The sequence below is a fragment of the Perna viridis genome, chromosome 3 (assembly GCF_037379345.1).
Source record: "Perna viridis isolate PV_CMFRI_1.1 ecotype Kerala chromosome 3, ASM3737934v1, whole genome shotgun sequence".
NCBI lineage: Eukaryota > Metazoa > Mollusca > Bivalvia > Mytilida > Mytilidae > Perna > Perna viridis.
Genome location: NC_142447.1, coordinates 31,497,040 through 31,641,218, shown reverse-complemented (window position 1 = coordinate 31,641,218; position 144,179 = coordinate 31,497,040). Strand labels below are relative to the sequence as shown.

The 144,179-nt window shown below is 31.8% G+C and overlaps 2 protein-coding genes across 19 annotated transcripts; one reads left to right on the top strand and one right to left on the bottom strand.

Moving 5' to 3' along the window:
* Window positions 1-29,250: 29,250 nt before the first annotated feature.
* LOC148621866 (baculoviral IAP repeat-containing protein 7-B-like) lies at window positions 29,251-48,765 on the top strand. Of its 3 annotated transcripts, none has more exons than XM_088576661.1 (6): window positions 29,251-29,292; window positions 37,561-38,212; window positions 38,893-39,047; window positions 39,440-39,461; window positions 40,302-40,475; window positions 41,618-48,765. In XM_088576661.1, exons 2-6 carry the CDS (start codon window positions 37,666-37,668, stop codon window positions 41,809-41,811), a joined length of 1,092 nt encoding a protein of 363 aa, XP_088432787.1. In that variant the 5' UTR covers window positions 29,251-29,292; window positions 37,561-37,665; the 3' UTR covers window positions 41,812-48,765. The 3 variants fall into 3 exon arrangements, with proteins under 3 accessions (XP_088432787.1, XP_088432789.1, XP_088432790.1); XM_088576663.1 differs by having other exon boundaries at window positions 29,283-29,337; XM_088576664.1 differs by lacking the exon at window positions 29,251-29,292 and adding an exon at window positions 30,022-32,932.
* A 2,022-nt stretch (window positions 48,766-50,787) lies between these two features.
* On the bottom strand, window positions 50,788-137,505 carry LOC148621865 (nucleolysin TIAR-like). Of its 16 annotated transcripts, XR_015921254.1 has the most exons (17): window positions 137,316-137,467; window positions 137,087-137,183; window positions 126,128-126,163; window positions 124,957-125,002; window positions 124,540-124,635; window positions 85,957-86,014; window positions 82,793-82,880; window positions 67,258-67,333; window positions 64,542-64,647; window positions 62,810-62,899; window positions 62,156-62,240; window positions 61,374-61,530; window positions 60,960-61,135; window positions 60,245-60,345; window positions 58,682-58,754; window positions 57,167-57,206; window positions 50,788-55,011 (listed from the first exon to the last, which is right to left on the bottom strand). XR_015921254.1 is itself a non-coding variant. In XM_088576656.1 (15 exons), the coding sequence occupies exons 1-14, from the start codon at window positions 137,339-137,341 to the stop codon at window positions 57,202-57,204; spliced, it is 1,197 nt and encodes a 398-aa protein (XP_088432782.1). In that variant the 5' UTR covers window positions 137,342-137,505; the 3' UTR covers window positions 50,788-55,011; window positions 57,167-57,201. The 16 variants fall into 16 exon arrangements, 5 of the variants coding, with proteins under 5 accessions (XP_088432782.1, XP_088432783.1, XP_088432785.1 ...); XR_015921249.1 differs by lacking the exon at window positions 124,957-125,002 and having other exon boundaries at window positions 137,316-137,489; XR_015921250.1 differs by lacking the exon at window positions 124,957-125,002 and having other exon boundaries at window positions 60,272-60,345; window positions 137,316-137,476.
* Between the last annotated feature and the right edge of the window lie 6,674 nt (window positions 137,506-144,179).

The following is a 144,179-nucleotide window of genomic DNA, read 5'->3' as shown; positions in this document are numbered from 1 at the left end:
TTAAACCTGTTAACGGCTCTTTCTTCTGTCAAAGCTATGGTTGATATGTTAACGGTATGTACATGTACTGTTGAAAAAACTGTCATTGCTGAGGTCGTAAAAGTTGAACGGCCAATCATAATGCACAAAAAAGGCATACTAGTATGCTAATTAGAATGGAATTATTAACTTATAAATATAGTAAGTGTGTGTGTGTGTGTGTGATAACTATACATTTGTGTGCTTATTTTGTCTTTTTTCTTCTATTATATATTCTAGTTATATTTAGCTAATTGGGTTTCAGAAGATTATATGTCATAAAACTTTTAAACCGCATCAGGATTACGATTTAAAAATTTTTTATTCGAAAAAAATGTTCGCTGTTTTTTTTCGGAAGGTTATCATTCCAAATATCGACAAAAGTATTTTAAATTGCCTCCCCCCGGAAAAAAAATAAAATAAAATACCAAGCGTAAAAAATAATACAATTTATAGACATCATAATCCATCGACATGGTAAAAACGTGAAAACCGGAAACACGGTCGGTCGAGATACAAAAGGTAAGCAGCAGAATAAATTTCAATTACATGTAAAAAATGAAGGTAATTCAGGAAACCAGACAGCACACAAAAAACGAAATAACATTAGACGTGAACGCCGATAAAGCTTTAATTTAACTGAAGGTACTTACCTCATTTGTTAGATAGGGAATTCAAAGGAACCAGGATTTAAATAGAGCATAACCCAGGAGTAACAATTAGACAAAGAAAATAGACACACACGACAAAGGACATGAAATAACAGACGTAACTCGCACTTAGAAACAAAAGTAAATTACTCGGACTCCACTAAAAATTGGAAGCATGGAACAAGTAGTGTACGTCAAAACTTCAAAATAGATAAGTAAGTGTTCATTCTTTAGATCCTCTAATATCATTAACAGAGGTCCATGAAAATTGAAAATATGCTACTAGCAAAACAATTATTTTTTTTTTCAAGTAAACAATGAAATAATACAATTATTAGCAAGTAAGTAATTTCTCTATTGTAATGGATATGGATCAGTGAAATAGGTACAATACAATTTTTCCACTTATTGTTCTTATTCCATAAGTTCTCAATAGTATTATGAAATGTTATTCTTCAAGTATCAAAGTATTTTGTATATGATTGTAGACAGTTTTTTGTTTTTTGTTTTTGTTTTTTGTTGTTTTTTGTTTTTGTTTATCGGAAACAGGTGATTTAGAAGCCTGTTTTCACCAGTATTATCTACAAGATATGAGAAAAAAAAGAAACAAGATAATTAGCCTTATTTTGCCGTCCAAACATGAGGTAGTTAAATGTATCAAGTTGTTTTATTGCATGTATAAGCCAAATTAGTACTAGTAAGTACTACTCGGGGATTTGGATAAACAAAAAGTCCAGGTTGTCAGTAGCTTTTTCGTAGCAAAGAAATTTTGATTTTCTTAAAATATCATTTACGTTATCAATTTCTTTTGCTTCTTCGAGTGTACAATGGTTATAATTGTGCCGTATGCCGTCGATTGTTTGGTTTTTTTTTTCAGTGTGAAATAAAAATATTGCTGTATATTAATCTGGACTATCGTCAACAAAATATGAAAATCTATTACCAAAAAACGCATTTATTCTTTTTTATATTAAAATGAAGTCCGAAGTCGCAAATGTAATTAATTTATTCTACTAATTATACTCCACTGGAATACAATATATTTCAAAATCATCGGTAGTAATTGTTTGTATAGAATAGACTGTAAGTATTATTGCCAACAAAAACCACTAATGGTTAAAAAACGATAAAAAAAAAGATAAAATTTGATTCCTTACAATTTTTAATGCTTGCCGAAACTACGCAGACTTTTTTGTATCGCGCTAGAATTCTAACAAATTGGCTTCTGGAACAGGGTTTTGTTATGTTGCTACAAGATTGAAGTCATTACTACAGAAGTTTTATGGTCGTTATCATGAACTCGTGGATCGTTACGGTGTATCCATCTGCGCCATGAAAACTGATTTGTAAATGTATAGTAATAATACAAAAAGAACATTCTGACAAGTATGTACCATATTTAATGAAAGTAAATACTAATCTATCTTCCGTTTTGAAACAACAGTTGAAATTCCGGGAAAAAATGAGTCGAAAACGAGACTCAATCTCTACAACTGAGAAGCTATGACCGATTTCTTTATATTGTTTTGAAGATGACGGTGTTTAATATGTAAAGTACTTATGTTCTTTTCATCAAATAGTTTGGGATTATTTATCGTATTGAACATTTGTAAAATGAACTGCATAAACTATAAGCTGATGAATAAGTAGTTTTTACAGACTTAAATTTGTCTTCTATTTTAAATAGAATCAGGACAAATGAGGAATATGCATTAAACTTCAATTAGATATAATGCAAAGGCAGTTAATTTATGAAAATCAGTCAAGAGTTGATTCATGCATGTCAAAAATCCACTGACCTCACTTTTATTTCTTGTTCAAAAACAGTTACTGGTCACATAATCAGTCTTAAGTTTTTCATTTGGTTGTTGCGCTTTTGAGATAAAATGATATAGATGATGCATGCAAATTGGCACTTTGCAAGAGTTATATTTCTTTATTTGGTTTCATTTGGTTGAATTTAGTGGGAAATGAATGTATGACTTTCGAGAAAGTGCAGACCTGAATGCAGAAATAATTATTGTTATGTGAAAGTATAGCATATGTAGACTGAAAAAGCATCGTTTGTTTGGTGAGTTTTTTTCTTCACTATAAATCCATTTACCATTGGCAGTGTTTGAATTTTACATGGATTATTACTTAAAACCAATAATAATATCGTAGAACTTTGCTGAAACTGCAACCAAAACACACTTTCTTACTAATTTGAATTAAGCCATGACGACGATAGGGATTGCAACATTACCTATATTTTTCTGGTTTCGATTGACGAAGAAGCGATTAATATGTCATTCAAATACAATGAAATTACATAAGAACATTTTCAAGGAACCTAAGCGCAATGAATCTGTATAGTATGCCTTTTAAGTTACATAATTTTCTCTTGAATTGAATTAAGTACCTTGTTTTTGTAATGATTTTATTAACTTACATGCATAAAACAATCAATCTAGGATAGGAAATCTCCGAAATATAAAACTCTGTTATTTTTTTTCAAGCGACATTTTAAATAATTTGAACTATACATTATTTCTTTTAGCTTATTTGTTCTGTTATAGTGCACAATAATGTGAAAATCCGAATAAGATTGACATAGAAGCGGAAGAAGCTTATATCGAAATTAATGAGGTCATCAGATTTTATCTACTTACTGGCAAAGATTATTGTGTATGTTTAAAGATTCTTCGGCCTTTTTTTAATACGTTATGCAAAGAAATAGATAAATAAAAACAATATAATATGGCATGTCATATAAATACTAACCGATTAGAAAGATTGGTGCAAATTATATTCAAATTAAATAAATAATGTTAAATAGTAAAAAAGGGTATAAACTGTTGAGCCTCGTATCATATTAAAAAAAACAAGTGGAAAACATTTTACATTAGATAATACGATTTAAAGGTAGGCAATATTCCTAAGATGAACAGAACAGTTTTTTTCAAAGAACTAAAACACCACAGGTTACAGTGAGGAGGGAATTCTGTGAACGTCAAAACACTGGACACAAGGACTACACAATTGAATTAAATAGTAAAACTTGAAAAGATCAAACAGAAGTAAACAATATAAAAACAGGAGAACTAAATATTTCGAACACTGAATTCCATTAAAAGCAGGTAGGAGTTACTTTAGTGTCCATCACATTGCTAATGATATACATATATTCTAATATGACGTGCTGCAAAGCTCTTTAGCCCCGTGCAGGTCCGGTTGTTGAAGAATAGGCCTGCAACAGCGCTAAGCTTGTCGTAAAAGGCGACTAAATAGTGCTCAGAACCCTAGCCGGGGGCTAGGGCGCTCTGTCCACAGAGCAACTGGGATGTGTGCCCCAGGTGGTGGAATGGGGTACCCCTGATGTGTTACATGCTGGGGTTGACAGGCTATAATACGGAAAACCTGTCCGCAAACCATAGTGGTGCACCGTGTTGGGAAAGATGCCACGTTCCTCACACGTTAAAGAACCCTACTGTGGTATTCTCCCGGAGTAGGAACCATAGGGCTCCGCCACAGGAGGCTAAATTGCCCGAACCTACCCAACTCTCCCTATTTCCAGTGGCAATCAAAATTTGTCGACCCCATTGTCCTTGTGTCCCATCCCTTATTCATTTCATTATCATTTCATGTTCATTTTATCATCAATTTCATGTTCATCGTCAGAATATAGCTGAAATATTGCTGCTCGGACGTTAAACCCCAACAAACCAACAAACTCAAAGCTCTTTAGAACCATGGTAAAAAGAGTGATAAACACGTGACCAACATTTCGTTCAAACACATGGGCTTCGTCTGTTAAAATCTATGAAGAAAAATTGTCCTACATATAAATCACAGAAACTCCATTTCATCATTGTTTTACCACGGCTGACCATGTATGTCGCATGGTTTTACCCCGAGCGATATATTTTTACTTAATTTTCATCAATTAATACTGAATTACAATTTCAATTAAACATAAAGTCTTTTTAAAACTTTAATTACTATTTTTGATCGTGTCATTATGAAATCTCTGACTACAGATAGTTTCTTGTAAACCTTTGTAAACCAGTCCGCATATTTTTGTGTTAATATGAACCTTTCATTGTGAAGATGTTTTGACTATTTCGAAAATCAATGTACTAAGACAGAAACAACAAAAATACATCAAGCAAAAAGAAATCTAAAAAAAAAATGAGCAACTCGAAGTACACCAAGGACTATCTGTAAGTATTGCCTCGGTGCACTAAAGCGTGTTATGTTCATTTTAGAAATAATGTTCATGTCGGGGAGACAAGGCCAAAGACGAATAAATTAATATTTGGCCACATGATGGAAATTACAATACCTAAACATTTTCCAACCTTCTTGTATATCATTTTGTCGCCATGTACAATAAACTGTAATTTCAAATTACATATCAGTAGTCAGAAAAATACTCTTTCTATGACGTTCATAACTAGCATCAAAACAATGCACTAATTCTTTAATTGTCTACCCCGGACTTGACTTTTTATGAACAACTCGGCGGGTATTTCTAGAAAAGCAGACGACGCTTACCCTACCGGTGCACCTGGTCCATGCTCCCAGTTTTTAGTGGATTCCGAGTTGCTCATTTGCTTTTGTTACTTTGTATGTATGATTTTAGTTACTTTATGTTCTTTGTTGTGTATGTCTGTATTCCATGTCTGGTCTTTGTCCCTGGATTACATTCTTTTGATTACCGCTATAACCTTGGTTCCCTTGATTACTCTTTGATTACCGCTATAACCTTGGTTCCCTTGATTACTCTTTAACATAAAGGAAACTATTTTAGTATTCAACACCACATCTTAACTTATAATGCAATTAATGAAAAATGATATTTAAAAAGGTTATATCAGGCGTCGTGGTATGCCCTGTTGGGACGAATTTTCGGATTATCTTTTTTGTAGGAAGAAGAGATAAACGTAAACTTACTTCCTTTATTTAGTCGTAAATATTTTGTGATACATAATTGTACTTCAGTAATATAGACATATGTTCGTTTTTATCCTTAATTCATTTGATCCCTATTTGGTATATATTATCCTTACGCTGTTAAGTGGGAATATGGTTATGGAACTATTTTCTGTAAGTAAGCAAAGCAATATTAAAAACGTTATGATTAGGCCCGTTAATACAGCTGTGTTAATACAGAATCATGTCTTTGTAGTTATCTTAGCAAGACCACTTAAGCAGTAGTAAAATTATTATTAAAATGTCATCTAAATACGCAAAATATTCTGCATGACAGACTGAAAAATTTAGCTCGGCGATACACACGTGCTAAAAATATAAATATTCTTATGCTGATTTTTCTCAATCGATTCACATCCAGATAATATTTATTATAATAATATTTATGTAACTTTTCATATTAAACATCACTGTTCGAAGAAAGATAACCAATATCTATAAACCGTTCTCTTTAATTCATTTTAAAAAGGGCTTTCTAAAAAGTCCTATTTGAAACTAAAACATTTTATCACTGGTTTTTACTTGATAACAACGACAAGTCACCAGAAGCTTGCGTGGTTTAGATTGTATACCGTTCTATTTGAGCAGTCAAATTGCGTTGACCGTAAATTTTTAAGTGATATACGGTCACTGACTGAATATAACACGATTGTGGTTGTACTATACAGGTGTGATTGAGGTGCACTGTTTTGTATGCAAAATTGACTCGGTCTAATTTTGTATATCTTAAATTTGATACAACTATTGATTGTGGGTAGTAGAGAATTGGCACATAAATACATACAGTAATTGTGAAGGTAAAGGGGTGTGAAAATCACGCCGCTTTAAGCTATCCGGAAAGATTCCGGTCCTCGCTGGGTTTGGTTATCTCTGCACCAACTGGTTTTTCAAAAATGCAAAATTTTGCACAAACCTTAAGAATTAAATTCATGAACAAATGAGCAGAAGAAAGTACTTATTTTTTTTACGATAATGCCATGCCCGTTTACTTTTTATGCCAGTTTTTTAGCCACAGAAGGCTAAATTGTTCTATCCTACTCACCCCTCCCTATTTCTAGTGACAATCGGCCCTATACTCCTTGTTTCCTATCCAGAGATGGGGTAATTCTAATTGTAATCGTTAATCAGCTGTAATTGATTATATTTCTTGAAGTAATCATTGTAATCATTAATCAGCAAAAAAATCGGATTACATGGAATTTAATTTAATCAATTACTTTTCAAAATAACCTGTAATTCTGATTACTTTATGATTACATTATGATTACAATGGAAATATTAAAGCCTTAAATGGTATCTATGGATAATGTATTGTGTCAACAACAAAAAAGAGTAAAATGATTGTTTATCATTCAATGCTTCTTTGTGTAAATTTTTCGGTTTTTTTTTTACTTCATCTTCTTTTTTGTGAAGGTATTATAAAATGTTAATTCAATGCCAACAAGTAATTATTTTAATGAAAACAATGCTTGTAGGAGCTATCAAAAGATCTTATACAATTGTTTTAATGAATTTTATAAGAAGTACAAAAGTAAAAACCAAGGGTATTGTGGTTATTTTCTATTATATTCAAATATCCCTACGGGAATTACTGTTTATGAAACAAGTGCAGTGGTTTTAAGATCCAATTGAAAGTCACAAATTGTTATATTGAACTTGTATATATTTTATAGATCTGAGTGTTTTGATAAATTGCTGGGTTTTTATGTTCTACTATACTTCAAAAATAATATTACGTTTTAAATTCAAAGAATTTTAAAGCCTTATGAAAAATACAAATACCTTAAACAAAATGTCCCAACCCTTTCAATTAATTCATAGTTTCCCCGTGCAGGTCCGGTTGTTAAAAGACTAGGCCTGCAGCAGCGCTAAGCTTTTCGTAAAAGGCGACTAAATAGTGCTCAGAAACCTAGCTGGGGGCTAAGGCGCTCTGTCCACAAAGCAACTGGGATGTGTGCCCCAGGGAGTGGAATGGGGTACCCCTGGCGTGTTACATGCTGGGGTTGTCAGGCTATAATACGGAAAACTTGACCGCAAACCATAGTGGTGCACCGTGTTGGAAAAGATGCCACGGTCCTCGCACGTTAAAGAACCCTTCTGTGGTATGGGATAGGAGTAGGAACCTTTGCGCTCCGCCACAGGAGGCTAAATTGTTCGACCGTATCCATCCCTCCTTTTTTTATAGTAGCAATCAAAATTTGTTGACCCTATTATCCTTGTTTCCCATCCCTCTTTTCATTTCTTCATCATTTCATGTTCATTTTATCAACCATTTCATTTTCATCGCCTGAATATAGATGAAATATTGCTGTTCGGGCGTTAAACCCCAACAATCAATCAATCAGTCTTGTTCATTGTCTGGATATGGCTGAAATATTGCTGCTTGGGCGTTAATCTGCAACAATCAATCAATGTAAAAGAATATCTCTTTTTTCATTGATCTCCATATTGTAAGTTTTGACCTTTTTTACTTTTTACAGAAAAAAAAATTGGATTTACTTGTTTGACTGTCTCAATATAGCTATATTTCCACAAATTAACATTAAATTATCTGCAAAAATCTTTCTATAGAGGGGAACCTAAAAAACGTTTTTTTTTTTTTGTTTTTTTTTCTTCCTTTTAACGTCATTTTTACAAATTTGTTGCAGTATAATGACATATTCACTGACTTGACAAATTTATATAAAATTGATATACGTCTTCGGCTGGAACCGGTTAAAATTCTTGGAAAACCATCGCATTTTTTCCTGGTTCTAAGCCTCATCCGTATATCAATTTTTTGTTAAGTCAGTGCACTGTTATTGTCTACCTATAGTTAATCTGAAATTTTCTCTGATAAAATAATTTTAGATAATAGGAAACGAGGAAAACATTAAGCACAACATTAATGCAGGTTTTTTTTACGAATATGATTCAAAATATGACATGTGTAAAAAAAAAAATACTGAAAGGTTAAAATGCATTTGATTTGTCATCAAGGGATGATTTTCAATAAAGGGTAAAAGCGGCTAAGAGAATATAAAAACAAAATTATAATGTTGCGCACTAATTCAATTTTTATCATAATTTAGCAAACGACTGTTATAGTTTCCAAAAACACATTAATATGATAATAATTCATTTTTCGTCATTAGAAATTGGACAAAACAAACCTTTGATTTCGTTAAATATACAGCCAATGGAGAATCTGAATACAAATTTGTACATTCAGTGCCACAACCCAGGTACCATAATCATTTTATTACTAAAGTGGAATCCCATTCACAGCAGTTTGTATTTGAATGCCACCACAGATAAACGCGAATTAAAAGAAAATATCTTAATTGTTCAGTGCAAGAGCTTAAGAGTAATATATAAAAGTATATTGCTGAAGACAAGGTTTCTTTCTTTTTTATCAATTAAGGATTGTTCGGCTAGAACTAAAGGTTAGCAAACTACAGAGTGTGCCTATATCCCTTTAAATAAATTACAGACAGACTTTTGATTTTCACAAAGAAGTGAAATAATAAAACCTGAAATGCATGATAATATATATTATCCAATGCAATAATTGCTTATCCCGCGTTTATTAACATTTTTGTTTATTTTATGGCATTTAAAACTTCGGTAAAGGTCATAAGCATTTCTTTTGTCGTTTTTCTCGATTATCTCAAATTTACAAAATGAGTGGATGCGCTCAAGTAAGCTATTAATGATATTGTTCAGAAATCCAAACATTTAAACAAATGGGCAAACAGTTACTAAACCATACTGAATCAAATCCCAATAAATACAGCTTAAATCATGTTCTAATGAATCCAAAATATAACACTAGGTTCGTAGTTAATTTAAAAAGGAAGTCGAAAGAGCTTGATTGCTTAATGCCTATAAAGCGAACCTCAAAGGTAATGCGAGGCTAAGGGTTTAATAGAGGAATATTAAAAATATAAATATCGCATAATGCTTGGTGACAAGTTTATAAGTACAACTGAACTGTGCACACAGTTTATTCTTTAATTATTGTTTGTGGTTTCGTATATATCGATTTGGTCATTTCATTTAGTTCTCAGATGTGTTCATCTTGGTTTCATGATTTGCCAAATTTGACCTTTCGGTTATTCTAATTCTTTTTCCTTGTGTATCATTTATACCTGTGTTTCTTCATTTATAAGGAATGCAATTGAAAGTGAAATTATATTAACGCTAAGAGGACCTTTAGGTTCACTTTTCGGCTGACGAAGGATATTGAATAATAAAAATGGGCTAACAATGAAGGTTCATAGTTCATTAAGTATGATAGTATGTTAGGTTTCGATGTATGTTACTGATGACAAAAACATCTAGTGTATCAAAGTCAGCCCCATGTGGGTCCGGGTGTCAACAGAATAGGCCCGCAGCAGCGCTAAGCTTGTCGTAAAAGGCCTGACCACAGAGTAACTGGGTTGTGTGCCCCAGGTGGTGGAATGGGGTACCCTAGACATATTCCATGCTTGGGTCGTCAGGCCATAACACGGAAAACCTGACAACAAACCATTGTGGTGCAAAATGTTGGGAAATATGCTACACTCCTCGCACGTTAAAAAACCCTGTTGTGTTTTTCTATCGGAGTAGGAACCATTGCGCTCCGACACATGAGGCTAAATTGCCCGGCCCCGTGCAGGGCCGGGTGTCAAAAGAATAGGCCTGCAGCAGCGCTAAGCTTGTCGTAAAAGGCGACTAAATAATGCTCAGGAACCTAGCCGGGGGCTAGGCGCTCTGCCCACAGAACAACTGGATTCTGTGCCCCAGGTGGTGGAATGGGGTACCCCTGGCGTATTACATGCTGGTGTTGTCAGGCTATAATACGGAAAACCTGACCGCAAACCATAGTGGTGAACCGTGTTGGGAAAGATGCCACCTTCTTCGCCCGTTAAAGAACCCTTCTGTGGTATTCGATAGGAGTAGGAACCTTTGCACTCCGCCACAGGAGGCTAACTTGCCCGACCTTATCCATCCCTCTCTTTTTCTAGTGGCAATCAAAATTTGTTGACCCTATTGTCCTTGTGTCCCATCCCTTTTTTTATTTCATCATCATTTCATGTTCATTTTATTCATTTCATGTTCATCGTCAGCATATAGCTGAAATATTGCTGCTCGGACGTTAAACCCCAACAATCAATCAATCTAAATTGCCCGACCCTACCCACCTTTCACTATTTCCAGTGGAAATGAAAATTTGTCGACCTCATTATCCTTGTGTTCTATCCCATTTTACAATTTCATGATCATTTCCATGTTCATTTTATCATCCATTTCATATTCATAGCTGAAGTATTGCTGCTTGGGCGTTAAAAACCAACAACCAATCAATCAATCAATGTATCAAGCAATATCATTGAGACAACTAAGTCAAGGAAATACAACAAGTAGGTGAGCTACAATTCAAAAGAGATAAATCACGAAATTGGTTAATTGAAGTGAAATGAAAAATGTGGTTAAAGAGAAAATATCAGGTTTCTGATGTAATCATCTATGTGTGTAGATAAATTGGATTTTAAATCTGTATTTTTATGACTTCATTACATAAACAGCAATAAATATACGAAAATAATAACTGTTATTTGCAAAATTTTAGATAATTCTATCTTTGCATGATCTAATACATAAAATATCAATTACAAAATGGTGTCCGCATACTTCTTCTATGTAAATATTGATTTTCTATTTACAAACTACCATTTGTAAACCAGTATAGGTATTGTATACCAGTACAGGTAATATTGAAATAATATGCTGTCAGAAAAAAAAGTAGCCCCGTGCAGATCCGGGTGTTAAAAGAATAGGCCTGCAGCAGCGCTAAGCTTGTCGTATAAGGCGACTAAATAGTGCTCAGAAACCTAGCCGGGGGCTAGGCGCTCTGCCTACAGAGCAACTGGGATGTGTGCCCCAGGTGATGGAATGGGGTACCCCTGGCGTGTTACATGCTGGGGTTGTCAGGCTATAATACGGAAAACCTGACCGCAAACCATAGTGGTGCACCGTGTTGGGAAAGAGGCCACGTTCCTTGCACGTTAAAGAACCCTGCTGTGGTATTCGATAGGAGTAGGAACCTTTGCGCTCCGCCACAGGAGGCTAAATTGCCCGACCTTACCCATCCCCCCTTTTTCCAGTGGCAATCAAAATTTGTCGACCTTATTATCCTTGTGACCCATCCTTTTTTTTCATTTCATGTTCATTTGATCACCCTTTTCATGCTTATTGTCTGAATATAGCTGAAATATTGCTGCTGGGACGTTAAACCCCAACAAACAAACAAACAAACAGAAAAAAAGTAACCTTATACGACCGGCCTTTCTTAATTGATCCTCTTACCTAAATCTCTCTTAATGAGAAGTCAGTTTGTAAACATGAGAGTTATATTTATTGAATACGACATGTTTCTCCTGAACTTTTGAACCAAGAAGATACGGATTAAGTTTTGAGAATTACTTGCCAACAAGAAGCTTTCAACATATCTGTTTGTCATTTATTTTATATGTTTGCGTGTTCTTGTTTATAACTTTTTCTATTTATTATATTGCCCACATATTGTACATTTACTTCATTTATTTTTTACAAACAAATGATAAAGATTAACATTTTGAAGCATTGAAAATATATTGTTCTTCTTTGTACCTGATTACTAATTATAACATGGCCCAAGAAGGAAAATTTATTAAAATAGATCTTTTAAGCACCAATTAAGCACAAAAGTGTTAAAGATGTTAATACACTATAATAAAATATATAATGAGCAAAATTTTCAGTCAACAAATGTCCTTCAGTGCCTTAAATAATTTTTTATTCAACTTTGTGTCATATTGTAAACAAATTTCCATATTTTATATCATTTGGTTTTTACTAGTATCGTGGTTATCTAATATTACTTGTAGTAGGGGAATTACCAATCTAAAAAGAAAAATATTTTAAAACGGTAAGCTAAGGTGGGAAGAAATGAAACTGCTTTAGTTTTGTTCGACTTAGTATAGTAAGAAACAAAACAATCCATTGGTGATGTGATGTTACCCGAAGACATCATAACATGTAGTAGCATGACCATAATGTTACTTTATTCTTGGATAGTAGAGAAAATGTGTCCGGCTAAATTGTGCCTGAACAACCCTCCTTATCCCAGTATGTCAACTAAGAATTTGTATGCTCCAGGGTTATGTATTTGTTCAAAATTGTTACAAACATTTTCATATTCGTTTTTCTTTTAGATTTAAGAAATGTATGAATGGTTAAGTAGACGGGAAAAGGTTGATAATTGCCGTTTTCAAATTTATGCGCATTGTTTGGTTAAGATCCGTACTATACATCAGGGAAATGGATCTCGCAAGTACACTCCATTTCTATAGTAATGATAAATGTGTTGTTGTTGTTGTTTTTTTTTTTTTTTCATAATGGACCAGATGAACGTCCTAGGTCTGCAATAACGGTCCAAAGGAGACTATTATAGTTTTCCAAGGGCTATTATTACTGACCGATGACATGTAACAGATCTATCATAAAGAGAACACGTTTTGTAATACATTTTTTAACCTGTTTTATAAAAAAAAATATTGCTTGTCTTTTAAGTCAACATGTAAATAGAGTTTTATAAACAATACATTTTCTAAATGCTCAACTCAAAATTAGAATGACGATATAATTTTACTTTATTTGTGTAACAGGAAATAATAACCGAAATTGACATCCCTACACTAGCACCTGTGTTTGTTCACGTAATCACCTTTTTAGAGTCATTACGAATCGGTCCGAAAAGCTAAAATAAGTTATCATGGACCGGTTAACCCTAAAAATTGACTGCCAAAGAAAAAATAAGGAATAGGCAGTTGTATCCATAATGCAATCAACTGGTTAATAATGATTTGTGTATAGTGATCTTTTCACATGGAATGACAGGCATTTTATTTCAAGTAATTTAACAATTTGACCTTTTCAAAACGGTTGAATAAATACCACCAGTATATCATATACTATAATTCATTAAATACTATATAAAATCCAAACTTTAAAAAAAATGATGTCTAAATGCATCTGATACTAAGTACTAAAAACACTCTAGTGTACATTTCAATTGATTTTTAAATATTTTAGGGTATATGCAAATAAAACTGTACCTTATAAATGAACATTTCCATCATGATAGCTGAGTATTTTAGATCAACTAAAATCTATTATATATACCTTCAAAATAAATTTATTCACGATTTTGTTATTTATTTTGCTCGCGCGTGTGTGTACACAAAAGGAAGAGTCATTCAATTGGCTGCTAACAAACAAAGATCAATATTTCAGTGTAGTATTCAATTAGATTGGTAAATATGAATGACTGTAGCGTTGATCCCACGTATTCTACGGAATATTACAATGTCAAAGGTTATAATTATGAGTTATGGGTAAAAAGGGTTGATTTATTTTACATTAAAACTAGGAATAAATGCATACGATAATCCAAATTCAAGTTTAAGCAATGGGTTGAAATACTATAGTCTGAATTGTGTATAATAAGTATAATGTAATAAACAAAACATATATTATTATATTTTTTCTTTGTCTTTGCTATGTGTTCTTTTCGATCTAATTTTAATAATATGTTACTTTTGATGTAATGTTGCTGTGTATCAAACGTTGGGGTATTATTCCTGTTTACTCTTTTTATTGTGTGCATACATTTGTTAATTAAAAGATTCGCCGAATGTGCTCACCAATTCAAAGATTGCATTATGTTTTATTGTCCATAATATATATAGTTCGTCACATTCATTGCTGGTGTTAAAAAAGAAAATGGTGGTCGTTTTGTTTGACTGTTAATTTTTATTGATAAGATATTTATGACATTGTTGTATATCTTGTTGTCCCATCCTTGTTGCATTTTTGCAAATAAAAAAAAACTTATCACTGGTGACTCTCCTCATTTGAATCCTTCATCAACATTGATGCTTTATTATGTCTTCTGTTATTTTATAAATGTTTTAAGACGTCGAAGTTGCTTACATATGTTTTATCATCTTACAACGCTCCCAATGACAAGAGGAAGTACATTAGTTTTGATTCTTTAACGTTTAAGACATTTCCTACAACACTGCACTAATTAACTCCATCTAAGTTCAATATCTACACGATTACCAACATGAATAGTGTTTTGGTCTGTTTTAACCAGAACCTTAAATGTTACTTTTTATTACATATACCTCACAATGAACTCATCATTTGAATAAATTAATCTGGTGGATAAACCACGTGACCGTTCAAAGTCAAGTTAACAAATGGTCTTATACATTTGCGAAAGAAGATAATAAAACAAAAAATGGGGTCACCGAACATTTTTTCTTGCAATATTAAAAAAAACTAAAGTTCCCACTGCTTTTCTTTATAACATTTTCCCGCCCCCTTGAGAGAGGGTTAATGAAATTAATGTTTGTAATTTTACCATATATGATTTATGACAAAAAATATTTAAGGAATGGCTGTCATAATTTTTTGGTCTATGAAGAATAACCTCAATCAAGAGGTGCACACTAATTAACCTGTGTGGGAGGTTATTTTCCAGTGTATTGGGCATTGGGGTTATTTCAAATAGACCGAAAAAAATATAAGTCATTCCTTATAATTTACTTTTAGTGTCAAAATACAACGAGTGAACCATTGAAAAGGTTGGTGATGTCACCGTCATACTGTTTATGCGACATTTTGTCTGTGATAATGTTTTAATCCAATAAGAAAGCGTGTTGCTTCTGAAATTAAACTTCATGAATAATTTAAAAACAATTTTTTGGCATCAAACACTGTTTGCTCATTGAAAATACATACCTCTATATGCAAGATGACAGAAAAAATGCTTTTAATATGTTTGATCTGCGTTAAACGAAATTATTTTAACCTAGGTTTTCTCTCCATTGACTCAATGTTACGAAATGGCGACGTGTATAATTAGTTGTCGCACAGTGCATGTGCTTCAACTCCCTGATCATAGTTTATTCCTGAACCTACTTTTTAATCGTCACACGCCCCGTGCAGGTTCTGGTGTCAAAAGAATAGGCCTGCGGCAGCGATAAGCTTAAAAGGCGACCAAATAGTGCCCAGAAACCTAGCCGGGGCTGAATTGCCCGACCCTTACCCTCCCTCCCTTTTATCTTGTGGCAATCACAATTTGTCGACCCTATTATCCTTGTGTCCCATCCCTTTTTCATCATCATCATTTCATGTTCATTTTATCATTCCTTTCATGTTCATCGCCTGACTATAGCTGAAATATTGCTGCTCGGGCATTAAACCCCAACAATCAATCAATCAATCAATCATTGAATCGTCATGAAACGTTTTTCATATTATTGTTGCCCCGTGCAGGTCCGGGTTTCAAAAGAATAGGCCTTCAGCAGTTTGTAAAAGGCGACTAAATAGTGCTCAGAAACCTAGCCGGGGGCTAGGCGCTCTGCCCACAGAGCAACTGGTTTGTGTGACCCAGGTGGTGGAATGGGGTAACCCTGGCGTGTAACATGCTGGGGTTGTCAGGCTATATTACGGAAAACCTGACCGCAAACCGTAGTGGTGCACCGTGTTGGAAACGATGCCACGTTCCTCGCACGTTAAAGAACCCTGCTGTGGTATTCGATAGGAGTAGGAACCTTTGCGCTCGGCTAAATTGCCCGACCCTACCCATCCCTCCTTTTTGTCTTGTGGCAATCAAAAGTTTACGATCCTATCATCCTTGTGTTCCATCCCTTTTTCATTTCATCATCATCATTTCATGTTTATTTTATCATCCCATTTCATGTTCACTGCCTGAATATAGCTGAAATATTGCTGCTCGGACGTTAAACCCCAATAATCAATCAATCATATTACTGTTCAGTCGTCATTATGAATTCGGCCATCTTATAATGCGCTGTTTATATATTTTTCACGCCCAAACTTGTAGAACATGGCATGAGCAATGTCATACTTCTGACAGAGGTCGTGTTAATTTGTTAGTATATTTCTATTTCCCCCGATATGTAGTAAACTGTTTGAGCTGTATCAAAATAGGGAATATTTAAAACAACCATAAACAAAACATGGTTTAATAATAGCGATTTAAAAAAAAATACCTAAAATAGCATTGTGACGCCATAATTTACGCTCAATTTCACACTTACCACTCTTTGTGAAACCGACGCCAAGTACTAAGTAATCAAAAGTTATTCAATTTAAAAGTACAAAAAAATGTTAATACATTATTTCTCACAAAATATAGTAGTCGAATTTGAGCTATTTTATGTATCTAGATTAAATCAGATAACTATGGTAAGTATTAGTTCAATTTGGGGTGCAAATAACACGGAAATTTATTTATTAAAAAAGTACACAAATTGCTCTTAACATAAATAAAGAAATGTCTTAGGTCACCTTTAGTTTGTGAGAGAGTACACAACTAATGGAAAGACAAGATTACGCCTATAGTTTTTGGATATAAATTCTCACTTGATAAGGAATGCAAGAAGTCACATGTGTGGATATTTATAAGACAAACCCTTTCGATGAAAGGGTACTATATGCTCGGATGAACTACAGCCAGAAAAAAAAGATGACAGCAGTGTTTTAAAAGATCAACCTTCGACAGGCCTGTGATAAAGGAGCTGTAGATAACCTGACATACCTAATTTGTAATAATCGTTCTGGTAGACCATGGTTTCTGCTAAAATATATTTTCTTACAACTGACAGCTTTTAATTAAAAAGAAAAACGACAAATTATCAGCTTGAATTCCCATTTCCACCTTCCCGTTTATAAGTAAGGACCAACAGATCCATTGCATGTATAATAATGCATTTAATGTGGCTAACGGGGGAGCTTGCACTTAGCTTTATTGAATTTATCAGAACCTACCTGCGTGTTACCTGTTTTCTTTAAAGTATTCGCTAATTTCAAGAAGTTCACTATTTGGAACATGTCACACATTGGTATATGTTTTCTGTGTGTCTTTGTCTTTGACCGACGGGATTTAAATTATAATAAGATCACTTTTGCAGTGTTTTCTTATTCTGTTCTATAATCCAAACTTACAAAAATTCAGGTAGAGTCTTGTTTTTATTGAAATTATAGCACCAAAGGCAAACTAGTATATTATATGTACTCAATGTATTGTGGTAGTTTCGTCCCACTGTTCAATTTTATAATTTGTCGGAGCTCAAATTTATACATTCATATTAAACTACAATCTGCTGAAATTTCAATGATAATTGTTTAGACTATTGGCATCCCAATTGAGACACGGTGTGGTCTAATTCACTGTTATTTTCTCTTCATTCATATACGACCAACTTTATAAAAATCTTGTCGCTATAAAGATGTCCTTGTATAATCCTCTACTTACTCTTTCGCATCCCTACTAGTGAACTTGAAATATTCTTTAGATCTGTATTAAAAGTATTGAACTACCGTTGATATCGACGGAAAAGGATAGTTTGTGATAGAACTATTTTATAAAAATATATAAAAATCTGCTCCTGTGTGTGTATATGCTATTCTTAAGCTTAACAATTTAATAATGGACGTCTTATTTCTATGATACTCTTGAGAAAAGATTTTGAAGCAGGGGTAGATGTTTGATCTATAAGTGCACTTAGTTCATTAAATTTTCGGTTTATGTATGCTCTATATCGGTTACTGTATTTTTATATTTTTTTAATATTATTTGTTATTTTTCTGTATTCTCAGCTAAGCCTGTGTCAACTGACTTTCGTATTTATTATTTCGTCTAGACTGCGGTTGGCACTAATTTCTTTGATATTCATGGTTTGGTCATCTGATACAAAGGAAGTATTTAGATTTCAATATATAATTCCAGATAAATAAATGATGTTTACTATACCACATTGTCATAAATATATGGTACCGTTTATTTGATTTTATTCATTTCTATTATGATATGTATATTCAGTTACAAATGTCTGTTTTGACTGAAGTACAATTACAACTAATGTATAGAGTGAGTGAGCTATTAAAATTCGTATGAGTCTATCGAAAAAAATAGTATGATAGGTTGACATTTTTGTAGTTCTGAATGTTTACTTGACGTTCAGCAATTTAAAGCGATCAAGCATATATGACTTTGAGGAAGTTTTTTTTTCTACTGGAGTGTTAAGGAGGTAGACCTAGGGTAAGGGACACAAATCATTGAAACGTTTGTATTCGGGCTTTTTTTATCAATCTCATGTAAGCATCAAAGTAACTTTGATTGATTTCATATTGTTTCAAATGAAAGCTTGATAGGCTTTGGTGAAATTGAATATGATACAAACCTATCACTGATTCCAAGAGTCAAGTCCCTTACCCCAGGTCTACCTCCTTAAATGATAAATACAAAGTTTTTCATGAATTGAAAGAATAGCTTTGAAAAAAGAACAAGAAAATGGTATTCTAAGAAGTTCATGATAGTTAGAATTCGTTTCACCAAATATATATATAAGGATATCAGTTATCCGAAATATTCAATGTAAATTTTACCATCTTTTGGTGATGTTAAAGATATTAAGACGTTTATTTAATTTATTGTTATGTTTTGCATCGTTTTTAATGATCCATCACCCGTAAGAGTGATTGTTGACTTTTATTGAGACGATTATATAAATATACTTAACGTTAGACATTCCTGCACTTAATTCGGTTATGTTTGGCGTCGTTCGCGTGCAGGTACTAATAAAGAAGCATGTTATAGCTGGGTTAACATATTGATTCGTTCTCTTAATACAAAAAAACACAAATCCTTTGGATTTTATGTTGGCTAGATGTAAGCGATCAATCGTGTATGTACCAGAAAACGTAACCCAACAAAGGATTAGTATGTTTTATGAAAATGGAGGTATATAGAATATATTGCAATGTACTGAAATAGGAATTCTTAATTTGAGACAGAACTTTGTTTATTTTTATCAAACGTTTTAGAACGTTTAAAGAACGAAAACCTGTTCTGTTGTCAATTTCACGAAAAGTCGTAAGTGTAATGCTGATCGTAAGTATTGACGTCATAACAGAAAATAGCATTGTTACGTCATAACTTACGATCAATTTTACACTTTTTGTGAAATTGACGCCTGTTGTTTATTTTCAAAAACATGTATTTATCATAAAGTGAGTTACTTCCGACATGTTATGGTACCTTATAATCATTTAGTCAGTTTTAGTACAAAAGACCTTAATTCCGTAATTCAGGTACACAGTGCAACACGTACACATTTTGTTTTACTGAAACAACGTAAAATACAAAAATGTATTCAGTATTAATAATATAAATGAGGCATGGCTGACACTTTGAACAACCATTCAAAACATAAGTTTCGGTCATTCTACATGGCGTTGGGATAACAATCAATACTGACTTTGTTCCATATAAATTTATCTCAGTTTGTTTGTGTGAGGAGGTGTTCATGAAAGTGTGGCATGTACAAACTTCCGTTGTCATAAAATTTGTCACGAATACTGTGATTTTTATATTAATAGTACAAACGAAGGAATTCAATTACTTAATTCCTTATGGTATTTTTAAAAAAAAGGTAGGAGTTACTCTTTTTCAAAATTGGTTTGTTTGTTTGTTGGGGTTTAACGTCCGAGCAGCAATATTTCAGCTATATTCAGACAATGAACATGAAATGGATGAAAAAAAAGGATGGGTCACAAGGATAATAGGGTCGACAAATTTTGATTGCCACTGGAAAAAGGGGGATGGGTAAGGTTGGGCAATTTAGCCTCCTGTGGCGGAGCGCAAAGGGTCCTACTCCTATCGAATACCACAGCAGGGTTCTTTAACGTGCGAGGAACGTGGCATCTTTCCCAACACGGTGCACCACTATGGTTTGCGGTCAGGTTTTCCGTATTATAGCCTGACAACCCCAGCATGTAACACGACAGGGGTACCCCATTCCACCACCTGGGGCACACATCCCAGTTGCTCTGTGGGCAGAGCGCCTAGCCCCCGGCTAGGTTTCTGAGCACTATTTAGTCGCCTCTTACGACAAGCTTAGCGCTGCTGCAGGCCTTTTCTTTTAACACCCGGACCTGCACGGGGCTCAAAATTGGTAGGGTCGCTAAAATTTGTCAACTTTATAAGCGTTTAGCAATTACTTGAAATAAGTTGTCTTTTTTTTTTCTAAACCACCAAAACATATTTTCGTTTTGCAAACGACCCCACAAGAAACACGGCATGTCGCCAATAATAAATACACTTATTATCAAGTTATACGCTATACTTTCCTGTATTTCTTAACTAAAAAAGTTTATTAAAATGGCAATGTGAACCGGGATATTGTAATATTATCTCCAATAACTGCTGGTTTTGATCAGACCGGATTAACCACAACATTTCATTTAATGCTACTATATATTGCAACATTCTCGGAGGGATGTTTTCTTTATTCCATGTCTTCCTTACTGGGTGCTATATTTAGTCATTCATACTGAGAAACTGCAGCAGATCGATATACCGACAAGGAATACCCTCAGTCTATCCAATAATAGTAACAACTATGACTCGTAAACTGGCTCACGTTCATGGACACGTTTCTTAGGATCGTAGGAGAATAAATGACAATAACCAGATTGTATGTGGTCGGATTAATTGATGAAATAGGGTGGGAGTACGTATCAACATTTTAACTTAAAAAATATCTCACACTCTCGGGCACGTGAAATTCTTATGATGAATATAGTCTATTTTCCACCCTTCGGATCGCCGGGGAGATATATTATGTGTTTACTATTGTTTTTTTATAGTTTAAGAGAGAGACAAATATACAACCTACACATAGCAGGAAAGGTCATACCACCTAAATTTCAATTTGCTTCATTAATTTAAGGTTGATTTGAACTATCTGACACGAAATTTGAATTAACTTACGCTTCAAGGTGAGAAACTGTATCTTTACGAGGTTTTCCGAAGCATGAATTTGCTCCACTTTTAAAGGAACACCATTGTATTATTTACATAAAGTACAAAGCCATTAACTTTAAGATGAACCAAGTAAATTAGGCCATCCCACCTCGACATATACTCATACTATTTATTGATTGCAAGTTCTTCTTATGAATAGTGGAAAACAGACTCAAATGTTCAAAGACTCTTTAGGTAAAGCTTTCCCTTTTTTTAATTCTTCTCTTCAAACTAACCAGTAATTTTTGTCTCTAAATGGCTTACTTATTCGTGTATATACAAACTGGATGCAACAAGATACATTTTAAGCAATAGATCGTACATATGTATCTAACAATAATCACCTGAACATATCGTTTATTGTTAATATCCAAGGAAATATAATAAAATTGTAATATGTAATGACTATTTACTAAGGACAAAATAAAAACTCAATAGCTTACATTTTGTTTTTTTTTTGTGAAGGGGGGGGGGGGTTGTTGTTTATGTTTTTTTGTTTTTGTTCTGGTTTTTTTTTCGGTGTATCCATCTGCGCCATGAAAACTGATTTGTTCAACATATCACAGTTTTCCTTTCCTCTTTCGTCTACCCCGCACTTGACGTTTTATGAGCAACTCGGCGGGTGTATCTAGAAAAACAGAGGACGCTTACACTACAGGTGCACCTGGTCCATGCTCCCAGTTTTTAGTGGAGTCCCGGTTGCTCATTTGCTTTTGTTGCTTTGTGTGTGTGATTTTAGTTGCTTTGTGTTCTTTTTTGTGTGTGTTTGTTTTCTATGTCTAGTCTTTGTCCCTGGATTGCATTCTTTTGATTACCGCTATAACCTTGGTTCCCTTGATTATTCTTTCATAAACGTCCACAAACACTTATATAATTATGCATCATGAAGAAAAAACAAAAAAACTTGGAATCCAGTGGCAAAAATAAATGTGTTTCTTCGTTGTAAAAAAGCTGCTAATACTAACTGTAAATAATACAACGATGTTCCTTTAAAACTGGAGCAAATTCATGCTTCGAAAAACCTCGTAAAGATACAGTTTCACGTCTTGAAGTATTTGCGTATTAACCTATTTTTATACAGATTATACGATGGTGCATCTGTGGCGTTTTACCATATCTGTTCGTTTTTCAACAAACACCATAATGAACTGAAAGTAGGATACGTCTTTCTGATCTACTGGTCATCTCCTCTGAAAAATTCATTGAATATCTTTTTTATGTTTTCTATTATTCGTGGTGCATTCTAGTATTGACTGTTAATACGTTACGCACAGTATTGCATCATATGCGGTAATGTCGACGACTGGCAACACTTTTAGTTTCTTGCTTGCTTGCTTATTGAAACACCTGTACAGTATAGCGAAATGTATACTAATTATTTGATTGGTAGCAATTGAAACATCTTAAACATTTCGTAGTAAATCGAAAAGAATAATTAAATTGATTATCATTACTATCGGTATATTAAATTTGCACATGCATGTGCACCACAGCGTGGAATGCAACCGCAACATATATGCACACTCTGTCTGCCTAAAGAGAGAACATTGCAACTTTCCCCTAAGATAAGTTAAAATGTGCATTTTGGTATACATGTACGATTTTATGTTACATGTACCAATAGCAGAATTTGGACCTTTCACAACGTAGTATTTCGATTGAAAGAGCTTTCTATTCATCAGAAAATCGGGCTTTCATCAACATCCATTAGGTAGCCGCTTATTGATGAAGATTTTCATTTCATTTGCTCATTTGAACTTTCCTAAATAAAAAAAATGTTTAAGACTCCCTTTTCTACTTTCATTCTATCTATTAGCATTCTGCTTTTCTATACTTATTTAAAGTTCTGTCAACTCTATGTTGCATTTCAGTCATTCCACTCCGATCGAATTCCTTGGGTCTAAACTAAGAATTTATTCAATTCTATATTCTATATAAGACAAAATAAAGATTCTTTCTGTCTTTTCGTATACCATTGATTTTGATTTTTTTCTCTTTCAGTTGCATGCTCTATACTTGTAATTGCAGAGACGAGTATATTAAGTGTCTGGTTCTTGTAATCTAAAGTGGAACATATTTCCTTTTTATTTCACCATTTCCCGATCGACGGGAAACGTTCCAAACGTTCAAAAAGTGAAAGGTGGACAAATCGCTAAACATTTTTTTGTTCGAATTTCGTCCGTTTTAAACGGTTTAAATCATAAAAAAAATGAAATATATGTATTCCTAAGTGTATCTACAATTACAAAGTATCATATTTCATAGAAGAAATTGCCAATTGATTGTAGAATTGCATTGGAGTATAGAATTTTCTCAACGAACCCGGAAAATATTGACATCTGACATTTCTTGAGACATTTTCAAAAAGCCGTTACTTTTTTGTTTGTACTGAAAATTTTATCAAATGCCGACGTAGAATTGTTGAAAGTATGTACATTTATAGGAAATATTAATCGGAAAAGAATATTGTGTAAATATGGTCTTACTTTCAAAACAGGATTTGATTACTGAACACTTTTAGAAATTTGACCATTTACCAACAATTTCATTTTTGCATTGATTATTTTTTCGCTTAAAATTAACGCAATTTCGATAATTATCTCAAAAAGAACACATGAAGTTGTTCTTCCATGCAAAATTTGGCGAATTCCGTACCCTCTGCAGTAGCGCAAATTCACTATTTTAGCTTTTTGGGACCTACAGTTCGATCGTTACATCTGTCCGGCGGAATTTTGACGTTTTTACGGGTTTTTGACACTTTTAATTGATTATAAAGAATTAGATGGACCACATGTGACAAATATTCAGAACTAATAATTCGTCCTGATTCCAACAGTATACAGCTTTCACATATTCACAGTTTTGATTGTTTACAATAGTTAAAATAGTTTTTTTCAACACAGCCGCGATAGCGTGCGTAACGTCTCAATCGTTTGAAATAATTATAACTTTTAATTAAGTAAAGCGTGTATGCACCTCAAGTATTGTATCTTTTATTTTATTTAACTATACACAAGTAAATTTATTCGTTTATTTTGACAGTTCACTTTTACTATTACCCTTACAATTTTGCACTACAATGTGCTACCTTCGTCAGTTTTGTCAACTTAGTAGTTGGAATCTCAGATTAGTTCCTACAACAAGCACTGTTCCCTTTAAATACGAAACAAGATCAAAAATGTAGTTGTCCATGGCCCATAACAAGTCAACTTTTAAGAAAGGTTCATTTGTTAAAGCATCCAGTGCTCTATTTACATTTGTATACTTTTATACGTCAGTATAAAGTTCTTGATAAAATAACAATAAAATTTCATACATTTTTATATAATGGCAAGCGTCTGGCGAGGTTTCTTAAAACATAAATGTAGCTAATCTCACCACATTCAGATATTAGCTGCTAAAGAAAAATTAAAATTTGGTGGAATCCGCTATCCATTGAAGTTGGTGAGCCTGATTTTACAGAATTCTGTTTAACGTGGAAATTCTAATAGCTGTTCTTCCACTTTTTAAATAAGTGCAATGTTTGCACTTCTAGGGAATTTTCAGTAGAACGGGCTTTAGTTTTCTTTCGGTATAATCGACAGACAGTTGACCATATGTTGCCCTTTTGCAATATGTATGCTCCAGAGACGGTTTGACTTTTTTACATGACCCATTACTAGTCAATTTCTAAATCGGGTTCATTTCATAAAGCATCAAGTGCTCTATTTACATTTGTATACTTTATACGTCAATATAAACTTCGTGATAAAGTAACAACAATTTTAACCATACAATTGTTATATTTTGGCAAGCGTCTGGCGATGTTTATAAAACATAACTATAGCTAATCTCTCTATATTCAGGGATTGGCCGTTAAAGAAAAATGAAATTTGGTGGAATCGACTATCCATTGAAGTTGGCGAGCCTGATTTTACAGAATTATTTTTAACGTGAAAGTTCTACCAGCAATTCTATTCTTCCACTTTTTCAAGAAATGCAATTTTTAAACTTCTCAGGATTCTCAGTAGAACGGACTTTAGTTTTCTTTCGGTATAGTTAACAGATAGTTAATGACATGTTGCCCTTTTGCAATACGTATGCTCCAGAGACTGCTAAGCTTTTTACATTGGCTCATTGTCCATGGCCAATTACTAGTCAACTTCTAAACAGGGTGCTCTGTTTACATTTGAATACTTCATACTAGTATAAAGTTCTTGATAAAATAACGACAATTTTCACCATACATTGTTTTATTATGGCAAGCGTCTTGCGATGTTTATAAAACATAAGATAATTGTAGCTAATCTCTCTATATTCAGGGATTGGCCGTTAAAGAAAAATAAAATTTGATGCAATCCACTATCCATTGAAGTTAGTAAGCCTAATTATAATATTGGCTCATTGAATTATGAAGAGTTCACTTCTTCTGACTTTTCAGATGGGTTGGTTTACGTATTGCAATGTACTTTAAATGTAGACTGCTTCGGCCGGCTTTGGTTTCCAGTATTAGTTCTAAGCGTAAAAAAATAATCTTTTCGACTTCAACTTCGAGGATTTGTTTCAAGTGATGTCATAGGAACAATGGAAGATCAAACTTTTTACAAACCTTCACAATATCAATTAAGCAGCTTTTCAATGTTATTGTGTACAGAGTTCGTGTTTTCAGACACATTTCTGCGTCTTTTTAAAATACAATTATATAGGTTTCCCCTCTCTTAGTGTTTGGCTAATCAGTAAAGTGCACCAGCAATTGATGTTATTTCCGGTAAATCCGCTTCATAAGTCAAAAAATATTATTGTCGTATATGTGGCTTAATTCGGAGTATGTATTAACCATGTGGTCGTAGTTCCTTAGCAACACTGCTTTTACATTCATATTATTACATCAGAATTGTTTTTTTTTTATATCTTATAATAAATATGAAGGCAATTATCAAAAGTAAGTAATTTGTCTTCTTATTTCAGATCAGTATACTTCCTTTGGTAAGTTATGAAACATCAATTATAAAAAGGAATTAAGCACAAACTCTCCATTAGTATAATTCTATTTCCTACGAAAGCCCATTGAGCTCATATATGTAGACTGACTTTTTTTCGCGTTATAACGCAAAATTTGTGCGTAATTACACGATACTTTCGCGAAATTAAGCGTAACTTACGCGTTATAACGCGAAATATTTCATATATATTATGTAAACATGTATTATGGACCGATGTTCTATATTATTTTTTGTTCAAATGTATATCATTTGGTTGAAATTTACGTAGCGGCGAGTTCCCTCGCTGTCATGATGGTCATGCTAAAAACTTCTCCTTGAAAATGAAAACATTTTGAATCAATGACAAGCAAAAATCTATTTAGCGGCCGCCATTTTTTATACTAAAGCTTCGTGATGATCGCTAATCATGGGGGCAGCCAGGTAATTTGCATGCCCCTGCTTAAAAACATATTTGGTAGCTAAGACTTATCGGCATTAATAAAAGGAATGAAATACTTTCCTGTTGTTGTTAACATTTTAGAGATCATGACTTCTTCCACCAAAGATGATTGTTACTACTATATTCGTTTTTTGTTTTGTTTTGTTTTGTTTTTTTGTTTTGTTTTTGTTTTTGTTGCTGTTTCTTTTCGTCCCGTTTTCATTCTTGATATGAAAGTCTCATAAATGACTTCATATGACCAAACAAAACATTAGTACTACTTTATATAAAGAACAAAACAGTTTTGAATCTCCCCATTTCGTACTCCAGCATTTAATGCTAGAGGTTGTCTGGCAAGCTATTTTCTGACTTAGTGCTATCCTAACTTCTAGCATCTGACACGTTGGAAGCCACCGCAAATGTGAATTAGCTAAACGTGTGTTTTAAAATATTATAAGTCTTTTTATTTACATAACAGAGTTTAACCTACCGGAAATCGAGCGATGAAAATCCTTAATATTTGTTAAATACATAGAAAACATGTGTAATCAAGACAGTTGTCAAACGGACCAGCAATTTTGAATTATGTCACTGATTTCACGTAATACAATATATTTTTGACACAACGAACTTGAAGTTGATAAAGGTAATTTGTTGTTTAATTTGATATGTTCGTTTCGCAAATTTTAAAATCCGTAATTTTATCAACCGGAATTACACACTCAAAAAGCTAAAAACCAAATATGAAGTTCATTTCAACTGCATTTACAAAGGATTTCCAGGATTGCTGGAAATTCTCATTAGATAGGTCATTGGTTTTTCTTCAGTTTAGCCCCCTTCTCCCGTGTTATGGTAGAGAAACAGTATAAAACGTTTTAAACGATAAATAGTTTACTATTATTCTGCCGATTTCAAAAAACGTCGAAACGAGCGGTATACAATATGGCGCTCGGAAGTAAGAGATGGGGGAATGGAGGAACGGAATTCCAACTTATTACGTTGTAGGAGTACCCATTTCGAGCTTCAAAATTCTAAGGAGAAAATAGAAAGTCCAAGTGTAAAAATAGGCGAACAAATCAAAGTTTTTTTTCTTCTTTTATATATACAAACATGACAAAGCTTTGCGTTAATTTGCGTAAGTTTCGTCTACGGAAACGAGCTCAATGGGCTTTCGTATATATTTGTTGGCACACAAGTTAGTGCGTGTTAAAATTACTTTCCTGTAATGTCACGTGACGAACAAAAAACATGATAATAATTCGTCTATTTAATGATATCAATAAATGATTTAAAAACAAGTTAATCAGTAAATATCGATTAACGTGTTGATAAATCGTACAATTTATTGATATCAAGTACTAATTATTAACATATTAATAAATATCTATTAACGTGTAAATAAAAATGCTGTATTTATTGATATCAAGGATTTATATATAGCATATTTAACTCCTTGTTGATATTAATGGAGATTTAATTGTATCGATAATTCATTTTTTATATCAATAAACATGTAATAAATCCCACAACGACTTACCGTAGATATCTCAGACAGAACAAAGAACTTGTAAATTATGTAACAACAATGTTGAAAATGAGATATATTTTCTACTAGAATGTCCTGTTCTAGATCATGCTGGAAGGGAAACATCAAATAAATATGTCAATTCAAAATATTTGGATGCTCTGGATAAATTAACATAGCTTAAGTCAGCATAGGATAATTATTACTTCCCTACAACAATTTATACATTCTGATAAACAGCTTGTTTTCCTAACGAAAAGAGAAGAATGAGATATAAATGTTGTCAATCATAGCCTAGAGTTCTACTTTCTTTTTCTCCTCTCTTCAGTAAAATTCAAACGACAGTGATACAAACAAACAAAATACTTCTATTGTCAATAGGATATTAAAGATGCCAGTTAAGACAGAACAATTAACAAGAATTTCATACATTGGTTGAAATGATTTTTAGCATATAATTACAATATCAAAATTGTATCAAAGGCAGAATAAAGTAGCACAACAAGCACAGTTATCTTTGTTTCATCGTGTGTTTGAGTGAATGATACAGAGAGGCAAAAAATACATGTTTTAACAACAACAAAGATAAATGCGAAACTGTAGTAAGAGATTTATAATATCATATGTAATAGAATTTGCAGTCAATAAAACTAAAAAATCGAATGATTAATATGAAAATGTGAAAATACAACCGTTAAATAGCATAACACAGTTTTTTTTTGTTGTTGCTATTTTGACTCCTGAACTTTTCTGATCTTCCCTTGTCTTTATTTCTACCTCCGTTGACAGTGCAAGGGTCGACAACTCGGGGGAAAATGGTAAGTAAACAAAAAACAAATAGACACTAAAAACGGAAGTAGGAGGTAAATATCCGATAAATGAACGATGTGTACTCAGATAATCGACAGTTATATCCGATAAATATTCACTGTTTGATTTTGTTCGTTATATCTTCTGATTTAAAATCATAACAATTTCCCTTCCTGTTTACCAGTTTCATAATTACGTCCCCAAAATTACAACTCCCGCAGTGCCTGTGGGATGGACCACACGTACATGTGTACATGATACCCCATATGGTGCCTCCATAGGGGAGTAGTTTTTATGTTTTTGCTTTATTCTGGCATAAAAATGAACGGAGTCGGTATTTCGGAGATCAACTTCCCCCGAGCTGAATATAATGTATTGCCGATATCTTCTTTGAAATGAGGTGAATTTCTTAGATTTTTAAAAAGAAATGTCTATGAGTACACTATAAATGTATTGAAATATTCAATTTAATGAGAAATAAATTTTGTTTTCAAGTATTGAAAAATGGGTATTTTAGGTATCCCGTCTCGGAAAAAAGAGGTAACACGATCTAAAAAGTACCTAAATTAAAGAGTGCAATAACTGATGATAACAAATCAAATTTTAGTTTTGTCTCATTTTATAAATATTTTTTAAAATGTTTTTGCTGTTATATGAATTGATGGATTTCTCACCGTGTCATATATATAAATTATTATTTCTGTTCTTATTTATCACATTTTTATAGTTAATTTTCATTTTTTGTTTAATATCATTATTATTATCTAATACAGGGAGTGTACTTGTATATTAGTGTAATATTAAGTCCCTGTCTAATGGTAAAATATTTTCAACGAAGCATCATGCAAGTCTGTATGTATTTAAACCCATTTATGGACAATTACATGTACAACATGAAAGTTTACACCACTTGAAAATACTGCGAATGGAAAAAAGTCATAATAAAGTCACTGAAATAAAAAATAAACCAAAAAAAACAGATGTGGCTCTCCCGTTTTTTAATACATGTTACAAGTAAGTTGATTATGAAAGTAAATGACTTCCTTGCCAAAATGTTATTTTTAAAGTTTTTTTTTTTCAAATTTCATATCTCATGAAATAAGTTTTTTTCCCCTGTGATTGTATGTTAAAAAGATCAACTTCCAACTCTTCAAACAACAAAATACATGTGTGCCAATATGATATAAAATCATTTAAATGATAAAAATTTTTTATCATTTACAGCCGATGTATTTGGTAAAAGCTCTATTTCCTGTGGACTTTTTTTCTGTTACTTTTTACCCATAAATGTCTCTGTGACTTGAGTTTATGAGTTTCAACTGAAATACTGAGAAAACTATTTATTGTGTAATGTCAAGTACAGAGATGTTCCTGAATATTTACGCAAATTTTTACTCCCTAGTATTCAAAGTTTGAGTACATATCCTCTTAGAAACGGCAGTGGTATAATGGTACCATTTTGCAGACTATCAAAAACATATGAATCCTTTATTCCATCCACTATTAGAGGATGGACTGCACTTGATATGTAGACAAGAAATTCAGAAACTATTTTAAAATTCAAACATGAACTAAAACAAAAATCATCACTTAATAATATTCAAGTCCCTGTTTATTTCTTGTGCGGATCTAGAAGATTAAACGTATTAAGGCAGGTGCGATATTCTGCTTCATTCCTGAATTTTGACCTTTTTTGAGTCAACATCATAAACAATTGTAGTTGTCAATGTTAGTATGTGAGAGAAGATGTTTATCATTACTTCCTTGAATGCCCCAACTATACTGACGCGAGACATGACTTACTTCAAAATCTAAGATGGCTTCCTCAAAACTGCATTATATACATCGATTTTCTTACTAGTGGAAATTGTGAGTTGTTAACTGTGGAAGAAACGTTTTCTTGTAGCTTAGTAGTTACTATATGTTTGGTCATAAAGACATTATCATCATCAACTTAAACATCATCACCGTCATCACCATCGTTGTCATTGGAAGAATCATCTGTATATGGAAGTATTTCATTTTATTTTTCTTGCATTCTTCTAAGTCAGTAAAGTGTTAATAAACTTGTACATGTTTGTCATGCTCGTATTATTGTTAAATATGTTATATTGGAGAAGACTACATAAGTTAGTAGAACTTGTGTCAGATCCATTTCTTTATAAGTAATAAAATGTGTTTAAACTAAATTGTTTCAACGAAAAGCAATTACATGTACATACTCCCTTACAAGTCAAGATGTGAAAAAAAATTGTTTACAGAATATACTTAGTTAGCAGTCTTTACGATTAAGCAGTAGTCTGAAGCCCAAGGCTTGTCAAAATGGAGGTGGGCCTGTAAAATTAATTACTACAGGCCAACAGTTATTCATATAAAAATTTCTGAAAAATGTATTTCGGGCCTGTGAACTGGAAAGTTAGTTGTGAAGACTGAGTCAGTTATAAATGTGTTGAACTTACTATTGGTTTACCTCTTTGACAAGACACTAACAGTAGTCCAATAAACAGACTTGTCAAATTGTCTGTTAATTGGTACCAGTATCGTATTGCATATCCCTGAGTGGGTGTACGTCAAAACATGGATGCTATAAAAATATAGTTCATTTTCTTTTTGCCTCTCTACAAACTAATGTTTTATCAAAAGATGTGAACAATGACTTACAGAATAGAGCAAACATCATACTGTATCATGAAGAACTTTTTTAGAAAATCTAACATAATAACATAAAAATGTTCCACTGGAAAGGTTGGTTTGGTGAGTGCAAAACGAAAGTGAAAGTAGGCAAAATGGCTATTTTATAGTTCAAGACTACTTTTCTGTCCGATCTTTGTGAACTCACTCTATTTTCTTTGCAGGAAATTATTTTTTCACATGTCCTTAGAAATGCTACATAAGTGAAAGTTTTATTGAATCAATTTACATATTTTTTATAAAATCTTAAAAATATGCACTTCACGATGGAAGTCTAAGGGAAAATTAATACGATACTGAGACCAATTGATGGGAATGACAAAAGACCCCGTCTGGGGGTTGTATGGTCCAACCAGTTGTTGAGCCTTTTTTTTTCAGTTGTTAATTGCAGTTAATTACAATTTCAAGACTATAACAAAATCAACATGAAATTGAAATACCATCATACAGTTATTCTATTTTAATTAACTATCCAACGAAACTCGCTGATCGGAAATTGCACTCTTTAATTAAGATAGTTTTAAGATTAAGTTACCTGCCTTTCCAGGAACAGGATACCTAAAATACCCATTTTGAAACACATTTTCTACGATGCTTGAAAGCGAAATTTTCGTCTCATTATTTGTAATATTTCATTACATTTCTTTGTACTCATAGACATTATTTTTTGAAGTTCTAAGAAATTCATCTCAATTTAAAAAAGACAATTCATCTCAGGGAAGTTGAGCTCGGGATCGGGATACACAAAATACCGACTTCCAAATATGAATGACAATGATGGGGAAACACTGACAGACTCAATCGGCAAATATTAGAAATCCCATTTGGCAGTGTTTCCCCATCATCGTCACTCATATTTTTGCTAGAAATTGGCAGAATAAAGCAAAAATACAAAAAATTTCTCCTGTTCTATGGGGTATCCTGCACCTTTGGAATGGACCTAAGAAATAAATATAGGTATGCCCATCAAATTCTTCTAATTATAATATGGAGTAGCTATTGCTTGAAAGTGAGCACAGAATTTCAAGGAATTGGTTTCACTGTAAGTTGCACATTTATATGTACATGTATGAAGAACAGAACAGAATGTACAAGAACACGATTAATTTCTTAGTGCATTTCAACAGACCCATTTTGATATATATAAAAAAAAATCCACAGCTTCAAACTCAATAAAACTTCACCAATATAATAACATGTATAAAAGCAGATTTTTATAAGAGTGTCAGAAAAAATCACCATAATTTTTTTTTTTTTTTTTAGCACCTATAAGCTTCTGAGACCCCATAGACATGAAAGTGAACGCTGCCAAATATCCTAAATTTTGACCTTCTTCCAGAGGATCAAATCACAACTTCCACATAAAATGATAGAATGAAAAAAAATCCCTTTTAAATTTGATCCTTGCCCTACATTTCTGCAGCAAATACTAAGCAATAAAGTTTAGGCAGCCAAGAAAAAAATCAGGAAGAAACATACTAAAAAAAGGAACCACAATTGTATATTCATATACAATGAAATGTCAAGAGGAATTAATTGTGATCTCGTATCTATTACATGCATGAGCAATATAATATACTTATAATTATTCGACAGAGATCATACATATTTTGAGATAACATTATCATTTAAATGAAAAAAAGATCAAATATGAATAAAAGTTTATGAGTGTTTTGAACCATCAATGCATTTGTTCTTTTACTTGAAGTTCTGTCAATTTCATACTGTTTATCTTTGGAACTGAGTTTGGAATAAAGGTAAAAGGGGCAACATTGATGGCAATTTGGTTTTCTCAGTAAGTAAGATACAGACCCATTTGAACATTTACACAAAAAGTTTATCAAAGAAATTTTAGGAGTACACAGCAAAGCAACAAATGTTGCACACCTGGCAGAATTAAAATTTAAAAACAAAAGTAATGATACAAGTAATCAAATTTTGGGAACACATATGTAATTTAAAAAAGCACACTTGTTAATAAGATATATACATGTAATAATATCCCCCAAAATGACAAATGGGTCTCAACAATCCGGAAATGGATAAAAGAAGATTGGGATTTTGCTTCCTCATATTAAATACCCATAATATAAAAAAAAATATATGTAATATAATACTAAGAAAACTTGATCAAGCTATTCAAAATAAATATAGATTTCTTAAGAGAAAATCATAACCTCTGCTTACATCGATGCATGCAAATTTAAATCTGACAGATACGCAATTTGTAAATTTAGGATTAGTGCTCACTCTCTTGCAATTGAGAGGGGATGCTACCAAAATATCCCCAAAAGTAACCGTATTTGCACTTCATGCAATACTTTACAAATTGAAGATGAAGTGCATTTTTTCATACACTGTCCAGCCTATAAAGAACCCAGACAAGTTCTCATCAACAAGAAAAAAAAAAGAAAAAGGTTCTTTTCAATAACAGAAAAAAATATATCTTTAATATTAAACAGTAACTGTTTGATTTTCTAAAAGCCTTAATTGGATGTATAAATATATGTTTATTTTGTTAATTAAATAAAGTATTAGTTTAATGCACCACCGCTCCAGATTTTCAATATGGTTATTATTAATAGAACTCTCATTTTTTGTATTTTTGGATTTGTGTATTGTTTCATAACCATTTATTGTAAATGTATTTGAACAAATAAATATTTGTTTTTGTTGTAAACATTATACATACAAAAATGTACTTCCATTCCTCTTTTGCTGTTAAAGTTATATTCTTAGATATCCGAGACATCATTTAAGTTTTTAAAAAAAATTATTGGGGACACTTGTTGTAATTTTGCATTCTCTCCGTGACATGTCACTGCCAGACAATCAACTTTTGTTATCATTCTGCACCATGCTAACTTGCACATGCATGTTGCTGTAGAATTCTCTGCTTTCCTTGTGGCTTCACTGCAACTTTAGCTCTGCTAGCTATTAAAACAAGAAATGTGCATTCAAACTTCATATTTCTACAGTCACTTTGACCTAAAATGAAACTACTGCAACCTTGACATTTCCAGGGTTTCTTGGAGACTTATGCATCAAACTTTATCCTCATGGGGGCTGGGATTTGATGTCTGATAAGAAATATTTTTTGCACAAGCACAAAATACTTTAATTTCAGAAGTAACCAAAATCAATATTTTAATTTGAAAACCTGCCTTGTTAAGTAATAGGGAAAGTATAGAATTATTAAATATATTTATTTTAATGGATGAATAGTTTTTTGTCACCCAAAATATGGAACAATTACAGGTATTTTTTTATAAAAAAATCCCAGCTTACAATTTACAAATCCTATTGAGAAGATCTCATAGTATTTCCTCCATCTTCAAACCGATACAATGTTTAGGGGTAGTTCCAGAAACTTAAAAAAAGAAAGGGGGTTCCAAGCTACAAATATGTTATGTTTGCACTTTTTGCCAAAATTTGCATGCAATTTACAAAACTTTCCATAAACAGGGGTTCTATAAATTTAAATTCTCTTTTGCTGATCCAAATGTATCTTAAATGAGAATACTTCCCCCCCCCCCCCAAAAAAAAAAAAAAAAAAAAAAAATTTGGTAGCAACAATAACAAGCAAAAAGGTTTTTCTGAGTCAAAATTTGTTGGAAAAATACTTTCTTTAGATGAATCCCATATACTGCAAACCGTGAAATTTTCATGACAGTTTTATTTTTGCTATTTTTGAAGTATGACCTGAAACACAAAAATTACTAGTGTACTGTGGTGAATATTTTCTTTGCTGAACATTCTCATATGATTTGGGGAGTGATTGCCAGTTCAAAGCTAGGTGTAAGTACATTGATCGAAGAAATTGTGGAAAAAAAAGACGGCATGAAATTTCCCAGTTTACAGTAATCAGCATACACCTTTATTACAGAATCATGGCCAATTTGACAAACGTAATCAATGGGATGCTAAATTCGAACTTATTGCTTGATCTGAACAATTTGACAATTGCTTAAAAATTGTTTTGTGCATAGGAAATTGTTACTTAGATAGAAAAAAAGAGTAGATATGGTGAAACATAATAGATGCACCTACATATGACTGAATACAAAATGGGAAATACTTTCAGAGATCACCAAAAGGTTTTCAATAAGTGTAACACACCTTTAAGTAAGCTCTGAAATGCCTGACAACAAAGGTAGTAAAATCCATGATAATGGAATAATGACAATTCTTCAAAATCAAACTAAAAGTAATATAACAACATAAAGACACGTAAATGATCATAATTTGCTGACTGTGGACTGGTGCACCACAGGTGTGGGCTTTAACTAGTTATATAAGGCCTTAACCATCACTCTTTAATGTAAGGTCAAAAATGAAGTGAAACATCAAACAAACACACCATAAAATTGACTCAATAATACATGTACATCCAATTTTCTCCATGGAATACCTCAATATACAACATATACACATTATGACCTCATGATACCATTACCTATGATCAATTTTACTCTTGCAACTTTTTTTGTGAAATTGACAACTGCATTATGAATGTTAATGAATTTTTTTTATTTTGGCTATTTGATGCCAGTTGGATTTTTTGCAATGGGAGAAAACTTCTTATTTTACGGTTGTATAATTTATAACCTTTACCCTTATATTTAAAGGGAAACAAAATGAGATATCCACGTAAAGAACATTCACAGTTACTGAAAGCTAGTTTAGAACATATTAAAGAATATTAGATAGTTCATTTAAAACTGGTTGCAGCATCTGAGACAATACAAGTCCATCTGAGGCAACCATTTTTACCTGCATCACTATAAAAGCATGTCTAGTAGGTGCTCAAACAACCCCTGTCCATCATGCTGAGGTGTTCATACTTTGTTTATCCTCTTAATCTAATATTCAATATCACATGTGGCATGATTTCTTATACATATAGTATTGAATATTTTCTACCATTTTGGATAAAATTGATAAATATTTTGTGTTGAAGTTCAACTCTTTATATTACTGACAAATTTCACAAAATTTTACTACGGAACTTTTTTTATGTTCAACTTCCAGTGTTTGACACTAACTTTCTCTCTAGGTAGCCCACTGGACTTTCTGATAGATAAATTAAGCAGTTCTCAAAATTATTTTGTAGGCCTGTCGTAGTTGAACCCTGACTTCCTGTTTTTCAGCCATACACATTAATGAACTACATTGTATGAACACTGGGCATACAATATACTTTGTGTAACATGTAATTCAAAGTGCACTGTAGAAATCTTTTTTTTTTTAGCTTTGCATATTGTTTGTACACAAATGAAAATATTAATGAACACAACTGTTTTTTTTTTCACCAACATATATAATTTTATGTTTTTTATAATGATGACAAATATTCCCTAAATTTCTACCATTTTGCAGTATTTTAGTTTTTTCCATTTAGACATGCACTTATATGTATTTTTTTTGTACATGTGTCTTGTATCTTCACAATTTATTTGTCCTTTTAGGTATCATTTTGTACATGAAAAAATCAATTATTAAGGATAAGATTATTTGCTTTTGCCATATATTACCTGCCATACATTTGACTAATTTCATTGTGATAGTTTGAAAATATCTTCCAGAAAATGACAGAAAAAAGAATTGAGGAACCCTTTGAAAGTGTGAATAATTTGAAGCAGAAAAGACATAGGATAAAGTTATTGTATTAAAGCAGGAATATATTCAACATGGATTATATACCAGAGAGTCCATATGAGCGTATGCGACCACTAAGAGAGGACTTTAATTTAAGACTTAACACATTCTCCAATTGGCCTCAGACCTGCCCAGTTCAACCTCTAGACCTTGTTCGTGACTATTTTTACTACATTGGCATTGAAGATAAATGTCAGTGTACACATTGTGGTGGAGTTCTTGGTGGATGGGTTCGAGGTGATAATGTCCACCGTGAGCATGTCAAACATTTTCCAGACTGTCCTTTTATTCAACAATGTCTACAAACCTCCCAACCAGTCCCCCAAATACCTTCTTTAAATCAAAGTGATATTTTTAATGGCCATAACTTTGGTAATAGTACAGGCAATTTTGCCTCAATTAGTGTTCCCATGGAAACAATGGTATCACCGCAGACCCCTACTGATAAACCTGGTGTTACTCGACCTAAGTACCGTGAATATTCTATAGAGAGTACCAGACTATCATCATACACAGGATGGCCTTCACAGATGAAGCAGAAACCAGAAGCTTTAGCAAAGGCTGGTTTTTTCTACCTAGGTAAGAGTAAATACCAAACCAATTACCTTAAGAAATACCTTGGGTACAAAATGTAGAATAACTAGGAGATTTATGAGAGGCAGATTTAAGTACCTATGAAATAATAGAAATGGTCATTCAATCAAGAGGAGACTTAAATCTAATGTCTGAAGTTAAATATTATATTTAATTGCTATAATTATTTATTCTATTGTTCTTATCTGGCCCAATGAAAGAGACTACTGTGTTGTACACAGTATTCAGTTAAATTACTTCATAGCAGTTGTTTCAATAACTACATCATTTTTAAAATATATCAATACTTATAATTAAATGCTATTTAATGAATTATATTTGTACATTGTGCTTCACAGTATTGATTTAAAGTACATGTATAATGAAATGTTTATTGATCATTGCTTCTGATATGGCTAAAAACAACACCAGATCTTTACGGAGAGCGTCACCAATATCACATCCTGCTCTTTTTGGGCAAATTGTAATACTGGTGTTAAATTTGTTTTGATCTACAAACTGCCTTTATCTTTAAAGATATAAATAGGAGTTAAAATGTATCCATAGGATGAAAGGAGAAACTAAACCAGTGATTACCATGTGGTTAATGGCTGATAATGTTTGTGATTGAAATTATGTTAGTACTACAATGCTGACATGATAGAATTGAAGTTTGAAATTTTTAGGTCAAGGTGACAAAGTGAAATGTTTTTATTGCGGAGGTATTCTCTGGGACTGGGACCCAGAAGATGAACCTTACACAGAACATGCTAAGTGGTTCCCTAAGTGTCCATGGTTATCACTCAGTAAAGGTGATGCTTTCGTTGAAAGAGTTCAAAAAGTATGTACAATATATGTATTATGATTACCAGTGCTATATTTGTTTAGAAATTGGTTTTGAAACAACATCAAGAATAATCAGGCTTTATTTGTTTTATAAGTTCATACTGCATGTAAAATGATTTTGGAATCTAATGCACTTTTCCCCCAAAAAGCAACTATTTGCAATACATGTACTTTTCAAAGAAATAAAGAATTTTCAGAAGATATATCATTAACAAAGACCAAATACTATATATTTCTTTTAGCAGGATATTTTGATTTAAAGAAGTACAGTAAACTCCTCTTTTGAATGTTTTTTTAATATAGATTTGTATGTTAGTGTATGTTTGTTTTACAATATTTGAAAATTTGGGATTTAATTTGGATTATAATTACCTCCCTTTGTTTCAGGACCTAATGAAAATGAATATCAGTATGTATAATCTAAGTGATGATATAGATTGACTGGCAGTATTTTTCACTTTTGCTCCACCTACTTTACTACCTTTGCATGATCTACCTATCATACTTAGCCTCACTAACAGGGGCCAGAATTGGAGTAGAACAGTAATACACTCCGGTTGAAAATTTAAATTTGATGTAAAAACATGACTAACTGTAGGATTGCAGTGTAAAGACAATAACAGTAAATTGACGAAAAATATAAATAATATAGAAGTTGAGTACAAATGGAAAAAAAACCCTCAGCAAAGTTTCACATAAGACCCGGACTCTAAGATGACAAATGTTTAAACATGTGTTACATTTTCCAGCAACATTGATTATTTTGTATAACACTTTTGGCTGTGTAAAATTTACCAGGTGCATGTCAAGCAACATACATTTGTGTCCTGTAATCTTGAAACTATTCTGGGTATTTTATGGTCAGCACTTATTTATTAGAAATTTTCTATGACTTAGTCTCCTATCGTTTTGAACTGTTAAAAGAAAATTGATCAAACTGTAGTTGTGCATATGCTTCTCTTTCATATTTATGTTAAGTACAATTTGTCAACTTTGAAGCTAAACTGAGAAATGCTCTCAAGAATGGCCAAATGGAGTTCTTGATGCATGTAATCTTATATAGTTAACTGATAAACCTTCAGTATATACTATACAAACAAACTGTTTTACACATCATACATATCAGTATTACATTAAATTTTACACTGTATAAACAGTTGCTTTTTTGAACAATTGAACTTTCCATTCCTTTGGATGTTTATTTTTATAATGATACAAGTGCTAAATATATATTTTATGATATTTTAAGACCAAGGAGGTCAACAACAAACTTCAGATGATACAGCAGTGAAAACTATTGATGATACACGACCCAAGGAGGTTCCTCAACCTCAACCCTCAACCTCTGCCTCTGGCAATGCTAGTTCTAGTAAAGATAAAAATTACTCTTCTGAGCAGAAGCTGAATGAAGCAGAACATACTGGTATGTCAGCCATTAATTACAAATGTATATAAGTGAACTTAAAGAGAAACCATCTGCAACACAAACAGTTAATGATTATTGAAGACTGCATTGAGGGGAAAAAAAACTAAAATCATATAGGCTACTGTAAATCAGAAATTATTGCGTACAATAATTATTTTAACTTTGTAGTGCAGACAGTGATTTCTAATTTTTACAATTTTGCAAAAAAGTTCTACATGAAGCATTAGTTATGTTAAAATTCCACAATGTGAGTTTACATTAACAACTCACTGATAACAAAATATGATTGATCAGTTCATAATATTCCAATAGCATTGACTGGTTTTATTTGCCTGACAAGACCATTCCTGTTGCTGTACGAACATTTGCCCATCTTGTCAATGTCATAAATCCACTTCTGAAGTGGTCAGAATATTTGTTAGTTTTTACAGCAGTAAGTTAACTTATAGCTATGTCAAAAAAATAACATCTCAGGCTTCTGCCATGATAGTGAAAACTGTTGTTAGTTTCCAATAACAACATTATGTCAAGTCAACTATGACATTGTCAATAAACAGAATAACATAAGTTTTGAACATCACATTTTGCCTTTACAGGTTGACTGTAATGTTTTCTGTCTTGGCTTCAAATCTGCTGTTATTCTGTATTATCACTACTTTGTAAAATTATACTTTTATTACCTATTATTTCTTTTAATAATGCATGTAGCTAATAAGGGATGGCATGATGGTGTCAAATTGCTAGAAATACTTCCTTGCTTTCAAGCCCAGTTAAAGTGAAAACACTATTGTTATGCAAATAGACTGAGGAAGAAAATACTCTTATGTAAGTGGAGTAGATCTGATCATATAAAGCTTACAATGAAATCCCAGTGTTACAACTCCCAATAGTTAAGCAGCACTCCAGCTAAGAGTCATAGAAAATGTGATTCATGGGTAAAAACCATACATATTATTATATTTGATATTTTGTTTGAATTGCCATAGTATACAGAAATACAGAAATTAACATTCAGTTTTTCATATAACCTGTGTTCTTAGGAGACACAATTACAATAAAATCTTTTTTGGGGTGTAGCACATTTTTCAGATTTTGCATGATTCTTACAAAGACTGCTGCATTCATAATTATATTTCTAGATGTTTCAGAGATTATTGAAGAAAACAGGAGGATAAAGGAAGAGAGACAATGTAAAATTTGTATGGATGAAGATGTGAGTGTAGTTTTCTTTCCATGTGGACATTTAGCCTGCTGTCCTAAATGTGCTGTGGCTGTCGACAAATGTCCTATCTGTCGGAAAGACATAGAAAAACAAGTTAAAATTTACTGGTAGATAAACTTCTTTTGGTCAGTATTTAACATCAGTCTTAATATCAAGTGATGAAATTACTGAAGGCATAAAATAGATAAGAAATGAATTCACAAGTATGAAACAGCATCTAAATTTTTTCTTCAGTATTTGAAAACCGCCATTTTCAGCATACCATTATTACTTACTGTAACTGTCTCAGTAGTAGTGGTTGGATAGATACCTCCCACAGCCCAGTCATATCCAATGCTTTTATGATTGAGATGACTGATTCTCCGTCAAGGATATATAGTGTCAATGTGTCCGAGTGGGGTGACATGTCTATCTAGCATGCCGAAGTGACCTAGCATATGCTGAGAGGGGTGAAATGTCATTTTTTTACCTAGCATATGCTAAGTGTGGTGAGGTGCCTATCTGTGACCTTGTATGTTGAGTGAGTTTTCATGTTGATATGGGGTCTGCTTGAAAAGTTAAAAATTTTTTCGCTTTAAAGGCATGTTAAATCTGTCTATGGAAATTAAGGTGTAATTAATTAATCAAATATTTCCAAAGAAGGAAATACTAATGTGGGGAACTATGAAGTAAGACCTCAACTTTCAGCCAGATGTGTGCGGTACATACTTTATTTTAGGGATTTGCTTTTTTTTTTTGTTTTGATTCAGGCTATTAACAGTCTTTTTATTAACTTAGGATCAGATACTGATTAAAGATCATGATCATGTAAAATAATGGAATTTGTTGGGGGAAACAGATCAGTTTGAATTGTAACTAGATTCTTTGCTAACACTGAATCACAATTTTATTTTATTTTTGAAAATGAGTTAAGAATGTTCAACCATAATACTGAATACAACTGATTTTGTGGAACACATTATTTTACATGTTAATGATTTAAGTATTTAAATCATGAAAGCCTTCCTTTTATAAAATAGTCATCTATATATTTCTCACTGATATAGAACTGTTTTGAAAACTGCTTAGAAAAAGTATTATATTAAATACCTAAATGACATAAACGACTGTAAATTGATTTATCTCTAGGTTTAGTTATCATTTTAACACTTAGATATGCTTGAAAATCTTAAGTATACAGAAAGTAAATTGAATTTTTTTTACATTAACTCAGTAATTCAATCAAGAATGCTTACACAATTACTTACTTTTCCTGTGAAAAATCAGCAGATAAAGGGAGGTAACGCATACTATTATTTTTTTGGCATTCTATACATGTCTTCATTGTTACGATACACATTTTAATGTAAATGTACTGGTTTTGTTAATATTCTAATTTTGAAATAAGATTTCATTGTGATATAGTACACTATTTACTATTTATGATCTACCATAATCATTTCATTGATTGTTTAATGCTGTTGGTGACAGGTTTTGTATATTATGATATCACTAGTTTGATCACTGTAGTAATGTTGCAAGAACAATTAATATATCAGTGCTTTGAATTTTCTTCAACTTTGACTTATTTGTGGGTATGTCAACAACCCAAGTTCCCTTACCCATGGGAGTACCAACTTTTCCAACTTCAGTTAATTCAGTCCATTTCCTCTCACACAATAAATGCCTTCTGTGTTTAAATAAGACAGAAAAAGTTTCCATGTTTTAAAAACCCATGTTGAAGAACAACCTTTATTTTAAAAGCTTACTTTATGACCTTTGGCTATCTTTTGTATGTTAAACTTCTGCCAACACAGGTTGTAGATATATAATAGTAAACTACTCAATGATTAGAATTTTGTTTTTCTAATTTTTACATAACATCCTTACAACTAAAAACCAATATGTGAGTTAAAAAAGAAACAACATGTAAGAAGGATTTTTTTAAAAAGTATTTGAAATGGTATTGAATGCAAAACTTAATTTTGATAAGTGAAGAAATGCTATTGGTAACTTGAATGAGGTATTATTTTTATACCTCAAGTAAGTAAAAGAGGACAAAGTTAACACCAGGAGATCTAAAGTTAGACTTTCAATTTTACTTTCTTGCCAATTCTGTTATTTACTTTTTGTAATGAGTAGAATTTCAAAGCTAGGTATATTTGTTATGTATATCTTATTAGAGTTATTGTTTGTACATGAATTACTGAACTTATATATCACAATTTACATATTCTATCGATCAGAGCATTCAAACATGTGTTTTTTATTATGCAACTTTACTTCAGGAATGTAATTAATATCTGAATTTATTATCTTGTAAAAATAACTTTGGTTCGATTTACGCAGGATAAAATTGTGAAGTGTTTTATGTTGTGTGTAAATTGAAGTTACAAGATAATATATTCAGATGTAAGTTACATTCCTTATAATTTAACATTTTGGCAGTAACTACATGTATGATGAATTCATATTAATTTATTCGAATACACATGCCTTTTTAAGACAGCATTATTTTATTTGGTAATACATTGTAGTAGTCCAGTTAAAAGGGACATGGTTTAGAGTTCATGACTTTGTTTATTGATCAGGTGATAGGAATATAAAAGATAAATAAAAACGATGGCATCTTATCTAAACGTAAAAATAGTCATATTAGATTACATTACTATCAAATTCTTAATTTTCTTAAAAATTTAATATAAAATTTAAATATTAGTTCATGTATAATATATGTTACAAAGCTTTAGGTCTTATTAAGTATGTTTTACTATTTTTATAGTGTACTTTTCTTTGAGTTACTAAAAGTTGATACTTGGACATCTATATAGAATTGTTGCATAAATTATTCTGAGAATGACAAGTGCTTATCTTCTATTATTTCTTTTATAATCTGGAACAGCAGAATAATACCTTGTTGTGTAGAATATGTTTCATTAAAATATTTATGTAATATATTTAGTAATTAACGTTCAAGATGTACAGTATTTTTTATTTATTATGACATTTTGAAAAGGTCAATATGTAATATATGGACCTGTCCTGATTATATTGACCAGGGACAAAGTCTGAGGTCAGAGTTATCAAACTGGTCCTTATATAATGTATTGACTGGCTGAAAGTCCTTGATTTAATGCATTACATATGAAAGGTTAATTTTTGCTAAATTTTTTATTCATCTTCTGTCGTCGATTGTTTTTTTTGTTTTTGTTTTGGCAGGAGGTTTCTTCAGATGGGAATGGTTTAAATCTGATTTATGTATGGAAGTTTGGCATAAATATATTTGAAATAGAAGCATAGCATCAATGTATATCTAAACTAAGTGCTTTAAGCATATGATATATCCTTAAAATCATGTGGTCATAAGAATAGAAATACTACACCATATGTGATATTAGAATATATATTGAGAGTTAGTAAGGGTGGAACATCAAATACTTTGATATATTATGAGTATTGTTGAGATATTAAGAATTTCATCACAAAAAGCCCATGATGCACTAAGTAAGTCTTCTTACTTGAAGACTCTGGCTCTTGAATTTCTTTCACTTTATAAAATCTTTACTTATTCTATACTTATTCTCTCCCCTGCAATACATAATAATATAAAATATTATCCCATAGTATAACTTCATTGTTTTTTTTTTTCATTCTGTATTATTGTATGAACCAAGTTTTATTTTTAAATTTCATTTACTTAAAATAATATGCATGTCTTTCATAACAATCCATCAATCTAGTTAGTGATAGCTAGTATGTTGAAGTTTGACACTGTGAAGTAACAAAAAACAAAAGAGGACAGGTATAGTGTTTGAAATTTAAATCCTAATATGAACCAGATTGAAATTATACTAAAATCTCATTGTATTGATTTTACATGTACATGTAATACCTAAGATATTTCATTTTGTGTTTTGATGTGTTTAGTTTATGTGAAAACTTATGAAACCTTGTTTCTGAAAAGCTTATGCTGTAATTTCAGTCCTTATCTTTTAAAGTCTATTTCTCTTATTGTTTGTACTTTATTCTTCAGCAAACATCATATACCATACTGTCCATAGTGAATACAAAGTAGGCATGATAATCTTGATACTGTAAATCGTGAAATTTTTGCACCATCTTTTTTTTTTCAGTTTCTGCGATCAATCAATTTTTGCTCATTTCAAATTTGTGATCTTTTTTTAAATCATATTATAATTTTCTTCAAAAAAATTTTAACAGCAGTTTAATTTTCCCATTACTAGTCTTACCATGAAAATAGAGAAAAATAAAACAGTTGCAAAATTTCACGGGTTACAGTATTTTATATATAAAGTAAGCCATGGTGTTTCTGATATAACATTGCCTTACTTTCTCATTGTGTAGACATTAAAAGGAAATTTGCTGATATTGATAATAACATTAAATACATTTGATTATAAATTTGGAATTTTAAAATATCTTGCTTAGAAGGCCAACTAAAAATAACAAGGTGAAAGACTGTTAAAAACAAATTTGAACACTGTTTTTGTTTTTATAAACTGATTTTGGACTGAGTTCTTGGACTTTGTTTCTGTTATGAACTTTCAGTTGTCCTTGACTTATTTTAACTCTTCTCTTTTATAAATTTAATTCTCACTTTTTTATTTATACAAAAATATATTACTGATTTAGATTGAATATTTTGTTAATTAGGATAACATTTGGTTCTTTCATTTTGAGTTCTGACAGTATGGGATAGAAACTGAACAGTATTGTTATGTTCAGTACTTGCAAAACTTTTCTATAATATGAAAGATACTGCATAATTAACAAAGATTTACATATCCTTTAACTGTATTAAAAACTTAGCTTCCAATCTAATATATTTTTGGATACAAACTTAATGATTGTAATTGAGATCCTTACATTTAACATCTATGTATCTATCACATTATCATGGATCTTCCCCTCTGATGTTGTAGAGGGTGTGTCAATGAATGGTTGTGAAACTGTACATTGTGAAAGAAATAGATAATTCTTTGTGACCATTATCAGGGGCAGATCCAGGATTTCAGATTAGGGGGTGCAAAGTTAAAATTTTGCTGAGCGGAGGGAGGCGAAAAATTTTTTGAGGTTAAATTTTTTAAATGTTTTTCTAGAGTTGATGCAATGTATATATCTTTCGTGGAAAATTAGCAAGAAATTTAAATTTCAACCTAAAACTGCCTAAATCTACCCCAGACAACCCATGCTTTGCAAATTTTAGGGGGGTGCACGCCCACCATGTCCCCGCCTGAATCTGCCCCTGATTATACATTAATTGTATTTGCCAATGACACTTTGTATTTTTTTTTACCTGTCTGTCCGTCTGTGGTACCTTTGGAAATGATTGAGGGAATGTGACATGTTCAGATTTTATAAAAAGTACATAAAGTTAGTTTTTTGTAACAGGATAGGGTATATTAGCTTGCTCACTATTGTTTTTTTTTTTTAATTTTTACAATGCAGTCATAAAAGCTAGTGTAAGTTTAGCAAAAAAAGACAGAGTTTGTTTTCATGACTTAACAAAACAACACTTTGATAAAACTTGAAAATTTTCTGTTTAGATTTTTCTTTGACAACCTTTTTTTGTTATTTTGCTTGTGATGTCTTTTATGGACAACTGTGGATAGTATTGTTTGAGATATCCTTTATGGTCAGGACAACTATGGATAGTATTGTTTGGGATATCTTTTATGGTCAGGACAACTATGGATAGTATTGTTTGGGATATCCTTTATGGTCAGGACAACTATGGATAGTATGGTTTGGAATATCCTTTATGGTCAGGACAACTATGGATAGTATTGTTTGAGATATCCTTTATGGTCAGGACAACTATGGATAGTATTGTTTGGGATATCCTTTATGGTCAGGACAACTATGGATAGTATTGTTTGGGATATCTTTTATGGTCAGGACAACTATGGATAGTATTGTTTGGAATAATTAATATTTTTGCAGATAAATTAGTGAATTACCTAAAAATATCCTTGCTTACAATCTTTGAATTTTAATTTTTTTTATATATACCGGTAATTGCAGATAAATGTCAATATCCTTTATTGCTTTGCTTCTAGAAACGAAGCATTTAGTTTCATATGATATACACTCCATTTTGAATAAATTAAATTATGTACTTGCAATCAGATGCTGCGACTTGAAAATAATAATTTATAAAATGGCATATTCTTGGTCAATAGCTGAAAACCAATGTTGGACAGAAACAATTTAACGATTTAGATCCAATTCACAAAAAATCAAGCAAATATACAGTGTGTATGCCAGTCCCTCATGATAAATTAAAAAAAATCAAACTTCCCAAACTGTTAAAAATGTTAAACCTGATAGAATAAATATGCTTAAGCAGACAATATCAATATTTATATACTTTTTATATGGTGTGTAATTACATTAATCAGGTAGCTCAGAAAACTATTCAGTTTACAGTTTTATAATTAGTTTTATTATTATTTATTCTATTAATTATAGTAGTTTTATAAATTTAATGTACTGCTTGAAATGCATTCGTTTTTAGTGCAAAATTACTTCTTTTAAATTGTTTGACAAACAACCTATAAATAGAAATACACACAGTTTTGTCTTGTCTTGGTTAATTGATTGTGTGTTGATCTATTTATAGTGAGTGTTTTCCAGTCAAAAGCAGTATTTATTATCTTAATAGAATTGTTAAACATTTTAAAGAAGTTTGCACATAGGCGAGAACATTTTGCCTATATAAAAACATAACGTTAAATAAAAAATTTCTGAATGCACCACTCCATAGCTTTTTAGAAAGTTAATACTTGTATACTAAAATTTTTAATTTTGCAGCCTTATTATATATCAAGGGGAATAACTATGTTTTCCAAATTTCAAGGAATAAATATCACTAGTTTTGACAGACAATTGTATCTGTCTGTGTTGGTCTTGTAGTTAACATTTACCTTCTTGATTATATAATTTTGTTATTGTGTTTTCTTTTGAAAAATATCATATTTTTTTGTGATGTAAATTTATATAGCAACTTTCTTAGTTGTTTTTATGCTGTTGTTATTTATAAAATTAAAACACTTATTTATTTCATTGTTTTTATGAATTTAACCATTCTCGATGGTTGGTTCTAAGTTAAAAAGTCTTGTCGATTTATGTGGTTAGTTTCCACAAATGTCATTATCTTAAGAGTACTAATATGAACTAGATGTTCACACCGTGTTCATTTTAAAAAAGTGCTGTTCTGTTATACAGCGTGATATTGATTTTTGGTATTGATATCTGGGGTGATGGCCAAATGCAAGCTGAACCAAATATAAATCACATCTCAAAATACCAATATATGGACCTTTAAGATATTGTAGCAAAATGATTTATCCACAAATATCAAACTTGAATTGATTTTGGGGGGGTTATGACCCAAATGTGTAAGAATCTTGGCTTAAAAGTACATAAACAATAGTTTTACTTATTTTCTAACAATAGCATGTGTCTGATATATATAAGTTTATTTTTGTAGTATTTATAGGAGCAGTAATATTGTAAATATTGAAAACATTACAGTAAGCACTGTGGTCTGCAATGATACAATGAATGTAGTAAAAATACATGCATCTTAATTACTGGTATTTAAAGCCCTTTTCAGCTCACCTGGCCGAAAGCCATGTGAGCTATTGCAGTCACTTGGTGTCTGTCCTCCTCATTAACATTTTTTCAGAACTCTTCTCCTCTGACATTACTTGACCAATTGGAACCAAACTTGGTATGAATGTTCCTTGGGTTATCCTGCATAGAACTAATGTGGGAATTTTCGATCCGTTGAAAAACATGGCCACTGTTACTAAAAATAGGACATGGGTCAAACAGTAGTTTTTTTGCATATATTTCCAAAACCGTTAGGTTTAACCATTTTCGACCCAAAGTAAAGTGTTCAGCATGATGAGATCTGTCTGTGGTCAAATTTTTATTTTAATCTATGAAGCCATGTTGGAGTTATTGCCCTTTTTCAGCATTTTTTTTGCTATTTTAAGGTTATTTCTTTCAAAAATCTTCTTCTCCTCTAATACTACTTGACCAATTGGAACCAAATTTGGTATGAATGTTTCTTGGGGTATCCTGCATAAACAGATGTGCAGACTTTTGACCTGTCGAAAAAAATGACTGCCTTTACTAAAAATAGAGCATAGGTATCAGACAGTAGTTTATTGCATTATCTCCAAAACCGTTTGGTGTAGCCGAATTTTTTCAATAGCTGAAATGATCTTTTTTATAAGGCCTCCAAAACTCTTCATGGATCAAAGTTGTCAGGCAATTCTTTGTAAGAGTTATTTCCCTTGAAAGATGATTTTTTAAAAATTTTTTAGTTTTACAGTTTTCAGCCAGTATCTTGAAAATTATTAATAGAAAGAAACTTTCTATTGCTGAAATGATCCTTATGATAAGCCCTACCAAACTCTTCTGGAGTCAAAATTGTTGGACAACTTCTTGTTAAGTTTATTGCCCTTGAAAGACAAAACTTACCTAGGTGAGCGGTTCAGGCTCCTGGGAGCCTCTTGTTTTATTTAAAAGAACATTTTTTTTGGGAAAGCCACAGGAAGCAAACTTTCGATCATCTTAAAAGTAGTATGTTGTTTTTTTTAAAAGTGTCTAAGGTGGGCATAGACTTAGTCCCAGTTGATCTTATATTATGCAGTTAGCACTGGCATAATATTAGGTTATTGCATGAATACCGAGGAACATTATACTGAGTATAATCTTATATTGCACAAGTTTTAGAGTGCAATTTACATTCTACCAGGGATGATATTCCCCAATATTCATGCAACAATCCTTTTATTGTATGGCAATATAATTTAGTCTTGTTTAAAACAAACTTTTGTCACAGATAAGGTCACAATTTTTAACTACTGGTATATTTGCACTAGTGCAATATGGAAATTTATTGCATGCTGACTTTGCACTGCTTTCAATGTAGAAATTACATTGCTATACAATAATAAGATGCTGACTTAATGCATTTAGGGAAATAACTGACAGACTTTCATGATGAAGACACTTTCAATGACACAGCGAGATTAAAATTGAACAGCAGGTTGGAAGAAAACAAGAAGAAAGTTTTATGTACAAATTATATTTCTCTTCATGTAAGATGATTTACAATGAGTTGATGATAACAACATGAAACAGACGACATATGACCATCAATGGTCTGTTTCACACACCACAACATTTGACCTTGTAAAGGTCACATCAGACACAAAATTCACAATCTTTATGACAGGACAATTTATATTATCCATAATTTACATTTTATACAAATATATTAAACCTTGCAATTAGAATGCTTAATTTTTAATGAGCATGATTTTATCTATTTTTGGTATATTCAATACTATCCTTCAGTACCTGTATAAATGGAACAGAAGACCACTGACAAAAACATATAGATCTACAGCAGTTCAATTATGAAATCATGAACATTTCATGGCTAGTATTTCTATAAAAAAATCATTTCCATATTACTGGTGTTGAAAGAATAAAAACACAAAATACAAATTAAAATTCAGTTTTACCTAAAAACACCACTTGAATGGTCTTTTCTAAACAAAATGAATAATTGAAACTAAGAGTGGTTCCTTTTTCATATAAAAATAAGAAATATACAGTTCATCATTTATCCTACAATGACTTTAAACACTTTATACGACAATTTTGTACAACTCTATATCTCTTATGTACATAATAAATAAGATTTGTATGAAACTAATGAATATATTTCAAAACTATCCTCTTCTTCAAAAGAAATGCAAAATGAAATCTTCAAAATATGAATTTGATTTTCATGGATTACATAATTTGTACTCTACATGTCCACCTGGCATTTACAATATTTGTAATAAGATACTATCTGAACAAATAGCTTTGAAGTTTAAAGTTACATCATATATTTCAATTCCACCTATGAAACCTGGTTTCAATCCTCTTTTTAATTTATTGATTTGTATGCATTGCACAAAACTACTGAACAAGAGGATAATTTTAAGACCAATATCAAAATCAGAGTCTCGACTACACAGGGTGAATAAAAAATGTTTAAAATCACATGACAGCACTATAACATATCACACAAATAAATTAACACCTGGGATTATACTTGATCCTTATACCGGCAAAATCATAAAATGCAACTTCCTATTGGTTTAAACTTAAATTTAGTATCAATATACAATTCACTTATTAAGTGGTCTACAAAGTTTTTGAAAAGCTTTCATTTACACAATTGAAGTTATAGCAGCTGAGTCAAAATAGATGAAATATCTTAAATGGGGTCCATTGATGTAAAGCTTGTTATGTAAATCTTGCACTTTAAAAACAAACAATTTCTCTTTTAATATTACAAGTTTAGAAACAATTGTTTTTGGAAGACAATCATTATTACGTGTCTAATTTTACTGTATGTTATGTAATCCACTGTAGAAAATCAATGTTAATTGGAATTTTACTAATTAACTTTCATATTAGCTCCTTCCAGGACAGAGATTAGCGGTAGTTTTCCTCGCTGAATGAGTCACATGATAAGGAAATGTATTTTTAATGACCAGAAGGAAGTAATCAGCAATGGAAGAAAAATCTAACAGATTATTTTGGGGGAAAATGCAATCAATTTTCAACAACATTGTTATTGGAGGATCAATTGAAAATGGTTAATTATCAGCAGTACTTTAGTAACTATCACAACAGTTTTTACAATATTTTCCCCTTTTTTGATCAATCCATACTTCTGATTTTTTTGGAAGCAGTGAAAAAAATGCTTTCAATAAAATATTCTCAATACTATTTAAAAAAAACTATTGCACATACTAACAATCTCAGATGTTATCAATAAAAAAGTGTTTTAAATGCAAGTATCCCAAACTTTTCTGGTGCCTAGATAAATTACTTCCTTAACATCTTGTATAAAATATGCAATGAAACAGGGTTTTACAACAATCTAATAACTACTGCATGACAACAATTTGGAAGCAATTTTACAATATGACCTTTAACCCCTCTGATGCTATATTTACACATGATGCAACACAGGATGAATATATGACACTTTTTGGTGTTGGTATCAAAGTGAGACAGTACTCATGGTAACACAAGAGTGAACCTAAATGACAGAAAGTTCAACTTGATTTATTCATCAATTAAGTACCAGTCCATGTAAAATTCACACTGGCACTGGTAGAGGTGATTCTTGGTGTAGAAAAACCCACTGAACAAACAATGCTTTTTTTGTTGCACATATAAAATCTTTATGCTACAACAGTCCTTTCTGTATTCAGTACTACTTTTGAGAAAATCATTCATTTATCCCCCAACTAAAATCAACCCAAAATCAAGGTAGATAACTCATGCAGTGTCAATTTCATACACAGTCATTATCATTTTTATCTAAGAAGAGCAACAACGGAATGATACACTAAGACAAGTCTGTAACTCTTCCTGAATTTGGTAAGTTTTTGACATGCATGAATCACCTTCTGTCTGATTTTCATAAAGACAGCTACTTAAAGTAACAGTAGAAGTTTTTTACTTGCAGAAGTTAAACATATTAACCAAATCCTTTATAATATCCTTAAAATTTGTCTACCTTTTGGATGAAAACTTTTGATCTAGTCACACAAACTTAAAAATTTTAACCTTTTTATAGATGCTATATCAGTTTCATTTTTCAAGTTATAAATCTAATATTTTTATTTTTAAAAAAATACCAATTGTACCACAAAAAATTCTCAGACTAAGTTTTTGGAATAAGTAAAACTTCCTGCCAATTACTCACTCATGTGATTAATACAAACAAATTATAATACTTTTCTTTTAGTAAACATGTACAAATGTAATAAAGTTATCTACATGGAACTAGAATGTGGTGATAACAAACAGTAGAAAAATGTTGTAACAAAGTTTAAAATATTGTCCAGAATGAAGACATACAATGTATGACCTTAACAATTATCAACAATGACATACATACTGAAAGGATTCCATGTGCACTTTTATCTTAGTAACACCCAATGGTAGTTCTAAATAAGCCCATATGCACTGTTACTATAGTAACACTCATCAGTAGTTCTTAAAAGGTTCATGTGCACTTTTACCATTGTAACACCCAGTGGTAGTTATCAATTAGCCCATTTGTACTGTTACCATAGTAACACCAGATGGTATTTCCCAATAGGTCCATGTGCAATGTTACCATAGTAACATCGTACAGATGTTCTCAATAGGGATCAATACAGATGGATATTGTTACTAGAAATAACAGTTTTAGACATACAACTTAGGGCTGCTTCAATTAGGATCTGATGTCCAACCCATTTTTTTTTTTACCACTGACATGTTATAAATTACTTAAAATCACAAGCTTGAAAAAAATCAATCATACTAATAGGAAGTATTTAATTGCACTATGCACATGGAATCCAAATATACAATAAAATACTTATAACTTTCACCATTACATTTTCACTACATATAAAATCACAGTATTATCTATACCAACTGAGCATATCAACATGAAACAATGATTTCCCTTTCAGAGCCTCTTAGATGACAAGTTCATGACATCAAAAATTTTTTTTTTTAAATTCCCTATTTAAGCAATAGCTCATGAATGAATGTAGGATAACACCAATAAGTTACTATGAAACATGTTTGAACATCCATTGGTGAAAACTGTTAAAACAATTATATTTTGGAATGCTTTAAATATTTAGATGTGTTGAAGATATATCCTTGTATAGATATTTACTCTCAATGTTTCTTAAAATGTAAACTCTTCAAGCATTAGAATTTTTTTTCAAGTTTTTTTGTCTCTTAAAGCCCAGTGAATAAAAAAAAATAGTAAACAAAATGTTAATATTAGTTTAATTTTAAACACTGCCACATCTCTTCAACAATATTGCATGATAACAACCAGAAGACATATTTTGCATGTTTTTGAAAAGTTTTATAAATTGTAATTTCATAACAACGATGTACTTCTGAACATATCAAAACACTGATATTTTAGGACTATCAAAAAATTGTCAAATTCTATTATTATCTTTCTTTAAAATTACAAACCATTTGGTACAAGAGCCCTGAATTCACAAATTAACATTCTTCTGCATAAAACCAATTAAAATCATTGTATAAAACTAGTCATCTTATGTATAAAATGAATGATCCATGTGCACCATAAAGAGTTATCCCCCCTTATCCCTGTTCCTATGTACAACTATATACATATGTCACTTTATCTGTCCCACGGCAGCTCTGATGTGTACATTTCATGTACTATACCTTTATAATCTGTAAGATAAAAAGAAACATAATTAGGATTCCTAAAAAAATTGCTACTGTCTCTAATACTCAAATACAGTAGACATAAAAATGAAAATGGCTTTGTAATCTCTTTTTGATTATAGAATGCTCCAAATAATTCGCAGATAATATCAAAAATCAAGTAAACTTTCTTAGTAATATTGTGGTCAGTGGAAATACATATATAAAACAAATATATATATATATTTAAAACCACCAGCAAATGTCTATTGCTTCCTGCAAACAGGTAACAGAAATATGATTCAATGATACATATACCATAATTGACAAAAAAAAAAAAGACTGGCAAAAGTTTTTATTTTGTAATACTTTAATATTGCCATTTACTATTTAAGTAGCAGTCTTTGTAAGAATCATGCTAATCTGAAAAATGGGATACCCCCACAAAAAGGCTATACATTTTGATTTTTGTTAATTTGCTTTACAGGTCTATATGATGAAAAGTGTAATTATTCATTCCAATATGTCTGCTCTTAGGAATTAATTCACATTGAAAATCCAATAGTTTCTTTTGTATTTTAGTGTCATAAAAAGAAACCTTAATTTAAATTACTTCAGTGCTTGCTATATAATTTTTTATCTCTTATGAACAAGGGTTCTACCATGAGCCACAAGTAATTTTCTGTGTCCTTAAACTGTTAAACAAAATATGAAAAATAAAATCATGTAGGCTTTCCAACCATGTGTCACATTTTTCAAGATTCTTAGCTGAAGTGCTACTTAAGTACACACATTTTCTTCCTGTAATTATTATACTCATGAAATACTACTGATTTAATTTTATGCAGATATTTAATGTCCAGTGAATGATTAATTCATTTTATGCATGTATGCATCAACAAAGAAAACAAAATATACATAAATAAAAATAAATTCAAAAATTTTTTAAGAATTTAACCATCAGAGATTCAACAAGACTATGTTTTCATAGCACCCAAGAGAAGTCTTATTTGTTGCTTTGTAGATGCTTGATGGTATCAAATCAAATCTCCTAAAACAGGAATCGTGTCGATAAAAAATGTTTCAGTAGTGAAAATGCATTGTCTCCTATTCATAAACAGTAAATTGAAATATAATACTCAAACTGTTTTATTACAAAAATCCATTAATGAAATGCAATAGATGATAATTTGTATCTCATTGTCTGATTCCATAAGATAACATTGTGTAAAATTCTGTAATTTATGGACTAAATAATACCACCAAGGACATGACACAGTTTTTATGCTTGTCATTGCAACAATTACTGTGCTAATTAACAAATAGACTGATCAGTGAAGTTTAACCTGGGGTTTAATTGTAACTACTCCAGAAGTCGGCTTTTAGGCAAACATTTTTAGTATAGTCAAGTAAGTGAATTTATTAACCTGTGAGAATGACAAATTCAACAAAGTGCTATTATTATAATAACAATTACAACTACTGTCTGTTACATAATCATCTGTTTACTCCAAATTCAGATTTATTGTGGCATTTGGGGATGAAATGCTCACTGAGGTGCAGCTAGATACAACTGAAGAGGCCAAACCCTTAACAGTCTATACCAGTATCAATAAATGAGATTCAACATGTGAAAGAATTCAAGAAAAAATAAAGTTTTATTTCAGATCTTTGGACCTCCAAGTGAACAACAAAGTCAAAATCTAGACACCTCATTTACAGTTATTTCAAAGAACCTAAAAAATCAAATATTTGATAAAAGCATAGAAGTTAAATTTTGGACCCCATGATGTCTAATTGGTACACACTGACAAAAATGCAAATACTAAGTATGCTGAATAGGGGAAGTAAAGCTAAATTTACAATATTGTGTACAACTTCTGTATTTTTATTGACACAGAAATACGTTCATCATTATATTCTTCTCATGTAAAAAGTCTGAATGATCAGATTAAATTTACAACAATACCAACAGAGCTTGGGATTTATGTAAAAATAGTTGTTCTTCTCGTAAATCTCAGAAGCCAAATCAGGATACTTTCATGTCCTATTATCACGAATAACAGACATAGCATTTTATCTCTATTGCAAATTGATTAAATTTTACATCTTAATCTGAATTTAAGGGTCCAAGAGAATGGCATGCAACAAACATATAATCAAGAGACCAATCTACACTTACTGTCACTTATACTGGTCCCTAATACTGGACTTGCATCATTCTGAAAGATAAACAAATAATTAACAAATTGTTGATGAACTAAAAAACAAATCCATACAATTATACAAATCTGATATTATATACAACAGTTTGCACATGCACAATGATTTCAGCAAAGGTCATGCTTATCTGAACAACATCAATAGGTAAAGGAGTGTAACATAGCATCATGGTAGTCATTAGATAATACATGAAAATTAATTTGAAGTCTGCCTTTTAGATTTCACAAGACTATAATAAGTTTATTTCTAAGACAAATTTTTTTGTTTAGTATGAGATGGAATCCTTTAGGGTGAGTTCAATGATCTAATACAATGTAGTAAAATCACTGTCTAACTTAATATACTCCCTACCAATGTACAATCATTTACACAAGAAACCTCTGGAGTACATTGTCATTATAATTTAGTGCATTGTCATTATTAATGAATGTGAAATGCATGAATTTTATTTTTAATATTGTTGTCATAGACAGTCAACAGGAGGCAATATCCACCACTATTAAAATCTGCCAGACAGTGTAGACACAGCATATCACACAAATATTCCCAAAAGTACTAATAAAAATTGAAATATTATGAATATCAAAATAATTGATCTAAATGCATCCATTGTAATATGTTCCTACAACTTTCACATGCTGTTTTATTTCATAACTCATTTTATCTTCTAGGATTTAACAATCTCCCGACCACAATGGAACTTTAAATTTCAACCAAAAAAGCATTTTTTATTGAAGATTCATGTTCATAATATGATATTAGACAAGTGCAACTTATGCAGAAATATAACACCCATTTATATATATATAAAAAAAATCCTTCCATCTCTGTGAAGAAATTTTAAAGCTCTTTTGAGAGTAGTAATTAATAAATTTGAATTGTACTAAACTAGTACATGAGTTTGGTACCATGTTTCAGACAATGTAACAAGATAAAGTAGTTTTCATTTTTAACACATTTGCAGTCAGTTTTTTCACTTTCTTCAAAAACATTCTTCATAACTTTCACAAAAGATTAGTAAATTATGGAAAAATATGAATCAGAGGTGTTGTGAAAAGTGTCAAATAAGAGAAATTTCATCTAAAACTGATATCTTACAAATTTAATAATCATTCGGAATAAGAAAGAGAAGATCAGCTGTAGTTTATAGGAGTTTCCTGAAAAATCATAACTGATAGGCAAGTTTAATGTGCAAAAGAGAATGATGGATTTAACTAAGCTTTTAAAAGTCATCAAAAAGGAGGTACAGAGAAATCAGTGAATAAAAGTATAAATAACATTATAATTGATCATTTCCCCAAAGTTATCACTTACATCAGATTAAACACAAAAAAATAAAAATAAATGAAAATATCAACACATGAATTGCATTTTACAAAATGAAACTAACAACACTCTATCCAAATACTACTTTCAGTATAATAAAACAAAACTAAGATAAAAACAGGAAAAGTTGGCCAAAAGTCCAACTCACCCCACCGATAGATAGCCGATGTTCATTCATGGACTGGACTTGATAAAACTTAGCGCCATCACACTACCAACACCTGTATATGTATATAGGGTATCAGTTATACTATAAATCTGGCTTAAAATATCCAGTTTATGCAAATTAGCCTTGCATGGGTTTAAATTTGATTTTTTTTCTATGCCAAATGATGGACCATGTTGTAAGCATCAATCTACAGCTATTATCTAAAGATACTGATGTAAACAACCTGGTATCATGGGCTAGTATTAAAATATATGCCCAAGTCCTCATCATGCAACTTGCATAAACTTTAAAGATGAAGCATGCATAAAATTTTGAGAAAACATAGATATTTAATAACATGTTGAAATACTTTTTACAGGCAGATTTATAGTCCATCAACTAGAATCTATATATAAATATAAAAAGACAGAATACTGATAGTAGGCCTTTCCATCAGTAGGGTATAGATACCATGTTTGTAGTTAACACACACACACGCACACACACACCAACTAACTACAAACATGGTGTTTAAGCTGTGTAATTTAGTGTAAATTGGTAATAAATTGAATACAATAATTAAAATGGTTGTATTTGAAACTTCTCATACTGTCACCTTAATAGTTTGAAACCTATGTTCCAAACAGAGGAATTTCAGAACAAATGAAAGGGAATTATTGTAAGATTTAACCTTATTTTTTATCTTTAATTTTGTTTACCTTTTTAAAGTTAGCCAAACATTTTAAAAGCATGTTATTGTTTGCACTTTCCTTTTCCACCAAAAATGGTGACAAAATTTACTAAGGCTGAAGTTTCATATACTTTTAAAAGTATCATAAAAAATAACACAGACAATAAGATGTGTATGAAACAAGTAACTATATTAGTTCACTATAAAACCAAATCAACATGAAGAGAATAATAAAACTACACTAGCAAAACACAGAAATAAGACAAAATAACTAAGTCACACAATATGCAGATGTCATGTGTACAATTCAATTTGTGGAAACCTACACAGGCAAAATCATTGCACATGATTTTCACTTGAATTTTCCTTAAATTAAGCAAATAAGCATCTTGACATATTTCATGTGAAATTCCAGTGAATTGAGTCTTTATTCTTGTTAAGTGAATTTCATGTGAAGCTCAATTAACATGAATGTCTAAAGTTAGTCCTAGGATTTGAGAAATTTCAAAACACAGGACAAATTATCATTCTGCATATTATGTAGACCTGTGCACATAGTATAATAAATGTCTTATTGAGCTATGAAGAAATAATGTCTCAACTGAAGGCCAGGCAAAAAAATGTTTCAATCTGGTGTGTAAAAATATTAACTGTAATTTCAAAAGATGAAAGACCATAAGGCATTAAACAGTTAAAGGAAAGGTTCTTTAACTTCAAACATCCATTTTTCAATTACTTAAAATAAAAAAAAATCTATACAAGAAAACTCAATACATAAAATAACTAAATAAATGCTCTTTGAGAAAACAAGAATAAAATCCATCTACACAGCTCAATAAAATCATGCTGTTAGCTAAGCTGAACAAACGTACCCTGCGGCATCTGGTATCCCATCATACCTTGTTGTTGACCGTTAAACTGTTGACCTGGAGGCATCTGCATTTGTCCCCACTGCTGCATCGGCATGTTCATACTGAAATATGTAGGAAAGTATTGGTTAACTAAGCAGTGTTAGATATAGATGGACACTCATGTTAAAACATATATTGTACCTGGTTCCTAATACAGGATTACATAACTTGGTTAATGTACCAGTCTAATAAATTTTTATTGTAATTTCTACATGTTTTTTTTTTTGTGAATGTTTCAATATAATATTTAGGTTAGAAATAAAATAACCTCTTGCAAATATGCAAAAGGTGAATTTTGATAATTCCATCCAATTAGGTCTTTTCATTGAGAGGTTTATTTTCAATACAAAAAAAAGACAAAAGGAAAGGAATTTTGAGGGAAATTAGTTAGCATACTGTTACTTCATAAAGACTTGGGGGAACAATAGAATATGAACATAGTGTATCCCAAATTAAAGGTTTTTTGTTTTTGTTTTGTTTTTTTTTTTTGGAGGGGGGTGGTGGTTATGTTGAAAACCCATTGGAAGCATAAAAGGATTAAAAAAGAGTTTAAAATTGTGAAAGCACAACTCATGTCTGGAAACTTATTCAAATAACCCCTTTGCTCCTACTGTATCTTCGCAAAAATACTTGGCTACAGGACTGATTAATGTATTAATATCACCCTGTTTCTCACCTATAGGGGTAGCTACCATAACCAGCAGGATAACCAGAAGGCATGTTGTATCCCTGTCCCATGTTCTGGTATGCTCCAGGGTACCAGTAGCCCATGTTAGCATAATACTGGCCATATGAGCCTGGTGAACTGGAATATTGCTGTTGTGATGGGGGTTGTTGTGTTGGTTGACTAGCCTGAAAATAACAATTAGTGAGTTATCAGCATGTCTTTTTTTATAGTTTTTACAGCATCAACAGTTTAAGTATCATTAAAAAGTTATTAGCTAATCAAATTCCTTCACTACTGAACATTGAAATGATTTTCTTTTTAAGAATAAGATTGAGAAGTGGTCATTTGAAGAGAAGTTATTCAATAATTATTAAAATGTACAGTGTATGAAAATCCTGTTATATAGTTTCCATGTGATCTTACCATCTGATTGGGTGTTCCATTGCCTCCCCCAGAACTTGAGTTGGGTTGACTAGGTTCGTTGGATTCTTTTCCCCATGAACATTTGACTTGCTGTTCAGCAACCATCGTGCCATTGACCTGACATATTGCTTGAGCTGCTGCCTGTTTCTCTGAGAATCTACAAGTACATGTATATCAAAATTCCAGAATTACTATGGCTGCATATAATTACAGATTTTAGGGTGTAAAATGGTGTAAATCAAACTGAACAACTATAAGCCATAAATGAACTTTTTAAAACTTAACTGTCATTTCCAAATTTGATATTTTTTCAATGGGGTCTTTCATTATTTTTCCTTTCAAGACATGCAAATATTAAATGTGAAAAGGTTTTTTTTTCATAAATTTTGAACTTTCCAAAACTGAGAGCTCATAAAATTCAACACTATTTTCTGAAACAAATGTTAGAACTTGGAGAAATATAGATCATTTTTTTTTAACCAATGAATTACCGAATTGTGCATTGTTTTTATATGGACAATTTTCATATCAAAGCTTATTGTTTTCAATTCAAACATTTATCATTTAAAATGATACACAAAAAAAAATTCTGAAATATTTTGTTCCTCATATGTAACATATTGTTTATGTCAATAAATCTCTCACTGGCTTTAAATTCTTAGCATACACTGAAATGATAATATTTCAAAACTGATAAATCATATAATTCTTCACATATAATGGAGCTTAAAAGATTCTGAATATATCTTTTAATTCTCTAGTTACATTCCATGAACACCTACCGTATAAATGAATAGCCTTTATCTTTAAATACTCTTATTTCTTGTATCTGACCAAATTGGCTAAACGTCTGTCTCATTAGTTCCTCTGAAATACAAACACAAAATTGTTGTTAAAAATATACCTTTTTTCTGAACCGCTTTCTCTTTTCATAACCTACACTATGAGTTTGCAATATGTTGCTTCTAAATTAATGAAAACCATTTTTTATGATCACAAGAAGTTCAACAATAACAGGGAAAAAAACATCATTAGATCAGAAGAAGCATTGCTGTCAATAAAAAAGAATTTAGATAAAAAATAAATAATTCAATAATCTAAACATACATATATTCTGTTAGTCCACCACAGTATACTGTATGTACCTGTTAACACCGTTTAATAATCCACGGTATACTAAGTATTCCTGTTAACAGAGTTAATAACCACAGTATACTGCACATACATGTTAACAAGTGTTCAAGATATCCAGTATACTGTACAAACCTGTTACCAACAGTGTTAATGACCCACAGTATACTGTACAAACCTGTTAACAAGTATTCAAGATATCCAGTATACTGTACAAACCTGTTAACAACATTGTTAATGACCCACAGTATACTGTACAAACCTGTTAACAACATTGTTAATGACCCACAGTATACTGTACATACCTGTTAAGTTCTGTGTTAATCCACCACAATATACTGTACAATTTGTAGAACTAGATTGGTTATAGACTTCATCATAGGACAACTGTTTTACTGAAACAGAAACAAAACAAGCATTTAAGATATTTCAAATACTTCATAAAATTTCCAGGTGTTTATCAGTAAATATAATACACACTTGCATAAGATAAACTTGTTCCAAATTTTGCACTTTAAGTTCTGTATCACTGACAATAGAAATATGAAAACAAAAATGTGGCCTTATATGAAGACAATTGTTTCTAGTTCTATAACAGCAAAATAGTGTGCCATAATATATGTAATGCTTAGTAAATTTCATGGTTTCTTAAAATAACAAAAACATAAGCTTAAAACATTAAAATAAGTAAAACATATATGTATGCATGGATATTGTGTACTTAGATATTAATGCATTATATCTATTATTGAGAAAAAATATGACTGGATCAGCATTTTCAATAATCTAATTTCACACTAGTAATTTCTTTATCATTATTTTAGTAAACTTGTTAAAATACAGCAAAAAACAAAATAGCTTAAGTCTGAAATTATATAACTGTAGCAACACATGCATTAAACAGTTTCAAAATTTACACTAGTTTGCATTTTTCAAATGAGATTTTTCCATGAATAATTTTTGAAAATATTCTATAGCTGACAGTCTTGGGATGTTAGGGGAAGTTTAAATACACAATAATGAACACACAAAATAAAATTCTAATTCCTAAAGTATTTTGGTAGATATTTATTTTTTTTAATTGCTCAGGTGTTGTATACAGATCTACAATCAATTTCAACTCCGTCAATAATAAGACCCTGAACAAATAATGGGCTCTCTTTTGTGAATAAATTACCTATAATTACACATTCAGTGTTTTTTGCTGTTTCCATGGTAATATAAATAACATGACCTCCTTGACAGGACCTGATTATGTCAATGAATAAATGTTTGAAGTCCCTGGAGACAGTTTTACTTTTGATTAAGTATATTTCACCTACATCAATATTTCAATATTCTATTTGCCAACACAAAGGTCACAGAGGTGATCACTAGACTTTTTTTTCATCCATTTAAACATCCTGTAATTAGATACCTTGAACCTTCCAATGCTTACAGAGGAGAAAAACAAATTCTGTCAACAAATTACCAAGATCAAAGCTAGAACAAGATGTCACAATATAAAGGCAATCAACAGTTATATATAGTAATGTTACAATTCATGACACAAACCTTTGGTAACTTAACAATTCTAAAAAAAAACTTTTTTATTGCATTTTTTTTTTTTTAAACAAAATTTTAGGTTAAGTTAGTCTTCATGATAGACAACTTCACTTACAAACCTGAAATTCCTTAATTTATACAGTAAGTTATGTAATTGCTTCTTTAATATGATATTAAAAACATCCAACAAAAGTATTATCATCACTAGACAACCTGGTCTAAACTAGAAATTGTTTATGAACCCATACTTATATGGCTAGGATCAAATACATACACACCATATATTACTGAAAATTGAGTATGGAGATGTTATTATCATCGTTTATTCTCTTCATGGCCAGTCTAGTTCTACCATAACCTATAACCCATGCTTTATGTAGCAGTCACCAGAAAAAGTCTTAGAAGTAAGATGGTTTGATTCTATGATGCAACTGAACATACTCACTATATTCATTACACTAACAGTCTCTAATCAGATCATTTCATACGAACCTTCTTTGGGAACAGGAGCAGGGGGTTTCCGAGTTGCCCAGTTGGTTCTGATTGGTCTACTACCTAACCATTGCCCATTCATACTCTGTATAGCATTTTCTGCATCCTTTAAAACATAAATAGATCAACTGTATTGATTCAAAATAATCTCATAACAACACATAAAAACTTAAGAGGACCTTAGTAAACCTGGATATCATGAAAATACTGGATCATTTGGAGTGTTCCTATGATCACATTTTGGTTTAATATTTTTATTCATTATGAATACATACATGTAAAAAAAAAGATAGCATAATTAAGCTGAACAGAGGAAAAGGTATATTATATGATGCTATTTGAAATTATTCTTCCCAATAACTGTTCAACGTATTTCATTGTGTAAAAGTCTGAGTCATCAGAGATTATTCAAACATGAACTAATACATTTTGATTCTATATATGAAACATATTGTAGCAACATAGTTTTTTAGTTCAGGTCTGAAATATTCATATTTTTTCCTGGCTAATTGAATTAGCAAATGCCAACATCAGATCAATCAGTTCAATTTTCTACCTGACTGTTACAAGTAAATCCAATATGTTTCATTTCATCACTTAAACCCAGCGAAATTTGATCAATTTATTTATTTTCTATCTACATGATTTTTAAATTTCTAAATAACAATGATGACAATTCAAATATCATGACATTCTCCACTTATTTATTGATGTTTATACTGGCATCCAATCCATATGCTCATATCCGGTGTCTTTAAAGTGAAGCGAGCTACGGATTATTTTTTCTTAATTACATGAAGCATGCTCAGGAAGACTACAAGCACCATCCATTTACACGGTCTTCCTGGCTATGTATCAGTAATGGGGATCAATTTCCGAGAATTTACGACGTTCCTGAGCTACGTTAATCAGAGAATATTCCAAGTTGTGAAGGAATGCATTCCCTATTGGACAGAATGACAGTAATTTGTTGACATGTGCACTGATTAAAGTTGAATGGCTTGTAAAAAATTGGAACAGTATTTGATCAGGATTGCATAAGCATGTTCAAGGTTTTTTTGGGGGTTTGATAATTTTTTTTTTAAATGAAAATCACATTAGTTGTATAATGTAGCTGTTTCAAGCCATTAGGGCTTAATTGTATATTTTGCGGATTCTAGAGGAGATATGAATGGTGTTTGATCACAATATTATCAAACGTATCACTTAAAGAGCCATGTGGGGTTAACTTGGTCTGAATTAATTACATAATCATACTTAGTTCTAAAGAAAGACCTTAACCTTTAACAGAAGAGAACTTAAAATACTGTATCTATTTCTGTATTCAATTCTCAGACAAAAAACACTGAATTATCTGTTGTAAGGATTTCATATTCTATATGTAGGTGTCATAGTTGCATTTAAGTGTCAGTCTCAGTAAGAATTAGGCAGTGAGTGAAACATGGTTAAAAAAAACCACCATATTAAAAGTGTTATTCCATAAGATTTTCCATATTATCTTGCTAAAATGAGTTATAATTTCATTGAAATGCACTAAAAACGAACATTTCCAGGGCAGATAACTCTGTTAAAAACATAATTTTTCTACAATTCTATTGAAAAATTTCTAAGAAAATATCCAGTGATACAGAGGTCAAATAATATTTTGTTCAAAAAAGCATCCTAATGCAAATTATATGGTCAGATTGCTGTGTCTATGACATGCATGTATTCTGATTTTTTTTACATTTTGCCAGATACTTACAAAAACTTATGTACTTTTCTGTCTAAGAATCAGGCAAAATGTGCATAAGGTGTGGCACATGATGAAAATATACACTGACATTTTATTGCATAATCCAAGTACTTATACCTCATAACCTCAAGAAATTACTGTCAAAGTGTTTGAAAGGTTTGCCTTTTTAAGATACTGATAGGTCAAATTTAGTTGAAATGCACGAAACGAACTTTTTCCTTATATAAGCAGTCAAAAAATCTACATCACCGATGCTTCAGGATAAATTTAAATAGCTGTTCAGTTGTTTTCTAGATGTGTTGAATGTATTTAAGGCAAAAGAGACCAAACTGAGAAATATGATGTGCCATCCATGGCCTGATTCTTACACAGAATGGTACTTAAATCTTAAAAGATATGTTATACATGAAAATATGGATATGGATAGTAACCTTCTTATTCATTTAATTTTCCCCCATATTCATGGCATTCTAACTTGAGCATTTGTTATGGCAAGCTTTCCTACTCTCTAATGATTATTTTAAGGGAAATTAGGTATGAAAGTAACAGATGTTAAAATATCAGAAAGAAAAGACTTTTTTCATACTGAACTAAAAATTCTAAATTAGATATTGTATTCTGTACTTTATGGAACAAAATTTTAATGATTTTATCCTAAAATGACTACTTTGAATCAAGTAGTTTTTATAATTTATAAATTTCAGGGAATCACTTTTTTGCTACTATCTATTTTTGAGACTAACACTAAGCTAAACATATGTTCCATAATGAAAGAATTTCATAACATGGATTATTTCCATGATTTTTTTCTTGTTCAGGATATTAGCAAAAAGAAAACAAGTTAGTTTACACTATAATTTTTATCATTCCAAACTACTTCAACTGGATTTCACACCAGACACTGAACTGTCTGTAAACCTGTTTTTCTTTTTTTTATTTCTCATCCATCCCTAATTCCCCTCAAATATAAGAAATACCTACCACTTTTTTAACAAATGAGACAAAACCATATCCTTTGGATTTCAGTGTCTGTGGATCTTTAATTATTTTGCAATCTCTGCAAATAAAAAAAGATATAAACATGAATAAATTTGAAATTGATTTAAATTTACTTAGTAATTCTTTTAAACTGAGTACATTCCACACTTTGCACAGTAATGAAATACATGTATTTGACAATATTTGTAACTTGAACTTAAACAGCAACTTTCACTTTTTTTTTTTCAAATTAAAAATTGATCTCAAACAGCTCAATTTATGAATAATGGTGGGAAATATAAACTTGACAATTTTTTACTCAACTGGACAGTGCCATAGATAGACAATACAGCGCAATACTAAGGAAATAAACATAATTTGGCATTTCATATATCTATATAACTGAACTTCTATCAAGGGCATTAACTTTAAGCTGAATTACCTCATAAATGAAAAAGACACCATATTTCAGGCTATAGACCAGAATTTATGCCTTCCCCGGTCATGCAATGTATTGCTTGCAACCCTGAAACCACTTAAACCATGTAACAGTAGTTTACATAAACAGAAAATTAATACTGATAGGAACTGGAACAGACTTAAAGAGGAAGAAATATCTAATGACAGATGAAAGATACCTAACTACCCATTACAGACAAACATTTGATACTTTATCAAAGACCGCAATTTTCATAAGAATGACAAGAAAAGTACACTATTGTGATATAGGCCTCTGCCTTGTATTCCTATTGTGAAACAAATTATCCTACAGTCAATATGCTCTCAACATTACATTAACAAGACCACATGGTTTATTGTTTAGTGAGGATGATTCTTCAGTTAATACCAGAACAGTCTTAGAGATAATAAAACTGACAATAAAACAATGAGCCTCCAAGTAATAGTACACTACTACTGCTGATAATAATTTAACCAAAGCCTATGATTGTTGATGATCAGTAAGTCATATACTGAGTTCTATTATATTGATTGATTCTCCCCAGAAACCCTTCTCTGTGCCGCTGAATCTACTTTTCGTTTACATGACACAACCACTTATCATTTAACTCACGATAAAACATTAACAAGACCAAGATTAATCACCAGTATCTTGCCAGGATGAACATTTATTTCATTGTCAGCTGCTTACATCAATGCATTACATTAGCCAAAGGATTCCAATCATAAAATGGCAACATTTTCCCTAGAAGCTATGGCACTGAATTTCGTCCTTGTCACCTGTAAGCGACTCCTCTGATTTTCCATGCTAAGAAAAATGTTTTTCCACTCACTCAATTTCTATGAGTGTCAACATCAATATTTTTTCTACAAACATTACCAAATAATTCTAAGAGCCAGTAGTTTACTGGCCTGGTTTAACTGATATTAATTCTCTCAGCTTAAGATTTGTCACATAATTAAGAACCCAAGAGGGGTATTCTAAATTCTAATCTAATTTCTTCATAATTTACTGGCATTACGGGAAAGTTTTATTTGCTGCAGCACGACCTAATCCAGTATTAATAACACAACATAAACCAAGGGAAATAAGAAACCTGATGGCAAGAAATGAGTGATACGAAATAACTGACCGATGGAGTCGGCAAATGACCAATCATAATTAACTCTACCATGAGAGGAACTGTACTTATCATATCTATATATGAATAACAACCAAATTAGCTAAGTATTATTATCAAACATAAAGATATCTTCACACTGATGAAGTAATATGGTGGTATCGTGACAAAATCAAAGATTGAAGCAAGAATTTTCAATCTGCATTCCAAGTGCTGTTGTGTCGTGAGTATTAATCATGTTATCTAAATTACCCACGTATTAAATGCATTGGAATAACTCTACCCTCAAAGTAATGAGAGGGTGCTGTCATACATATTTAAATCTTTTCAATTGACTTTATAATCTAAACCACAGACAAGACAGACAGACCCTAATCAGTATACTTCTCAGTATTTGAGTAGTTTCTGAATTATGCTAGGGAGGACACACTTTTGTTACTGAGTATATCTTTCAACTACAAGTACACATGTACAATGAGAAAATAAGAAATACTTTGATCATGACAACCACTCCTGTTGTCAAAGATGTGTTGTACTCTTTCCAAATATTTCACATATTTTGAGGAGAAATTAAAAGAACATTGAAAAAAATTGTTCATCCTTGAAAATATGCAACATCTTGTTGGCAACAAGGTTCTTTTTTTTTTCTATATTAAATAAAAAAGCAACCTTGCGTTTAACTAATATCCAAATACATGTACTGATAATTAAGAAATTATTGCCAGCATTCCTTATGGCATTTCACCATTACATACAAAGAAGGTATTCTAAAATTTGAGAAATCCTACTTCAGTTATGATTACAGTTCAATGGGGTATGTCACATGTTTTTTATTTTTTTTAATTTTTTAAACTAACAAAAACATTTCTGAATTAACAGAAGTATGTCAGCTGACTAAACTATTTTACTGACCGTCAGATAGGTATTCCTAAGTGGAAAACATTTCATTGAGCTTCAAAATATTTTATCTTATATCATGCTGATGTACTTTGGTAATAAATAACAATTAAAGTACTCCCAATTCCTAATTCAAAGGGGTATAAGATACCTGGGAATATTCACTTCTTATCACATCAAAGTTTATGAAATTTGGAGATGTAGTTTGGGGGGGGGGCATAATTATAATGATTTAAGAGGTTTTAAATTTTGCCTTTAATTTTGGTCATTATTTACTCAAAGGAATGAATGACTGAATAATAAGTCTACTTAGAAAGAATAATATTACTGAAATAATGCATTCCAGAATCATAATTCAACTTCTACAATATAGTTCTACCAACAAATAAACTAAATAAAATGCACTTATAAAATAGCACTTATATTGCTACTAGCATCATATGGAATCCCAAGTATTAAAGACTGAATAAAATCTACAAATTCTTAGGGGAGAAATGTTACTACTCTCACATAAGGAAAAGGGAAATAACTATTGACCAAATGCATTTCAAGAAAGAAAAAAAACAGTTTAAATGAAAAATAGTAAAACCACACAATGATCCAATTTCATTAAAGTATAGAAAACCTTAAATGCTATAAGAAGAAAAAAGGCTGGAAATTATATTCTCCATCATTTTGAAGCATATACTGCATACTTAATATAATAATAAAAAGTAATAAATAAAAGTTAAGAAATAGTGAAAAAAAGTGGCTAATTTTTCTTAATTCTGAATACATACAGAAAAGATAGAATGAAAAAATATAACAAAAAATAAAAAATATAAAAAGTAAGTAGAAAGAAATGGCATACATTGGCCTGGAGTCCACGGGCTTTCACCAGCACTGTTTCATCTGTAGAAAGATTCAAAACTTTAATCAGTATTCTATACACCAAAATTATATGCAGATTTTGTTATGAAATGTAAATCAATGATCTACTAGTTACAAAAAATGATGCAACCATTTAAAAAACTATGTGTTACACTCGTATCACTGGAGTTTCTCTTCATAATAATGACAGCAGGATGAGTAGTGCAAATGAACAAAATTAGGAACAGTAAAATTTGATGTACTTGGCTGACAAACAAAAACATCCTAGCTTCCAGCTCTTTATAATAAAGTACATTTTTATGATTGATAGAATAAAATACCTGAGGAAAATTTACATTAGGGTTTGTATGGGTGTGCTTGATCAAATTATATCCTCCCTGGAGACAATTGATCACTTCTTGTTCTAGCTGATTTGACTCAAAACAAAATATGCACGACAAAAATGGCTAGTTTATCGGTTAACTCATCAGTTTATTGAAAAAAGAACAGCTTCCATTCACTAGTAAGTAATATCTATATACGTTGAAAGATACTAATCTGATATTGACTTAAAATTTAGATTTCAACAGAAAAAGACTTGTTAAGAAATTCCACACCAATAGTAAGATAGATTGAAAAACTTGATTTCTGAGAACAAGTGAATATAGAATAACAAACTTTGGCTGTAAGTTAAAATTAAGTGAATGTCCAATAAAGAGCTGCACTTTAAGTGCATGATACGCCCGTTGCCCTTTTAACTTGTCCTTATGCTTTTAATGAAGTTATATGATCAACTAGAAATACTGTGAGCCCTGTCAAATACCCTCCTCCTCACCCCCTAAAAAAAGTAAATAAAAAATGCATAAAAAATTAGGCACTATCATAACAAATGGTCCGTTTTCAACGATTTTTCAACAAATAAATTTCCTTGGCCATTTCTGCATTTTTTTTAAGCATAAAACTTCATAACACTGAAACATACAATTTGACATTTATACAAATCGGAAGCGAGCTTACTTCAATAGATATGAATAATTCACCAAAGTTTCATAAAAGTTAGTGAAAGTGTTTTTGAGTTATTGTGAGAAAACTCGAAAATCCCCCTTTTTTTAAGAATAAAAATTCATAACAAGGAAATCAAAAATCTGAAATTTATAAAAATAGAAAGGGAGCTTACGTCAAAAGATACAGATATAGACAATTCAACAAAGTTTCATAAAAGTAGGTGAAAGTGTTTTTGAGTTATTGTCCAAAGTGCTGATGACAGTCGGACGGACAGACAACAGTATACCATAATACATCCTGTCTTAGACGGGCGTATAAAAACAAAATATATACTGACAACAATTCTGATGAATTAGCAGATGTTTAAAAAATACTAATTCAAAGTACTCTGAAGAAAGGCAAGTTTCCATTACTACAAATATTTTTTTTTTAAATAATTTTTTAATAAAAAGATTATCTCATTATATCAAGTAAAGCAGATGTACTTAGTTGCATAATCCCTTGTTTGAAATGTTCAAAACAAAATATTTGAACATGATAAATAGAATAGATTATTTAAATAGATATGTGCATTGGCAATGCAAATAAAGCATAAATAGCTGTCTGCTTTCAATCTTAATTTCTATATTGAATATCTTGTATAAGTATTGAAAAAATATTAAACCCTATAATTGAGGAATCAAATTGCAGTGATTACAGGTTAAAGATCACCTGTACCTTTACCATCACTGCCTTCCATGAGAAAATTTATAGCATTGTCATTATACACCTATAAAATATACTGACTAGCTTTGCTGTCTCAAGGTGGTATTTCTAGAATAATATACACCTCAACTATATTTCTGTTTAACTACCAACTCTGAAATATAGGGGCAATAAGAAATAAGGGCAGACTGACAAATACATAGAACTTCTGTCTGTTGATTCTATAGGGAGATTGTCTACTGATACTTCCCAAGACAAAGAGATGTAGTCTCAGATAAACAGCCTAATCTTCAGAGTCAAGTTCAAATATTCAAATATTCAATCATTTATCAGCTTTTTCTATATAAAACCTTCTTGCTTTCTGTCACTACATTGTTTCAATTATCAATATATTCACTCATTTATCAATTATTACATGTCACAACATTTTTTCATTGTTTATCAGATTACTTCCTACATTTATCATGATTCCCTGTCATGATACCTACATCTTATATCTTTTTTTGTTTTAAAGGATTTTATCATATAAGCACTCCACAAAATTCTACATTAACCTAATATTGTGTTCTGTGAGATCAATTTTTAAAAGCTGCTAAAACAAGTGATTTTAGATGTAATATTCACAGTCAATATTGAAGAATACAGCACTTTCTATTCTGATATTTGCCAGGAAAGTTTCCACAAAGGTTCGAGAATGACTCCCAAAGGACTGAGCATCCAATATAATTTCTTAATTTGTGGCAGTGCAATAGGCTAGAGATAAACTAAAATTGACTTTTTCTCTGTGCCGAACTGCTAAATTATCTCCCATGGGGTAAGCCCCTGAATTGTTAATTGGTAAATTAGTTCTGTCAAATCCTACATATAAAGATAAAGTCAAAAAACTAATTTGAAAATTGCTTTAGAAATGATGATCAATATATACTGGTAACAAAACAAATTCATGATGAATTGAATTCCAAAATAATAACTGGTATTGCATGAAGGCACCAAGAGAACATGACAAAGGAACCTCATTAATATCTCACTGTAGGGAGCTGTACAAATAGTATTAGACTTCACTGTTCCACTTGTGTCAAAAGAATTGGTCCCTTTCATTCTATTGTTTCTTGTGATTGTTGTCCAAGTGAATAGCCCGTTAAATCAACCAAAACCTTGTAACCCTTCTCTCTAATAAAGTTATGGATGTAAAAGTGCCATCATATATTATTATATTTTACAGATTACACTATGATTACCAACTACTGCATGTTTCATGAGCTACCTTGAAGAGATCTAGTGACCTTGAGAGCTACAATACTTCGATAGATCTAGTGATCTGGGAAAGCTCCAGTGCCAAGTGAGATCTAGTGGCCTTGGATAGCTATACTACCTTGAGAGATCCAGTGGCCTGGGAAAGTTACAGCACCTGGAGAGCCTCTAGTCACCTGAGAAAGTTAGAGTACCTGGAGACCCCCAGTGGCCTGGGAAACCTAGAGTACCTGAAAAGATCTAGTGACCTGGGAGTACCTGGAGAGATCTAGTGACCTTGGAAGGTCAGAGTACCTGAAGATATCAAGTGGCCTGGGAAAGTTAGTGTTACTGGAGACAATCAGTGGCACTGGAAAGCTAAAGCTCCTAGAGACATCCTGTGGCCTTGGAAAGCTAGAGTACCTGGAGATATCCAGTGGCCTGGTTAGAGTACCTGGAGGGATCTAGTGACCTTGGAAAGCTAGATTACCTGGAAAAATCTAGTGACCTGGGGAAGTTAGAGTACCTGAAGGGATCTAGTGACCTTGGAAAGTTAGAGTACCTGGAGGGATCTAGTGACCTTTGAAAGTTAGAGTACCTTGATAGATCTAGAAATCTGGGAAAGCTATAGTACCAAGTGAGATTAGTGGCTTTGGAAAGCTAAGAGTACCTGGTCACATCCAGTAGCCTTAGAAAGTTTGAGTACCCAGAGAGGTCCAGTGCAGGAGCAGATCCAGATACTTTGAAAAGGAGTGCTAGTTGGGGATCCTCAGAAAAAAGGGGTTGCTAGGATAGGACATTACTTGCCATTTTTTGTCAATTTTACACATGAAAATGACAATTTTTTTCAATAAAAAGGGGGTACCACCCCCTGCACCCTCTCCTTGGATCTGCCGCTGCAGTGCCCTTGGAAAGTTAGAGTGCCTGGAGCGATCTAGTGGCCTTGAATAGGTTACCAACTTAACAAGTGAAATGCATCCTTTATTTATTATGTGTCATAGCATGGTTCAAGCTCACACCTTCAATGGCATTTGGATTTTCTAGTAGTATAGTGCATAAATATAGTCCCTTATTCAGGATTTGTGTCATGTCTATCAAGAGCCAAATGAAATAATGATTTAAAACCTGAATCGAGCAATGCCATTTAAAGTGGCAATGATGCAGATATAAAAACATCAGATGAACTTGAAAGATCTTATTTGATATGAAAATAGAAGAAAATTACAAGTAATCACTATACACATAGTGACTTGTCTGAAACTACCATAGCTGTACATTGAAGGTTATTTTTCTTCAATACAGTGTACTTAATGTCAATACCTAATGTTATGTGTTTATTACTTCAACAATGTTCTGTTTCAAATGTACTGTAATAATACTCCTTAAGAACTTATAAGCACAGACAATTTAAGTCAAAACTATACCAAGAAACACAGATTAAAATACACAGATCTTTAAAATGTAAGAGAAGTCACTGACAGTATTAGGTGATAAATCAAGGCATTAATATAACAATTGTATCAAGTACCTAAATATGTATCTTATATGAAAGGATTATACTGCTCTTAAATCAGACTCAATGAATGAATTCTCGTCACATACATCAGACCTTGTACAGATTCAGTGACACCAATATAAGCTTTGCCTCAGACTTAGAAGTGACAGAGATATAATCCTGCCATTAGATTTCCTGCCATACATGCATTACTTTTCTATTCACAGCCCAGTGAAGATGAATGAATTTAAACAATGGTTAATGATGTTTGGATAGAGTCTAGACAAGGGGAATAATTTAACAGAATGACACATGAGGTTGGAAAACCTGTTAAATAAAACAATGGACCTTTGGGCTTCAATTATTCTTTTATCCAAACAAGAGGCTCCAGAGAAACTTAAACCATCAACATAACAGTCAGACAGATGCCTAGAGGAAGACTAGTTGCTATTTAAGAGATTAAAGTTTGAGTGATTGTAATGGGGAATTAGAAGTACCAATTCTGATATTACGAAATAATTTTCCATTCAGAGTTTTCAAAACTAAGCACCCAGTAAAACTATCCAGTGAAGTGAAGTTTTTTTTTTTAAACTTCACTTCCAGAGCCATTTTTGTTTCAAAACCCATCAAGAACACATGTCTTAATTCCAAAACTATCAAAGGAGTCTTTTTACTACCTCAAAAGCTTTCAAGTAATCTTACTCAATGGTGATGCTTTCATGTAATAATGCTAAATGCCATCAGTGATATTTTTCTTCTAAAATAACAATCCATTACTTGGAAGAGAGATTGAGAAAAAATTCCAAGTCACCAAAAAGCAGAGAAATTCTAAAATGTAATTACACTTAATCCTTAACTTGTTGATCTGACAGATTTTACCCAATAAAGGATTTAGTGATGTGAAAATAAATTCCTTTTGTTGTCTATGCACACAAACTCCTTTTTTACTAGAACCATACTTCCTTCCCTGTGAAGGAAATGAACTAGAATTAAATAATTATTGATGATTGGGGTTACCAAAACCAAGGATAGTGGATTTATATTACTTTAATTCCTTACTGAAGTTAAGAAAGTCTTAATGGATTGAGTTAATTTTTTATGCAGTCATTTTCTTCTCATGCAATGCAAGTAATGCATTTAGTTTAGCCTTTCTTCTTATATTCAATATTTCACTATTTGACAATGTCATAGATCAACAGAAATTAGAATGAACCAGGCCAGTAAAAAGTTTATTTAAACCAGTATACTGCCAAAAACAATTGTATCATGATATCAGTAAATTTACAGTTTAAACCTCTTTCAATAAAACAGGCCAATGTCTTTCAAAGCTTGAGTAAAAGGGGTTTCAGTCAAAGATTGCCATACTGTACCCATGTCAGAATGTAAACAGACGCCAAATAAAAACTTAGGTATTTATGCCTACAATTTGGAAAGACTCAATTTTTAAAACAAAATTTTATCATTTAAAATATTTTCTGAATACAAATCCATATAAAAATTCTACCATAAAAACAACAGCTGTATATGTTGAGTTTTTAAATTTGTAATGAAATCCTGCTATTTCAATGAATGACTTGCACAGACATGCTAAATTCCTCCCACAGCTTTGGAAAATAGAAAGTTTACTGTGGACACAAGTACAAATTCATGGACTATTGCACATTTACAAAACTGTCAAATCTGGTTTCACCTGTAATTATTCTTTTGAGTCTGAAGTCATAAGTAATTCTTATCTAATTCTTAAGGAGGGACATTATACTCATTTTAATTGAACTGCAAATAATTTACACCCCAAAATACTTGTACTCAAACCACATTAATCAAATAGAATTTATTTGTTTATTTTTCATCCATAATGAATTGAATCAGACAATTTTTCAACACAACTGAAGTCTCAATATATATTAAATTTGCCAGCTAGAATGAAAGATAATTCAATAGATTAGGATAAAACATTTCAATTTCTATACCATAAACATGACATCGTAGATTCACATGTCAAGTCAGGGTAGACTTGGTCCAATACTCCTGACAGAACATGATTCAAATAGATGCATTTTTTATCACTTATTTGTATTCACTTAGATTTACAGAAGATGTTTTCAATTGTTAAACCAGAACAAATTGAGAGAAAAATTCATGGCATTAAATAATATGTCTCATTCAGACTTATAAAACTCTACAGAATTAAAAACTATGCCCAAATGTGCCAGGAATAGCGGACTACTCGAATTGATCCAAATTAGATCAGATATTTATCCTATGTGACTGGATAGATCCTAAAACTTCCAGCTATAGCATGGTTCAACATATATAGCACTATCAATGATGACTCATACAAGACATGAAGAATTAATAAAAAAAAATGGCACTGTCTAAATCTATGCCATACATTAGCTTTAACTTAGTAAATATTAAGTTTCTTCATGCACCACTTAAATGCGATTTCAACCAATACAAGAAGTTGATTCATGCAGGCATCAAATCTTCATAACTTTCAGTCACAGTTCACATCACTAGTCTAAATGGCTCTGTTACTATACCAGTCACATGGACAGGTGAATATTGTCTATTGGACTGGTGAATATTGTCTATTGGACTGGTAAATATTGTCTATTGGACTGGTGAATACTGTCTTTTGGACTGGTGAATACCGTCTATTGGACTGGTGAATATTGTCAATTTGATTAGTGACATTTCAGATGATTGGAACAGTCATAGGATGTTCAAGGGATTAACCACAATAGAATTGGAATGGACCAAGACTGATGGAATCAATTCCAAAGATTGGAAAAAGGAGCTTTTCACATAATTTTGTTGGCAGGACATAAACACAAGATTCTAGTAATAAACAAATCTCTATTACTTAAAAGTAATGGAGTAACAATCCACTGATGAATTGTCAGCTGTGTCAAAATTTTTGATAATCATTTATTTACTTCATGGGTAACATGTAAAATATCTCCCACCCCTTCTCATGGAAAATTGTTGTATTTCCCATTGACCAGTCTTTAAAAATCATGTATGAATCATATCATCCAAGATTTGTGCATCAGATCATGTCAACATGGAATCATTACACCCTTACTTAAAAGACATGCACAGAGGAAAAATCTTATGAACATTAAGTATAGCAGGTTTGGAACCAGTCATGATGTCTTTCTATATGTCTGTGGAAATGATGGATGTTTAACCTCGTCAAAAACAAGTCTGCATCACATCCTACAACCTTGCAGCAGTATGAGCTAGACCAGATGTCGGTCTGTGTCCTGTCATATCCCCTGACTTTAGACATACCAAAACATATCAGACCCACCATCAATTAGACCTAACCGAATTCTATCCTATTGGAAATATTATTATAGAAGTCCCAATTGACACATTTAATGAACCATTTACCATTGAGAGTTAATGAAGTCCGATCCAGACAAATATATAAAAATAAAAATTCACAAAGTGCTACTGAATATTTCATTTGGGTAAATATGAGCATGCAATGCCTACTGAAAACGGCTCCAATAATTGTCCTTTTGGGAAATGGTATATAGATGGAAAGCTCAAGAAAAATAATATTAATTTCTGTGTCTGAATTTATCATACATTCAGCATTTTTAATAATTTCAGGAGTGCTCTGTCCTGAGGGTCTCATGTAAAAAGCATCAGCTTAATGAAGCTTTTTTAAAAATGAATGTCAGGCAGATATATTGCATAAGACCCAAATATAAAACAGTAAAGTTGAATGATAGTTACCAATGGAACTCTAATTTGGCAATCTCTGTAAGTACATGTAAATGACCTTCCAGGAGAGAGCAAAATCATGGTCACATAAGGCAGGTTGTCTTTAAATACAGGATAATTTTACAAAAAATAAACTACATAGGGACATTTTAATTATAGATTTTTAAGAGAGTTTGAAAATGAGAAGAACAAATCCCCCACAGTGGCGAGCCACAAAACAAGAAAATAAATATGCATCAGTACAGAAGAAAACATCAATCTTTGGTAGTCACTACTATGACATATTATGTTATTCTGAAGCATAATAAATCAGTTGTACAATGTCAGTAGTTCATGAAGGACAGCTATTCTAGAGCATAGACATGCAAAATGGCTTGGTTCTTTTTATTTCTACAATACAACAACATATCACTATGTGCATTAAGGGTTAAAATGGGGGCATCGCAGGAAGTAATAAAAATGTCTGTAGAATTACAATGTTTGCCAATGTTTCCCAATCACATTCTGTTGGAACAATGACATCCAAGTGTTTCATTCTGTTCAATTTGTCTCTAAGCTGATGTCTTTTATAGGTAAATCTTTTGATGGCAGGGAAATCAGCTGCATTAGTGGTGGGATTTATCACACAAGCTTTTAAATATTACAGGAAATTTATGTGTTGGTTTTGTTCATTCAAAGTCATTAGGACAAATAAAATCTATTACCTGACTATTCAGGTAGATATTCACAGCATGGGAAAGTAATGGGAGAAAATAGTTTTCACCAGAATACACAAACAATAAGGAAAGGAAGCATATTAAAATTCAACTGTACATATGTCTACCATTTATAGTCCCTAAGAATTATCAATGTCAAGCAACACTCTGTAAACCTATTCATAATCATCTTATCAAAAGGCAAGCATAAATCATGAGTTTTACATGTCTATTGGGATGAATTCCTCTAAAGAATATAGTTGAAGAAATTCTGAGTGATAAAGCAAACTCATTCATCTTTAATCTCCAAAATGGATTAAATATTCATAATAGATAGAATTAAATAACATCCCAAACTTTCAACTTTCACGAAATGTCTACTACAAGATACAAAATTATTGCACTAAGATGTTTTAAGCCTTAAGTAACACCACCTAAATAGAACTATCCAGTCTCAATAGGAGTTTAATAGGAACAAATTACTTTATAGGGCACTGGAATACACTTATTTGTTTGCATTGAAACAGTCATATGGAGGAATGGAAAAAAGGGAAAATCAACATGGATTGATTAGGTTCAACCATTGTTCTCATTTAATTCCACAGAAAATAAAGAGATTTACTATGTCATTAATTGAGTGATACCTTTTCCAGTGACTGGATGAAACCTTTTATATTGTAACGTGATGAATGGACATACTTATCCTATAAAGTCTCAACAGATTAGTCAAATTTCTTCAGACTATTGCCACCAATGTTGCCCCAGAGAATCAGCTGTTTCCAACATTTCTCTAATACAATTGATTGAGACATTGTCACAATGTACCTTGCCAAGTTGGACGGACATTAAGTGAGAAGATAGTTTGAATGACACTAACTTATTATTGTATAATTCTAATTCTAGACGCGTCTCAATCGATCCCATTCAAGATAAAACGCAACCAAATCTGCCCGCAATCGTCTTTTCTAATGAACGCAAATAGACAACAAATTGAAATATAATGGAATTCGATGATATAAAGAAATTAATAAAATATTACCGAAGTGGTATTACACAGTACAGATATGACTGACAATTCAATAAGTCAACACAAAAATCTAATTATTTCAAACAAGTTTCACTGGGTAATAAATTTATCTTATTGACTGTGTAAACAGTGATTAAGGAATCATGGTGTTTCCTTTAGTGGGATATTTAACTTTTTAATCAAAGCCATTAAAAGAATAAACCTTAAAAATGAGGCTGATCAGATCTTATCACTAACAATTCTCAAGTTTTTATTTCTTGAGTGAAATACTTTATCATTATTAAAACTGGAGTACTTATTAATAAAATGAAAATTGATCTCTGCCACTTTTCCCTTATAAGTTGGCCTATATGGCCTCCTTAACAGTACACAGAACTATTTCTTTTTACCCACAACTGCTTGCTAATGTAAACCATCAGACACAACTCCTAAAGACAAAATTAAAACACCATAAACAGCCAAATCGAGGAAATTAAAATTTCACTTAAAACATTTTTATGCCACTGTTGTAAGTCTTCACCACACCAATCCAAACATTCAAGTATTCCCAATCAGTAAATCCTAATTTAACTTATCAATGTACGTCAATATTCATTAAAGGCTATTTGTGTTTTCATTATCAGAGAAAAATCAAAACACAACTGTCTAACCGGTCTTGACAATTACAAATGATGATAGCTTATAATTCTGGGACGGAATACAAACGTACTCCACAATCATCTATCAGGATTATCTTCATATATATTAATTTCCTTCAAAATCTTACAAATGATAGGACATTTTATAGCCTTATTGGGTAGTAAACAGTGAAGGGATTCAGATACCATAATATATTATAAATGCCCTGACCCAAAATGTGATATTTGTTCTAAAAAGTGATTAAATTCAGTAAACAGAAAAATATATAAATGTGCTTACACAAAAAAAATATTGGTCAAAAGATACTGAACATCAATATATTGATGTATCACCACGGCTTTCTACATAACACCAAAAATATTCCAATCTTTCTCCATAAATAATCTTTATGACTGTTGAGACTAAGGTCTAAAAACCATACCAGGCCATTTACACATATATATATGCAAGAATGTTGCCAAAGAAAACAGAGAAGATCTAACTGATAACAATAGACAATTCCATCCATAGTCATTTGTAAAGAATAATAAATTTTGTGATCTCATTATAATGCCTACATATTATTTGGTTTGACCTGAAAAAACCATCACTGGTCAATTGATATAAAATGTTCTTTGACGGCACAGTGGATGCGGCACAGTGGATGCGTGATGAAACAACAACCTTTAAAAACAATTTTCTTTGTTCATTCACTATTACATTATAAGGAATTGACATAAAATAAAGAACTATAAATCCTGGATTAACTACCAGAGTATCGTGTCTCATTGTGAACAAAGATTGGACACAAACAAGACCATATACAATCAGATTACAGATCCTTTGATTAAAAATACTGATGGCAAACCTAGTCAATTTTACTTCCTTTTCCCCAAGACAATTGCTTTGTTGATGGGTTTGATTAAAATGAATTAGAAACCTGTAATTGATTAAAAACATTTCATAAGGATTATTTCAAAAGAAGGACAATTTCAAAGAAAAACAATGCAATATTCGTGTTTCAAAAATTAAATAAAAAAATTAATAAAAGTTAAATGGAATTCACTTTCTGTACTCTTAAAGCTTAAGTTCAGAGGTCTTTGGGTAAACTACAACAAAACCTGCATGTATTAATGACAAATTCTTAATTTTATACACAAGAAAACATCCCTTGCACAGAGTTTAAAATCCTCTTAAAACTGAGAGTACCTTTAAAACTTTTTCAAAATGAGAAATCAGAAAAATGCCTTTTTGGTTATTTTTAGTCAAGAAGTTAAGACTATTACATAACACTACAACACTGATGTGACCTCAGTGAGTTAACCTTTAGAGTATGAAATGAATTGTAGCTCATCAATCACACTGAACATAACCTAAGAAATCCAGAGAAAATACTGTCAAGTAACCCTAAAGGACAAAATATCTACATGATTTAGAAATACCTATCACATGAAACAGCCTTTGCAGGTATGTTAGAAGAATCATTCAGTTTTCTTATTCATCAGATAACTGTATTCCACATGTCAGAATAAAGGTATATAAGAACTCATAGTACAGAAAAAATAATTCTGAAATCATGCATAGAAAGAAAAGCCAAATTTAAGTCTTTGAGTTCAACTGACCAGAATTACAGAGATGTATCAGTTTCTAACAAAAGAGATGTTTGTTTACTAGATTAGAAATTTCTGTATATACTTACGAAATTTCACCAAATGGTTGAAAGGCTTCTTTTAACTGTTGCTGCTCCATGTCCATACTTAAGTCACCCACAAATATATGGTAATGTTCTAAAAAATAAATAGATTATTTCAATATACCAATGGGGCTTGTCAGTTTATTTATCATCTAAAATTTCTACTACTGAAGGCCTTCAAAATCAAAGACAATATTGTATTAAGATTCTACTTCTAAGTACCACTACAATTTTCTTTTTTGTGTTATAATATTTCCAAACTTATTTGAATTAAGAAATAGTTAAGTGCTGTATTTCCATCTCATTTTGATGCAGCGGTTTCTAAGAACAATCACACTCTATGCTTTTGAATGGGGAGTTCAAGGCTCATTCTTGTAAATTCACAATAATGCCTCATCTATGTTCTACAGTATTGCTACATATTTCCCTTATTTTTTTTAAATTCTGTTTTAATAAAGCTATTTTTCATATACAATAAAACCAGCCTAAACTGTACCCTGAATAATCAGAACACCTGTGAAAACTGTACCAAAATAACCAGAAAAACCTGCCTAAACTGTACCCTGAATAATCAGAAAACCTGTGAAAACTGTACCAAGAATAACCAGAAAAACCTGCCTAAACTGTACCCTGAATCAGAAAACTGGCCTAAGCCAGACACTTTTTGAAGTCTATTGGTATCAATTTTAATGTATTGTTATTCTGGGTAAATCAAACTCCTTAAACAAATTTCAAATCCAAATGAGATTTTGTTTAGATAGGTTTCTATGTATCTAATTCCAATTGAAAATGAATATTTCTTTTGGGGTATTTTTAGCTGCCTGACTACTTTCTATATCCTATTTCAACAAGGTTTTTTCTTAGAGAAACAGAATGGGTTTCCCAATGCCCAGCACTCTGTTTACTTTCTACAGTGATTACATCAATTCACGCCAACAAATTAAAATTTTTGATGATATAAAAATACCCTGTTATGTAATTTTATTGGAATAAGATTATAAAATCAGAAGTGTAGTTCTGTTCTGAGAGTCTCACTGCATATCAAAATAACTCCAGCTATAGATTAATATAGATGTTAGACAAGTTTATAACCAGGAAGACAGTTTATCATTTAATTCAAAGTGGTTCCACAGACCATTTACCATAAAATACAAATAATGAAACAATGAACAGAAATATTGAGTAGTTATAAAACTAATGCAGACTTTGAGATCAACAGAGATGTTGCATGTCAACAAAACATACATCACCGTAGTTGAAACTTATTAGGTTTGATCCCCTCATTATAAACACAGACTATAATATGTTACATTCATGCCAATTCTGGTTTAGTTCCACATATCCTTTCACTACTATTCTTTCCACTATCAACTGAATACACAGTATGTATTGCGGAATTTAGGATACTGCTAAAGGGACTCTTCAAAACTTGACAATGTTCATATATAGTAACAGCTTAGAAGAGGAGTACACATAAGTGTCATACAGGATCTTAGTCATTGATGATAACTTTGATGGAAATATCACAGGGACAACACCTGATCCCCAACTCCCACTACTTGAGACAGACTTCCGCCATTTTCCCCCAACTAATCTAAGTTACTAATGTTTATGGGTCTTTTGCATTGTTGCTATATTCTGATCATTGTCACATTTGTGTAATGAAAATAGAAGTAATTTTTACCATTGCATTCATTCCAACATTACCATCCAGTGTGGGCTATCCAGTTAATCATACCCTGAACTATGATGTGGACAAAAATAACTCCTTGACATTTGTTTTATCGAAGAGAGTCATTAATAGATCTCTTATTTTGATATGGACACAAATTCTTATCCATCTTATATGAAACAAATTACTGAACTATTGAAAATTTCTTAGTGTGTTCATTTTTTATTTTTACACATAAATAATTTCTCCTTCTAACCCTAAAACCATTATCAAAAAGTAATTTCCATCAAGAGACAAATGACAAAACTGGTATTTAAAACAATTCTGAGACAAAAACAAAGTTCTTGCTAATTTTTCATGATGACAGCATGTTCATTAGTGATCCAGAAAATCAGGGAACATTCCATTACTGGTTTCCTGTGTGAGTAACGGATTTCTAGGATAATAAACACAATTCTCCTAGCAAACAGATGTGACCCTCAACAAGATATTCCAAACAGTTTATCTAAATTCATCAATAACAGGATCAATTCCTTAGTGACTTATAGTTGGTTATAATTCATGTTCTTTTATCTATCCTACAGTTTCACTCAAGTGTTCACCAAGTACTTCAATATTGATTTAAATAAAGGTGAAAAATGAAAATAATATTAGGATGCAAGATGTTCATTCATTTTAGACTTTTTTCCTGTGTTTGGGTTTTAATTAAACAAAAAGGAAACAAACAAATAGAAGCATGATTTTAAATTGTAAAAAAAATACGTATTCTGAAAACTAAGCAAATGAACTTAGTTATAAATTCCTTATTGCAAAATTAATTTCTCAGAATTAGGCTTTTTAATTTAAAAACTAATTATGAAACTCCATCTTTTAAAAACAAGCAGATATTTATGGAAGGAAAATAAATTGAGATCTTAAATTGTAAAGTTGGTTAAACAGAAAGGTTTAATTTAAAAATACCCTTACCACTTTCAAAATTACATGTCTTTGTTTAGCAGATTAATAGTGTTTAGTTCAAAAGGAAAAACCTTCTATAAATTTCAAAAAACTTATGAGTTTTCATAATATTGTTTATTACATTTACATTTAAAATAAAAGTATAAAATATAGTTTGTTGATTACCCCTATAAGAAAGGTCATCTGACAGTCTATACAATAATACAGCATAAAACTTCAATAGGTCTATAAGAACATGTACAGATCTTAAAATGATATTGCAAATATCTTTCTTGATTAGGTTTATCTGATATTACTGTTAACAGACTGATCAGTTTAATATCTTTATTTTTCTATTGAAGACCTGTCAGAGTCTTGACATTTTTTCAACATTAAGAGTTAATAAATTTATACCTAAATAGTAGAAGTTCATGTAACTTAACATTCAAATTGAAAACATGTGAAATATAGAATTAAAAGGTTTTAATTTTTAAATATTTATGGCATTTTTTTTTCACATTCAACACAAAGATTTGAACAGTTCAGTAAGGTAAGTACATACTGCTTGTGTCCTGTTTAGGTTGACTACTAGGTGATGTGGCCCAATTCACTTTCATTTCCTGAAAAATAAAAATAATACATGTTACTAAGAGGAGCTGACACAAAGCCTGCCATCAAATCTCTCAATGAACAGATAGGACATGAAATGCTCTTTAACTATGATGAGACTGACAATAGCAAGTGTCAACCAGGTTTAAACAATTTCAAGGTCCAAAATATGAATTCCTTGAAATCTTCTAGCAATCATACAAAACCTTCAATCTTGACTTTTCTTTGTATGATCTAAACATCTATATTAGGAGTATGCTATATGGGAACCTTGTGTTTAATTATGCTACTGTTAAGACTTTGATAATTATGCTACCGTTTAGACTGTGATAATTATGCTACCATTTAGACTGTGATAACTATGCTACTGTTTAGACTGTGATAATTATGCTACCATTTAGACAGTGATAAACTACAGAAATGTTAGAAATACAACTTGTCAATGAAACTGTACCTTAGGTAGAATGTAATACATCAACTGAACTGAGCCATCACAATAAATTGGCTGCAGAAATAAATCAGATCCTCCTTCTTTTTCCATGGTCCCCCCTTTGTAAGTTAAATCCCTAGACCCTTGACACAGCAAGCCAACAAGTTGATCCCCGGGACTTATTAGTCATAAGGCCTTATCAATATGCATGAATTAAGAACAAGTGTAACATATGTATTTTGAACCATTGTATGGTGGCCATCTGGTTCGTGACAGCTTATTGTACAAGTATATGCTAATCTGAACATCAAATTAAATTCACTACACAGGACAAAGAATCACCCATATTTATTAATTGATTTTGTTGAGCTGTAACAAAAACATGATGGATTCGATTTGAGATTGTAATACCTGTACCTGATTGATTTCTTCTACTGTCCCTACAACATTACCTCAAAAATTAATTTCTACTGGATTTTGAGTGGTTAATTAAATTCTCCTATAATTAATTTTCCCTTCCCTATTAAAAACTGAAATATGAGCTGAGTGATCTATGGGTTTCATGAAATATTAATGATTTTATAATGATTATCTATGGCACCCAATAAGTAAACAATTTCATTCCGCTGTTGGCCATTTCTTACCATCAATTATAACAATACAACAGAGGCTTCATCTAACTTTACAATTTCAAGCAGAATTGTGAAAAAATAACAAGAACATTAACTGAAAGAGAATTTGACATAACTTAGATAAATCATGTTTTTAACACTACTGTGAGGATGCTCACTGGCTTTAACTCAGTTGCAGTTTTACAGGTGATGCAGGCAGAGCACGACAAGTTTCCTTTGTTTCTATCATCAGGCTTCAGTATTTTTGCTTATATTTACTTCACCACCTATATGGGTATTACAATAAATTTTCATTGCTATATCCTGCATATGCCTACTTTCTTAAATGAATTTTAATTTGGAAATAAAATTGATGTAAACAATCTCTTTATTTTCAGGCTGTTAAGGCCTCTATACTTCATTTCAATATCTTTAATGTAATTAATGTTCCTAAAATACCTTGATAATGGAACTATGAAATAAGCTTTATCATTTTACATCTAAGTTTACTTACATGATATGTTTAAACTTATTTACTTTCAGGGGATTGGGCACCAACCAGATGGTGCTTGTAATTAATCTGTATCCATTTAATGCTGATCTACTTTTCTATTTCAGCTTTCTATTAGAATTTTAACTTTAAAGCTAAGGTTTTTAAATAATGAGAATCTTAATAAGCAAAGAGAAGAAAGAGAAGGGTTAATGAACATTCTTCAAATCACTTTTTTTTTTCAAACCATTTCAAATATGAATAAGTATGGAGGGCTCTACTTGCATAAATCATGATATGGCTTTTATCCAACTATATATATAGACAAAATGACTGACAGTAAACTACAACAGTGTACAACTACCATCTCCAGACAATTCACTGTGTATCAATTTAAAACTTCATCCTCAGAAAAAGAAATCATCAGAACAATACCTCAACATTTCTTTGATCTCTATAATGCATTGTCAATGGTCATTACGAAGATTTATACATCTTACTTAGTAATGAAAGACTGTAATAGTTTGATAGGACTGAATCAAAGAAGTGAATTGATCAATTGATCAATGATTCCAACTGCCTATAATTGTTCAATTAACATAGATTGAGTATTGTAAACAAACACCAGTACTTGACTCTTGGGACTAGTGGTGACCATTTACTGAACTCTGTCAGTGTATGACTATGATTGAGTGTACAAGTCCCAAAAGTAGTCATGCCATCAACACAACTCTGATACCTACAAATAACTTTTGAAACACTGGGGACATCACTTATGTTTCAGGTTGTTTGCATTCTTTACTATAATGTGACTAAAAAAGCAGCATAAAAAATACCACCAGTACCTTGTAATATGAACTATCCAAGATAGGATAATGGAACGAAAAATCCATGGGAAATACCACACAATCCAATTCCAACATATCAGCGTTAAATGTTCAGCATTAAAAGGAGAAAAGTGTCAATGTAATCAGATTGGCATTAACATCAGAATAACATTACAATCACACTGAGCGTTAATTACTATCAAACACTCCAGCATTCACAATTCTACTTGGTGTCATTTACAAACAATCTGTTTCACATGAGTCAATTTTAAATTTCCTACTAAAATACTGCTCAGGAAAGGAGGAAGAAATATAATTTACGTCAAATAGTAAATCTCTTCAATTTGTCTAATTAGGAAGTTTCAGTCCAAAAATCAACAGTTTAATAATTTACACCTTCCTTATAGTAAGAGGGTTGCTAATAATATAAAAGGCAACCAGGATGCAGATCTACAAAATTCTCACCATCACAGCAGCCCCACCAATGAGACTCAAGAAAAATGGACACAATATAAGAAATACATATTTTCTGTCATGATTTGAACTAAATATGTGTTTAGTATGTCAGCTACTAATGTAAACTTCACATGCCAAACATACCATTCTCAATATAAAGCCATAATAAAAAAGAGTGGTCTGTCATAACAGTTCAATGCCTAAGCAAGGACATAAAAAAAAAACAACTTGTAATAGACAAAAGACATCTGCACATCATCAACTATTTTAATGTTTTCAGATTTTCATTTTGACTTTGAATCTTTTGCAACAATAAAAGTTAGCAACAAAATTTAAACACCCAATTAAATGGTTCATGAAACTTTTCAATGTTTAAGAAAAAAAAAAAGTTAAAAAGAACTGCAAAGACCAATGTCAATACCTGATGAAAGATGGCAAAAAAAATGAATTTCTAAGAAACTTAGATGATATCATTTAATTCTAATGTATCCCATCACACCAGATTCCACAAACCATTACAATTAATTGTCCTTGTCACTCTTACTTCACAGAGATTCTCCCAACGATTTCTCTCCCAGGAATGAAAAATCAGAAATAAAATGGAGTTTATTGTTCAAACAAACCAAGATAACTTCAAAAACATAAAATAGCAAAAAGCATGAAAGCTTTACCAATCAGTATGAAATCAAAGAAGTATTAATGGCAGCCACGCAATATTAAAATATTATTGATCATTCCAGTTAGATTTATCTTCTTTGGCACACTTAACATGAGACAATAGAAATAAAATAAAAACTGTAAGACAACAAAAATAATCTTTCTTCCATCTTTCTATGTTCTATGCTCTTTTGTTCTTTTTTTATATATTGTTTCACCCATATATTATATTGTATTATATTATTATAAATGTTATAGTGTATGAATTAAAATGGAAGTAAAATTATAAAATAGAACTTATTTATGCATAACAAGACCAATTAAAAGAATCTTTTTACACTAGCTAGAACCTTTTCAAAGGGTTGATTTAAGATGAAATCTGAATCTCAATACAAAAAATGCTTTGGTTGACAAAGATACAGAAAGACTGTTGACCGACATAGACAGACTGTTGGTTAATGCTTAAAGACTGTTGACTGACAAAGAGAGCCTGTTGGTTGTTACTAAAAGACTGTTGACTAACAAAAATGGCCTGTTAAATAAATCAGAAACTGTTGTAGATGGTTGGCACAGAAAATGTTATGGTTGGTTGGTTGATTGATAGTGCTGTTGTTGACCGGTTCAAAGGTGTTGTATAGGGTCGGTACAGAGAATGTTGATGATGATTGGTACAGAGATGATGTAGATGGTGCTGCTGTTGTCTGGTACCAAGAATTGCTGCTTTTGTTTGTACAAAGAACTTTTTGTTGGTTGGCAAAGAGAAGGTACAGAGAAGTCGTAGATTGTTGATACAGGGAATGTTGTTGCTGGTAGGTATAGAGAATGCTGTGTTGATTTCTACAAAGAACTTTTTTGTTGGTTGGCAAAGAGAAGGCACAGAAATGTTGAAGTGGCTGGTACTGGGAATTCCTCTGTTAGTTGGTTTAAAGAATGCTGCTGTTTATTTGTACTGAGAAGGTTGTTGGGGCTGGCAATGAGAATGCTGTTGTTGAATGGTACAGAGAAGGCTGTTATTGGTTGATTCAGAGAAGGTTGTGTTACTATTAATTGCAAAAGAAAGGCCTGTGGCTGATACAAAAATGGCTATTACCTGAAACAGATAAAAGATTCTGTTTATACAGAAATTGGTTTTTGATGATTAGAGAAAGGCTTGCATCAAATACCAACCAAGGACACAATTAAGACAATAAACATGGGAGATAATAATGAATGCTGGGAATTACAAGATAATGTCAATAAAACAACAGGATAAAGTAGAGTTGTGAAATTTACAGTCCAATTTGAAAGTATTACTGAAAATATGGGCCTGATGACATTATCTTACCTTCAGTGGAACAGTTTGTGTAGCAGTCTCAGTCAACATCACAATATAATTAAACACAGAAAAAAATCTAAAGCTTTTACAATCCCATGTTATAGGCAGATATGATAAATATAAGTTCTCAGAGAAAGCTCAAACTCTGAAAACAAGTGAACAGACACTTATAACTTGCAACAGTTACCGAATCCAACACCAGGCATGAATAATGACGAAAATTCTTTGAAGATTGTTTTCTCATGGGTATTTAGACACACATTAGTGTTATTGATATGGAGAAATACAGGGTATAATCAATAGATATTCTGGCTCATCTCCACTCCTATAGATCATATTTGGTCAATATATAGCCAAGTTTGGAAAATGACCTTCAATGCTGGACTATGGTTACATTGGACATTCCTGAAAATCAACCATCATATTTATTTAGCATGGCCAATGTAAAGTAAAAAAAAATACAGCAAATAAGAAAACCAAACAAAAAGTAAGGCATTAATGAAACATTAAGTGTGGTGGGGTTTAAAATTAGAAGAAGAGAGGTATTCTGTTCTTCCTATACATTGTCAGGGTCTGGCAAATCTTTATCAAGTTTTAAAAATTCACACTTTCCTGAATAGAGTTCATAATTCAATGCAAGGCTGATAACCATTGAGACTATTTGGAAAACCTTTTTTTTCTCTCAAACTCCAGAAGCCAGCTCAGTAATCATGTCTGACAGTTTTAACAATTAATTTGATGGAATGTGAGTGAAATTGATGAATCGTTACAACATAATATGACATGTATTCATACAAATTAATTCATTCAATATATTAACTCTTAATTCAATTATAAACTCCCCTCTGTTCAGGATCTAATTGTTAGACATGGAATCAAGAAATTTTATGGATGAAGCAATCCAACCAAATTCCAACAATAAGAGTTTTATTTCTCTCAAGAGAATGGACTTTAATTCAGTTTCTATCCAATGAATTGTAACATTGGCAGGTTTAACACACCTTAGTAGGATGACCCACATCAAAACAGGCCTAAGATACTAACATCTAGGGACAGTTCAATATGATTAAAATCTAGTATAAATATTGTTAAACAATACTCATAGGAATCATCAACTCACATTGAGATAAAAGGATTTTGATTTCTACAACTGTCAAACCACAATCAAAAATTGCTTTTTATATTCAATTGAATGATTTTGATTGTTTTAATTTTCTATATGACGAGGCTGCAATAGATTCCGACAAGTTCTCATCAATCCAGAAAAACTACTGTCACAACCATTGTTGTAATTTGGACTGCTGTCGTAATCTAATGAATCATGGATAATAAAGTTTTCATATTTCACTTTATACAGTTCAATAACATAGCTTTATTCTCTGTTAATTGTGCACTTTGATAATATCAATGACATTGAAAGAATTTTTATACACAGCATTCCAAAGATCAAAATACTGACTGATGGTATTGTTTAAATTCAAGTGCAAAAAATATTGCCATAATTTTTTTTTTTATCAAGCCTTTCTACTCATCATTTACTCAAAAAAGAAAAATGAAAAAAAAAAAGATATATGCATGTTATACATAATCCGAATTTATTGTTTTATGTTTTTATTGTCGTGAAAAATGTGAAATTACATAAACCAAAATTTTACACCAATAGGAAATACCAGTGCTTAATAGATATCTCAGATTCAAAATCCTAATTTGTTCTAAGACAATAAATGCACACAATAATTTCCTAATTTACAGTAAATCATTTTTTTTAAATTTCTATAGATTAAGAGAGTGCATACATGCTATACTTATAGTTGACAATACATGATGACACAATATTGATGTATGACAGTTAGAAGTTGTTCCTCTTACTTAGAGAAAATTTAGGTTCCGGAAGGGAAAAAAAGGAAGATACATGGCTTACTTACAGAATTAGTTCCAAACCATTCACTTCAAGAAATAAACAATATAACTTTTTATCATTCTTATTCATACAGGAAGAATACCAACAGGATAATTAAATAAACCTTATAATCAGAAAATACTCTCTAGACTTGTACCTAAAAGTGTGTAATCATTGACAAAGAAGCAGTAATTGAATGAAAGATATGAAATCACACCTTGTAGATAGTAATCACTACTAAGTAGCAGAAAATAAGAAAATATTTCAAAGTATCTCATTATACACTGACTGGTTTAATTGAGACATGCATTATTCATTAGAACACATCACTAATATCTGAGATCAAATACAGTTGATATTCTAAACAGGAATAAATCTTTTATGAAGTCATTTACAGGAATAAACCATACAGTGCTTGCTAAGCTTATAATAACAAGCTTGCTTCTCTTTTACTGGAGGATTTTTGCCATACAGAGAAAGACCATAAAAAAGGCTATTTCATCATCAGCATGAAAATTTAAACAAATAAATCATAGGATACAGAATAATACTATAAAAAATCTAATTCCTCTAGTTTTAAATTGTATCATTGCTTAGAACACAGAGCTTGATAAATTTATCATTGAAGTATTGATTGGTAATAAAAAATCTAAAATGTCAAACTGCGCTACTTAAATTTATCAAATTACAGACCATTAAAACACAGTATTGACATTACAGACAGGAAAACAGATGAAAAAAAAAAAGAAAGAGAAGTTGGGTCTCCAGAGGTATGAGGAATCTACTGTTTATTAAAACCTACATGTGAAATCATCTCTCTATTTTTCTATCTGCATAATATGTCATCTCATCCAATGAATAATTTATATATTTTTTTTAAGTGAGAACATAAAATGAACAATATCCAAAACTATGACATAATACTACCTTTCTATAAAAATTGAGAACCTGAATTCAATGCTTCAATAACCTTATTCTAAACACGATTTCTCTCTTTTTTTTCAAATTCTACTTGGCAGCAACATAAAGCCTTGAAGATTTAATGCACAATTAAAATTTATGATGTTTTACATGGGTAGGTTCTAGCGATAGTATGTTTGGCATGAAATGGGAAACCAATCCAATGACCAACTTTCCACTGATAATACAACTGAACAGACAACTTCCATAATTATGCAAATAATAAAATATTTATAAATTGCTGTTCATAAAATTTGAATGTTCAAATTTACCAATGACATTTAATCTTCTAGCTGCTTTGCACGAACTAAATTTAAACAGGTCTAGGAAATTTTGTAGCTTTCAAAAATTATCTTTTAAAATAACTTATCTACAATTTGATGCCACCTTCAGTTTTTATAACTGAATAAAGAAATATCAAGACAAGGGACACAAAACAAAAAAAAATAACTATACTCTAATGATAGATTTAAACACTAAAAATCAAGTAATGGTTCATAAGGACACATCCATTGTTGACCTGGGAAAGGCTTAGGCATATAGTACTAATGGAACACAGAATACTATGAAGTATATTTTACATATTTACTTTTTGTTGTTATGTACCGTTGCTTGTTATATCAGAACATACTATGGGCAACACAAACACTGCAATGGATAAAGAATATTGACACATCATTACTGTCTTCACTGGGAATATTTGTATCCTTAAAGACAGCCAATCCACCTAAAAGCCAAATATTCCATCCTAGTGCTTCAGTGGAGTAAAATGACCATTTATCTTCCAGATAAAAGATAATTTAAAGCCATCAAGAACAAATTGCTATGTATTTTTCTTTTTTTTCCAAGACAATGGCTGGCCATCAGGGGCTGTTGTTGACAATATTGTAGGACATAAAGCTGATGACAAAACAGATGTGTCAATGAATTGATGAGTAATAATACATGGTTAATGGTCAAATTATAGCAGTCCTCTCCTCTTCACCATGGACAGTCTAAACCAGGAAATTATCACTGTATAAAATTACATCTCTATAATCAGTACTTAACAATAGACTTACACAGACAAAATGTAAAACTCTTGTAACAGCATCCTAGGGGGATACTAAACTAACAACTGTATACACAGTGCCAAGTGTTTACTGAAGCTGAAAGTCAAACATGAAAATCCATTAACAATCTTTAATGACTGCAGTATATACATTATCACATTGGAACCAACCTAACACATCCACAGGTTTGATCCTGTCTCCACAATATTTTGCCACATTCCTTTGTATTATCTATACCTCACCTCCAAAGAACTTGATACGATAAGACCATTTTATTGGTGTGATATCACTTTTGGAGGTGAGAACTTCTTTCTCACCAGAATTGCTGCAGTAGATGCAGTTCTTACATAACAATAATGACACCTTATTTTCTAACAGTGTTCCAGTTTATAGCTAATAGCAACACAGAATAAATCATGTTAACAATATTTTGCTTTTTATAGCAGACAGTCTTAAGGCAAACAGCATTAAACAATTAAGCTAACGCCATCTGTAAATTAAAAGAATAAAACGTAAAGAGAACCTTCTCCTATATTAATAAATATACTAAAAAAATCTGGTCTGATTACACAGACAAAAATAAGTTTGTCAGAAAAGACTAGGAGATAAGAAGATGGTCTCAAAACCAGCAGCAAAACGTTTCCCTGAAAACCATGCAGCATGAAAATGGTCTGAAAACTAGGACAGCTAGGCATAGACATAATGACATGACATGACAATTAGGACAACAGAGAATAGTTTTAAATACATGGGCAGATAACCAAGGACAGGACTACTGTGACAACAAGGCATAGATTTATAGACATGGGCAACTAAACAGATATCACTACTGGGACAACAAGGCAAAGATTAAAAGACATGGGCGGCTAAACAAAGATAGGACTACAGGACAACAAGGCAAAGATTTAGAGACATGGGCTCCTAATCATTGATAGGACTTACTAGGACAACAAGGGAAAGATTTAAAGACATGGGCTCCTAACCAAAGATAGGAAATGGGATACAAAATGGCAGCAAAAAGATATATTACACTAAAACAAATGGATACAAACAAAATCAAGGAACCTGGTGCCAGTTTCACAAAAAGTCATAAGTGTAAAATCGATCATAAGTAATGACGTCATAAACTAAAATAGCATTGTGACGTCATGATTTACGATCAATTTCACACTTCTTGTGAAACTGATGCCTGGGCAGCAAGGAATAAGTTGGAAGATAAGAGCAGTCAATTAGAAAAAAATATTTATGTAGTATTTCAGTGATTAATTCCTGTTTTGTCCATGGATATCAAAAGAAATAAAATAAGTCAATGGATGGTATTTATAATTTGTAAAAAATTTACTGCTGACACCAGAAATAGCTATACATTTTCATGACTTTGCCAAATATTACAACACATTATTTGTTCCATAACATAACGACATATAAAGACCAATCCCTGGAGAAACCTTCATTTGATGAGGAAGTCTTTCAGCTTTTAATGTAGTTTTTAGACCCAAAGGCTATTCTAAAATATTCATAACACTGACAACAACAAATTGTTTTGGGACCAAAACTTTTTTCTGACTAACAAAATTAATAACATCTAAAATAAAGAGACTATAAATGCTTTGTGTTTGTTGCTTGGTTTATTTGTTTTTGCCCCCCAAAAAAATCTATCAGTAGTGCCAAGAGGAAAGCATAACAAAATGTCTGATCAAGGTAGAAAAGGATAATGCCATTGAAGTACTGGATGAACAATGAAATAGGATAGTCCAATAACACTTATAATATTCATTGTAATATGCAAGGCTTACATAAGCATAGATCTGACATAATTTATACTGCTAGCATAGATACTACAACATAAGAAACAATACAGGTAAACAGTTGGACCTACTAGGTTCATTGTCATGACCTGGACGGTAACATCAACCTTATCAAAATGTATCCAGGAAAGAAACAGGAATGCAGAAATATATTACAATGAAAAGGCGCGATAATATTCAATATCAGTAACAACATCACAGGCTGCTTTACATAATTGCATCCAAGCGCATTGATGTGATTAAATGTATTTATGATTACCATGAGAAATATTCACTTTTTTCGTTATTTGCTGTAGAGCCCATTAAAGGTTACATCATTTTTAACAGGAAAAATAGGGAGAAAAAGTTGTGTCAGAACAATGTGTAAAAGGAAAAATAAACGAAGGCTTTAAATGGTGTGTTGAAAATACATGAAGTCTGTTTACAGTGTTGCAAAAGAAAACAATATCATTAAAGTAAAAAAAATAAAATAAATCTAAAGAGCAAAAACACAAAAGTTAAGTATCACGGTCTACAGAAGTACAGTGATAATTGCTTTCTACACTAATGAATGAATTGACTATTTAAACAGGTCTTCCTTTTAAAAAAGATTGCCAATTATCGTGAAAGGTTTCTAAACATTCCAGTAATAGTCTGATTACACAAGACCAATGCTATGCTAATTATTTTAATTAAAACCTCATTTCTAAACCCAACAAATCACACAATCAACTGTTGACAAGTTTGGTCCTATCTTAGGCTTGGACAAAGAAATTAGAAATACTATTACCAAACACACTGTAAAAGTCAACAGATTTTGACAAAACATTATTTCCAATAAATTTTTGAATGATTGATGTTATTTCTATTATTGATGTGTTTGTGTTCCTCAGTAGACTTAACTGTTTGATTTTATTTTTTAAACATCAGTTTCTATAATCTCAACAGATTTGAGTTGATTTTTTTATTGTACTGGGGGCATCAAATTTAATTTAATTTTCAAATTGAGAGTATAATTTTGATAATAGTTGAACCTTTTAAATATGTCATATACATAACCTTGAGACTTTAACTCATTGTGATCAAAATTATATTTAATTTGAAGTGCTTTATCTAACAAGTTGAACTTAACACTTAGAAAAAAAAAAATTCTTTGGAACTGAACTTCCATCCAACATATGCTACTAATCCAAAGATTGTTGGAAGTCCAAAGTAGATTTTGTCACCACACATGTCACCAACACTTATTGAAACTTACAGGGGCAGAAAACATATTTGGATTCATGTAATTCTTAGATTCTGTACCCAAGCATTTATAAGAATTATGATGGCAACAGCCTGTTTATATGTGCCAATTATACATAATTTCTACATACTTCTTTTTTCTGCATAGTAAATGATAAACTTTCAAATAGTAAAATTGATAACACCAAAGTAGGTTATTGATATAGAGAAATGTTAAAGACTAAAAAGTACAGAACATGGCCTTTCTTGGCTAGAATGTGAAACTGGTAGATCACATTTCATGGAACACTCACACTATTGCTCCTTGGCTGTTTTGATACTACAGCCCAACACATAGTATTTCATACATGCAAACATTTAGGTTTATAAATGTGTATAAAGATAAATGAGGAAATTAATGATTGCTACTCAAGACAATGAGATTCCTCGGTTTCTGATAAAAAATAGCTATGTAAGCCATAAATTGGAATTAACCTCCATGGCATAATAAGAACTTGTAGCTCTAAAAGTAGATTAGGAGAACCTCATTAACCTGTATATATCTCTGGGGAACAATATCATCCTGAGAAAACAAAAACCTTAATACAGGCAATGTTTAAGGAGTGAGATGGTTACAGCATTAATCATGTTAGAAATATACCATAAGTCTGTTGTGCCCTTAAGTGACATTATTTTCTGATGGTTCATAGCATATTCATTGAAATGTACCAATTTTTTTTCCTTTTCCTTTCTTCCTATAGAATGTAAGTTTGACCAACTACAAAGACTATATATCTTACATTTTATAATAACATTTTAAGGTATATCACTAAAGTTTGTTGTTCTACCTGAATCCTGAAGCCAACATATGATCAGGTAAAAGGTGTACCTGATTAGTCTATATGATGACCTTAACAATTCATTTCATTTAAGTAAAATTTTTATTTCCCTTTCAAACTGAATGACATGATTTGTCTCTATTTCCACCCTATTATCAATGATAAATCCACACATCCCAGTCTTGGTGAAGTAACACACCTACAAAATTAATACATCAGTCGGCGAGTTGGCAAAGTGATATTAGTAATGAAATTTTGATGAAGACATTTTATGTTTAACAGTCTAGTGTACTATAAAGTAGTATTTACAACTGGTATATAGATTTAACCAAGGTCAGCCTGATCATCAATGGAGATTATACTGAATTCAAATCAAATCCTTCTATATACTCACAATAACACAAGACATTAATTCCACTTCTTCAGTGCACATCAAAATTTAAGTAGAAAATAGTATATTGCATCATTTCAGTTCTTATAATATCACTATTCTTTTTTATTACAACTGATAAGTGGAATTCATAGTAAGATATGTAGATAGTTCATTTTAAAACATATAATGTAATAAGTATCTTGTTCTGATAATTTTTTGTTGTAAAGATACAAGTGCATAACTTCAGTTTCATCTGTTGTAAAAATGAAAGATCATTGACTCATTGAGAGGAATTATAAATATCATTACAATTTACATTTGATTAAGCATAAAGGTCAACTGAGGATTTCCTCATGAGTGAATGCTTCAAACCAATTCTAGTTTTTATGGTGAGTTGCTCATAATCAACTTCAAAAGGACTTTTCTACAAATCAATTTACAGCTCATTGTTAACCATATTAAAACAGACTGGAACACACTGCCCACAGGGAAAATAGGCGAAAATTATTCTCAACATAATTTTCACAAACAAGGATGTCGATTCTCACAATTAGTGAACTATCAGAAACATATTGACACACAAAGTGCTGTAAAAACAGCCAAATCTAGCTCCAAGCACAAGGAAGACATGTTTAGACCTAAAATCAAAATTAATGGCTCTAAATTATTCTATTTAGAATCTTTAAATATTGAAAAGATTTGTGAACATATTTACTTTTCTATGCCCATAACATAAAACCTCTTTTTCAACCTTTTCTAAACATTTTAATAGGTTGTATTATGTAATCATGGGTCACTAATCATGAAAGCTATAGAGATCATCCAAACTTCTATTTTCCTATTCATTTAAATCAAAAACAAATCTAAATTTAAACCCACTTGGTTGCATTGAGAAAGAATTTTTATTTCCAAGTATTACAAAACAGCGAGTTTTAGACAACTTTTTCTGAAAATGATTCTACTTCTCTACAAACAACGTTTATTAACGTAAATTTATTTCAACGGAAAATGTTCATGTTCAAAAATAGAAAAGCAAACTAACCATCATTCACTCCTGCTGGGACCAGATCAAATAAATCCTTTAAGTGGCACTTGAAGACACGTTCTCCCAAAACTGAATTACACTGAAGTACACATCAGAAGTCGCATCACAAGTTATGCAACGTTAAAGAATACTTAAGTAAACCTAATATGTTACAACTGCAATTTTAAATACGTCATTTTATGGAAAAATCTTATACTCTTTTTTTCCAATAGCATGTACCAATTGAAACATCATTATTAAAACTCTATTTCAGAAAAAAAAAACATGAAAAGAAAAATATTTCAAATTCCATTAATTCATAATCTGGAAAAAAATAAAAAATAAAATTAATTAATGAAATATATAAGTTTGTCTTACCATAAGATCTGATTGTTTAATCGCTAATGGAACATATTGGACGTAATATTGGTATGGGTGCATCCTGACACTATTGCCACCGAACCTCCGCAGATTGACAATGGGTTTTATCCTAGGTGCTAATGGGGAGGCCGAGGCTAGCGCTGCTATCGTACTGAATTGATCCAGTCTGACGAACTCCACTCAACAATCAGCTCAATATTTCTCCGATCAGGTGAGCCTGTGTCAGCTTTCTAATAATCTGTTCAATATTCTTTCACTTTTTCATTCACACACGGCTGTCGGACAATTCCGTTGTTATTATTAAGAAGATTAGCACTGTAATTTTCTTTTTTTCAACTATGGTCTTGAAAAAGAGCGACACATTAATAACTAACTATTAGTATAATGAATGCTAATGTTTTGGAGTTAAATCTGGTAATTACTTCCACAACTGGCTACATGACTGTCTGTTGGAACGCCATAGGTAAGAAGTCGACAGAGGGTATGAAAAAGGTGACGACGTGAAATGTCCTCGGGTCCTTACTATCAGACTGAATCATCCAAAAAGTCCTGTTATCCAATCATTCAACCATGATCATATTTAGTTCCCAAGGAAAACTGTTCAACTGTGACTGAATTTCATACATTTGAAACGAAATTGAAATTACCTTTTTAACCAATGCACTCAACTATCCATATTGTGCTTCATATATTATTAACTCTGAAAACATTTAAATATCGAGTTGCTTTTGTATGTTTTAACATTTCACTGGCTGCTTTAAATTTTTGATGAAAACTTCCATAATAATACATAAAAGGGGATTAGGACTATAAAATGAACATATAAAAAAGAGCCTAAAACAGATTAATTCATTTCTTCTGCAATTGGTGGCTGTCCCCTAGGAAACAGGAACCATGAAAATCATATTTCAACGTTGGTAACATTGACATTAATCTTTGGTCAAACATGAATGTCAATAGACCACAATGGATGAAAAATTCAAAGTTAATAATGACAGAATCTCTTCAGAAGGAAAGATATTAATCATACAATATCTACTGGGAAAAAATCTCCTTTTCAACTTGACAATGTCTTTAACTTATCCTCCTTCAGATTACACTTTTTCCCCATGTTAATCAAATTCTAATATTTTAAAGAAAGTTAAGGAAGACAACTACAGAAAAAAAAATGAATGGTGTAATCACACCTATATCTTAAGAATTGGCAGGTGGGATAATCTAGCTTTAATATCCAGGAAAATTAGACTACAAGCCATGAGGACTTGGCCACATGGAAAGGTTCAACATTCAACATCACAAGACCTTATCAAAGATCTTTCATCTTCAATAAAGTTTCATAAAAGCACACAATCTAAATGAAAACTCCGTCAAAGGGTCTAGCTAAGAATATCTTCAGCTTTCTAAAAATGCTAGCCATAATTAAAAGATGAATTCTCTGTTAATGGCTGCCTCCATCAGAAGCCTTAAAAACCAGAGTTTTCATCCATACTATATTCTATTCAATTAAGGAGTGGATGATATTTGGAAAAAGAAAAGGAAAAAAAATTGAATAGTTTTTTTTTTTAATTTATTTCATATCAAATCAACTCAACAGCATTTTTGAACTAATGTCTGGATAATGATATAAAAGTATATACCAGTATGATTCCCATGCAGTTAACAGGGACATTTTCCAAGCAGTTTTGATTTTTCCACCATTTCTAACTGTAATTCTAGTATATGAGAATATTGTAAATAATGTCTTAACAGAAGATAGTCATCATTATTTTATTAATTTAATTGTATTTTTTTGCCTGGAAGACTCCTTCCTGTACATGTTAGTGTCAAAAAATTAACTTATAATGAAAACATCCTAAAGATATTGTACAACTGGGATTAGTACTTCAGACTTTTATAACTGCAATAAATTACTGAAATATTGCAATATTTTTTAATATTTATTTGCAAAAAGATCATCTTTCATATCTTAGTATCAGTAATTAGAGAGGGTGTTTGTTTAGTTCATTGTTTCTCTATAGAACTCTTCCACTCCATTTCATTTCAGATCTAACAATAACTTTATCTACAGAATACCACTATGGACCATGCAGCATAAACAAAGCCTGAATAACAAAACACTAATGGTTTTTTTTACAAAGCTTAGTGCTTTAATGGCTTTTAGCAAACTCATTTAATACATTCAATGACACTCAACAAGGATTTTCCAAAACAACTCCACATTAAAGCTCCATATTAATTCACCAAATGTCCAATATGTAACATGAGAATAACATACTCCAATGGTGATCCAATACCTATTATAATATTTAGTAACACATGTTCAGGCCAAATGGTAATAATATTAATCGGATAATTAATTGATTTGAGTGAAGCATCAAAATATGATCACAAGTGCTGAATAAAATTTTATGTAACAAAGTATCAAAGCAGTGTTCGAGAAAGGATTTTTTTTTCAAATTAAGGTTTCCACGGGAAAACTCCAAATGAAGACTAACTTTCCCACCATCATACTTAACAAATCCTTTAAGAAATTCAAGCTTTCTACTAACTAATGGGAAAGAAGAACATAATAACTTTCTCAAATCAAAACTACACTTATCCCAAGTGTGGGTAAAGTAAAATCCCAGAACACAGCAAAGTTATTGTGATGTTTTGGTAGTTCCCTGTACACGTAATTCCACTTCCGAAATTAAAATAACCTTGATATATATAAATAATGCTTGCATTTGCAGATATGATAAAACAGCATGGAGAAATACTTCTTTTTCACCCTTAACAGTATTCATGGAATGTTCACTTATTAAAAACCTGTTTTTTTCTTCTGTCTGCTTTGTTTGAAAGTTAATGTTACCGTTTATTAAAATTATACTTCATTGGAACTTTTTTTAACAGCCTTAACCAAATATGATCAATACTGTCAAATAGGAGCAACAGGTGTGCACCAATTGTAATCAAAATATAATTAATTATATTCTTTATGAAATAATATACATTCTATGATATCTGCACCATCTGTTATCGTTTTAATCAAGATCAGAATCGTAAGCTTAATAGAAGCAAATGTGACAACAATACTTGCTACAGTTAGATTGAAGGATGCAGTATTCAATATGTAGTAACTTGAAATCAATTAAAACCATAACGAACCCACCTACTCACATAAGGTATGTGAATTGATATCCATTACTCAAACATTTTTCATGTTTGGACAGATATTTATCAGAACTTTATTACAATTATTTTCTTGGCTTAGGCAAATATCTTTTTATTCAATGTTCAACCAAATATCATCTCAGCATCTAAAGGGCTGCAGGACAGAAGGACAGGAAAAGTATAACTATATATATATGTCACAGCTACTTGGTAACAATGGCATAACAAGATCCAGGTAAATCATAAACTACAAAGCACCTGACAACACCTAGAGACTAGTGACCACAAGTACCTTATTTCTGGGCATGTTAATAGTAAGGCATTTAACCATGAATTAATAAGGAGCAAGAAACAAGCTACATTTCTAATCATCTATGAATTATCAATAGAATTCCAAGTAACAGGTGTCAGACTGTTACCTCCAATACCTGGCCTAGAATGATTACTTCTTCCTACCACTTGGTTTGGCTGTAGGTAATAACACCTGAGCAAGTCAGTTACCAGAATATTTTTATTATACTAGAACATACTTACTTTAACCACTTTTACCATTATGAACAGTATAAAACAAGCCCTATGACTACAACATATGTACAAGAACACTGCCCATGATTTTAGCCTTAACAATTCAATTTTTTTCTTATCCAGTTTCCATCTGTCTGAAATGGATTAAAATATTAAAAAGCTGCATTCTTAAGTCACCTTTCTCTTTAAGATGGACTTAAGCAACAGGTAAATAATAAAATATAAATCATTACTCATATCCTAAAAATTATTTTATAGGGAGTAAGAAATCCAGTTCAAATCATTGAAAGAAAATGCTTACTTATTCATGTACAACAAATTAGAAAGTTGTTTGTGGAAAAACTTTTGGTATACTTAACTCAATCCCATGTTATATTTGTATATTCTCAAATAACAATTAGCAGAACACAAATTTGACAAGCTAATCAATTTTCTTATTAAACAACAATAGGATCATATAATGTGTAGGAGTATACTCCCCAAGCAAAGGCTAAAATTATTCTTCTTCATTGGATAAATTTGATTTTATAAGTACTGTAAAAGATGATTAATAATAAATCATCCCCCTAATATTATAAAAATAAATCATATCCCTAATATTATCCCATTGATGGTATAAATATAGTTATATTATAGGAACTATCTTTAGTACTATTTCTGACCACATGCAATTCTACAACAAACATTTCTTAGAAAGCCACAGATTTTCGTCGTGCAAAAGCCACCAATATACTCAAATATTCTTATTATACAAACAGAGTTTTGGTAAGCCATATCATCTATTACCCATGAGAAATATCTACAATTATCTTTTGACTGCAAAAAGTCAACTTACTTAAAATATTGAACAATGAAGGTTGATAAAATTAGACATCAAAGGAAGAAACAACGTTCAGAAATAGACCTTAGGAGTAATACCACAGAAAGCAATGAAACAACTCCTGTAAACTTCATTTCAGACTTCCAAATCTCATCATTTAATTTCTGTGTAAGTGGAAACTAGACTGACATATATTTGAAATTTCAAAACGAACAAAAACATGTTTTAACTTCGATTTGGTTATTTCAAACAATTGACAAAATATCCCAAAATCAAACATCTATTTAGAATATTATAAATCCTTCACTAGTTAGGTAAAATGTTCAAACATAATTTGTAACTCCCCTAAGGAAAGTGTCTATGACAAGACATGCGAGTGATCAGGGAAATTAGGAAGTGCTCTCTTATATGTCAAAACGTGGTCACAACCAATCGGTCATAGTTTGATGTATTACTGGAGATCAATACCAAGGTCAATTATCACTTACAAATTACTGATCCTGATTCATTTCTGATTAAGTTTTTTATGTCCAGGGGCAGAATTGGCAAAAAAAAAATGTCAGCTACAAATTAAAAATACAATATTGTTGCTAAGGAACGTTTCTTTGGGACAACAGATATATACAGATAGCTGATGTTGCAATTTCCAGAGAACTACCGATTGGAATGGAGACGTATCAACAAAAGGCTTGATTCATTTAACATTAACCTGAATTGGGTTCATGATTCTTAGTTATATATAGATTATCTACTTGGTCAAAGCTTTGTGAAAAAACTAGTCAACATGATAATATCAACTTTAGTTTTAAACAAAAATGGTAATAACATTGAACACTTTCATTTCATCATAAATGCCTATATCAAGGGCTTTCATTGTCATCTTTCCTGTATCTTTTAATGTACAGTGTTTTATAAGTTTAGAGAGTTTTAATTTAGTCTATAAAATACTTGAAGGCTTATGCATTGTACCCCTGAGATCAGAAGTAATACATGTAATATAACATGAGAGTGAGAAATAAATTTTGAATAAAATAATTCAGATCAAACTATCAAACTAAAAACATAGATGTGGGGGAAATATTCATGAGGATAAGACCAAAGAAAGAAATGTTTGATCATGGAACACAAAAGGAGGGTAGTTTTTAACTCCGACAAGGACTCATGTTTGCTAATGTAGTGGGAAACCTATGTATCGAGGAATAAACTACCATATATTGCTACACTGCTGGTGACCGATACTACATGATGTCTGACGTGTGTACTTCACTATTCCATCCATGTATAATTACTGTTTAATTGGATGTATCATCTCTTGAAGACTAAACTAAGTATACATGTAGTACTAGATAAGTACCTGTAAACCAATTTCATCTTGAGATGTTTTCTCACTCAGTGAGTAATATTTATTATCATAATTAAAATTGCTGTATGTAGAAATCACAAAGAAAGTTCTTTCTGTCTAGAACATTTCTAAATACAAACTGCATGGGATAAGTATTCAAATCAATACTCATTATTTTTCAAAGACACAAATAAGCTAATCAAATATGCTTTGAGTGCAGAACTTCTTTCTTTGAAAAATTAACATCACATGATATTAGACTTTCATTATTCAAGTTTGAAATCATCTCAGCAGTAAAGCTGAGCCTACTAAGAAGTAAGTCCCTAAAGTGTGAAGAGTGAGGAAACAAGATACAGCTTATTTAATAAGGATGAAAGGAAACTTGGGACTTGTTTCAACAAGATCTTAGTAGGAAGCTGATATTATGCACCAAGGAAATGCATTCACCTTATCACAATCATGTCCTTGCAGTGAAAACACTCATAATAATTCGTTCACTATTCCTATTCCAGTATCGTCATGAATTTTAAATTGGTGACAAAACCAAATCTGCAGGTTTTATTTGTTAACAATATTCACTGGTATAAATAGTTGAGATAAATAGTGTTAATAGATACTGTATTCATAGAAATAAGAAAAGAAAATATTCATATTCAGATGTGTTATTTAATTACCAAATTAAAAATTCATGGCTGATAAGAATTAATCCTTTCTATTTCTAAAGCCAACACAAATTTAAAGGAAAGGTGATTTAAAGTAATCTTTATCACAGCTGATGAATAAGACCATTTAACAAATCTAGTTTTATGCTATGCAACTCAGCAGGCCCCCTGGATAGTTTTCTCAGACTCTTCTAATGTCTTATATACCAATGAAGACCAATTGAAGTTGTCTGGTTTTGTATAAAAATTGTCAGGGGACTATTCAAATTTCAGAAACTACCAAAATATCATTGTATTTATCTTGTTTTAAGTGTAGAATGACTAACATATTGAATAGATTTGACCTTCATCTGTCTATTTTCTCAGGAAATTTCCCTGTATTACACAATTTGGTCATTTTGATAAATCTATATACTGGTAAATTGTAAAGAATGATGCGTTAAGTTGTACAATACCTGCCAAGCCATACACAAAATGTTTTTTTTTTTTAATCCATACATATAGATTTTTAGAAATTCAAACTTTTTCAAGAAGAAACCAAAATTTGACAAAATGTCACAATCCATAAAGTCAGTTTTCTCAAGTTTACAAGGATCATTAACCTTTGATATACACCATCAATATAAACCCTACATTCATCTTTATTACTATGTGCAAAATCTACAATAGTATCTTACACATGTAATAAATCATAAGAATCCTACAGTCATTCAATAAATTGAAATTTATTGAAGACCTTACACCACTATCACATCATATACAGTGATAATGAGTAGCTATGATGGAAAGCAAACCTTCAAACCTGAAATGATTATTTTTCACACATGATAACTCATTTGCTCTCAGCTTTGTAACAGAAATAGTGACAAATATCACTCTCATTGTACTTCATGGGGGTACATCACTCAATCACCTGTTAATGTTTCAATGTAAAGGTGTAACATGAATGATAAAGTCAATGAGAACTGATAGATCTATAGTTATCTGTATTTTTTTCAAATTAACAGTTTTCCTACTGTTTTCGTGATTCTTTAAAACAATTACAATTTCATGGAGTTTCTCCTGTTGAAACATCACATCTCATAATTAATCAAACAAAAACCAAATGATGGATTTAAACAACCCAGATACAACTTAGCAATATTTTCGCTCCTATGATCTGCAATATGCTTTCATATTATTTCCACTTTCAATCAATGATATTTCCCAATGGAACAATACATGGAAATTAAACGACAGTTCAATAATTTCAAATGTAACAATATTGATGAAAAAGCACCATAAACTTGCACAAAGTTGCTTTATTTTTTTCCTCTTTATTATGTAATTCCAATAAAAGTCTACTAGTGCAAATAAAGGCAACTGAAAGGTCTTGTTTTTAACATTATACCTATATGTCACCAAAATAAGGTTCATCTGCACTAGTTTAGCTACATCAATTTTTTTATGAAAATATGTCATACAGCAATCCCCAATGTCACAAGCCTGGCAGAACTAAATCACCTAATCCTTTACATCTCAAGCCTAGCATTCAATCTCCAATTGACAAGAACTACAACATCCTATTCCAATGTCTTAGGTCTGACATAAAGAAAAGTATTAAATTCCAAATATTCTACATCTGACAAAATTGTTATCAAAGTCCCAGTACCCCAATTCAGACAAAAATACGATGTCAATTTCCCATGTCCAAAGTCAGACAGATCTCCAATACCTTTAGGCTTCCAGTACAACAGCATCCAATGGCCAATGCCTAAAGCCCTACAGCATCCAATCGTTTATGTCATAAGGCTCCAAGTTATACAACATGCAATCCCCTTTGTGCCAAGGCTTGAATTACTACAGTTTCCAATCTCCAATATAAAATGGCTTGCAGTACTACAACTTTAAATCATCAAACTTATGGCTTGCCTTACTTCAGCATCCAATCCCCAAAATCCCATGGTTGGCAGAACTACAGCATCTGATCCCAAAAGTCTTAAGGCTTGATTACTACACCATCCAATTTCCTACTTCACAAGGCTTGCCTTTCTACAGCATCCAATCACCAGTGTCCAAATACTTGCAATACAATTGCTTCCAATTGCCAATGTGCCATGGCTTGCAGTACAAAAGCATCAAAACCCCAATGACCCATAGCTTCCAGTTCTGCAACATCCAATCCCCTATGTCCTGAGGCTTGCAGTACTATAGCATCTAATCCTCAATGTCCAAAAGCTTGCAGTACTACAGTATCCAATCCCCTATGTCCTGAGGTTTGCAGTACTATAGCATCCAATCCCCAATGTCCCAAAGCTTGCAGTGCTATAGTATAAAATTCCACTGTGTTCCAAGGAAGGGGCCCAGGGAGAGGGAGCTATCTCTCCAAAAAAAGATTGAACATTTTCATTTGAATTAGAAAGCCATCACTTTGCTGCTACTTTTTGTGCAGAAAATTCGTTTTTCTTTTCAAATTTATATTAATTTTTGTTACTGAAAATTTGATATCTATCACTTAGTAGTTGACATGATCATGCAAAAATACTGTGAAAGTACTATTCTTCATGGGGTACCAATTTTCGTGGCTTTTGTGGGTAGGCCAAACCACGAAACTTGATTCCCAACCAAAAGCAGATTTCCATTGACATGTAAACTGAAAACCACAAAACCACGAGTTCAAGAATCCATGAACTTGTGTTTCTAACCTATTACACGAAAATTGGTATCCACGAATTAAAGAACTTTTAACTAAACTGCTTTAAATCATTTTATTTGCTTTAGAGTTGCATATCAGTGATTTACTAAGGTCATGATTCACAAATCTTTTTTTTTTAATACAGAATTTTATCAATCTTAAATTAATTGTAAAATTGTACATATTTACATAACAATGACATAGGATAGCTTCAGATTTGATTCAAGACAATGTTCAAGATGAGTCCATATGTTTTGAAAATCAACTGTACTGAAAAAGGTATGAAATCAAGAATTAGAAAATCTGAACTGCACTTGGAACAAAAACATGAATTGAGACTTTTAAAAAAAGAACAGGTTTCCAAGATGTGCTATCTTACAAACATCATAAGAGTGATTCAATAAATAATCAGTCTATAACCAAAACATTTCACTATTTGACAACACATACACAAATTTCATGGAGGCATCCATACTGAACAGAAGTTTGATACAGCAATTCAGAAAATTAAGCATCCATGAAATGGATAGTAACTTTGACAGTGTGGCATTTGGAGAATTGATGCATTAATTCAGTATTCCAATTCCTTAAACCATCCCTGCATAGGCTCCATGTACTACAGCATCCAATCTCTATGTCCTAAGGCTACAGTACTACAACATCCATTTACAAGTGTCATTTTAACGCACTGTTCCCAAATACACAGACTCACAAAATAATTTGTACTTCAGTACTTTCCCTTTTTTGCTCTATTTCTTGTCACAGAATAAATTTGTTAAATTCAATAAGCTTCAGTCAAGACAAAAATCCAGACTGACAGCCTCAATGACTATCAGTTAGACATTACTATAAATGACAATTTTTTTGTAGTTTATTGTGATCTAGTTTCACACCAGCTGTACAACTCAAAAATTATGAATACAAAGGGAAGAACTTATCAGAACTCCTAAATAATACTAAATACACTACAGCTAAACATTAAGGCATCTTCATTAGTGGCTTGAAGGTGATATCTTTTCATTTTATTTTAATGAATTACCTTTTTTTTCTGAAAGAAGATAAAACATATTTACAGGATTTGTTTGGTATTGGAAAATATTAATTTAACCCACAGAAGAATTAACAGCTTATTATTTGCCACAATACATAGATCTCTTATAAAGAAAAATATTCTAATATTTCTGGCGACTTCAGAAAAATCGTGGATGATGCCTTGGGGCATATCTTTGCATAAATTTGTCAAAACAATAAAAGATGTGGAAAATTCTCTTGCAAATGACAATATTAGTAATTGGAACTGCAAAACAGATACACTTTTCACAAACAAGATTAAAATGGCTCAAAGCGAAAATAGTCTTAACATTTCAAATTTATTTCAGGAGCAATTAAATGCTTCAAACAGATGGGTCTGAAACAATTATAAAACAGGTGAATTATAAAATTTTTTTTTGGGTACACATTAAAATTTATTACTGTTCTATACCGAAAACTTGATTCATCCAGCAAAACACCCTGAAGAGCTGAAATAATATCACAGATATATAACCAATATACAAGATACATTCAACATCAGAAAACAGATATCAAACACGAAAATAAAAATGAAAACCTAACAGTTACAAAAATGATATGCTTTCAGACCTAATGAGCAGATAGACCAATACTACAACTATGTCCCAATGTCACATAGAGGAAGGGACACAATATGATTATTTTAATTGGTCAAAAGTCTCACCACATAATTTTCAAATGTTAAATTGTTTTAGTTGAGAGTCATCATAAGGGGAACAAACATAGTTCTTTCTGGTCATCTGAACCCAAACGAGCAATTTACAGAAAATACATAAATAAATTTAGCAGAAATACTCACACTATCGCTTTTTTTTTAAAATCTGCTGTGAACTTTTCTAAGTGGTAAGCCTGTATGCCTAAAACAGCCACTAGATGTGTGTAGAATAAGTGGTAAGCCAGTATGCCTAAAACAGCCACTAGATGTGCGTAGAATAAGTGGTAAGCCAGTATGCCTTAAACAGCCACTAGATGTGCGTAGAATAAGTGGTAAGCCTGTATGCCTATAACAGCCACTAGATGTGCGTAGAATAAGTGGTAAGCCAGTATGCCTAAAACAGCCACTAGATGTGCGTAGAATAAGTGGTAAGCCAGTATGCCTTAAACAGCCACTAGATGTGCGTAGAATAAGAGGTAAGCCAGTATGCCTAAAACAGCCACTAGATGTGCGTAGAATAAGTGGTAAGCCTGTATGCCTTAAACAGCCACTAGATGTGCGTAGAATAAGTGGTAAGCCTGTATGCCTTAAACAGCCACTAGATGTGCGTAGAATAAGTGATAAGCCAGTATGCCTTAAACAGCCACTAGATGTGCGTAGAATAAGTGGTAAGCCTGTATGCCTTAAACAGCCACTAGATGTGTGTAGAATAAGTGGTAAGCCTGTATGCCTTAAACAGCCACTAGATGTGCGTAGAATAAGTGGTAAGCCTGTATGCCTTAAACAGCCACTAGATGTGCGTAGAATAAGTGGTAAGCCTGTATGCCTAAAACAGCCACTAGATGTGCGTAGAATAAGTGGTAAGCCAGTATGCCTTAAACATGATTTGACATAATATGATGAAGGTGAAACCTTTTAACACTCCTGAAGAAACATTAATTAAAAACAACTTTGATAATTTTTGTCAGCTCTGTCCTCAGATTTGATATATTATATTTATAACCTTCAAATATGGTAATTTTTGCAATGATATATGTCCTAACGCATTATACTTATTATCATGGTCTGATACGTCTATTGGCCGAAACGTCCGGCATTCATAAGGAATTATTGGTTTTCATGGTCCGAAATGTCGCATTGTCCGGCACAGATAAACATTATGGTTCTTGTAATTTAAAATATTTCTTTTATTCAATTTAGTTTTGCTTCATTCTGTTTCGATTTATATTGTTTAATTATGTTTTTATTACGATTTGATTTATTTTATCGAATTGATTTGTTTCGATTCTTTCATTTTCGTTTTGTTTTGGTTCGTTTTCGTTTCGCAATTTTTATGACCTAAGAATTATGGGTAATATTGATTATTGTAATTTTTGTAAACATCTGGACGCCATACCGCAGACTATATGGCTAACTCTATCTTGGAAAATCTATGATTCAATTTGTTGAAACTAACAAATATTTTCCGAGACTGGTTTGGCTCTCATTCGCACATATACAAGTATACGCAAATGAAGCTGCCATTATGCTGTTTTTCAGCTCCTGAAAATGCAGGTACAAACCGAATATTGATGCTTTTTCTTGCCATAAGTATACAGAACCAAGTTGATAATACAACCATAAAGGCTCCCTTTGGGAGCGTGTAATTAAGTTCTTTTAATATACAATGTACAAAAATAATTTAAGAAAGACAGTGTCCCTGTCAGAATGGTAAGGAAAATGGCTTGTGGAAAATCAGTAGTAATGAATAAGATCTGTATCTGACAGAAGATCTACCAGCTTTACACTGATTCAACCGTATGGCAGATCTTGTTTTCTCTACTAGAGGAGGCAAAATTTTTTTTCAAGAGGAGGCAGACAGTTAAAACAGTAGTATGATTAACAAACAACTCAACTGATAAGGTCATGATGTACAGAATTAAATTCAATAAGTAAATACTTCCATCAACTTATTTCCCTTTAGTACTGTAGAATCGTTATTAGACAGAGAACAAAAGCAATATGACAGTTGTACTGAAAACTTCATAACTAGTCTGGATTTTATCATTATCTCATCTCAATAAAGAGACAAACAAAACGACATATCCGTGTACAAAATAATCATCACGCAAGATCGGATGTTCCATCACACAAACCATGAATAGTACGACTAACAAAAGCCCTCTACAATGACATACTATTGGGAGATAGAAAATTTCATAACTTCCAAAATAATCAACAACACATTTCATACAAAATTCATAAGCTAATGTCTAAAATGTATTGAAGCGTAGAAAGAGAAAAACGGTTTTGCTATCTGATGCTTTTACACAACTTGGTCGGACTCAAAACATGAAATAGAAGTGACGGTAGATGGTGAAAAAATCCATTACTATATTCAATTATGGTATAAATAATTCTGCCACAAGCATAGATACAAATTTCCCTCCAATATGCGGTAATCAAATTACATAGCGAAACTAGAGTAATGCAACTTTAATATTTAATGGTAGTAAGTTATTGAGCAGACGAAGGGGGTTCGTTTTCTATTGTTCTTGAATGACTCAATAAGTTTGTCACTGGGGATATCAAGAGTTAACTAACTACACAATGATAGCTAAATACAATACATATTTTAATTCTATCTCAAGATAATCACCTTACATGGCTTTGATTCCAACCTTCTCTTTAATGGCTATTACAAAAACAGGCATTTTCTTGATTTACAAAAATGCAATAATCACTTAAAGTGACCTAATTCTGTAATATTTTTTCCAAGAAGAGCTGGATTATGAAGATTACAGAGTTTCAGATCTCTCTGCTTTAGTAAAGGTGATTAAAACTTTTGGAAAGCTATGGCTATGTCATGCCACGAAACTGACATACTCTAGACCCTTGCCAATTGGCTTCATCAGTCATTTCATATGTCCACAGGAGCTTGCTCTCACTATCAAATATGCAGCCCTTCTAGTAATTGCGATAACACCAGGTACACAAATTTTGCCGCTCTTTCTTTTGTCTGTCTAGCGATGTCAAGATCAAAGTAGTTTCACTTTTGGTCCAAGCAATTGTAGATATATGGAGTTTGAATGTTATAAGAAGTATTTGATGGTGATACCTGTGTTTATCCATTAGATTCGTCATTTGTCAAGTGATTGCTGAGCAGTGAATAGTGATGTATTTGATTTCATTTGAAAAAAAAAAATAATGAAGCAAGGTCCCCCAGAATCTGGGGTCACCGTTTTTGTGATTACCGGTATATACTAAAAGGGCAGCATATTAGATAGTGGGAACAATCCCCTGTGATATGTCTTTTCATTTTAACTTTTCTGATAGACAGCTACTACACAATGGCATAATGCTTTCACAAAATCATTACAACATAGTGTTTTTTCCAACACAGTCGGTATAGTTTCTCTTTTTACCCTTTGACCTTGAGGACGATCTTCTATGGAAATGCAATTCACCTGATCGCAATTCTGTTTCCGGATTGACCAAATACTGATAACTTAGTGGCGTTAGGAAAAACTGTATCGAATATGGAAATTGTGTCATGCGTCGTTTTCTTGAATGAAATGTAGAAATTTGGAAGTAAAAAGAACAAAATTTTACTGCGTCGGCTATCTTTTTTTAAAGCTAGTACTTATTACTCATGGTCACAGAAGAAATTGTCTTAAAATTTAAAAAAATCACTTACTAGCACCTAACAGGATTAGACCACTGAATCAGAAATATAACACTGTTCACATGAAATGTGAGGTGGCAGAATACCATAAATTGGTGAGAGACTAACAGCACAATACATCATAATTCTTTGGATATGACATAGTATCCGTGACAATACCATGACAGAATACTCAATCTGCAAATGATAAATCTATCTAATCTAATCTACAGCTAAATATCAAATTAGTCAAAAATTGTCCAAATTTGACAATTACTATCTTACACAGGTAATACTTCTTTGAACATCCCAAACCAGACTCATCTATTTCGAAGCTATACCCTAAAGAATAAAAAATGAAATTAGTTTCCTTTGTACAATGAATTAGAGAATAAATCGCTCTGTCTCATCTGGGGTTGGAAGTTGGAGTGTAAGCTTAACGATTCCTCTCAGTCTCATGGGTTAATTAGAATGCTGGGTTAGATTTCTCCACAATCTTCTCAAGTCACAAGAAATTCTCTTCCAGTTTCCTGAAAATTTAATAACCATTTACATGGCATAGAAAGTATTAGCTCATTTTTTAATTGAAACTATATTATCCAGCCTCCTCACAGGCAACAATAAATAAAGGGAAAAACAAATTTGAAATAAATTATTCAAGCCATTTAAGCACAATAAATCTAGTAGGCCACTAATTGTTCACAGCAGTAATGTCAAATAAGATAAAATTATTGGCTACTCTGTGATAATAACAGTGACTGTGATTACTGGTGGGAAACTACATGTAAACACAGGGTAAGGACATGGTGTACTTTACATGTGTGGGAAATTTACATTCGTTTTCTACCTATCTACTGCAGTACAGACAAACATTACTAAACCAAACCCTGAACAACAGCACCTTTATATCAATTTAAATGTATTTAACCTTCATAAACTGAACAGCAGTCACATGTCCAAAGCAAACTAATTTTTAAATCTAAAGGGGTTTGGTTTAGATAGGTTACACTGTGTATCTTTGACAAGTGTTCTAGGATTCCACTTTCCCATCACCTATGGCAAGTAAAATGTCAGTGTGGGAAAGTTGTTTATGTTCCACTTTCCCTTTAGCAAGTAAAAAAATTATATTCCTGAAAGGATTTGACAAGTTTGGAAAGCAGACTTTAATTGTGGGAAAGTTAATTTTCATTTGGAATTTACCAGTGGAAATCTAAAATTTTCAAAAATCGTAGAACACTGCTAGAATTTAAGATACTAATCCATCAATAATGAACTAATGGTAAGAAACAACAAGATAAGCTAGATAACAAGACATAAAACATAGAACTGAATATTTTAAACTTTTATCAGAGTTTTAACTGAAACAATTCCATTCAATACTAATCAAAGTAGTACAAATAGGTTTAGCTTGAGTGTGAATAACATTGCTTTAAGTTACTTTAAAGAACACTTTTTTTGTCTGAAAGCAGCCATACAAAATTAAATTGTTGATAAATGAGCTGAAAATAATTACAAAGAGCTCTGTCAACTAAACAGGCAACTGTTACAAGCAAAATGAATGCCAGATAGAATTAATTATTTGATTTTCATTACAATTGATTTGATCTTTATCAGTTATGTCACTGAATGTACAAAAAATACAGCATCACAGCAAACTTTATTGACCACCTTAAATGGGAAAATACCATTCTTAAATTTTTAATGTATGTCATGATCGCCGATAGAGGACCAGAAACATTGAATTCCATTTTCCCAAAGAATGCTGTTTAAAATAGTGCCCCTACTAACCTACAATAAAATGCTCCACAGCTTCATATAACTGCAAGTATTGAACCTTGAACAATTCTTGCAAGTATAGACACACCATTCAAGCTTGATACAGATATGAATTTTGATTGTAATTAAATACTTTACACAAGAAATAATTTGACTAAAATTGAAGTGACCTCTTTTAGGCATCTTCTTCCTCAATAACCACAAACCCCTAGATCAATCCAAGCCTTCCTTAGGAGGTATGGTACCTTGTGGTCCCATACCAAAGAGATGCCTTCACTTTTAGTCATTATTATCTGTAAATCAGGAAAATACTTGTTTCTGCCTACTTCCTGGTCATGAAATGTCTACAAAGATGATGACATCATGATAACATTATATATGACTGTATTTATTTATTAAAAATTGGTCAGTGTCTCACATTGTTTCTAAAGCACTGATTGGGATGATATTTTTTATCAATATATGTACATTGTACATTGTACATTGTAAGCAGTCATTTAACTGCCTTCTGAAGATGTTTAATTGGATATTGAGATTAGAACTTCTCAAACTGGACAGAATCATTTAGCAGCACTATTTTTTAATGAACAAGATGATACATGTAAACATATTTAAAACTACATAATTACTTAAGGTTCATTTTTTATATGTAATTCAGTAACTATTTCAGAAATGCCAATTAGCTTGCATGACAGCTAAACTAGAACAGTAATTATAGAATTTCATAAATTTTTTGCTAGAGGTACAGCATATGTTATGAAAATTAAAACAATATCTATGCAGTAGTAATCGTTCATTGATTTCATTATCAATGCCTTGACAGTTGTGCTCTGTTTAGATCGTAATTTACCATAATAGGACAGAGTAAATTCACATAATTACACATAAGTGGCCACGATTAGAAAGGTATTCATCCATTAGCTCAATAATATCTTTGTAACTGGGAAATATCTAATAACACGAAACCTTCAAAGTTCACAGTAAATCACATCCTTTGACATGCAACAAAACCAGGATAACTTCCCTTGATTGAAAAAAAATTGCTGTCACTGAGGTGAGAATTTGCAAATGTTAATAGTGATAGTCAATAGAATGATGTTTTACAAGTCAGACTTCTGGTAATAAATTGTTTTCAATTGTAATTAATTGTTCCCTGTATTTCAAGCCATCACAAATTAAATGTTCTATTCCATAGTCAAAGTTCCATTACCTCATATGTTGTAATGTTTCACAATTTTATGGCCATAAATACAATTTGATCATTCACCTAAAACAAAGTATTCATTGAACTTATTTTAAAATTATATTAACCTTGAGTCATACAACTTTTTTTCAAAATTAAGAAGAATAAAAAATGTAAAGATTTTCTTTTCTACCAGAATTTTGTATTTGAAAAGATTAGAAAAAAAATCTTTTGTCAACGGTAAAAAGGTTTGGCAAATATGATATTAACTAAAATCCATATCTCCCATAGTGGATTCTTTATAATAATTGTCAACCATAAATAAGATATACCCCTTTTATTTTGTTGGTCCTTGTATACTATGCCATTCTGTTTTTGTTTCTTTTTTTATTATATTTGCATACATCTGTATTTGATTACATTGAAATCCTAATTAGCAGCATTTATTAACAAGAATGTTGATTACCACTGAAGGAATTCTAAACACTGAAGATTGCTAGCAATGTTCTTTTTTAGATTTTTATTCAAGGAACATTTATTGATTACATATAGAGAGTACAACTTATGAGAAAATTTATAAACCCTTATACAATCAGAATACATTGAAGAAAACACCTTAGTTTTAACCTAAGTAAATGTCTTTACTGATTTGAAGGCAACATCATAAAGATTTCTCATTTAAAATTCCTCTCAGGAATTGCAATATCTATTATAGAATAGCTTTTTACTTCAAACTTAGCATTGGGATTTGCAGCTTTACTTTGCTATAGAGTTGCAAGTAACACTGCTGTCTTTTTTCTGCATCACATTCAGTAAAAATCAATACAAAACCTTTTATCAAATATTTTTCTTCCACATAAAATCACGCTTGGATAATAATTTTAATTACAAGTTAAATAATAGATGTTTTAATTTCATTTCCAATCCATATTTGCATTTGTATAATTGTTGCATTAAAAATTAATAATTTTTCATGCAAAAATCACCTAGTATTTGCCCTGTCACATCACATTTTATTTACCAGAGCTGATGTTACACATTATGACTGAATAAATAACTTTGCATATCTGGGTGAGGCAGTTCTAGGTTTGACTGATGCACTATTGGTAAATTGTATCCAATGAAAAAAAAGTTGGATTACCTCCCCTTTTAAGCATCCTTATTCATATCTGCCTATAATATAGTTTCATAAAAAAAAATTCATTCAACAAGAGTTGTGGTCTTGTGCTAAATAAACATTAGTTGATCTTTTTCTCCTAGCAAGCATTTACCATTAATTATTTTCTTTCATGCATGTATTATACATGTATGATGTGCAAAAACCAAAATTTATCAAAATAAATGTATTTCACGTAAGATTCAAGGCAGTTACAGTTTTCTGTTTCACATGTGAACGATATATGGACAACAGTATCCAACAATATGTCCTGTCTATAATAACAGGTGTACACTTAAAATGGAGTATCCATAGAGACCAACATTCTTTCAATCAAATCCTTTCAAGCTATTATGAGTTATTGTACTCTATATGGATAGAAACACAAATATTATGGTATACCATACAAATTCTGACTACAGCAGCTTTCTTTTACTATCAAATATGCAGCCTGAATAGTATATTCATGTTTATATACTAGTCTTGGCCTAAAAAATTTGTAGTGATAACTTGATAAAACTTATAGACAACAAAGCGCTTGATATGACCAAGAAATAAATGAGAATTGTTTTCAACTTCAGACAAACACGGTATACAGACATTCACAAAATCAGCCATACTCATCTGTTATCATGGAGCGATTCCCAAAACTCTAATTTTGTTTCCTACTGTCAAATATTGTAATAATTTACAGTTGAATCTGGCCAATAAATATATCACTGCAACTAACTGCTCAGACATCTTGTCAATATCTATCAATATATTACACATTTCTGTTACCCAGACCATATATATCAATTTGACCCACTGTTTCCATGAAAAACCTGTCCACTTGAATCAATTTTTAAATGGTTTGAAAAATGATGACTCAAATTCACTGATTCCAAAAATAGTCATTTCCAACAGATTCTATTGTGTGGTTAATTGTTGTGCTTTGTTCTATCATGTGAAATAAACTTTTGATGAGTTTTAACAATACAAGTACATTTTTATCAATCATAAGGAAAACAAATGACATTAAAAACATGTATTCCATCTGAAAATAAGAATTCAGGAATTAGGGTGCTAAGCCATGATTCCTTTTGTTCAAAACAAGACAAAAACAAATAATCACCCTACTTTACATTAATAAAAACTTATTTATCTGAAAACATTCTAATAAATGTAATGTTAAAAACATTAAGCCACCTTCCTAAAAAGTATTTCAAAAATAGATGTGCTTCCTGTAAAAAGTTTCTAAATGGACAAAATTGGTTTTATAAAAAAAATAGTCTGGAAAAACAATATAGATGGTTAGAATAAATTATAAAAAGAGGAAGTATCTGTTTAAGCTAATGTTACATGGAATAATTCTTCCTTTCCTGTTTTAACATGGTTGTCCTGAAACAAAATAAAACACCATATAAACAACTGCTTGCTACAGATATTAATGTTTCAGAATATCCATTAAACCAAGCCTATAAACTTGATAAGAAAATAATATACCATGAAAGAGTAGCAATATAAAGCATAGAATTTTAATCCAACCAATCAATACTTAACCATGGTTGTCTACCAAGTTACAAAGACATGAATTGTACCAGAATTACAGGGGATACTTGTCAACATTTCAACTAGAATATGACGGATTAAAGACATTCACATTTCCTATGAATCTAGTAATTTTTATATATCTACATGCAGTACTCATGGGATAAAAGCCAAGCACAAAGGTACCCAAGTTAATAGTTCTAAATAGAATTCTGTCATCTATCACAAAGGCTTGGAGACAACAGACTTTGCCAGGTTAATTTCCTGATGACATTGAAATCTGAAGCAAATAGAACAATGTAATGGGAAGCCATAGAAAGACAATAATGGAAGTAAGGTCTGCTTTAATTCTTCATTAAAATGTAAACAGGTCTATTTAAATTCCATCAGTAATTCCAAATGCAGCTTTACACAGAGATGGGAAGGTGTTCTTAGAGCATAAATGTCAAATAAATGAGAAAAAAAACTTCAATTAAGACAAAGTGACACACCTTCATTGGAAGCATATAAAAAGTATGTCGATGGCATTATCTGAAAAAATTATGGGACTAAAAAACATCCAGCAGACATGAATGTAACATCCATAAAAGATATGTCATGTGACAAGTTTATCTGTGTCAGTTTTCACTGATAATGATGAACATTTTCCACTATTATTCTAAATGTCCAAATTAATATGAAACCCATCCATACAAGAATAAATAAAATTCTAGATAGTAACCTATCAGAACATCATTATGTATTTTATTTCATGAATACAAAACAATGATCATACCTTTCTGTACTCTTAAAACATACAGTTTCTTTAAATTGAAATTATTTTAAGTGATTATAAATCTCCCCTGATAAGTCAACATTATCTGGTAGGAAAACAATGGAGTGTGATCTTATTGTAAGAAATGGTTATATCAAATGTAATTATATGAATAATAGATAAAAAAACAACTCTTTCCTTGGTATAATATGCCTATTTTTATCATCTAATTCACATTATCAAGTTTCTAAGAAGTTTTATGGAGTCTTGACATGAAATTCTATGGTAAAAGCATGGTGTCTGTCAAGTCTAAAAGTAAATGATGCCCCATTTCTTTCCTACCTGACGTTTGTCTGTCTGTCATTATTTTTTCTTGCTGGATAATAGTGGGAGTAAGTGTTTACAATTCTGGCAGTTAAATGCTGAATTCCCATTTTTAAATGATAGAGCTTGCTAACTGATTATTACACTAATGAATGAAAATGAAACATGATTATCCCTATTCTTAAGTTAACTAGATTTTCATTAATTACAGTTTAAAACTTGATGACTGTAAAGATATTTCCCAATGGAGCATTGAGAGTGCTATGACAGGCCTATAAAAGCATTGCTTCTCAAAGGAGAGTTTATACTGTTTTAATGCATTGGTTGAAATTCTGTTTTATACCTTACAAGTATGTAGAAGTAACAGGCAGGTAATTTTTAATGTGTGGTTTATCTCAGATCAGTATCTTTTGAATTCAGACTTAAAAAAAAAGTCTGTGTAACTGGTAACCTGACTGACCCTCATTTTTTTTAATGGTGTCAAAAAAAAAAACAAATTATACAGATTTTCGGCATTTCTATCATTGCTTTTTCACTAGAATCGCTTTGCTCTCCAAAGTGGAGGTTCAAAATTTTTTTTTTTTTAAAAATGAAACATGACCATGGCTACAAGTTCAGTATTCAGAAGTGTCATGATAGTGGCAGCAAAAACGGTACATTTCAAAGTCTTGCAAATCTGTAAATTTTAAAAGAAAACAAAAAACCTACCTACCAACACTTTTATTGTCAAAAATGTTACCAGAAACACAGAATTTCTTTTAGGCCATATAATGATTCAATGTATTCAGAATACATATATACGTAACAAAATAATAATAAGTTCTTCATTTTAAGACAATAATTCATTTTAACAAACATGTTAAATTCACTGGAAGCCTTCTAACATAAAACAAAATTGCACAGGTATATTACTGTATATTGCAATTCCTTCCTCTGACTCAAAAAAGTAAAATAAAAGAACAGCTTTCCAATGTCCCCCACGAAAAAAAAAAAGTGAGGAAAACTTTAAATTCACTGAAATTTTCTATGTCCAAGGGCCATAACTTCCATAAAAATCAATCAACCCTAACCAAAGTCAAACTTAATCTGTAACTTCTCATAGCAAGACTGCATACAAAATTTAAAAGCGATTGGTAAAAGCATTACAAAAAAAAATGTGGAAAACTGTAAATTCACTGAAATTTTCTAAGTCCAAGGGCCATAACTTCCATATAAATAATTCAACCATAAAATATTAACAAGAACTTGTGGCAGAGAACCAAACAAAAGCCAGCCACACAGACAGTGAAAATGGATTGGGCTCAAATAAAGGAAAACAAACACTGATATGACCCGTCATGCCTTGGACCAGAATCACAGGGCCACAGACAGAGAGGCAGACCCAAAAACACAAGAGAAGAGTACTAACATCTGAAGTATGACCTTGGGAGAAGTAAAGATGGCAAAAGACATGAAGAAGTGGAGAGCAGCAGTGGTCGCCCTATGTCCCCCATGGGACAAAGTGGAATAAGTCAAGTAAATCATTACATGAACTAATTTTAAGAACCATAGTGAAAATGCTTACAATACTTCATTATCTTTAGAAAAGCAAAGTCCTGATACCAGAAAAGAGCTCCAACATAACATGACAGTTTCTTAGACAAGAAAACAGAAATAAGGAAAAAATCTGACAGCACCTAAATTTAAAAACCTATAAAAGACCACAAATTAGTCCTCTATTTCTACATTGAGGAAACTCCTACAACCATCCAGCAGTTGGCCTCTACTGGATAGTATTCTTTTGACACATTATCAAATAGTATGCAAGAAATAATGTAATACATTGAGAAGGAATTCACCAGTTGTATACTATATTTACCAAATTACCATATTAAAAAATGTTTGAAAACCAATCCCAACTGAGGTTTTTTGTTACTAACAATTCATTAAAGTCGGAAAAAATTTGTCTTAAAATGAAGGTGCTGTCCAGGCGTTAGGCCTCAATCAATAATTTTAACTTTATGAGAAAATTAATCCAATCAAAGCTTTTAGTGCTACTTATCATTTGCTTAAGTTTGATGAAAAGTGGCAAAAAAATGTCAATTCCTTTCCCAAAAATGTGGTTCCTTTAAACTGATTTTAGGGAAAACAAATCCCATTCAGGCTTTCTTGCTAGTATCAATTAACCAAAGTATGAAAGAAATCTGTGAAAGAATAAGGCTTCAGGAGATAAATTCGTAATTACAAATACACATGGGTCAAAACCTACATACCCCTGTAATTTGGTGCAAGGTTTTAATAATAAAAAAAAAAAAACATATATAAATCTTCATAAAATTAAAACTGAGAGCATTTCATGTCAACTTACCTCTGACTAAATCATACTTACCATCACCACAACTCTATTGTTATCTTCTTTTCCTGTAGGATATCTAAATTAACTTTACGATTTTCCAAGACCTGATTTCAGCAAGATTAACATGTATCGTACAGAAATTTTTACTCATAAGTTTAAATAGCTGGAATATTTCCCATTCATGTTAAAAAAAAACCTTCTGCTTTGTATTTAATGCATGGTGTGAAATGGGTTAGCCAAAGCCAAAGAACTTTTCTCAAATACACAAATTCTGTTTTCCTTGATGGTTCTCAATGAACAAGACTCAAATTTCTTGTTAAAATCAGATCTATAGAATTCAGTATTCTAGGATTCTTTTAAGTTATAGGTTTTCCACCAAAAAAAAAATATAAAAGAAAATTAACATGTCAACAAGTTAGTTTAATCTGCTTTTTTAACTTAAAACATGTTTTCAGTAATTTAAGTTTTCCACTAGTTTGCAGAAGGAAACATAAAAAGAACTTTCCCATCCCTAAATTGTAATTGCCCCCAATTGATGGGGAAGTGGAATCTTAGAATACTGTAGAAGATATCACTGTCAAATAAAAGTAAAAGAGATTGCACTCACCCTTCCCATACACATTCTTTTATTCATCGCTGACAATGCAGCAGCTGCATCCTTGTGTTCATAGAATTCAACAAAACAATATGGGTCGGCACCAGGCTGAAAATAACACCAAACTTCATCAAAATATTATCTACTAGTTCTACAGTCTTAGAATTTCTGACCAAAATTGGTCTGGAAATGTCCAAAATAATTTGGTTATTTTTCCAGTACAGCTCAAATCTGAAGTCAGTTTGAGATGTTTGTTTTTGACTTTCAAATTTCTAATTGGTCAGCTAAAATCTTTGTAAACGATTATCAGACCACTATCACAGTAAATTTATAGGTTTCTACTCTTATTATATGGGTGGAAACACTCTTGTAAAAGGTTTGATGAATTAAATGGACTAAAAAAGTGCAGAAAAAACAAAAACTCCATACCCACGCCATCTGACTTGGAAATCTGGCTTGAAGCTTCACAGCCAACCTTAAAGACAAGTTTTCAAAATCCATGCAATGAAATGTTAAACAATAAAAAAGAATAAAGAAAAGCTTCTTACCTGTTTCTTTCTCCAATGTGTGTTTTTATGCAGTTTTTGTTCCTTCTGTTTAAACTACTTTAAACTAATTTTGTTTCATTTACCCCCAGAAACTGACACTCAATCATAAATGAAAAATTTTGTTAAAATCAAAAACAAACAAAACAAATTGACAAATCAGAGCTGTATGTAAAACGGAACCAGTCCAGTAATACCAGAACCAATATCAGTGGTAGTTCAAGACGGACACCAACCCATCACTCACCTCCAACAAATAAACCTCTCAATTTCTTGTACTACTTTCTGTTGAACTACTTGGTAATGAAAAACATCTCTGTCTTCTTTACTTTTAAAGAATTTCATTTTATATTTCATCTGTTTATTCTTGAAATACCACTGAGTTAATTTTTTTAAAAATAAAATGCAATATCTGTATAGTGATCAAATTAATAAACAAAAACAAATTATATACATTATCATTGTTGAAATATATATATAATATGCATATGCAGCATGTTAAATGAGAAAAAGATGTGATGACACAATACTGCAGTTTTACTTACAAAGAGAGATAACTCTTACTTAACTCAGTGAAGAGAATACTAAACCACTAATATATGTAAATTCACTGAACCATTTAAATACATTAAATGAATCTAATCTATTTGCCTTTTGAAAAGATTTAAAGGGAACTTGTATATAAGAAAAACAATTTCATTATCACTTCTCACTCATGTTTGAGTGATCCAAAGAAAATTTTATTAAATTTTAAAATTCTCTTTCTATTGACTAAGTTTATAACCAGTAGCTTGGAAAAAATATAATGGTGAAACTAGAATTTTTATTACTGACAAAAGTTTGGATTTTAGTAGACAAGTCATTTCCACTTGTATTGGTATGTAATACATTCATAATGAACACATGCTTCAACAAAGACTAATTTTGGCTTATAATCTTTACTTTTTGTTTCCATTTTCTATTTTATGATCGAAAAAAAAAAAACAAAACAAAAAGAACCTACACAAAATAGTGGTTTAGTAAGGATATAAAATAGAAAATGAAATAGGACCTACTTCGGCTTGTGGATCTCCTCGTACATTGGTTGTAGTCTGTAATAAAAGCAATAGTAGAATGCCAATGGTATAAATACAATGGTTATAATTAACTTGCTGTTAGTTTTAATAAAACAGAATGAAGATATTTAGGTTCTCCTTCAGAAGTGAGTGGTTTTAAATCATTTCTCCACTCAAGATAGTAAGATGAAGGATTTCAACATGCATGCTTTAGTGAGCATGTTAAAATCTTAATTTTGCTATAGAGAGTGAAGAAATAGTTTATCTCAAGATCAGGCTGAAGGAAAATTTCTCCCATGAAGTCTGTAGAGAACTTGAAAAGGTGAAATAGAGGGAAAGCTCTTCCAGAAATTTACTCACCACACAGTGGTTTAAAAGTCACACACATTTTTTTTATCACCAGCTTAGAATGGGAAAAAATGGTAACAATGCATGTACAATTCATTGTCATAATAGATTTAAGTAGGAGTCTTCATTGTATAAAAGCAAAAAATTGTTGGACTTCACAAAAACTAAATGCACTTCCGATGCCAGAGATGCTGGACCTACAAGCTTTTTGGAAATGTCTTATCAAATGAACCTGCACTGAAAAGACAATTATATATTTGGGAAATTTTCCTGAACTAATGTAAGTCGTCATAGTAATAGTTACTAACAAAATATACAACAATCTTATGTAGTGGACTTAACAAAATATACATCAGCTGAGAAATTATTGTAGAACATGAGATGTAAATATATGGCAATGATAATTCTTAGCAGACAATCCCTGTTTCAAATGACAAGCCACCATATACAGCTAAATAATAGCATGTCCAAAGACATACACATATTTTTAGAAAATCTTTATTTAAAATATATTATAAAACACTTCATGAAATGACAAGCTTAACATAAACATATAACTTTTCTAGCGGAATAGCAGCAAATTAATGCCTTTTTATATAAAAAAAATGTAGATCCAACAACTAAGTATTTGTAGATTTTTCTAAGCAAAATACAGACTATTATTAGTACTTTATATAACTGTAGCAGTGTTTAAGCATGTTTAAATATAGATGATTGAGAAAAAACATTATTGGTACATATCTGTATTTTCGTAACGTCATGGTCCAACATAAAAGGAAAAACTACATATCATCTGATTGAAATGTATATAAATATACAATTTACAAATCTATATTGACAACTTCCTCTTTCAACACACATTTACATATTAATGATCACAAGAGGTCTAATAAGGACCATGACTTGTTATTGAATAATCTGGAATAGTTTACATTATTTGTTTGTTTTAGCAATTCTAAGAAAAAAAAAAGATTTTAAAATGTAGTAAGCATGCACTAAACTTTTCTTTGGAATGTTAAAAATACAAGGAATTGATTGAACAGCCTACATGTAGATTATGTAATTAATATATGACAAAAAAGTAGCAGGTAGTTGTCATATCTGTATTTTTCTCCTCATTTAAGCCTTCAATGATTAACATGTCTCTGTATCTGCAGTACTTATGATATATAAAGTAGATACATGGATGAAAAACTAGAGGCTCTAAACAGCCTGAATCGCTCAACTGTCTCAATAAGCAACATTCTATTTTTGTAAAAGTGGCCATGTTTTTTCTTGAATAAAAATTCCTAACACTCATACCTAAGAAACAATCATATAAGTTTTATCAAATTCTGTCCTGTAGTTTCTGAAAATTTTTTAAAGTAATAACATTAAAATAGCAAAAAGTTTTCGATAAAAGGGCAATAACTCCAACATGACCAACAGATTTACATGCAAATCTCACCACAGATAGATCTCATCATGTTGAACATTTTACCTTGTGTCAGAATTTGGCAATACTGACTGTCTGAAGATACATTTTGTTAATGGGAAAACCCATGTTCTTTTTTTTAGTAACGGAGGCCATAATTTTAAACAGATAAAAAAATCCCCATATCAGTTATATGCCGAACACCCTAAGGAACATTCATACCAAGTTTGGTTCTGATAGGTCTAATAGTGTCAGAGGAAAACAGAGGAAAAGTGTTTTGAAAAATTGTGAACGTCGACCGACGACGACAGATGCCAAGTGATGCCATGGCTCACATGGCACTTTAGGCCAGGTTAACAAACTGAAAGCTATTCTTTTATTGCACGACAACTTGACCTGATTTAGCTCATTTTAATACTTTATATAAATATTGTCCATAAGTACCAAAATTAGAAATGTAAAATTAGAAATTTACAAAAGTTTCATGGAAATTGCTGATACTGTTTTTAAAATTATTGAAAGAAATGTGGAACTCTCCCTCCACTTTTTTATGATAAAAGTTCCTAGCAAACTAGCAAAAGGAGCTTACATTAAGAGAAATAACTAAAAGTTTCATTGAGTTATTGTCTTGATAGACAGATGGAAAGATGGGGCAGATAATGATATTACAGGTACTATAATATGTCATGTCTGCATACTGGAATAAAATATATAACACATAACATTCTTACATCTTTGTAACCTTATCCCATTAGAGTAATGTTGTTTGGGATACCTTTGTACTGTTGTATTGTTGGAGTCACATTTAGAAAGCTATTTTACTTTGACAAGTATCAATCATAACATTAATAGACTACATGAATTTGAATTCATTTCATTTCATCAGGTGAACACATGTACATGTAGAAATTGGTGTCATGCATATACATGTATTAAATATAATTAACACTCCTATATGAATCATTGTTAAAAGCAATATATATTTGTCACATCATGGAACACTGGAACACACTAGAATAAATTGATGATACATGACATTATTCTGTATCAATGTTTTCAGATGGAGTTTATTTTAAAGCCTAAGATGAGTGTGCAAGTCAATATTTTTTGCATTAATTTATTTAGATTTTTGTTTTATTTCTGTATGGTTCCTTCAATATTAGATGATTAGATCTGGTAAAACAACTCTACAACCTTTTATTCCCAGTCTCATTTCCCTTCTGTTTTAATAAGAGTTACCAATGTTACTCTATTTAACCTACAACGTATCCAATCTGTAGAAATGAAAAAGCCAGTAAAAACTTCAAGTATGAACTGGTGCATGTATCCTTACTATACTGAGTGTTTGAACTTGATACCATGCATCAAACTGCAGATGCCAAAATAATGACTGTTCCCTACATGTCCTATCAAATGTCCAACATTATTCAATTTACAGTATCTGGAGATGCTTGTAAAAGCCTTGTATAAGTATTCATGCTTAAGGCCAAAAAAACAGAAATTTAATAACAAGAAAAATAGTCTGAACTAATAACAGCAGTAATCTCTCTTTGTAAGCACTGTAACATGTATTTCAAAATCACAAAAAGTTTGTCCTTGAAACAACTCAGAGGCTTGCAAAAATCTTCATATAAAAATGAAACAATATCACAGTTTACAAAAGGACAAAAGAAATAAAATTGAAATGGAAATTCCTACCAGACAGTAGAGGTCCTGTCCCCCATACGTCAGTGTTAAAGGAGGAGGCTGGGGTTGGTAAACAGGGGTAAGTAATACCAAATTATCCATTGTATGCAGTCCTCTCCAAAATGTCCTCCAATTACTTCAATCGGTCCTTTCACCAAAAGCAATTTGTTAACTCGATAATTGGTGACATTTTACTTGTTCACGCTAGGGAACCTATCATTTATTGCTCACAATAAATATCCGACTATTAAATCTACGTTATTAATTTTTTTTTCGGGCTTATTCAGATAGATTCATACATATTATTTGCAACATTTCAAAAATAGATCACAGGATATCTAGTGGAAAATGACATAACAAGCTTCCAACTGAATGTCAACTCATCCAATCCATAATAAATGCCAGGAGTTTTTGTTACTGATACAAAATTTGACAAATTTTAGGGATTAAATTTGTATTAAATTGAAATTTTACCTTGAGACATTAAAATCTAATTTATATTTCTATGATCTACAACTGAGATACAATACAACTTTTAAATCTAAAGGCATATTTTATAAAACATCAAGAGTACAGTTTACACATAAATGATGTTTAGCATATTCCTAAAATACATGTACATGGTTTACATTTTATTTGTTTAAATGTTCAGATTACTCATGACCGAGAGCAAAGTACAATATACCATCAGTGTTCTTAAGATTTACAGATAATATCTCGGTAACCCCCTGAATTTCAATATAGCATCTTACATCTAATAATTATAGCATCACATTTGTATTGGATCCTATGGGAAGTACTTTTCGAATAGTATCATACAAAAAATATAGCATCAGGGTAAAGTGATGCTAGATAGCCCCTTGGAGATCACTATACCATTACTACTTATTTCAACCTACACTGACTGTGATGCTCAAATTCACAACCACCATAGATTCTTTCCTAACTGAAAACTTACATCAAGGGAAAGCATTGTCCTAAAAACGTGTATATGAAAGTCAGGGACGAAGTCCTTGAAACAGCCTGACACAGAAAAAAAAACAATGCACACCTATAAAAATAAATAAATATCCCGATATCCTCTAAATCAATATTAAAACATGAGTTAGGTGCAGTGACAGGGAAAGTGTCCTCTGCTCCTATCAAAACAACAGCCAAGTAATATATAAGGGAAAATGTCCTCAGCTTTAATCAACAACAGTCAAGTCATATATACAGGTAAAGTGTCCTCAGCTCTTACCAACAACAGCCGAGTAATATACACAGGGAAAGTGTCCTCTGCTCTGCTTTAATCAACAACAACCAAGAAATATATGCAGGAAAAGTGTTCTCTGCTCTTATTAACAACATCAGTCAAGTTATATACAATGACCCCAAAAGAGAAAACAATGCCAAGAAAGATAAATCTGTCTTCACAGTATAGATCCACAAATCACAACGAGAAACTGGGTCTACACAATTACATGTATATTGCCAGCCATAGAGCTGATGAAGCTAAGTTCTTTATCACAGTAATACATGTATATACATGAACCGCACATGTATCTGATTAAAATCTTATTACATGTACATGTATGTCCCTATTGAACAGGGCCTGGTCTTTTCTCTAGAGATCTCCTTTAATCCTGCTCGTCTTATATGATTACCCTTATATAAAATATTTGAATATTGTGGATTCATTTTTATTCATTGAGTACTAATTTTTGTTGCTTTTGTGGGTATTTTTGAACAACAAAATTAAGTTTCCAACAAACAATATTTTCCTCAATAAATGTTTACTCAGATAGCTGAATCTCAATGGAATAATAATAAGTTTACCAGTCTGATATAGCCTTGTGACTACCGGTGTTATGTAAGAGTGACTCTTTTCCTAAAAGTGATGCACTGTATTATCACCTTGAATAATACAACTTGAAGTGAAAATATGTGTAGAATAAGAAAGGTTTATTTCTCTTACATCATTTTAGTCCTTATTTCCAAAAAAAAACCATGGCCATAACCTTTTCAATCTGTTGGTGATATGGATTCATGTGACCTGGTAAGTACATGAATAATTTCTTTAGAGCTGTGGGTATCCAGAAAAATGCTTTGTTTTTAGTCACAAAAACCTTCATGGATATAGCAACTACTCCAAAAATTATTCCTAACCTGATTTGGGAATATTTAACCTTGTAATACAGATTCATACATTCTTTAGAAGATAACCATTATATGGCAGTAGATATAACTATCATAGTTTTCAAGATGTTGGCTGAAAACTGCAAAAAACAAAAACAAAACAGAAACATCATTCTTCATCTTTCAAGGGCAATAACTCTTACAAGGGAGTCATCTGACAACTTTGATCCCTCAGAGACTTTTGAAGGCCTTATAATAAGGATCATTTCAAAAATTGAAAGAATTTGGCTAAATTTAACTGGTTTGGAGATAAATGAGAAAAACTCCTCACAGACCCCCTTGTTCTATTTTAAGTAAGAGCAGCCATGATTTTGATGGATCAAGAATCCCCACAACAGATCTATGCAGGATACCCAAAGAAACATACTAAGTTTGATTCCAATTGGTCAAGTAGTGTCAGATGAGATTTTTGAAAGAAATACAAATGTAACATTAAAATAGCAAATTTGAAAAAAGGGCAATAACTCCAACATTGCTTATCAGATTAAAAAGAAAATTTAACCACAGATAGACCTCATCATGCTGAGCACTTTTACTTCCATCAGAATTCGGCTAATCATAACGGTTTTGGAGATATATGCAAAAAACTACTGTCTGATACCTATGTTCTATTTTTAGTAAGAACAGCCATGTTTTTTTGGCAGATCAAAAATTCCCATATCAGTTCTATGCAGGATACCTCAAGGAACATTCACATCAAGTTCAGTTCAAATTGGTCAATTAGTATCAGAGGAAAAGAGTTTTGAAAAACTGAAAAGGACGATGATGACAGACACCAAGGGATGGCAATAGCTATATGGGCTTTGGTCAGGTGAGCTAAAACAGGAAGCTTGTAGTATCAATTCTTTAGAACTGATCATAAACGGTCTATCATGAACTTTGTGATTGAATTTTCAACCCACATTCTATGGAGGATTCACAATCCACCGAAGCTACAGATAATTCATTAAAGTAAACATCTCCAGTGTCTCCATACATGCACATTGAGAAACTGGACAGTGATGTGGGCAGCTAAAATGTGTAAGTAGAAATCCTATTGTCTAGACTTTTTAAAATTTTACGGTTGGAATGATCTACTGTTAAATTGTTTTGAAATTACATGTGAAGGATTGATGCTGACAATTTTATTATTATAACAATTTACAATGTATGATAATGAATGTAATCTTACTCTGTAATTCCCAGTTTCTTGTAACCCTTTGCAAAATAAAATGTCAATGGTAGGCAGCAGCAAAGATTTCACAATCCATTGAAATTATGCTATGCAGCTACATTTTTTGGATTGATTGATTGTTGGGACTTAACATAATTGGGACTGTTGGGATGAACATGAAATAGATGATAAAATGAGCATGAAATGATAATGAAATGAAAAATGGGATGGGACACAAGGGTCGACAAATTTTGATTGCCACTGGAAATAGGGAGAGGTGGGTAGGGACGGGCGATTTAGCCTCCTGTGGTGGAGACCTATGGTTCCTACTCTGGGGGAATACCACAGAAGGGTTTCTTTAACGTGCGAGTAACGTGACATCTTTCCCAACACATTGCACCACTATGGTTTGCGGTCAGGTTTTCGTAATATGGCCTGACGACCCCAGCATGTAACATGCCAGGGTTGCCTCATTCTACCACCTGGGGCACACAACCCAGGTGTTATATGGGCAGAGCGCCCTAACCATCAGCCAGCATTCTGTGCACTATTCAGTCACCTTTTACGACAAGCTTAGTGCTGCTGCAGGCCTTTTCTATTGACACCCGGACCAACAAGGGGCAAAATTCCTGCATGAGTTTGGCCCTAGGAAAGATACAGCTAGTACTACTATGAGTAATTTAAATTTTGAAATCAAACTTACTCAAGAAAAACAGTGTGTATTCTAGCACTTTTAGAACCAATGTCATGGTGAATGTAGGAAAACAAAGAAATAGGAAAATAAAATCACATAAAAAGTCAAGTCAAAGGAATCAAAGTTATAGTTTACACATGTATGGAGTTTACAGAAAATATCAACTACAAATGATATGCATTTACCCGTAATTATTCATTTTATAGCATTCAATACTATATATTATATTTGCATAACAATGTCTGAAAATTTAAAAGTTTAATTTTTACTGCTAGATTTTTTTAAATTTGCAAGGAAGCTGTTTAGGTTCTTAATTTACTTATTATATGTTTTAAATAAAATGCTTCGCAAGGCACAACTCGATACAACTGCAGGGGTGGAACAATGAACAGTTGTGCCAAGAATGGACACACCATTCTAACATGACACAGTTTTGAATTTTGAATACGATGTACCATATTTTTCGGACTATAAGTCGATGTGGAGTATACGTCAAATTTCCTAACTTTGACATAAATCGACGAAAAAAACATTGATAAGTCAAGGGTCAGAGGTGTACATTTATATCGTACGTGTCAGCAGAGATCGAAGTTAAGCCATTTGTTTTCAAGAGCATATTATTCAAGCAATGTTCCTAAGTATAAGATTTCTGAATTAAATAAATATGTATACATAAATGTGTTTTTGTTAAAGAGTACTTTGTGCCTGCGAGTTCAATTATTTTTATTGAATAGCGTGTCAATGGCTCTGAAGCCATAGATCATCAGGAGTATGATATCATAAACATGTCAACCGTAATGATGAATTGGTCATAATTACGAGCAGTAATTAGTAAACAATATTACCTGGTATTACGAAACACAATAAAAAATAATTTTCACCTGCAAATTAGGTTGCAATTAGCCATTTAGATAACACCTTAATTGAATTATAATTTGAGTCACGTGCAAATGTGTTACGACATAATGTAAATGGGTATAAATTTGCATATTAAAGGACCGGTAACTCCAAAACATTCGATTATGTTTTCTAAGTAAAAAAGAGTTTGTTAACACATCTTCTAGAGTTTATTTATACAGTATATTTTAACGGTTTCAAAGTTTCAGAGTTTTTATAATCATCGTATTCATTCATAAAGGATAGCGGCAATGATCATATAATATTCGAATTCAATCGCCGGTTTGACTTTTTGAGCAACAGCTTTCTTGAGTTTACCACAATTTTGAATTAAAGCAATCAAAAGTGAACTAAACAAATCTAATGAAATGCACTCTTGATAAACATTTTTCTTGAAAAATCCTTACATAAGTTGAAGTGAACAATAAGTTGAGGCTGACACTTTGCTGAAAAAAAATATCTACTTATGGTAGACATTTGACACAGGATAAAACTGTGGCCAGAACTCATAAAAAATTCAGAAAAAAGTACCTATTATTCTTACCGCTTTACTATCCTTTATTATTGCTTGGCTCAAGTCATAACCCCAAAAATCTTCCTTTTGTGGTATGGCACCTTGTAGTAAAATTTATGAGATCCATTCACTTTTAATCAAGTTATTATATAGACATTTCTGGATCCCCCCTTTTTAGTCCCTAGTTTCTGAATATTTCAAAGCTTTACCCCTAAAATCAATCAACGTCAGACCACTGTGGTGAAGAAAATTGTGGAACCATAGCACAGACATTCCTATGCTTTTACTTGAGTTATATCATTAAATATGTATTCTATGAAATGCTTGTTTTAGGCTCCTTTTAGACCTCTAATTCTAAAATGGTTATTGACAAAACCCCCAACATCAATTAACAACCTTGCTTTGGTGGTTTTGAACCTTTTTATAAAATTTTACAATGATCATTCAACTAATACTCAAATCACTGCATGTAAACCAAGTGTATAATGATAACAAGAGTGTCATACCAATATACAACCACAGTTTTTTTTTTGTGGTTGTATAAATTAGGTAAAGCCACATCTACCATAAGGAAGGCGAGGATACCCAGAATCTGAGAATTTTTTTCTGTTTTACAACTACTGAATAGTAACTACACACTGCAATTAAAATAGTTGAGAAAACATGTCTACAATTTACATACATTTGCATGTAACTATATACATGTACTTAAAAAGGTGTAGGATGTTTTTTTCTCCAGCAAATGTTGTGACCTTTTTCCAGTCATATTTTTTTCCCTTTACTATCATGGTTAAGACCAACCAAAACATGAACCTAAACTCCTATTCAATACAGAGTATCATGTACAACATGTAACATTTTATAAACCTTTTCCTATTGGGCAAGTAGATGAAAATTTGACATGCCCAAATTGAAATCTAGGTTGTCCTTTAGTAAATGCATGTAAACAATGAAAACAATTTGATTGTCTTCCAGGCAATTATAATAATATTGAGTAGGCATTGCCAAAACATGCGGGCGCCATGAGCTATACTATGCTTTTACCGTCTGTGCGAGACTTGTGAGAATAGTAAAGGACATTAAAACTCCTTTATTTGAAAATCCCCCTTGTTAAATAATGGGGGAAAAGTTTTTTTTTCAATGAATGAGAAAAAAAATTAGTTTTTTTTTTTAAATTTGAACATTAATTTTTTTTCCAAAAAAGATCCCTATCCCTTTTTCCCCTTGCTTTCAAAATGGTCAATGACTTTGTAGCACTTCGTCGTACTTTTCAATTTTTAATTCTTAAGTGCATCTCTAGCAATTCTTCTTCATCTTCAGTTTTAGCAGGTCAAATTAATTTGTACAGATACAGATGGTGGGAATATTTTACACAAATCATGTAATGTAAACAAAAATAAGACATAACTGACAGCTGTAAATTCCAAAAAGAAAACACTTGCCTTTCCCTTCTTAGAATTTTAGTTTTTGGTTTGGTTAATACCATCGGAATTATATTTTTTCAGGTTCTTGACAACAGCAACAGTGGAACAGTGAAGATACATGTACATACATACATCTTTTTCATGAAATTTTTAAACACACATCAATTTCACTTCTTTTAATAATTGAAAAAAAGGACTAACAGAAAAGATTAAGTTATTTTTACTAAACATAATCTTAACCTATATACATGTACATGTACATATATTTGATTTAAGGAAACGATGAATAGGACAACCGTTTTACTTCAATCCTCGCATCATATTAAAATTAAATAATAAAGTAAAATGTTTCTTTTCTATTGGGCTACAGTTTCTTTTTCCAAGAAAAATCAAATCTGCATTATTCATATCAGGAAATTTTGATTCATGTCAGATCACAATTAGCTTCCTGGTAAATATGTAATCTGATAATTTCTATTTCCTTTGAATTCTAGGTCATTCAGAAATGTGACTCCAACAACAGGACAGCTATTACTAAACGTGTCTACAATAAAATCAGCCCAATGTTTAAAATCAGAAGCAAAGTATAAACTAAAGTAATGGAACTCTTCCTTAGTCCTAACTCCTTAAACACCTTATCTCATGCCTTACCTCATAAATTATCTTACAACTTTTACATGGTCCAATCTGTCCAAAAAGGGCTAAAATAAGACTTTCTGTGACTGATGGATCCAAATTTCCGACGTATCTGATCAAAAGAAAAACAAAACATGAAATCAAGAGAAATGCGAATGTGAAAGTAGCTAAGTCAACCGGTTCAATTTTCTCAACCAAGAAAAAGAACAGATTTTAGGCAGCTAACAGAAAATAAAATACTTACAGTGTCTTTGGATTTGATTCATCCATCGTATTCTGTAAACCAAGAACGATATAGGTCTAAAACTGACAAAATCGTTAACAAAAACAATGAACAATGGGAGCGATTTGAAAGTTAGTCTATTTTGACCGGAGAATGGCGAACACGACAGGAAGTTCGTTGACCACGGTGTATTGTGGGAATAGTTGTTTCTGGTACATCTTAAAACCTATGTACGATGATCATCAAACTCAGTAAAACGTACCCGTAGTTCTGGAAAATGAAAAAAATGCATTTTCTAAGACAAATACATATACAAAAGGATTCTTTGAACTAATTTGCATACAAAATTGACTTTTTTGTTAAATATTTACTTCTGTCGCCACAAAAATTAATTTTAATTTAAAAATCACAGGATGCTAACTAATGTAATCAACATCTTGCATACAATTTCAATTTTATCTTACAAAATTGACTTTTGTTATTTAATTTCCACATCAGGTAACAAAAGTCAGTTTTCAATTAAAAAAAATAAGTTAATATTTGCATACCTATTAGACAAAATTGAATTTTGTCATTACAAAATTGAAGTGATCATAAAACAAGTCTGTATAACATAATTTCGTACGACAAAAATTATTTTGTTAAGACAGAATTCAATTTGGTTTACACAAAATTGATTTTATTACAAAAAGGTCAAATCCTATTCGGCGCCCCGCAACAGAAGACACGATTTCGCTATTTTTCACAACTTCTGCACTGTGTGATTAAGTAATACATGGTGCCAATGCCATCGTTAGTATCGTCACACTAAGACAATCGAGCACCTCTATCCTAATAACTTTCCGTTATGTTTCATTTTCTTTTCTACGTATTTTCAGATACATTTTTGTAAGCTATTAGTCACTGTGTTTTATTCTAGAAGTGATGCTTTGAATAGATGAGCGTTCTCGGCTATCACAAACTTCTACCAAGTTCGAAAATTGTGACATCTTCTCGGCTAAAATACTATCGTTCAGGTATTCGCAGAAGTTTTGTGACTGGTCAACTGCGTTATGTGGCTACTCTGAAGTTTTCTTCGACGAGTTGTTTTGATAATTAAATACCATCCATTGATCCGCCACTGCACATGAAGGAAACTATATATAAATAAGATACCCATAAGGGTCAAGGCAATACACATATTACCAACAAACATACATATAAACTAAACACATGGAACAACGCAATTAACAAAATTATTTACAAACAATTAAAACAGAAGACAAAAAAAAGGTACAGGGTCAGAGTAAGAGACTGCACAGTTTGTCAAACAGCGACATGAGCCAAGTGTTTTTTTAGGACATACTGTCCTCATGATCAAATAGCCATAAATATTTCGACCTGGTTAATAGGTTATTGAAATTGTTAAATTTATCACTGACGTCTTTGAAATTAAACTTTCCGACATCAGAATATATGATGGATCACAAAATGGACCTCATTTCCAACTCCTTGTACTCACAGAATTCACAAATATCTCTTTCTAGTCTGTGTAGACCTTAGCACCCGGTTTCAATTTTGAGATAGTGAGTACTTAATAGGATCTTCGCGATATACACACAAAATTACGTAAAATTATCAAGTTCTAAATATTTTTCCCTTTTAAAACAATCTTTTCAATTTAAAGTATGTATCCAGTTTACCACTGTCCGAATTTGGTACTCTTGCAAACACTATTATATAACTATATATATATTTACATAAAAATACGTGAGCTATTTTTATCCTAGAAACTTAAAAAATTTATGGACCGTTCAATATTTATCGAAGTACTGGGCCGGTGCAATTTTCTCCCAATCGGAACTACTCGGCCATTTCCGCTACACTAAAGGTTACAGACCACCAATTCAACCAATGAGCAGTTGGAACGTATTCAAAAATAGTCCTGCCAGTTTGTTTGTTTGTTTGTTGGGGTTTAACGTCCGGGCAGCAATATTTCAGCTATATTCAGACGATGTCCTGCGCAGAAATTACCCCCGTTCCTCATAGTGCTGTGAAAAAGGTGGTTTCTAGCCTTAAATAACCTCGGATGTAGAGAGGAGAATTTCTTCTTGAAAAATTTGCCGGAATTGTAGTCATATGCAAATCAAAGTAGTTCTATCCACCAGGTAGGGCTAAAAATTTTAGTTGTATAGCATCAGAAATAAAGAACAACAACTCTTCCAAGAATTTTGGCGCGAAGCGGGGAGCTATAAAAAAAAAAAGTAATGGTAAAATTTCAACCAGTTTAACTATGATTTTTGAATCGGATCGGTCAAATTCCGGACAGATCCACCGCCAAGTGCTTCCGAGGTTTTTTTGTGTAACAAGAAAGGCTGCTCAAGGTGTTCCGATTGATTTTTCCCTATAAAAGTACCTAAGTACCCAAAAGTACCAACTGAGTGTGTGCTTTTGTTACATGTACATTTACTACTTCACAACTTTATACAGTTTATAAGTTTTTTTGGTGCTGTTTTTTTATTTTTTCAAGTTACATATTTCATTGAATAGATTCATGCATATACTATCAACTTCATCATTACTTTTGAAACTGTTTGTGTACCAAGATAGGTATACCTACATAACCGTAGTACATGCAAGTTAAATAGGGCACCATACCTACTTTACTTGCATAATTACCTTTCCCTGTATATTGTTTGCTATTTTTTTTTCTTTTTTTTTTTGAAAAAATGTTCCTGCTTAGCACATGTAGAATTCTGAAAAAATCTTTATCCCAGGTGTAAGAGGATATAAAAAATATCAAACTATGTGTCCGGTATACATTTGCACCGGCACAGCAATCTGATAAATATTGAATAGTCCCTTATCAGAACAAATCGCATCCTGACAAAAATCAGGCTTGGATTCACTGCCCGGTCAGAATTTACTGATAGAAATGCATTAGAAGTTTAATGCAAGATGACCCTCAGTGGCAGGATCCAGGGGTTGGTGCAGGGGTTGGCACCCCTCCTTTTTGTTTGAAAATTTGTCAATTACATTTGTAAAATTGGCCTAAAAATGCAAATAATGTCCTAGCACCGCCTTTTCTGAGGAACCCCGCCTGACACCCCTCCTTTTCAAAGTATCTGGATCCGCGCCTGACCTTGGCAACAGAAAGAGCTGCATGCTGGGTGTGGATAAAGGGAGAGAAGCTGGATATCCACCATCGACGCGCAATGACTGATCACCATTTTGAACCACCGGTCCCCGAAATTCTGAGAGTGTATGTCGAGCTATTGGGATGGCATTGGCTGAAGTGGCATTTTACCATCACACCTTTATGTAAGTAAGTAAAACAAATAATTGAACCTTTACAAACGAGAACAAAATACACATGACAGACACTTTTTGGTTGCAAATACTCAGTATTTAGTATCCTATCGTAAATTGTCACTGTTACGATAACACATGCATGTACTACATATATTCGACAACAAGAAGGAAAAAATGACCTTCGACCTGTCGCCTATCTCATAAAATTAAATGTATAACTCCGGTTACAGCATATTGATCTCTTTGATATTTTTCCATGATATTCTTTACCTCAAAAGTCTGTCTTGGATTGATTTTGGGGGTAAGACCTGAACATTTAAGAATACTAAAGGGCCCCAAAAGGGGATTAGAAATTAACTGTTATGTTAACTTGAAAATAAGTGAAGGGTTCTCTTTGAAATTGAACCATTAGGTGACATACCACTAAAAGAAGTCTGCGAATGGTTGTGGAGGTTGTGAATCGAGTAGGAATTGGGGACAAAAAAGTGGCCAAAAACAAGATTTTGCTGACGTCTAAACAATAATTTGAGTAAAAGTACATGGATCTCTCAAGGTACCATACAGAAAGATATGGTTTGGTTTTGATGATTTGAGCCGATTTAGAATTGGAACAAAACGGGGACTAGTTATAATTATAATTATAATTTATAATTTATAAAAAACTAAGTTGAGTAGATTGATCTCATTTAATTTAACCACAAGGTGCCATTACACTAAAGGAAAGCTTGGATTGATTTTAGAGGTTTCGACTTAAATCGACAGGGGCGGGTCCAGGTAAGGGCGTAATGGGCGTACGCCCCCCCTTTAAAAAAAAAAAAAAAAAAAAACTATCGTTATAATCTGCTAGTATTGTATTGAATGATGGCAATTTATCATATTCATTAATTAAACACATACTCTGATTTCTTTTTATACTGATTCCCCAATTTGATGGGTCATCATCAACCGTAAAATTTCGTTTCTCTGGAAGTCGTTTTGGGAAAATCAATCGGACAAACCAGAGTCAATAACATCAACCTTAACTGATGTAAGGGCATGCTCGACTTTATTTCCAAACATCATGAAAGTTCTCTTCTTACTTGCTTTGACGAGCGTCACGTCAAGCTCCACCGAAAGAGCTAACTCATCCCTTAAGTTGATCAAGAATGATTTGAGAAGCACCATGAAGGAGGATCGCCTAAATGCTCTGCTTCTTTTGTATATTCACAGAGACATTAAACTTGATTTTGATAAAATTATTGACGATTACGCCATGAGAAATCCACGTAAAATGGTTCTTATGAATCCACTCTAGTAATTGAAAATGAGAGTCCGTCAGTATTTTTCTGTGTTCATTTTAGGTTTTGCGTCAAGGTACATGTATACTAGAAATATGTATATTTCCACATTAAAGCAATACTCAGAACGAAAGAACTTTATTCTTCAGTGTTTATTTGTCTTGTATCATGTGTGTCGTTCAACGAAACCCGAACTTAATCAAAAATAGAGGGATTACTTCATAATTTGATGCTAAATTGTTGAAATTCAGGAGCTTCTGATTTTCCCCATGGACCCTCAACCTTAATCACGCCTCTCGTTCATAAAATCCTGGACTAGGTATTGAAATGTTAAGTTACTCCTTATACCCTTGAGTTTGGAATTTCTCGTTATTGGTCTGCTGCTGTTAAGATCCATCCAATCATTTTAATATACCATAGACAATTAATGGAGAAAACTCGGCATAAAAAATGTCACACCCTGACACTTTAACTATAAAATATACATGCTCCAAGTCAGGAACCGTTACATTAGTGCAATTCTCTATTATTTTATGTTTTTAAGCCAAAAAATGTCCAAAAATTTTTTCGCCTCGCTTCGCTCGGCGAAATATTTTATTCTACGCCCCCCCTTTCAAATATCCTGGACACGCCCCTGATCGAGAAGGGCCCATGAACAAACATTTTTCTGATCTCTGGATGATAACTTTAGTAGTAAATCGATCTATTTGAAAGTGTATACCCTTAAGAAACGACGGGAATTTGTGGGGATTTTGACAGGAGCTGTTAAGGAATTATGGTCTAAAAAGGGGCCACATCGATTCTGGTCAAATTCTTATCTTGTTGCAATGTCCAATAAGTAAAAAAAATCAAAGCAGTATCAAAGCTAGTTGGAATGGTGTATTCATATTTGCCCCAACTGTATTATAGGTACGAGGACACAATTAATTTCGTAGTGCATTTCAACAGACCCATCTTGACATATAAAAAAAATTCCACCGCTGCAAACTCATTTAAACTTCACCAATATGGAAACATGTATAATAGCAGATTTCTATAAGAGTGCCGGAAAAATTCACCATCATTTTTTATTTTTGGCAACTTTGCTTCGGAGACCCCGTAGATATGAAAAGTGACCAATGCCAAATATCCTAAATTTTGACCTTCTTTCATAGGACAAAATTACAGAATGAAAAAAAAATCCCTTGTAAATTTGATCCTTGCCCTACATTTCTGCAGTTAATACTAAGCAATAAAGTTTATGACAGCAAAGAAAAAAAATCAGGAAGAAACACACTGAAAAAAGGGAACTATATTCGTATATACAACGAAAAGTCAAGGGGAATTAATTGTGATCTCGTACCTGTATAGGGATCGAGCTATGCGGTCGTGTCAAGCTGTGTTCCGCATTTATTGCACATTTGGTCTGTAATCCGAAGTCAAAACACACACACATGTACTGCATCAAATAACCCCGATTTCTTGTTTTTGTTTGTTTTTTTTATGGATCTTAATCTAGGCCAGTTCAAAAACAGGCCTTAGATAATGCAATACATTCTTTCACCACCTTACACATTGATAGTTATGCATTTCCAAAATTAATATTCTAAGATTCGGCAAATAAAACAATTCCTCTACATGTACTTAAATCTCAGTTGAACAAAATAAAATAAATTTGACCCCCATAATGTTTCTTGTATGATACGGAATTCTGTGGTACAATTTCCAAACGTTCCACTAATTAAAAGTGAATTTATCATCCGGAAATTAGGAAATGCTTGGTTCTAGCCACTTTTTGGTCACTCCAATTGCACTATGGGCAGTTATATCTGCAAAGGGGAGTCATCCTTAAACTTCAAACATGGGAGCCTGTTTGTCATCGTAAGGATGATTTCATCAATGAAGTACTGGTCCGGTGCGATTTCCCTTCTTCATATCTACGTACTCAGCAGATCCATACGCAAAAACAAAGCAAAACAAAACACACACGCACGCACGCACACACACACACACACACACAAAGTTAATTATCGAAGCAAAGCAGTGACATTAATTGCTCAACAATTTTTTTTCTCTTTTTAAGACTTTTATAGACTGTTCGGCATAGACCTGTAAATAATAACATAATTTACATATTTAGCAGTTTACAATTATATTATTGCTTGAAATGATTTCAAATTATTTTCAAATATAAGAAATCCCTTCTTTCCTATGACTTGAAAACTGAAATAAGAAAATTATATCAGTTGAAAAAAAGCTTTCATCAAGGGAAATTACCTATTGTCCAAAATGCCACGAAATGGAGGCAAGCACTTTTGAGTTATAGCCCCCGAAAATT

Excerpts from the sequence above, each read along its gene's own strand:
- LOC148621866 (XM_088576661.1), top strand. The coding sequence starts at position 37,666 with ATGGATTATATACCAGAGAGTCCATATGAGCGTATGCGACCACTAAGA. Across the intron at positions 39,048-39,439 it reads TCGTTGAAAGAGTTCAAAAA|GACCTAATGAAAATGAATAT; the intron begins GTATGTACAATA and ends CCTTTGTTTCAG. Across the intron at positions 39,462-40,301 it reads CCTAATGAAAATGAATATCA|ACCAAGGAGGTCAACAACAA; the intron begins GTATGTATAATC and ends TGATATTTTAAG.
- LOC148621865 (XM_088576656.1), bottom strand. The coding sequence starts at position 137,341 with ATGGATGAATCAAATCCAAAGACACT. Across the intron at positions 124,636-126,127 it reads GAGGAGATCCACAAGCCGAA|CCTGGTGCCGACCCATATTG; the intron begins GTAGGTCCTATT and ends TGTTATTTTCAG. Across the intron at positions 67,334-82,792 it reads CAACCATTTGGTGAAATTTC|AGATTGCAAAATAATTAAAG; the intron begins GTAAGTATATAC and ends TTTTATTTGCAG.